Consider the following 144,179-nt stretch of genomic DNA (forward strand, 5'->3'; position numbering starts at 1 on the left):
TTTTGAACAGGTTATTGGTTATATATAATGATGCTGGAGGTAAACACAAAACGTAACTGTAACGCTCAGAAATCATCAACTTATCGTATGACTTTTCTGCCTCAGGTTTGTCCACAACTAAAAGTAAAAGAAAGTAGAAAGAAAGCAATAATGTGCACTTATATAGCACCAATCACCTGCGCAGGGTGTCCCAAAGTACTTCAAGCCAGTGAATTATTTTGAAGTATAGTCACTGTTGTTATGGAGGCAAACATGGAACCCAATTTGTGTACAGAAAGATCCCACAAAGAGCAATTAGATAAATGATTAATTAATTAATAGTTGGTTTAGGAATAAATGTTGGTCAGAGCACTGAGGGAACTTCCCTACTATTCTTCAAATAGTGCCTTGAAATTTTTTACCTCCACCTGAACAGGCATACAGGTCCTCAAGTTTAACATCTCAGCCATTGGACAGTACCTCTGACAATGCAACATTCCTTCAGGACTGTACTGAATTGGCAGCCTAGATCACGTGGTCAAGAGTCTTCTGAGAGTGGGAAAAGAATGCTACCACTGAGCCAAGCTAATGCTCAAATAACATTTGATTGGTTCCAACAGCATTTAAGTGCGCTCTCCAACTGGCTTCCAGTCCTTCCCTCCAACTGATCTGACTCGTTATGCCAGGTTCCAGTCCCGCCTTCTAATTAATCTGGTTGACAACCTTCTGTCCCAGGGAAAAAAGCTGATTTTTCTGATGAAATGCTAATGAGCTGACACAAGGGTTGAAACGCTGTTATCTTTAAACTCTGCTGGCCAGCATGTATGCACAACTATTGTTTTTATCTTTAAAAATAAGTCTTCCAGTCACTTGAAATAAACCATGGTAGCAGCCATAAACTCAACCTAATTGGGGAGGGAAGGTAGCACAGTGTGGGATGATTATTATTAGTGCTACTTTGCCTCTCAAAAGCATTATAGTCATGGTACATCAATACTACAATGTAGCACTGTGAAAATCACACTCAATTTTTCAGTGCCTTATTTAATGGGGCAGGATTTTATCATATCACAGTGGAGGAAAAGAGCTGTACTTATATGACACATCGTGTCGTTGAATAAAGGTCATTTATTCTGTCCCATTCCTTTATTAAGCTTAGAGTTGTTATTAGTCACAATATAAACAGCACAAATGAAATTTTAGTTCTATATATAAGATGAACAAATTAAGGGCCTAAGTTTTGGGCCGCACCTAACACGGCGCAGCGCGGACCTGGACGCCGTTTTTCGTGCCAGAAAGTGCGCCTAAAAAAAACTTACCAATTCTCCGGCTCCCTGCAGGTACTCTGCAGCTGGGCGCGGTGCAGCACGAGCTGTGGGGGGGTGGAGCCAGGTCCCTGCGCTGAAAACAGTGCCGGGACCTCTGCACATGCGCGCTACAGTGGGCGCGCATGTGCAGTAGCTCCAGGCGCCCAAAACTGTGGGAGGGGCCCGAAGCACGCAGCCCCTAGCCCTGGCCGAATGGCCTCACTGGGGCTGCGTGGATAAGGCTCCTCCCACCTGACCGGACCAGACCCGACCTCCACTCTCCCCCTCCCCCCCACCGGACCTCCGCGACTCACCCCCACCACCCTCCGCGACTCTTCCCCCCCACCCCAGACCTCCGTGACTCCCCCCACCCCCCCCGCGACTCTCCCCCCCCGGACCTCCGCGACTCTCCCCCCGCCCCCGCCCCCAGACCGCCGCGACCCCCCCCCCACCCCGAGACCCGACGCCACCTATCTGTAAATCCAGCCCAAAGTCTTGGGCCCGGCCGTTCAGCCTCCTTCTCTGCATTTCCCCCGCCCTCCTCCCCTCCCGCCCTCCTTCCTATCTCCTTCCCTCCCTCCCTCCTCTCTCCTTCTCTCCCTCCGTCCTCTCTCCTGCCCTCCCTCCCTGCTCTCTCCTTCCTTCCCTCCCTCCTCTCTCCTTCCCTCCCCCTCTCCTCCCTCCTTCCCTCCCTCCCTCCTCTCTCTTTCCCTCCCTCCATCCTCTCCCCCTCCCCTTCTCCCCCCTTCTCCCCTTCTCCCCCTCTCCCCCCTTCTCCTCCCCACCCCCTCCTCCTCGCCCCCCACCCCTCCTCCTCTCCCCTCCTCCTCCCCCCCACCCCCTCCTCTCTCCCCCTCCTCCTCCTCCACATCCTCCTCCTCCTCCTCCCCCCTTCTCCTCCCCCCACATCCTCCCCCCCACCCCCCTCCTCACCCACCCCACCCCCCCTCGACCCCCACCCCCACCCTACCCCCTTTTACCCCCACCCCCACCCCCCTCTACCTTCCTCCACTTACTCTCCCCCCACCCCCTTCTCCCCCTCCCCCCCACCCTCCTTCTCCCCCTCCCCCCATTCCCCTTCTCCCCCACCCCCCACCCCCCTTCCCCCCCCCCTACCCCCCTTCTCCCCCTCCCCTCGCTGTCAGAAACACAGACACTGACAGACAGAGAGTGAGAGACACACACACAGACAGACAGAGAGATAGAGACACTGACAGAGACACACTGTGGGGGGGGGGGGGGGGGCGTCCCAGCACGCTGTTGGAGGGCTCCCGGTGCTGCAGTCGGTAAGTAGAAAATGTTTTATTTATTGATTTTTTTAATTTTTTAAAATTTTTTATTAATTTTTTTTGATTGATTTATTGGTTGATTTATTGATGTATTTATCATTTATTATTGATGATGGCTCTTTATTTGTAAAACTGAAGTGTTTAATGTTTGTAAACTTCCCTTTAAACCCCCCCCGCCATTCCCTACGCCTAATTTGTAACCTACGCCTGATTTTCTAAAGTGTAGACAAGATTTTTTCGAATGTACAAAAATCTTCACTTACTCCATTCTAAGTTAGTTTGGAGTAAGTTTTCACTGCCTAAACTTTGAAAACAGGCGTAAGTGGCCGGACACGCCCCCTTTTGAAAAGAAAATTCTGTTCCAAAGTGAAACTGTTCTAACTGACTAGAACTGGAGCAAACTAAATGCCGAGAATTCAAATTTCTAAGATACTCCATTTTAAACCAGTTGCTCCAAAAAAACAGGAGCAACTCAGGCCGAAACTTGGCCCCTAAGAATGGACTGCAACAGTTTTCTGCTTCACTCGTAAGGTTTACAACTTCATCAATACCTCTTGATTATATTAGAACCTCACAGCATGCTCCTAAACATATTTTAATCAGGTTCAAAACTCATGAATTTAAAGTGGCTTTGAAGTAATTTTACTATTGGAATCAATGCAACATTGATCTGTGGCTAAGAAAATAATTAACACCTAGAATTACCATTTAGAATAATAATATATAAATGCTAACATATTCATCTTTCCTTTATACATTATTTTAGCAGAGACCTTAACCCATTTAGTTAAAAGTATTTTAAACAGGAAGTTCCAAGCTTAGCACCGTACCTTAAAAAACTCTTGTGTAGTTTTGCTACAACTCTCACACTGTCATGTTTCAGGATTTTTAGAACATTGTTCCACAGAAAGGGTTTGGAAACATGAATTGCTATCAAGAGTTGTATTTTAAAGTAAAGAGATTTCCTGTGGCTTTATTAAATAAAAAGGTACTGAGACAACCACAAATAAGCCAGGCTGTGAAGTTATCTACCCAAAATCCAAAAACAGTAAACACTTTGTCAGGCTGCTTTGATAATCGATAAACACCTCACACTCATGGGCCCAAGTTTCGACATGATTTGCTCCTGATTTTTAGGAGCAACTGGTGTAGAACGGAGTATCTTAGAAATCGGAATTCTCGCCATTTAGTTTGCTCCAGTTCTAGTCAGTTAGAACAGTTTCACTTTGGAACAGAATTTTTTTTTCAAAAGGGGGCGTGTCCGGCCACTTACGCCTGTTTTCAAAGTTTCGGCAGTGAAAACTTACTCCAAACTAACTCAGAATGGAGTAAGTGAAGATTTTTGAACGCTCGAAAAAACCGTGTCTACACTTTAGAAAATCAGGCGTAGGTTACAAATCAGGCTACAAATCAAGCGTAGGGAATGGGGGGGGGGGGGGTTTAAAGGGAAGTTTACAAACATTAAACACTTCAGTTTTACAAATAAAGAGCCATCATCAATAAAAAATGATTAAAAACATCAATAAATCAACCAATAAATCAATCAAAAAAAAATAAGAAGAAATAATTTTTTTTTTAAATCAATAAATAAAACATTTTCTACTTACCGACTGCAGCACCAGGAGCCCTCCAACAGCGTGCTGAATTGCACCCCCCCCACCCCCCCCACAGTGTGTCTCTGTCAGTGTCTCTATCTCTCTGTCTGTCTGTCTGTGTGGTGTCTCTCATTCTCTGTCTGTCAGTGTCTGTGTTTCTGACAGCGAGGGGAGGGGGGTAGAGGGAGAGAGGGGGGGAGCAGAGGGAGGGAAGGGGGAGGGATGGGGTAGAAGGGGGAGAAGGGGAGGGGGAGGGGGGAGAAGGGGAAGGAGAAGGGGGGAGGGGGGAGGAGGAGAAGGGGGGAGGGGGAGGAGGAGAAGGGGGAGGAGGAGAAGAGGGGAGGGGGAGGGTGGGAAAAGGAGATGGGGGGGTGAAAGGAGATGGGTGGAAAAGGAGATGGGGGGAGAAAGGAGATTGGGGGGAAAGGAGATGGGAGGGGAAAGAAGATGGGGTGGGGAAAGGAGATGGGGGGGGTGGAAAGGAGATTGGGGGGGGGAAAGGAGAAGGGGGAGGGAGGCTGAACGGGCCGGGCCCAGTCGGGCCCGAGACTTCGGGCAGGGCCCGTCGCCAGCACCAGATTTACAGGTAGGTGGCGTTGGGTCGGGTCGGGTCAGGGGGAGCGCGGGTCGGGGGTGTGGTGGGAGGGAGGTCGGTTCAGTTCGGGTCGGGGGGAGGGAGGGAGAGGGAGGTCAGGTCGGGTCCAGTCGGGGGGGGCGGGGGGAAGCAGGAGTCGGGTCGGTGTCGGGTCCGATCCGGAGGCGGGGGGCGGGGGGGTGGTGGGGGGAAGCGGGAGTCGGGTCGGGTCCAGTCCGGGGGATTGGGTTGGGTCCTGTCCGGGGGCGGGGGGGCGGGGGGAGAGGGAGCGGGAGTCGGGTCGGTGTCGGGTCCTGTCCGGAGGCGGGGGGCGGGAAGCGGGTGTTGAGTCGGGTCGGGAGGAAGCAGGAGCTAGCCGTGGGAGGAGCCTTATTCACGCAGCCCCAGTGAGGCCATTCGGCCAGGGCTAGGGGCTGCGTGCTTTGGCCTCTCCCACAGTTTTGGGCGCCTGGAGCTACTGCACATGCACGCCCACTGTAGCGCGCATGTGCAGAGGTCCCGGCACTTTTTTCAGTGCAGGGACCTGGCTCCGCCCCCTACAGCTCGTGCTGCGCTGCGCCGAGCTGCAAACGGCCTGCAGGGAGCTGGAGAATCTGGAAGTTTTTTTTAGGCGCAATTTGTGGCGCGAAAAACGGGCGTCCAGATCGGGACTGCACCGTTCTAGGCGCGGCTCGAAACTTGGGCCCATTGTGTTGCAAGGTCCCTCATCATCATCATCATCATAGGCTGCCCTTGAAATCGAGGAAGACTTGCTTCCACTCTAAAAGTGAGTTCTTAGGTGACTGAACAGTCCTATACAGGAATTACAGTTTCTGTCACAGGTGGGACAGACAGTGGTTGAAGAAAAGGATGGGTGGGTAGTTTGGTTTACCGCACACTCCTTCCTTGCTTTCTGCATGCTCTCGGCGACGAGATTCGAGGTGCTCAGCACCCTCCCTGATGCTCTTCCTCCACTTAGGGCGGTCTTTAGCCACAGACCGCCAAGTGTCAGTGGGAATGTTGCATTTTATCTAGGAAGATTTGAGGGTGTCCTTGAAACATTTCCTCTGCCAATCTGGAGCTCGCTTGCCATGTAGGAGTTCCAAGCAGAGCGCTTTGGGAGTCTTGTGTCGGGCATGCGAACAATGTGGCCCGCCCAGCGGAGCTGGTCGAGTATGGTCAGTGCTTCGATGCTGGGGATGTTGGCCTGATCGAGAACGCTAACGTTGGTGCGTCTGTCCTACCAGGGGATTTGCAGGATCTTGCGGAGACATCGGTGGTATTTCTCCAGCGATATGAGGTGTCTGCTGTATATGGTTCACGTCTCTGAGCCATACAGGAGGGCAGGTATCATTACAGCCCTGTCGACCATAAGCTTGGTGCCAGATTTGAGGGCCTGATCTTTGAACACACTCTTCCTCAGGCGGCCGAAGATTGTGCTGGCGCACTGGAGGCGGTGTTGAACTTCATCATCAATGTCTGCCCTTGCTGATAATAGACTCCGAGGTATGGGAAGTGGTCCACATGTTGCAAGATCCCTCGTACTAGGGCCTCAGCAGGGGTTGTCTAACACGGACTTTCCCCATAAGTTGTAAACAAGGACATTTTTAAAAAGTCAGAGACTCAATTTTAAAAAGACGGCGACAAGGACAAATTTTCAGCAGGCTCAGTAGGTTAGAATACAAGAGGGTAGTTAGATATTACTCTGCTTAAATCAAGCAAGGTGACCGGCCCACTGATGTGGGGAAGCATAGCATTTTCATTGTTTTGCGTCACTATGAAAAAACAAGTTGTACTGATTGAATTAGTCTAACATCTGTGGTTGGGAAAATGTTGGAGTCCATTATTAAAGAAGCAGTAGCAGGACATTTGGAAAAGCAAAATTCGGTCAGGCAGAGTCAACATGGATTTATGAAGGGGAAGTCATGTTTGACAAATTTGCTGGAGTTCTTTGAGGATGTAACGAACAGGGTGGATAAAGGGGAACCAGTGGATGTGGTGTATTTGGACTTCCAGAAGGCATTTGACAAGGTGCCACATAAAAGGTTACTGCACAAGATAAAAGTTCATGGGGTTGGGGGTAATATATTAGCATGGATAGAGAATTGGCTAACGAACAGAGAACAGAGAGTCGGGATAAATGGTTCATTCTCTGGTTGGCATCCAGTAACTAGTGGGGTGCCACAGAGATCAGTGCTGGGACCCCAATTATTTACAATCTATATTAATGACTTGGAAGAAGAGACTGAGTGTAACGTAGCCAAATTTGCTGACGATACAAAGATGGAAGGAAAAGCAATGTGTGAGGACACAAAAAATCTGCAAAATGATATAGACAGGTTAAGTGATTGGGCAAAAATTTGGCAGATGGAGTATAATGTTGGATCTTGTGAGGTCATGCACTTTGGCAGAAAAAAAATCAAAGAGCAAGTTATTATTTAAATGAGAAAGATTGCAAAGTGCCACAGTACAGTGGGACCCGGGGGTACTTGTGCATGAAACACAAAAGGACAGTATGCAGGTAGAGCAAATGATCAGGAAGGCTAATGGTATCTTGGCCTTTATTGCAAAGGGGATGGAGTATAAAAGCAGGGAAGTCTTGCTACAAGGTATTGGAGAGGCCACACCTGGAATACTGCGTGCAGTTTTTGTTTCCATATTTACGAAAGGATATCCTTGCTCTGGAGGGAGTTTAGAGAAGGTTCACTAGGTTGATTCCGGGGATGAGGGGGTTGACTTATGAGGAAAGGTTGAGTAGGTTGGGTCTCTACTCATTGGAATTCAGAAGAATGAGAGGTGATCTTATCGAAACAAATAAGTTTATGAGGGGGCTTGACAAGATGGATGCAGAGAGGATGTTTCCACTGATGGGGGAGACTAGAACTAGAGGGCATGATCTTAGAATAAGGGGCCGCCCATTTAAAACAGAGATGGGGAGGAATTTCTTCTCTCAGAGGTTTATGAATCTGTGGAATTTGCTGCCTCGGTGAGCTGTAGAAGCTGGGACATTGAATAAATTTAAGACAGAAATAGGCAGTTTCTTAAAGGATAAGGGGATAAGTGGTTATGGAGAGCGGGCAGGGAAGTGGAGCTGACTCCATGATCAGATCAGCCATGATCTTATTGAATGGCGGAGCAGGCTCGAGGGGCCGTATGGCCTATGCCTGTTCCTATTTCTTATGTTCTTATAACTGTTCAATTACTCTGAAACAAATCACCTTAATGGCTATTATCTACATGTATGGTAGTGTAGTGGTTATGTTACTGGACTAGTAATCCAGAGACCAGGACCATTAATCCTGAGAACATGAGTTCAAATCCCACCATAGCAGTTTGAGAATTTGAGTTCAAATAAAAAAAGATGAACATGAGGCAGTTGTAAAAAAAAAATCCAGAAAAATCTCCAGTGGCTGTAGTCATACCTAACACAAAGGAAGATGGCTGTGATTATTGGAGGTGAATCAATTCAGCCTCAGGTTATAGCTACAGAAGCTCCTCAGGACTGCTTTGCCTTCCCGCCATCATAAGGGCAGAAATGGAACAGTTTGCTGATGAATGTAATTCACAATTCCTCAGAAAATGATGCAGTCCATGCCCATATGCAACAAAACCTCCACAACTTTCAGGCTTGGACTGATAAGCACCAAGCAACATTCATGCCACACAAGTGTCAGGCATCCCCCTGATGTTCCATGACATTACTATCATGAATCCCTCACCATCAACATCCTGGGGTTGCCATTGACCAGAAACTGGACCAGTTGCATGGGTTTTCTGTGGTGAGTGGATCATCTCCTGACTCTCCAAATCCTTTCCATCATAAGACACAAGGCAGGAGTGCGATGAAATACTCTCCACTTACCTGGAAGCTTCAACATTCAAGAAGCTCGGGACTATCTAAATCAAAGCACTCTGCTCGATGAAAATGTCACCTATTTGCTTAAATATTCACCACCTCCACCATTTATGTACAGTGGCTGCAGTGTGTACTATCGGCAGATGAACTTCAGGATGTCATCAAGGATTCTTTAGCAGTACATCTCAAACTCACGACCTCCACCATCCAGAAGAACAAAGACAGCAGGTGCATTGGGAAGACCATCACCTCCAATTTCCTCTCTAAGTCACATACCATCCTAACTTGGACACATATCACTGTTCCTTTATTGTCGCTAGGTCAAAATCCTGGAACCTCTTATCTAACTGCATCATGGGAGCACATTTTCAGATTTCAGCAGTTCAAAAATAATGCCCATCACCACCTTCTCAAGGACAACAAGTGATGGGTAATTAATACTGGGCCTTGGATAGTGTAGATGCGTTTCTTTTTAGTTCTCTAATTTATGACATGAATTGATTATATTTTATATTTTGTACCAGAATAGGTGTCTGATTGAAGAGAAAGCTGATTGAACTGTCTGTAATCGAGCATGTAAATGGGAAAAGGGTGGGAGTAGTTTACCTGCTAGCCTGGATTGTACTCCATTATTGCATTCCTAATCAGGTAGGGCAGCAGCAGCACAAAATTAAGGAAAATTGGAAATAAACACCTCCCGCTTCAACAATATCTGAACATGAGTTTCCTTCCACTCCGCCCCCAGCTAGAAGATCCAATGGAGGCCCCTGCATTGCTCAACGCATGTGAATGACAGCATGGAGGCAAGACAATACAATCCATATTATCCCTTCTTGGCATCATTGATATTACCAGGCCGAGGAAATGGTAAGATAGGGATGGTGGTAGTCCCTGTTGTAGTGGCAGCACCCTCCTACATCATTGTTTGGAGGGAGAGAGCCATGTAGAGGTCTCCTTTCCCTCTATAATGACCACAAATGCTAACTTGTTAAAGGTGTCAGTACAGTGTGAGACTTTCTGTAAAAAAATTTATGAAGTCTTCGGGATACTTCTGCCCTTATTAATTCATGTCAATGGTTATACCTGTGAGGTTTAATTTTTATTATTTTTAGCACTGTTTAAACAAAATTTTGAAATGAAGTAGCATTTAATCCTACAAGTTCTCTCGAGCATTGTTCTTCTGATGGCTGATGTGTTGAATAGCAACAACAGCCTTTTAATCTGCAACCTTCAACAGGAAGATTGTAGTGAATATGCAACTGTAGGGGAGGACGAAAAACCCCTCATTTTACCCAGAAGGAAAAGAGCTGTGGAATCTGTCTGTGCTGCAATGTGAATTGAAACCGAGACGGTTTGACCTTGGCAGAGCAGTGATTGGACAGGGGAGGACACCGGAGGGCCAATGGTGGGACAGAGTCAGCCTGAAGCATGGGGCTTTCAAGCCAATGGGAGAGCACTTGCTCGAAAACTGTGGGACTGACTCATCGCCATTATCGGGCTTTTGTCTTCCTCATGTTTACACTATGGAGGGAAATTATGCAGACCTTCAGAAAACTAGGGAACCCAAAACAACCCAAGGGCCTACACAATGGCTACAGGAGGCCAACACAATCAACACCTACTCAAACCTTGAGTAGGTTAACATCAGTGGAAAAAACCCACAATAATCTAAAACTTCAGCATTTTTCAAAATCACAAAACCCACCAATGGGAAGGATCAATTTCAGCACGAGAGGCAGACTGGATATCTGGCTATAAAAAGGGGTTTCTGACCCAGTGTGTGTGTGTTCTGCTCTCGTGATCCAACAACCAGCAAGCCTCTCGACACTGAAGGAAAACCAGTGTCCGAAGACACCGAAGATAGAAGAAACAAATCACCAGACTGCAGAAGGCACAGTAGTGAGTATAACCTCTGGTCCCCAGAACTCCCAACTCAGTTAGGCCCGGAAAGGTGTGAGGTTGTGCATTGTACTGCTAAACTTGTGTAAACATTTTCGTTGTGTCCGTTTAGTGGGATTTGGGGGGATTATTTTGTTGGTGTATTGCTGTTTGTTGAGATACACCTTGTCAAATAAATTGGAAGCCTAAGTTCCTCTTGGAATCACCTTGTCTCAGTTCTATTGTATTACATCTCCTGAACGTGAGTCTTATGTCAGAACAGTGTAAGGGAAGCTAGGAGCACCTCGAAAACACTCAACTGTGTGTCACAGGTTAGGGAAGAAAGGGGTTAGGAGTGTTTGACACTTACAGGTGCCTCACAGGCTAGGCATAAGCTGTGGGGACGCACGAGTCTCAAAACCCCCTTCATAAGCTGTGGACACAGTCTCTCCAGGGGTGCTCTTGCAGCAATCAGGGTACCTCACAGGCCAGGCATAAGCTGTGAGGGCAGAAGCCCAGAGAGAGACACCCAAGGCACAACAACACTCCCCGAGAACCCCTTACACAACCTTCCCACTTGATTACAGGCCCTGGACTACATTGCTCAGAAATCTTCATCAGAAGCCTCCTGAACTACAGTGTCACACTCTCTCATTATGGGGTGCCACAATGTCTTCATATCCATTGCCTAAAGTGGATTCTTTGATTGTTTTCTTATCTTCATACTGTTAGTCTGATTTGAATTTCTGTCCCATTCAGTATATTGGCTAACTTGGTCAGCTTCTTGCCTTTGGAGCTTTCATTTCCCCAGTAAGATTGTCTTTCGTAGGTAGTCTCCTTTTCCTCTGCCTGTAGATCCAAAGTTTTGAGTTCCTTTTCTTTATCACAGTGAGCATAATTCTTCACCATTCAAGAACCCATTTATTAGTCTATCTTGCAGTCCAAGGTACTTCGACGATTGTCCTGATCCCAAGGCGTGCAAAGTTTCTGTGCATCTATTTTTCAGTGTCCATGCTTCACATTATAAAGAGCTACTGGCTATAATGAGTTAGTCCATAAGACCTGTTATATTCTCAGCCCTATAGATCGTATTTGCTTCAGATGAAAATAAATCTGAACTGAATGTGACCCTTCCACCCCTTCCCTTTTCCGCTGAGGTATTCCCTAATACACAAGAGCTATTAAATCATCTGATTCATGCACTGACTCCAAATTCCCAGCTGAAATCAGCAGGAAATGAAGTCAGGTGTTTAGGACAGTCTAACACAAATGTTACATTCACAGCCCCAGAAATCCCCCAAATTGAGTCTTGACACTGAATCCAATTGGAGAATGCTGTTTAGATTAAATTAGAAAGTGTGGTTTTGCAGACCAAGTATAATTTGAATGAGATAAAAAATGAATTTACCAACCTATTGGCCTCTATTTTTGCCACGATTATGCGCTGTTTTTTGCCGTCCAAACGTTTTTTGGCGTGAAATCCTCAGTTTCCAATTGTTACCAACGTTTGTACACCGGCGCGGAACATGTGCACCAGTTTAAACATTTTTGGCACAGACACGAGTGAAGACGGGCTCAGGCGCCGTTTTTCTGCAGTTAGGCGATGTTGTCCATCCACGATTTTTTTCAGCGCGGCGCACACTGCCAAAAAGCCGCGAAAAAAAAATCTTCTGTGTACTTAAGGAAATCAGCGCGACATACAAAAGGACATTAGGGCCAGGCAAAAGAAGACAAAATAAAGTACAAATGCATGGATTTTTTTTGACAGGGTACTCTGAAAATAACTCGCAAAGTAATTTCAAGTTTTTGGAGTGAGACAATTTAATAAACAAATGTATACTTTTTTCGGAGGGGACTGAAATAACTTTGCTGGGTTAGGGTTTGGATGGTACTTTTTCACCCAAATCACGACTGTCCACCCCAACACAAGCATTGCTGGCCAGGCTCCAGGCATGGGTCGAGGGAGGGCTGGCCGGGCAGGATCGCAAGCTCGGCCAGACACAAGCTCCAATGCCCGGGAGAAAGCATTCGAAGTGGGACGATTTGTGCACAGGCACAGCAGCAAGCTAGAAATAAGCTTTTGTCACAGGTGACCCAAAAGAATCACTGTACAGACAAACAAACGGATGCACAGATCAGGGTGTCGTCCGATCTGGGGCTTCACCCAGCCTTGTGGAGCAAAACAGAGAGGAAAAGTGTCAGTGATTTAAGTATTTATCTGCATAATAACAATAATAACGGGTGCAATTTTTAGCATGCCCGATGTGATGAGAGCGTCGGCCATACATGGCGTGCACATGCAGAGGTGACGAATAATTCAACACTGATACCGGGGAGACAGATTGATGGGGAAGAAGCCTTACCAACAGTGAATCTATAGGGAGAGATGCTCATACCTGCAACTGAGTGAGGCAGGCTGCGATTCAGAAAGGAGGTCATCACCGAGATCTGCCAACTAATCAGGACAGACATATGGCCAAGAAGTGGAAGGAGGACTGCCCTACCTGTAGAAGTAAAGGTAACAGTGGCACTTGCGTTCTATGCTACAGGATCATTTCAAGCTTCAACTGGAGACGTATGCGCGATCTCACAGCACACAACCCATTACTGCATTCGCCAGGTGACTGCTGCACTGTATGCCAAAAGGGACCAGTTCATCACTTTCCCTATGACCATGCAGGCAATGAGAGACAGAGCTGTGAGATTCTCCAGAATTGCTGGCTTCCCTAGGGTACAGGGTGCCATTGACTGTACCCACATCGCCTTGAGAGCACCCCTGCAAGATTCTGAAGTTTACCGCAACAGGAAAGTGTTCCACTCCATAAATGTGCAGCTGATGTGCGATGATCTGCAACGGATCATGGCAGTGGATGCCAAATATCCCAGTAGTATCCATGATGCTTTCATCCGACGTGAGAGCGTTATATTTGCTGTAAGAATAAAAGTGTTTATTAATGATTAAAATTGATTCTGTGTATGTATAAATGTTAAAAGTGTAGATTATACGGAAAGGCCTGTTTGTGTTGAAACAAAATGAAAGCCCACAGGTTGCCAGCATGGACCAAGTTTTGAAAGAAACAAAATGGAAGCCCACAGAGCTGCCGCATGGGTTTTGTGTATTGGAAAGCCATTTAAACTAATCAAGAGATGGCTGAGCCAGGCTAAACAGCCACATGTGTGAGGAGAGCCAATAAGGAATTGCCCTGGAACCAAGGTCCAATCCTGAGACTTTCTGAGGGACAATGGCTTTGAGAGGTATAAAGAACTCAGCCAAAAGCTTTTCTCTCTCTCCAGCCAGCCAAAGGGAAGTAATGTATATCACTCTTTTTTATAACCTCATTGTATCTGTTGTAACTAAGGTGGATGTGCAAGTGTGTGTGTTGTTTTAATAAACTGTTCCAATTGTTTTAAAAGAATTGTCTCACTGTTAAATTTAATGCCAGAGATTTAGAAATCTTACAATTGGTGAAGAATGCGGGCAACTGGCGAGACAGCTTTTTGATGATTCTTTTGAACAATTGGAAATCTCGGGAGTTGCGATTCTAATCTGTTTTGCGAAGTATAAGCTTCAAACGATTAAACGGATCAGGAGAAATTATGTCTTAAGGAGCGGTCATCTTGATAGTTGTAACTGTTTAAGTGGGGTGGGTTGTAACTGTTTAAATGGGGACCCACCAGTAGTTATATTCAAAAGACACTGGATGAAGAGATTGGTCATGGACAGAAAGCCAACAATAAAAAGAAATGTTGAGTTAGTTTATCAGGAGAAGTTGTCCAAAAAGTTCCCGATACAAGGCATAGAAGAGTTAAACGCACAGGCACAGCACATCCACGAGGGTCAACCTGCATCCTTCGGGGAGGTGGTGAAACTTATCAATGAGAGAGTAGATAAGGGAGAGCTAAGACCAAAATGGGCAAACTCTCATGGTCTTCAGCGCCTTTTATTGTGCCCGGAATGATGAGGAATTAATGAGGCAGGATGCCAAAGTGAAACGAGATTTGAAAGAATTGCAAGATTCAACTAAAAGAAAGAGAGATTGAAGGTATACAACAACAACATGAAGAAGGCCTCCAACTTGTGAAGCAGTTAAAAGAGGGAAGCAATCAGCCAATACGTGGCACGATGCCTACTGTGCCTGCAACACAATCCTCCCATATGCACTAACCGAGCCTTGCTTCAAAGCGCACCCCACCTCAAGGGCCATGGACTCAGCTCCAGATAGACTTCATTGGGCCACTTCCACAGGCGCAAGGCAATTTTCAGCATGCCCTTGTGGTGGTGGATCAATTCACTAAATGGATCGAAGCACTCTCCTGCCGCTCCAACACCACAATCATAGCAGCCAAAACACTATTGAATCATGTGTTTTGTCGTTTTTTTGGGGAATACCAGTACAAGTGGACAGCGATCAAGGTTCACACTTTACCGGTAAAATTTTTACCCACCTGCAGGAAATATTGGGGATAAAACACAAATTACATATTGCTCACCACCCCCAGTCTTCCGGAGGGGTTGAAAGGGAGAACAGGACCTCAAGTTAATGTTAAAAAAATTGTGCGCGGACCACCCCACTCAATGGGCTAACATGCTTCCAATGTGCTTAATGGCAATGAGATCCACACCTCATAGAACGACAGGGGTCTCCTATATCAGGCCATGATGGGGAGGCTCATGAGTACACCAGGCCAGCTAACACTAACAGGGATGAGTCCCCTGACAATGAAAACATGTAGTTCCAAGTAGCTGGAACAAGTGGTAGATCACACCGATCAGATCAATCGATTTGTGGCCACCAAATTGGGGAAGTCAAAAAGACAAATAAAAAAGTTACTTTGACAAGAAAGTACGTCCCTTTGAATTCGAGGTGGGAGACTCAGTAATGATTCCAAATTATGGAAAAAAGAAGCATCCTTTGAGCCCAGGTGGTGGGGAACGCATAAGATTACAGAGCAATTGAACCCCGCGGTTTATTTGATTCAGTTACCGGGGGAAAAGGGTGTTAAGTACAAGAAGTGGTTTCCCATTAATCAGTTAAAAACTGCCAAAAAGTAACTACTGCACTGATCTTGTTTCCCACAGACCATGTTACGAATCCTCACGATTGTCAGGACTATACTAGTCACGACCGAAGCTGAGGGAAGATGGAGAAATGGGAGCTGCAGCATGACTCACGAACATCAATCATCAGTGTGCTTTGAGAAGCGACGGTGCACTGAAGACACGGGAAGAGGAGAGTCTCAGCTGGAGATGTTATTGTACTATAGTAAATCCCCTACGTGGCTTACACCTTACGAGGTGGGGACCAAGTCAGGCCATCCATTTTTCTCTCTCTCCCTCTCAGTTTTGTAAGAATAAAAGTGTTTATCAATGATCAAAATTGATCCTGTGTACGTATAAATGTTAAAAGTGTAGATTGTACAGAAAGGCCTGTTTGTGTTGAAACAAAATGAAAGCTCACAGGTTGCCAGCATGGGCTGAGTTTTGAAAGAAGCAAAATGGAAGCCCACAGAGCTGCCGCATGGGTTTTGTGTTGAACCAGCCAGCCAAAGGGAAGTAACGTATATCACTCTTTATTATAACCTCATTGTATCTGTTGTAACTAAGGTGGATGTGCATGCATGTGTGTGTGTTTTTTAATAAATTGTTTTAAAAGAAATGTCTTACTGTCAAATTTAATGCCAGAAATTTAGAAATCTTACACTGCGATGTTTCAGGAGCTGCCAGAAGGGCACAGCTGGTCACTCAGGGACAAAGGTTATGGGCTCGCCACCTGGCTTATGACCCACCCCCTACGCAAACCCCGCACTGAGGCAGAGTACAATATGTCCCACAGAACAATATGGAGCATCAAAGAGAGGACAATTGCCATTTTAAAGCAGTGTTTCCGATGCCTGGATCAGTCTGGAGGCTACCTGCAATACTCCCCTCACCATATCGCTCAGTTCATTGTCATGTGCTGCATGCTGCCCAATTTAGCCATCATGAGGGGACAGGTACTGGACACTGAATATCCTCCTGACGGGAGAAGGCTAACGAGGAGGAGGAGGAGGCTGACAAGGAGGAGGAGGAGGAGATGGACCAGTAGCAGGAGGAGGAACCACCTCAAGCTGCAGGACGACGGCGGAGGAGGATGGGGCGACCAAGGGACCTTTAGAGGCTTGCGTCAGTGGTTAATCTGTGAATGTTTTTCTGCCTGAAGGCTAAATGGCGGCTCGGTTGATTACAGTGTTGCATCATGTTGATTGTTTGCAGCTGTTTGCAGTTTTAATAATGTTGTGTTGATTTGTGTTGGTTAAATTCACAAAATAATGCACTGATTCTGTTAAATTAAAAGAATAGGTTTATTAAACATTTGTACATTTGTACTTAACTTTAATAAAACATTTTGTATCAAACTTTAAAATTTTGAATGATCATGTATCAAACTTTAAACTTCTTGCAAACTTTAACATTGTCAATTAACAAAACTTTATTGTATCAAACTTTTCTATTAACAAAACAAGTAACAGCAAGATACAAATGTCTCTCCTCCCCCTTATTCAATGACCGGGGTGTTTGTGTGTCGGGATGTTTAGGTGTCGGGCGTGTAGTGCCCCTCTTGCCCATCCAGGTGCCTCTACCCTTAGCCCTGTCTATTGACGCAGCAGACTTCCTCGGCCTCCCCGTGAGCCCAAGGTTATATTTTTTTATTTTTCATTGGTAGGGTTAGACAGGGCAGACCTAGTTGACACCTTTCTGGAAGGACCGGCTTCATCTTCGTCTTCTGTGGATCACCCCGCGGCAGAGTCCCTGAGGATGGTCTGAGGATGAGTTGAGTGGCAGCAGTTGATGCCACCAATTGGTGTTGTTGAATGACAACCTGGGTGTATTCCATTATTCCAGCAGCTACCTGCAAATTTCCGTCACATATGTCAGACAATTTCCCCATCAGCTCTCCCTACAGTACATCAAGTGCATCCACCATTCCCTCTCTAATCTGCCCCACCAGTGGTGGTCCTACTCCTCCATTGGAGCTATTTCTCCTGACATTTCTATCCTCACCTCACCCATGGTGTCCAGGAGTGACCTGGTTAGCTGCATACTCTCCCCATTCATCCCGATGAGCTGTACCATGTCTACCTGCACTTGTGGTTCAGCTATCCTTTCCACCCTCCTTCGCCGCCTCCCACCTGTGCCTTGCTCCTCGACCCTATCGGGCATCCCTCTCACATGTGTGCGTGGACCACACTGGGACACGCATCCTGATCCATGAGCTCCACCGGCTGCAGGCCCAATATGACCATCTGATCAGTGGGGGATCTTCATGCAGACCTTCATCCAAATCGTCCTGCTCAAAATCAGGAAACAATTCTGGACTCTCTTCTAGATGTCCATTGGGTGTTACTTCTGCTGATACTTCTGCTGGTCCTTCTGCTTGTCCTTCTGGATTACCTTCTGCCTCTTCCTGACGCGCAACTGCTGTAAAACATATCGAAAACATCCATTAAAGCCTAGTTAGCCCATGCAGTATTTAGCTAACCCACAGTGCAAATTGCATGGCTTACCCCGTCTCGTTGATCTGGGCCCAGCATCCACATTGGTGGTGGATCTTCTCCGGTGAGCTTTAATCAGACCAGAGATCCTCTGCTCCAGCTGGCTCAATTGCAGCTTACTTGGGGTATTTCCACCAGTACGATTCCTGTGGTTCCTGATCTTTGCATTCTTCAACTGCAAAGATGAAAATAGAACTTTTTAAGAGAGGGTCTTCCTGCTGTGGTGGCCACACACTCATACACATACACACACACATTTACAATATTGATAGAATTGCAGTCATTTTCTTTTAATGCACTGCTGTCATGTACAGAGTTCACAGTGTCTAAGAATGCTTTTCATGTTGTTAGTTGACTAATATTTAAGAGATAAATATTTGTAAGCCAAGGAAAGCACCATCAGTAGATCCTCGAGGCTAGATCTGTAGAATTTTGACAAACATGTTATGAAATATCCTTTTATCATTTCAAAATAATTGTTCTCTATTCTGGTAGAGGTCTAAAATAAGGCATATTAATTCATTCCTCAAGAGATTTCCATATTAAGAACTGTAATACACATTGAAAATCATTGTATAGCCTCTCATACATACATTCATTTTCTATTTCAGTAAAATATCAGTGTAACACATTGCATCCCTCTATATCAGTAAATACAATATTAAGATGTTCACACCATTAACATTGCTTGTAGATATTAACATCCATGTAAATCCTATTAAACCACTTTTCAATTAGTGGTGAGTTTAGGCTTTTTAGGCTTCAGTAGTTGAAGTAAATTATAACCTGTATACATTATTGTTTCTTATTTTAAAAATAAAGTGCCAACCAATAAAATATATGTAAGTACTTTTACTGATATTTAGCTTAGCATCTGCTTCTTTAGATCTGTCATTTTATATAAGAGGTTACAAGAGTACAGCTTCACTCACAGAAGAATGTTCCAGCTCAATTTGCTCGATTTTTTTTACAATAATCTGTTGATTTGTCCAAAAAGAAATATCCAAGAGAAGGGCCAGATCACTAAATTTAAACACAAGCATTTTGTGTGATTTGTGAAAAACTTTATTTGATTGGCTGTTCCTTTTGAATTGAGCAGTTATTTCAGTTCACAAAGCTCTATTTACTATTTGGAGATGGAACTCTTCAAATCAGCACACGTGAGCAGCAGTCTTTGAAGAGAGGCTTCTGACTGGAACCTGTAAATAAAATTAGATATGCCAAACAATGCCTATAGTTGGCAAGAAAAGATTCATGAACCACTATGCAAAAAAATCAAGCAATAAGAGTTGCAAACTATTTCTATTATACAGGGAGTTAGCAAAGTTTAATCCTGCTGTAAAATAGTTTCTTATTACTATTATTTGCTTATTCTATTACTATTTCATGATTGTATTTGGTAGTTTAAGCCTAAATTAAATCTAGTCTCATGTCATTTTGTTGCCTTTCAAAGTCAAGGAAGATCCTGTGGAGGCTCAGGATGGAACCTATAGCTTAAGTAATTAAAAGGGGTCACTGAAGTGTCACCAACCTGAAACATTGGCCTGGTGCTCAAAGGACAGGTTTGGAGGCAGGTCTGCTGTCAAAATCTAAAAGATTGACAGCGGGGCGGTATATCGCTGTGAACCCATGTCCATGTCAGTTTCCTACTTGCCAGGTCTGGCTATTTCTTCAGACAGGACTTCCCATTCATTCTTTAGAACTACAGAATGCAAATTATTTTGGCATTTAGATTCCATTTACAGCCAAATTGCTGCCCACATAATTTCACTCAAATCCCTTTCTCTGACTTTGACAATACAGAGGTGAAACTTTCTAGTGCACAACAAGGAACAGTTGTACAAATAAGAGTCTTTCAGCAGCAGTTTAATAAGCGAGCACCGGGGGAACGCCAGGGGAACGGTCCATTACCGAAATGACCACCCCAAAACAAGCGTGGGACAATTTCAGACGCCATATGACTTGCCAACCTGGTGCTTCCTTTTGCAAGAAAAGTGGTGGATGTGTTGGCTAAGTGAAGCCGAAAGTGTCAAAGAAAAATACTTACCTTGTCCCTTTAAGAGTCCTTCTGGAGGTAATGAACTCAACCAGACCCCAGTGCAACACGTTTTAGGGGCAAGATCTGCACTTTGGTAGAACGTAGCCCTAGGCTGCAAAATTGGGTGCAAGGTCATTATGGCCTCATTTAGATAGAATCATAGAATGGTTACAGCATGGAAGAAGGCCATTTGGCCTGTCGAGCCCGTGCAGGCTCTCTGCAAGAGTTCTTCAGCTAGTCCCACTTCCCCGCCCTTTCCCCGTAGCCATGATTTTTTTTCTTTCAGGTGCTTATCCAACTCCCTTTTGAAAGCAGTGATTGAGTCTGCCTCCACCACCCTTTCAAGTAATCCATTACAGATTTTAACCACGCGCTGTGTACAAAAGTTTTTTCTTATGTTGCCTTTGGTTCTTTTGCCAATCACCTTAAATCTATGTCCTCTGGATCTTGGCCCTTCTGCCAACAGTAACAGTTTCTCTCTATCTACTCTGCCCAGACCCCTCATGATTTTGAACACCTCTATCAAATCTGCTCTCAACCTTCTCTGCTCTAAGAAGAACAACCCCAGATTCTATAGAGTATCCATGTAACTGGGCATACAATGTGGCCAAGACTGGTGGGAGGCCAGAGGATTGGGAAAGAACAACTAAAAAAATAATAAAGAGAGGGAAGATAGATTATGAAAGTAAACTAGCATGAAATATAAAAACAGATAGTAATAGTTTCTACAGGCATATTCAAAGGAAAAGAGTGACCAAAGTAAATGTTGGTCCCCTAGTGGATAGAAACATAGAAAATAGGTGCAGGAGCAGGCCATTTGGCCCTTCGAGCCTGCACCACCATTCAATTAGATCATGGCTGATCAGTCAACCTCAGTACCCCACCACAGCCTTCTCTCCATACCCGCGGATCCCTTTAGTTGTAAGGGCCACATCTAACTCCCTTTTGAATATGTCCAACAAACTGGACTCAACAACTTTCTGTGGCAGAGAATTCAACAGGTTCACAACTCTCTGGGTGAAAATGTTTCTCCTCATCTTGGTCCTATATGGCTTACCCATTATCCTTAGACTGTGACCCCTGGTTCTGGACTTCCCCAACATCGGGAATATTCTTCCTGCATCTAACCTGTCCAGTCCCGTCAGAATGTTATATGTTTGAGATCCCCTCTCATTCTTCTAAATTCCACTGAGTATTAGCCTAGCCGATCCAGTCTTTCTTCACATGTCAGTCCTGCCATCCCGGGAATCAGTCTGGTGAACCTTCGCTGCACTCCCTCAATAGCAAGAATGTCCTTCCTCAGATTAGGAGACCAAAACTGCACACAATACTCAAGGTGTGGTCTCACCAAGGCCCTGTACAACTGCAGCAAGACCTCCCTGCTTCTATACTCAAATCCCGTTGCTATGAAGGCCAGCATGCCATTTGCTTTCTTTACAGCCTGCTGTGCCTACATGCCTACCTTCAATGACTGATGTACCATGACACGCAGGTCTCATTGCAGCTCCCCTTTTACTAATCTGTCACCATTCAGATAATAATCTGCCTTCCTGTGTTTGCCACCAAAGTGGATAACCTCACATTTATCCACATTATACTGCATCTGCCATGCATTTGCCCTTTCAAGCTGAACCTGTCCAAGTCCCCCTGCAGCCTCTTAGAATCCTCCTCGCAGCTCGCACTGCCACCAGCTTAGTGTCATTTGCAAACTTGGAGATATTACATTCAATTCCTTTGTCTAAATCATTAATGTACATTGTAAATAGCTGCGGTCCCAGCACTGAACCCTGCAGCACCCCACTAGTCACTGCCTGCCATTCTGAAAAGGAACTGTTTATTCCCACTCTTTGCTTCTTGTCTGCCAACCATTTCTCTATCCACGTCAAAACATTACCCCCAATACATTGTGCCTTAATTTTGCACACTAATCCCTTGTGTGGGACCTTGTCAAAAGCCTTTTGAAAGTCCAAATACACCACATCTACTGGTTCTCCTTTATCCATTCTACTAGTTACATCCTCAAAAATCTCTAGAAGATTTGTCAAGCATGATTTCCTTTTCATAAATCCATGCTGACTTGGACCGATCCTATCACTGCTTTCCTAAAGCGCTGCAATTACATTTTCCCCACCACCGGTGTCAGGCTAACTGGTCTATAATTCCCTGTTTTCTCTCTCCCTCCTTTTTTAAAAAGTGGGGTTACATTAGCTACCCTCCAGTCCATAGATACTGATCCAGCGTCCATGGAATGTTGGAAAATGACCACCAATGCATCTACTATTTCTAGGGCCACTTCTTTAAGTACTCTGGGATGCAGACTATCAGGCCCTGGGGATTTATCAACCTTCAGTCCCTTCAATTTCCCTAACACCATTTTCTGACTAGTAAGGATTTCCCTCAGTTCCCCCTTCTCGCTAGACCCTCGGTCCCCTAGTATTTTTGGGAGGTTATTTGTGTCTTCCTTAGTTAAGACAGAATCAAAGTATTTGTTCAATTGGTCTGCCATTTCCTTGTTCCCCATTATGAATTCACTGGGGAATGAGACTGGGGAATTAATAATGGGGAACACGGAAATGGCAGAGACTTTGAACAAATATATTGTATCAGTCTTCACGGTAGAAGATACTAAAAATATCCCAATAGTGGATAATCAAGGGGCTATCGGGAGGGAGAAACTTAATATAATCACTATCACTAAAGAAGTAGTACTCGGTAAAACAATGGAACTAAAGGCGAACAATTCCCCTGCACCTGATGGTTTGCATCCTAGAGTCCTAAAAGAAGTGGCTGAAGAGATAGTGGATGCATTAGTTGTAATTAACCAACGGCAGTTGGTGAGAGGGGAGCGACCTGTCAAAAGCATACCGGTGCAGCTACAGCGGGAGAGAAAGCAAAATAGAAGTAGAAAGTAATCAAAAAGTGACGTCACAGCCAATGTGGTAAGTGATTGGCTGGTGATTGGTGAGTAGCTTTTCTTTTCTTTTTTATATCAGTAAGTGAACTGCAACATTGTTATTACCAATTTAAGGGTATCTAAGGTTAAGACATGGCAGGAGAGCTCGGCCATGTGATATGCTCCTCCTGTACCATGTGGGAACTCGGGGACACTTCCGGTGTCCCTGGGCGTTACGTGTGTGGGAAGTGTATCCGCCTCGAGCTCTTGACGGTCCGCGTTGCGGAATTGGAGCTGAGGGTGGATTCACTCTGGAGCATCCACGATGCTGAGAATGACGTGAGTATCACGTGTAGTGAGTTGGTCTTACCGCAGGAGAAGGGTCCACAGCCAGATAGGGAATGGAAGACCAGCAGGAAGAGCAGTGCAAGAAAGATAGTGCAGGGGTGCCCTGTGGTCATCCCCCTGCAAAACAGATACACTGCTTTGAGTACTGTTGGGGAGGATGACTCATCAGGGGAGGGCAGCAGCAGCCAAGTTCATGGCACCGTAGGTGGCTCTGCTGCAAAGGAGGGCAGGAAAAAGAGTGGGAGCGCGATAGTGATAGGGGATTCGATGGTGAGGGGAATAGATAGGCGTTTCTGCGGACGCAACCGAGACTCCAGGATGGTATGTTGCCTCCCTGGTGCAAGGGTCAAGGATGTCTCGGAGCGGGTGCAGGACATTCTGAAATGGGAGGGAGAACAGCCAGTTGTCGTGGTGCACATTGGTACCAACGACATAGGTAAAAAAAGGGATGAGGTCCTATGAAAAGAATTTAAGGAGCTAGGAGCTAAATTAAAAAGTAGGACCTCAAAAGTAGTAATCTCGGGATTGCTACCAGTGCCACGTGCTAGTCAGAGTAGGAATCGCAGGATAGCGCAGATGAATACATGGCTTGAGCAGTGGTGCAGCAGGGAGGGATTCAAATTCTTGGGGCATTGGAACCGGTTCTGGGGGAGGTGGGACCAGTACAAACCGGACGGTCTGCACCTGGGCAGGTCCGGAACCAATGTCCTAGGGGGAGTGTTTGCTAGTGCTGTTGGGGAGGAGTTAAACTAATATTGCAGGGGGATGGGAACCTATACAGGGAGACAGAGGGAGACAAAAATGAGGCAAAAGCAAAAGACAGAAAGGAGATGAGGAAAAGTGGAGGGCAGAGAAACCCAAGGCAAAGAACAAAAAGGGCCACTGTACAGCAAAATTCTCGAAGGACAAATGGTGTTAAAAAAGCAAGCCTGAAGGCTTTGTGTCTTAATGCAAGGAGTATCCGCAATAAGGTGGATGAATTAACTGTGCAAATAGATGTTAACAAATATGATGTGATTGGGATTACGGAGACGTGGCTCTAGGATGATCAGGGCTGGGAACTCAACATCCAGGGGTATTCAACATTCAGGAAGGATAGAATAAAAGGAAAAGGAGGTGGGGTAGCATTACTGGTTAAAGAGGAGATTAATGCAATAGTTAGGAAAGACATTAGCTTGGATGATGTGGAATCTATATGGGTAGAGCTGCAGAACACTAAAGGGCAAAAATCGTTAGTGGGAGTTGTGTACAGACCTCCAAACAGTAGTAGTGATGTTGGGGAGGGCATCAAACAGGAAATTAGGAGTGCATGCAATAAAGGTGCAGCAGTTATAAAGGGTGACTTTAATATGCACATAGATTGGGCTAGCCAAACTGGAAGCAATACGGTGGAGGAGGATTTCCTGGAATGCATAAGGGATGGTTTTCTAGACCAATATGTCGAGGAACCAACTAGGGGGGACGCCATCTTAGACTGGGTGTTGTGTAATGAGAGAGGATTAATTAGCAATCTCATTGTGCGAGGCCCCTTGGGGAAGAGTGACCATAATATGGTGGAATTCTGCATTAGGATGGAGAATGAAACAGTTAATTCAGAGACCATGGTCCAGAACTTAAAGAAGGGTAACTTTGAAGGTATGAGGCATGAATTGGCTAAGATAGATTGGCTAATGATACTTAAGGGGTTGACTGTGGATGGGCAATGGCAGACATTTAGAGACCGCATGGATGAATTACAACAATTGTACATTCCTGTCTGGCGTAAAAATAAAAATGGGAAGGTGGCTCAACCGTGGCTATCAAGGGAAATCAGGGATAGTATTAAAGCCAAGGAAATGGCATATAAATTGGCCAGAAATAGCAGCGAACCTGGGGACTGGGAGAAATTTAGAACTCAGCAGAGGAGGACAAAGGGTTTGATTAGGGCAGGGAAAATGGAGTACGAGAAGAAGCTTGCAGGGAACATTAAGGCGGATTGCAAAAGTTTCTATAGGTATGGAAAGAGAAAAAGGTTAGTAAAGACAAACGTAGGTCCCCTGCAGTCAGAATCAGGGGAAGTCATAACGGGGAACAAAGAAATGGCAGACCAATTGAATAAGTACTTTGGTTCAGTATTCACTAAGGAGGACACAAACAACCTTCCGGATATAAAAATGGTCAGAGGGTCTATTAAGGAGGAGGAACTGAGGGAAATCTTTATTAGTCGGGAAATTGTGTTGGGGAAATTGATGGGATGGAAGGCCGATAAATCCCCAGGGCCTGATGGACTGCATCCCAGAGTACTTAAGGAGGTGGTCTTGGAAATAGCGGATGCATTGTCAGTCATTTTCCAACATTCTATTGACTCTGGATCAGTTCCTATCGAGTGGAGGGTAGCCAATGTAACCCCACTTTTTAAAAAAGGAGGGAGAGAGAAAGCAGGGAATTATAGACCGGTCAGCCTGACCTCAGTAGTGGGTAAAATGATGGAATCAATTATTAAGGATGTCATAGCAGCGCATTTGGAAAATGGTGACATGATAGGTCCAAGTCAGCATGGATTTGTGAAAGGGAGATCATGCTTGACAAATCTTCTGGAATTTTTTGAGGATGTTTCCAATAAAGTGGACAAAGGAGTACCAGTTGATGTGGTATATTTGGACTTTCAGAAGGCTTTCGATAAGGTCCCACACAGGAGATTAATGTGCAAAGTTAAAGCACATGGGATTGGGGGTAGTGTGCTGACGTGGATTGAGAACTGGTTGTCAGACAGGAAGCAAAGAGTAGGAGTAAATGGGTACTTTTTGGAATGGCAGGCAGTGACTAGTGGGGTACCGCAGGGTTCTGTGCTGGGGCCCCAGCTGTTTACATTGTACATTAATGATTTAGACGAGGGGATTAAATGTAGTATCTCCAAATTTGCGGATGACACTAAGTTGGGTGGCAGTGTGAGCTGCGAGGAGGATGCTATGAGGCTACAGAGTGACTTGGATAGGTTAGGTGAGTGGGCAAATGCGTGGCAGATGAAGTATAATGTGGATAAATGTGAGGTTATCCACTTTGGTGGTAAAAACAGAGAGACAGACTATTATCTGAATGGTGACAGATTAGGAAAAGGGAAGGTGCAACGAGACCTGGGTGTCATGGTACATCAGTCATTGAAGGTTGGCATGCAGGTACAGCAGGCGGTTAAGAAAGCAAATGGCATGTTGGCCTTCATAGCGAGGGGATTTGAGTACAGGGGCAGGGAGGTGTTGCTACAGTTGTACAGGGCCTTGGTGAGGCCACACCTGGAGTATTGTGTACAGTTTTGGTCTCCTAACTTGAGGAAGAACATTCTTGCTATTGAGGGAGTGCAGCGAAGATTCACCAGACTGATTCCCGGGATGGTGGGACTGACCTATCAAGAAAGACTGGATCAACTGGGCTTGTATTCACTGGAGTTCAGAAGAGTGAGAGGGGACCTCATAGAAACGTTTAAAATTCTGACGGGTTTGGACAGGTTGGATGCAGGAAGAATGTTCCCAATGTTGGGGAAGTCCAGAACCAGGGGTCACAGTCTAAGGATAAGGGGTAAGCCATTTAGGACCGAGATAAGGAGAAACTTCTTCACCCAGAGAGTGGTGAACCTGTGGAATTCTCTACCACAGGAAGTAGTTGAGGCCAATTCACTAAATATATTCAAAAGGGAGTTAGATGAAGTCCTTACTACTCGGGGGATCAAGGGGTATGGCGTGAAAGCAGGAAGTGGGTACTGAAGTTTCATGTTCAGCCATGAACTCATTGAATGGCGGTGCAGGCTAGAAGGGCTGAATGGCCTGCTCCTGCACCTATTTTCTATGTTTCTATGTTTAAAATTCCCTGGATTCTGGGGACATCCAGCGGATTGGAAAACCACAAATGTAACGCCTCATTTAAAAAAGGAAGCAAACAGAAAACAGGAAACTATAGATCAGTTAGCCTAACATCTGTCGTGAGAAAATGCTGGAATCCATTATTAAGGAAGCAGTAGCAGGATATTTGAAAAAGCATAATTCAAGCAAGCAGAGTCAGCATGGTTTTATGAAAGGGAAATCATGTTTAACAAATTTGCTGCAGTTCTTTGAGGATGTAACAGGCAGGATGGATAAGGGGGAACAAGTGGATGTGGTGCATTTGGTTTTCCAGAAGTTATTCAATAAGGTGCCACAGACTCAGAAATTAGGAGGCTCGTGCAAACTGGTTATGTGGAGCTCCAAAAATCTTTGGTCATAAAATTGAGCGCAGAGCATTTCAGATGCTAAAAGCCTCATGCTTGATTATCTTATGGTTGATAGTGGTGTGCAAGACACTTACTGCCAGTTTATCTCAGTGCTAGTATTCTTGCATCTGACTCATATGTTTGTGGTTTCAAGATCCATGATGACCTTGAGCGCATAATCTAGGCTGCCAATCCGGTACAATACAAGGGGTCACCGGATACGGGGTAGAAAATTTAGGACCGAGATGAGGAGAAATTCTTTCACTCAAAGGGTGGTGAACCTGTGGAATTCTCTACCACAGAAGGTTGTGGAGGCCAACTCACTGAATATATTTAAGAGGGAGATGGATAGATTTCTAGAAACATAAAAACATAGAAATTTACAGCGCAGAAGGAGGCCATTTTGGCCCATCGTGTCCATGCAGACCGACAAAGAGCCACACGGCCCTTGGTCAGCAGCCCTAAAGATTACATATAAACCTATGAACAATGACGGAAAGGCAAAGAGCACCCAGCCCAACCAGTCCGCCTCACACAACGGGGCCCCCCCTATACAGAAACATTCTACACTCCACCCCAACCGGAGCCATGTGATCTCCTGGGAGAGGCAAAAAACAGATAAAAATCCAGGCCAATTTAGGGAGAAAAAATCTGGCATCAAACAAAAAACAAAAGGCATCAAGGGCTATGGGGAAAAAGCGGGAATATGGTGTTGAGATAGAGGATCAGCCACGATCATATTGAATGTTGATGCAGACTCGAAGGGCCGAATGGTCTACTACTGCTCCTATTTTCTTTGTCTTCTATGTTTCTATGAAACTATCTTTCAGATGAGACGTTAAAGAGAAGTCCCGTCTGCCCACGCAGGTGGACATGCAAGATCCTATGTTATTTTTTGAAGTTGAGCAGGGAACTCTCTTGGTCTCTGAAACAACATTCTCCCTCAACCAACAAGACAATGAAAAATTAGATTATTTGGTCATTCATTTGCTGTTTGTGAAAGCTTTCCTTGCACAAATTGTGCATCACATTCTGACATAGCAACTGTGACTCACTTCCAAGCTAATCCATCAGTTGCAAAGATCTTTGGAACATTCTGACAGGTGCTGAATAGAGGTGATTTTTGTAAATAGAGGTAATTGTTGTGATAAACTTATAGATGGGGTGAATTTTCATAGGGCTTCTCTCACTTCAGAAGAGGAGCCCATTTACATGTAAATGGGATTTCCTCCAGTCTCCCACTGAATTTATGGCAGCAGAGCTGGCGAACCTCAGAAGAAATTAATCCCCAGATTCAGCAGGATAAGGGTTAACAACTTCCTGAAATGATTTGTTGATAACATAAGCATTTCTGCCCAGATTCAGAGCTCCTGTGCAGATTGGTCCATCTCTCCCATGTGCGACATTCCTTGGGATGTTTTAGTAGTTCAAGGTGCAATACAAATACAGTTGGAATCGTTAAAAAAATGTTTTACTTTCGAACATGGGTTTATTATTTTGAAAGGTTTCTGACACAAAGAGGAAATATTGTGAGTGCCACATGTTGAATCAGAAGACTGCACAATTCAGAATGCTTCAGAACTAACAAACTCATCACTGCAGCTTTTAAATCATAGCTGAAACAGCCTGCATCAACTGGCCCAGACTCAGATCTCCGGCTAATGTCTAATCACCCGTATGAGGTTGCAGCTCCTATCACATGAAAAAACATATGCAACAGATGAGATCATCTCATAATACTGACAGTGAGCTTTGAAGGCTCTCCAATACATTGGGGAGCTCAGACTTTACCAAGCTCATTTATGGTCCATCTCACATAAAAAATGCATAAGCACTAAAAAAGAACTAAGGTGTTGCTGTCAGATCTTGAAATAAATGCTTCAGTTTTTGTACAGTTTGAGTTCAAAGTGTGCAAGTTCAATAAATAAAATTAGTAAAGCCACATAATATTTATCCAGCTATGTGGCATTTGACTTGCCAATATTTAATGCATAGATCAAATGCAATATATATCTTGGGAATAAGTTTTCCATTTCAATCCAGACTGGATTAGAAGTATCTTATTACTTGAGTGAGCTACCACCTCCTTGGGTCACAAGAGAACTTGTATGTGAAGATCTAGAAAACTACTGTCAAGTTCAGTTATTAGATTCTTCATGTCAGAGGTGTCCAAATTAGAACACCAAAACCTGTTTGTATCAGCAACTTGTGAGGTGTAGTGGCACTGCAGTTCCCAGTTTACTGCTTTGACACTCACAGCTCACTGGGGGGCATGGGGAGATTAACATTAGTGTTAATTGGGTAATATCAAATTGACCACCTATTATACACCATGCCTGATTTTCCTTTCAAGTGACTCCAATGGAAATTAAAATCAGGTGAGATGTATAACCAGCTCGCAGTTCAAATTTCCCCCCAGGATAACGTAGACTGAGAATTAAATGATGTGGCTGCTGCCAGGATCATTTGATGCAGGTGGAAGTGACTAGCTTCTGGGGCTGAAAGTTCTGGAGAGTTTGACTGATTTCTGCAGCTAAGAAACACTTTTTTGCAGTGATATGTTTTGCCATTAAGGACTTGCTTTTCAGTACTTTTGACGGGGTCAGACTACTGTCAGATTTGTGGTTCCTCACCACTCCCCCCGCCTCCCACTCACTCCACTACCCATAGTGAGGGATTCTGAAAAGCTGACATGGCTTTCGCTATGACATAACTGTATGCCATTATCATGGAGGCGGAGGAAAAGCAGCGCAGGATGAGGCAAATGAATGTCAGGCAGCATTTCAGGAAGATGCATCAGCCCCCCACAGAATACACAGGCAGCACAGGTCATGTGAGGACTTTACTGAGAAGTTGTAGATAAGAGTGTGCTTCACCTAAAAAGCTTTAGGGCAGCTCTGTCACCTACGGTATGAAACCATGCAACCACATTCATCTACCTGCAATAAAAACATAAAAATTAGGAGCAGGAGCAGGCCATTAGGTCCCATGAGCCTGCTCTGCCATTCAATGAGATCATGGCTGATCTTCGACCTCAACACCACTTTCCTGCACTATCACCATATCTCTTGATTCCCTTAATATCCAAACATCTATTGATCTCTATTTTGAATATACTCAAAGACTGAGTCGCCACAGCCCTCGAGGGGTAGAGAATTCCAGAGATTCACCACCCTCGGAAGAAGTTTCTGTTCATCTCAGTCCTAAATGGCCGACCCCTTATTCTGAGACTGTGACCCTGGTTCGAGACTGCTCAGCCAAAGGAAACATCCTCCCTACATCTACTCTTCAAGCCCTGTAAGAATTTTGTATGTTTCAATGAGATCACCTCTCATTCTTCTAAACGCTAGAGAATATAGGCCTAGTCTACTCAATCTCTCCTCATAGGACAATCCCCCCATCCCAAGAATCAGTCTGGTAAAACTTTGTTGCACTCACTCAATGGCAGGTATATCCTTCCTTAGGTAAGGAGACCAAAACTGTACACAATATTCCAGGGGCCCGAAATTGGTCAATGCATAAGATCCGCCCATTTCTCGGCGGTATGCCGACAGAGTGTCATTTCAAACCGCCAGCATCTCGCTGAGACTGAAGAGGACAAAATTGGTCGATTTTTTTTCGGCGTTATGTCGGCAGTATGTCAGTGGTCTGCAGCGGGCGGTATGTAATCTTGTAGTCGATCAACTTTCTCTTCGCTGGACGGTGCAGAACTGAACTGCGCATGCTCGATTTTTTTTTAACAGAAGCATTTTACCCGCGATTTCGGGGGTCATGGGTCACCTGCACATGTGCAATGAGTTGTAGAGGAGGGAGAGAGAGTGAGAAGGAGCAGAAAGCTAGTCAATGGGCAGTTACTTTAAAAACACATTGCAGAGTTTAAAAATATTCCTGACAACTAATAATTCTACAGTTTGAAGAATAAGACATATTTTACAAAGCAAAAATCAAATCAACAGAAATATTATGGAAATGTTAAAAAAAAAAATCCATGTGCAGGAACATCAAAAAGGACGGGAGTTTGAGGGCGCCCGCCTTCGACGAGGCGGAGTTACCTGCCCTTCTTGAGAATATCACGGAGAGATATTCCGACTTAACAAAGGGTGGTTGTGGAAAGCCCCTCCCAAAGGAGTACAACAGGATATGGGACGAGATCGGGGAGGCTGTGCCCTCCACAAGTATCATGGTACACACCGGGGAAAGGTGCCATAAGATGTGAAACAACCTGGTGAGGGTCGCAAGAGTAAGTAATGATTTTATTTATGCACCCCCCATGTGCCATGTGCCATGTAAATGTAGGTTCAGTGTCACGCGGATTATTTTATTTCTTTTAAGGTTATGGTGATGTATTTGTGCTTTCAGGCAATGACAAGAGGATCAACGCAGTGTTTGTTTTGTGTGTGTGTGTATGTGTGTGTGTGTGTGTGTGTGTGTGTATGTGTATGTGTGTGCCCCTGTGTGTGTGCAATGTTAAATGGATTGAAGATTTTTACTTTCATTTACTTTACTTTCTGCAGAAGAAGACATCTGCAATAGCAGCGATCAGCGGGGTATGGGGGGGAAGGACCCACAACCCAAGAGCCTTTGACTGAAATCGGGATCCGTGCCCTGTCGCTGGTCGGGGATAGCAACCGTGCCACCACCGGCATTGGAGCTGACCCACCCACACAGGATGGTTAGTTCAATACAATCCTTGGTCTGTGTTGCGGTCCTGTCATATCATGTAATGTAACTGTAACTGTAATGTTGGCCTGATGTAATGTAATGTAAGTTTATTGCACTGTAATGTTGGCCTCGTGAGCTCCTGCAATGTTGGGGCATGTAACGCAATGCATATATGTATTGTCTATCTGCGATATGTAATGCAGTACTGCAGTGGTGGACATTTAAGTAAGACTACGATATGACACTGTACTATGTACTCATGTAACCCTGACCTCTCCCCTAGTGTCAAGCATTTTTAAATGTTGTTTTGTACTTCCAGACTCAGACGATTCAGACCACATCGACACAGAGAGACCAGGTGACAGAGCCACTGCCTCCACCTCTGATGTCACCCAGCCCTCTCCCGACTTCACCACTGGCAGAGATGTGGAAGAGGAAGAGGAAGAGGAAGAGCCGCTGATCCTGGATCCATTGGAGGAGGAGGTGGGGGTGGAGTCAGAGGAGGATACACCAGCAACATGTGGGCCAGCTGGAACATCCTCCACCACGGAGTTTGTATTCAGGGGATACCCACATGGCTCCTCTGATTCTGCGGGACCAAGTGGGGTGCTTGCAGTGTCTTTGCTGCAGTGACGGAGATTGGTGCAGAAAAGGTCGGTTGCTGTAGGCGTGTACCAGGACATGCTGCGTCTGTCACACCCCAGCTTCGACATAGGTCGAGAGCTGCTCAAGGCCATGACTATGATAGCCGCAAACATCCTGGCTCTATCAGAGCGGTAGTCGGAGGATATGTCGCGTATGATCGCCGCGATGGAGCAGACCGCCGATGCCGTCAAAGCCATGCGACAATTGACAGGATCGGGATATGGTGTGGAACTCCCCCCGTGCCAGCGTAGTCAGGTCAACAGCACCTGAGGGTGGGGAGCTGACATCATCTTCCAGCCCTGAAGCTGCGTCTTCCACATCACGAGCTTCTCCTGAGGCCCCATTTATTGCGCCTGCAATGTCTCACCCCCAACGACAACAACAGCACTCAGGGTAGGGTGCTGCACGTCGGCTTGGTACCACCACAGGGAGGTCCGGGCTCAGGGGCAGTGGGAAAGAGAGGGCAGGAGTAAGAAAGGGGGGAATAGTCCCTAGGGTGGTGTAGCACACAGTCGAGGACAGGGTTGAGGAAGTGGTCGAGGAGAGTAAAGGATCTTTTGTTGCACTTGTTCATTGAATAATTGAAGTGTGATTTGTAAAAGTTTATTCAAGTTGTAAAAGTTTTGTTAAAGTTGTTATTAAAGTTGTTAAAGTTGATACAGTTATTTTATAGTTATAAGTTTTACAAAGTTTTTAAATTGTTGTATATTTTTGACATTTTTACATAAACGTTTGAATTGAATTTAAGCACACTTGTACGGTGTCAAACTTTTGGGCTAACAGTCATCAGGGTCTTAAAACCCATTCCCACCGAGCTTTATATCATCAGCAAACTTGGGAATGATCTCTCTGCGGCTATGAAGTTGACAACTACATAGAAAACATAGAAACATAGAAAATAGGTGCAGGAGTAGGCCATTCGGCCCTTCGAGCCTGCACCGCCCACTGCCTTATTTCAGGCAGCCACAGGCGATCTCTACAATATCAACAATGTTGCAGCATAAACAAGCATTTGTCAGGTCACTTTCACACTTTATAGGAGAGCTGACATAGAAACATAGAAACATAGAAAATAGGTGCAGGAGTAGGCCATTCGGTCCTTCGAGCTTGCACCACCATTCAATAAGATCATGGCTGATCATTCCCTCAGTATCCCTTTCCTGCTTTCTCTCCATACCCCTTGATCCCCTTAGCCATAAGGGCCATATCTAACTCCCTCTTGAATATATCCAATGAACTGGCTTCAACAACTCTCTGCAGTAAGGTATTCCACAGGTTAACAACTCGCTAAGTGAAGAAGTTTCTCCTCATCTCTGTTCTAAATGACCTACTCCTTATCCTAAGACTGTGTCCCCTGGTTCTGTACTTCCCCATCATCGGGAACATTCTTCCCGCATCTAACCTATCCAATCTTATAAGTTTCTATGAGATCACCTGTCATCCTTCTAAACTCCAGTGTATGAAGGCCCAGTTGATCCAGTCTCTCCTCATATGTCAATCCCGCCATCCCGGGAATCAGTATGGTGAACCTTCGCTGCACTCCTTCAATAGCAAGAACGTCCTTCCTCAGATTAGGAGACCAAAACTGAACACAATATTCCAGGTGAGGCCTCACCAATGTCCTGTACAACTGCAGTAAGAGCTCCCTGCTCCTATATTCAAATCCCCTAGCTATGAAGGCCAATATACCATTTGCCTTCTTCACCGCCTGCTGTACCTGCATGCCAACTTTCAATGACTGATGAACCATGACACCCAGATCTCGTTGCACCTCCCCCTTTCCTAATCTGCTGCCATTCAGATAATATTCTGCTTTCGTGTTTTTGCCCCCAAAGTGGATAACCTCATATTTATCCACATTATACTGCATCTGCCATGCATTGGCCCACTCACCTAACCTGTCCAAGTCACCCTTTAACCTTTCAGTGTCCTCCTCACAGCTCACACCGCCACCCAGTTTAGTGTCATCTGCAAACTTGGAGATATTACACTCAATTCCTTCATCCAAATCATTGATGTATATTGTAAAGAGCTGCCCCAGCACTGAGCCCTGCGGCACTCCACTAGTCATTGCCTGCCATTCTGAAAAGGACCCGTTTATCCCGACTCTGCTTCCTGTCTGCCAACCAGTTCTCTATCCACATCAGTGCATTACCCCCAATACCATTGATTTTACACAACAATCTCTTGTGTGGGACCTTGTCAAAAGTCTTTTGAAAGTCCAAATACACCACATCCATTGGTTCTCCCTTATCGACTCGACTAGTTACATCCTCAAAAAATTCCAGAAGATTTGTCAAGCATGATTTCCCTTTCATAAATCCATGCTGACTTGGACCGATCCTGTCACTGCTTTCTAAATGCGCTGTTATTTCATCTTTAATAATTGATTCCAACATTTTCCCCATTACTGATGTCAGGCTAACCGGTCTATAATTACCCATTTTCTCTCTCCCTCCTTTTTTAAACAGTGGTGTTACATTAGCTACCCGCCAGTCCATGGGAACTGATCCAGAGTCGATAGACTGTTGGAAAATGATCACCAATGCATCCACTATTTCTATGGTCACTTCCTTAAATACTCTGGGATGCAAAGGGATTTATCGGCCTTTAATCCCATCAATTTCCCGAACACAATTTCCCGCTTTATAAGGATATCCTTCAGTTCCTCCTTCTCATTAGATCCTCGGTCCCCTAGTATTTCCGGAAGGTTATTTGTGTATTCCTTCGTAAAAACAGAACCAAAGTATTTGTTTAACTGGTCCGCCATTTCTTTGTTCCCCATTATAAATTCACCAGAATCTGACTGCAAGGGACCTACGTTTGTTTTCACCAATCTTTATCTCTTCACATATTTATAGAAGCTTTTGCAGTTAGTTCTTTATGATCCCAGCAAGCTTCCTCTCATACTCTATTCCCCTCTCCTAATTAAACCCTTTGTCCTCCTCTGCTGAATTCAAAATTTTTCCCAGTCCTCAGATTTGCTGCTTTTTCTAGCCAATTTATATGCCTCTTCCTTGGATTTAACACTATCCTTAATTTCCCTTGTTAGCCATGGTTGAGCCACCTTCCCCGTTTTATTTTTACTCCAGACAGGGATGTACAATTGTTGAAGTTCATCCATGTGATCTTTAAATGTTTGGCATTGCCTATCCACCGTCAACCCTTTACGTATCACTCGCCAGTCTATTCTAGCCAATTCACGTCTCATATCACCGAAGTTACCTTTCCCCAAGTTCAGGACCCTAGTCTCTGAATTAACAGTGTCATTCTCTTTCTTAATAAAGAATTCTACCCTATTATGGTCACTCTTCCCCAAAGGGCCTCGCACAACAAGATTGTTAATTAGTCCTTTCTCATTACACATCACCCAGTCTAGGATGGCCAGCCCTCTAGCTGGTTCCTGACAAATTCATCGCCTTTTGCATCACAGCAAGGCAGCAGCGAGACATGATCATCCAGGTTAATGAGGATGCTGGCTTCACTAAGGTCCAGGGACCAGTTGATGACACCCACATTGCTTTGTATTTGCTTTCCACAGAAAACCCTCTCAACCACCTCATCATTACTCCACTGCTTTAATGTATAGGTTCCGTGTGATAACTTGCCTTCATTCTTTGAAATTCTGCCCTCTCTGATCTTTTCAGTGAAGAAAATTGGATGGCTTCGAGGAAACAATGCTTGCCATTTGCTCCCATGGATAATGAACTCAGTAAGTGTGCCCCAAACAGCAGCAGAGGAGCACTACAATGCCTCTACTAGATTGATCATGGAGAGAACCAACTATGTCTTAAAGGTCACCGGGTCTTTACAGTGCTGTGAGTCATGAATAATCATAGCATGCTGTTGAAAGAACAAGCTAGATTGAAAGAACAAGTTTATAAAGTTGTGAAGAATAGCAGTAAGCCTGAGGATTGGGAAGAGAAACCAAAAAAATGATAAAGAGGGGAAAAATAGACTATGAGAGAAAACTAGCAAGAAATAAAAAAACAGATTGGAGAGCTTCTTCAAGTATTTAAAATGGAAGAGAGTAGCTAAAGTAAACATTGCTCCCTTAGAGACTATGACAGAATAAATTATTGTGGGGAATAAGGAAATGGCAGAATCGTTAAACAAATATTTTGCATCTGTCTTCACAGTAGAAGATGTAAAAAGCATACCTAAAATGATGGGGAACCAATAGTTTAGTGAGGGTGAGAAATTTAATGTAATTAATATAAGTAGAGAAAAAGTACTAGAGAAACTAATGGGATTAAAGCCGACAAGTCCCCTGGACCTAATGACCTACATCCTAGGGTTCTAAAAGAGATGGCTGCAGAGATAGTGGATGCATTGGTTTTGATCTTTCAAAATTCCCTAGATTCTAGAACAGTCCCAGCGGATTGGAAGGCAGCAAATGTAACACTGCTATTCAAGAAAGGAGGGAGAGGGAGAACAGTGAAATATAGGCCAGTTAGCCTGACATCAGTCATCGGGAAAATGCTGGAATCCATTGTTAAGGATGTGGTATCAGGGTACTTAGAAAATCATAACATGATTAAGTAGAGTCAACATGGTTTTATGAAAGAGAAATCATGTTTGACAAATTTATTCGAATTTTTTGAGGATATAACGAGCAGGGTAGATAAAAGAGAACCAGTGGATGTAGTACATTTGGATTTCCAAAAGGCATTCGATAAGGTGCCTCATAAAAGGTTATTACACAAGATAAGGACTCATAGAATTGGAGGTACTGTATTAGTATGGATAGAGGATTGGTTAATGGACAGAAAACAGAGAGTAGAGATAAAAGTGGCTTTTTCAGGTTGGCAGGCTGTAACTAGTGGGTTACCACAAAGATCAAAGGTCAAGGCTGTCACAGAGTGGATGCAGGGTATTCTGGGGAGAGAAGGTAAACAGCTAAAGGTTGTGATCCATATCCGGACCAATGACATAGGTAGAAAGAAGGATGACATCCTACAGGCAGAATTTAGGAAATTAGGAAGAAAATTAAAGGATAGGACCTCAAAGGTAGTAATCTCTGGGTTACTACCGGTGCCACATGTGAATGAGCACAAGAATAGAAGGATAGAGAGGATGAACATGTGGCTGTCGAGTTGGTGTCAGAGGGAAGGCTTTAAATTCCTGAGGCATTGGGACTGCTTCTAGGGGAGATGGAACCTGTACAAACCGAACAAGTTGCACCTCAACAGCGCCGGAACCAATATCCTCGCGGAGAATTTTGCTCGTGCTGTTGGGGAGAGTTTAAACTAGCTTGGCAGGTGGATGGGAACCTGAGAACAAATTCAATAGGAAAGGAAGTAAAGCTGAAATTGAATAGCAAGAATTTAGAAAGCAAATCTGTAAGACAGAGGAAACAAGGGTTAGTAAGTAGTAATCAAGGAGGTCTTCCTGTGCAGAATGGTATATAATTTAATGTAAGGAGTATAACGAATAAGGCGGATGAGCTAAGAGCACAGCTAGACACTTGGGAGTATGACATTATAGCCATTACAGAGACATGGCTGAAAGAGAGACAGGTTTGGCAGATCAATATTCCTGGTTGCAGGACTTTTAGGCAAGACAGAGAGGGGGGTAAAAAAGGAGGGGGTGGGGGGTTGATTAAATAAACTATTACAGCAGTGAGGATGGATGATATGTTAGAGGGATCATCAAATGAGGCAATATGGGTTGAATTGAAAAATAAAAAAGGGACATTCACATTGCTGGGCGTGTATTATAGAACCCCAAACAGTGGAAGGGAAATTGAGGAGTAAATATGTAGTAAATTGCTGTGAAGTCCAAAAACCATAGGGTAGTAAGTGGAGGGGATTTTAACTATCCAAATATTAATTGGGACAAATATAGTGTGAAGGGTATAGAGGCTGCGGAATTCTTGAAATGCATTCAAGAGAACTTTTATAGTCATTATGCAGTAAGTCCACGAGAGGGGGCGGTCTTAGATTTAGTTTTGGGGAATGAAGCTGGGCAGGTGGGAGGGGTATTAGTGGGAGACCACTTGGGTGCCAATGACCATAATTCAGTCAGATTCGTTAGTTATGGATAAGGACAAGGATAGACCAGGAATAAAAGTTCCGAATTGGGTAAAAGCTAACTTTGCTAAGTTGAGGAGTGATTTTGCCACAGTGGACTGGAAACAGCTACTTGTGGGTAAATCAGTGTCAGAACAGTGGGAGGCATTCAAGGAGGAGGTCCGGAACGCTCAGGTGTCCTTAAAGAAAAAAGGTAGGAATAACAATTCTAGAGCCCCCTGGATGTCGAGGGACTTACAGGAGAAAATAAAGAAAAAAAAGAAAGCTTATGGAAGGGGGATGGGAACCTATGTAGGGAGACAGAGGGAAGTAGAATGGAGACAGAAGCAAATGATAGAAAGAAGAAAAGTAAAAGTGGAGGGCAGAGAAACCCAAGGCAAAAAGCAAAAAGGGACACTTTACACCAAAGTTCTAAAGGGGCAAGGTGTGTTAGAAAGACAAACCTGAAGGCACTGTGCCTCAATGCGAGGAGTATTCGGAATAAGGTGGAAGAATTAACTGCGCAGATAGCAGTTAACTGGTATGATGTAATTGGCATCACAGAGACATGGCTTCAGGGTGACCAAGGCTGGGAACTCAACATCCAGGGGTATTCAACATTTAGCAAGGATAGACAGAAAGGAAAAGGAGGCGGGGTGGCATTGCTGGTTAAAGAGGAAATTAATGCAATAGTAAGAAAGGACATTGGCTTGGATGATGTGGAATCAGTATGGGTGGAGCTATGGAATACCAAAGGGCAGAAAACTGTAGTGGGAGTTGTGTACAGACCACCAAACAGTAGTACGAAGGTTGGGGACAGCATCAAACAAGAAATTAGGGATGCATGCAATAAAGGTACAGCAGTTATCATGGGTGACTTTAATCTACATATTGATTGGGCTAACCAAACTGGTAGCAATGCGGTGGAGGAGGATTTCCTGGAGTGCATTAGGGATGGTTTTCGGGAGCAATATGTCGAGGAACCAACTAGGGAGTTGGCCATCCTAGACTCGGTGTTGTGTAATGAGAAATGACAAATTAGCAATCTTGATGTGTGAGGACCCTTGGGGAAGAGTGACCATAACATGGTAGAATTCTTTACTAAGATGGAGAGTGACACAGTTAATTCAGAAACTAAGGTCCTGAAATTAAGGAAAGATAACTTTGATAGTTTGAGGCGTGAATTGGCCAGAATAGACTGGCAAATAATACTTAAAGGGTTGACGGTGGATAGGCAATGGCAAACATTTATACATTACATGGATGAACTTCAGCAATTGTACATCCCTGTCTGGAGTAAAAATAAAACGGGGAAGGTGGCTTAACCATGGCAAACAAGAGAAATTAAGGATAGTGTTCAATCCAAGGAAGAGGCATATAAATTAGCCAGAAAAAGCAACAATCCTGAGGACTGGGAGAAATTTAGAATTCAGCAGAGGAGGACAAAGGTTTTAATTAGGAGGGGGAAAATAACGTACGAGAAGATACTTGCCGGGAACATAAAAACTGACTGCAAAAGCTTCTATAGAAATGTGAAGAGAAAAAGATTAGTGAAGACAAACGTAGGTCCCTTGCAGTTGGATTCAGGTCAATTAATAATGGGGAACAAAGAAATGGCAGACCAATTGAACAAATACTTTGGTTCTGTCTTCACAAAGGAAGACACAAATAACCTTCCGGAAGTACTAGGGGACCGAGGGAATAGTGAGAAGAAGAAACTGAAGGATATCCTTATTAGGCGGGAAACTGTGTTTGGGAAATTGATGGGATTGAAGGTCGATAAATGCCTGGGGCCTGATAGTCTGCATCCCAGAGTACTTAAGGAAGTGGCCCGAGAAATAGTGGATGCATTGGTGATGATTTTCCAACAGTCTATCGATTCTGGATCAGTCCCTATGGACTGGAGGGTAGCTAATGGAACACCACTTTTTTAAAAAGGGAGGGAGAAAGCGGGTAATAATAGACTGGTTAGCCTGACATCAGTAATGGGGAAAATGTTGGAATCAATTATTAAAGATGAAATAGCAGCGCATTTGGAAAGCAGCGACAGGATCGGTCCAAGTCAGCATGGATTTATGAAAGGGAAATCATGCTTGACAAATCTTCTGGAATTTTTTGAGGATGTAGCGAGTAGAGTGGCCAAGGGAGAACCAGTGGATGTGGTGCATTTGGACTTTCAAAAGGCTTTTGACAAGGTCCCACACAAGAGATTGGTGTGCAAAATCAAAGCACATGGTATTGGGGGTAATATACTGAAGTGGATAGAGAACTGGTTGGCAGACAGGAAGCAGAGAGTCGGGATAAACGGGTCCTTTCAGAATGGCAGGCAGTGATTAGTGGAGTGCCGCAGGGCTCAGTGCTGGGACCCCAGCTCTTTACAATATACATCAATGATTTGGATAAAGGAATCGAATGTAATATCTCCAAGTTTGCAGACGACACTAAACTGGGTGGCGGTGTGAGCTGTGAGGGGGACACTGAAAGGCTTAAGGGTGACTTGGACAGGTTAGGTGAGTGGGCCAATGCATGGCAGATGCAGTATAATGTGGATAAATGTGAGGTTATCTACTTTGGGGGCAAAAACACGAAGGCAGAATATTATCTGAATGGCGCCAGATTAGGAAAAGGGGAGGTTCAACGAGACCTGGGTGTCATGGCTCAACAGGCTTTGAAAGTTGGCATGCAGGTACAGCAGGCGGTGAAGAAGGCAAATGGTATGTTGGTCTTCATAGCTAGGGGATTTGAGTATAGGAGCTTGGAGATCTTATTGCAGTTGTACAGGACCTTGGTGAGTCCTCACCTGGAATATTGTGTTCAGTTTTGTTCTCCTAATCTGAGGAAGGATGTTCTTGCTATTGAAGGAGTGCAGCGAAGGTTCACCAGACTGATTCCCGGGATGGCAGGACTGACATATGAGGAGAGACTGGATCAACTGGGCCTTTATACATTGGAGTTTAGAAGGATGAGAGGGGATCTCATAGAAACATATAAGATTCTGATGGGACGGGTCAGGTTAGATGCGGGTAGAATGTTCCCGATATTGGGGAAGTCCAGAACCAGGGGACACAGTCTTAGGATAAGGGGTAGGCCATTTAAGACTGAGATGAGGAGAAACTTCTTCACTCAGAGAGTTATTAACCTGTGGAATTCCCTGCCGCAGAGAGTTGTTGATGCCAGTTCATTGGATATATTCAAGAGGAAGTTAGATATGGCCCTTACAGCTAAGGGGATCAAGGGGTATGGAGAGAAAGCAGGAAAGGGGTACTGAGGGAATGATCAGCCATGATCTTATTGAATGGTGGTGCAGGCTTGAAGGGCCGAATGGCCTACTCCTGCACCTATTTTCTATGTTTCTATGTTTTTACATCATATACCGACGGCTAAATACTGTAGAATCTTTGGAGGAATATAGAAAGTTAAGAGATAACATTAAAAAGGATATGAGGTATGCTAAAAGAGAGCATGAAAAAATTCTTGTCTAGTAAATTAAGGAAAACCCAAAATGTTCTATAAATATTTTAAGAGTAAGAGGATACTAAAGAAAGGGTAGGGCCTATTAGAGACCATGAGGGTAACCTTTGTGTGGAGGCGGAAGATGTTAGTATGGTTCTTAATGAATACTTTGCATCTGTTTTCACAAAGGAAAGGGCCAATGCAGATTCTGCTATCATGGAGGAGTGTGAAATTCTGGATTAAATAAGCATAGTGAAAGAGGAGGTATTAAGGGGTTTAGAAGCTTTGAAAGTAGATAAGTCCTCAGGCCCGGATGAAAAGCATCCCAGTCTATTGAGCAAAGTAAAAGAGGAAATAGCAGAGGCCTTGACCATCATTTTCCAGTCATCTTTGGATTTGGGCATGGTGCCAGAGGACTGGAGGACTGCTAATGTGGTCCCCTTGTTTAAAAAGGGAGAAATGCCGAGTAATTACAGGCCTGTCAACCTAACCTCAGCGGTGGGGAAATTATTGGAAAAAATCCTGAAAGACAGGATAAATCTACTTTTGGAAAGGTAAGGATTAATTAGGGACAGTGAGCATGGATTTGTTCAGGGAAGATTGTGTTTGATTAACCTGATAGAATTTTATGAGGAAGTAACCAGGAGGGTCGATGAGCATAGTTCATGCGATGTAATGTATATGGACTTTAGCAAAGCTTTTGATAGCGTCCCACATGGTAGACTGGTCACGAAGGTTAAAGCCCATAGGATCCAGGGCAAAGTGGCAAGTTGGATCCAAAATTGGCTTAGAGGTAGCCAGCAAAGTGTAATAATTGATGGATGTTTTTGTGACTGGAAGGCTGTTTCCAATGGGGTCAGTACTGGGTCCCTTGCTTTTGGTGGTATATGTCAATGATCTAGATTTGAATTTAGGGAGTATGATTAAGAAGTTTGAAGATGGCACTAACATTGGCTGTGTGGTTGATAATGAAGAGGAAAGTCATGGACTGCAGGAGAATATCAATCTACTGGTCAGGTGGGCAGAGCAAATGGAATTGAACTCGGAGAAGTGTGAGTTAATGTACTTTGGGAGGGCTAATAAGGAAAGGGTATACACAGTAAGTGGTAGGCCACTTAAAAGTGTAGATGCACAAAGGGACCTTGGAGTGCTTGTCCACAGATCCCTGAAAGTAGCAGGCCAGGTGGATAAGGTGGTTAAGAAGGCATACAGAATGCTTGCCTTTATTGGCCGATGCATAGAATAATAAAATACAAGAACAGGGAAGCTAAGCTTAAATTGTATAATACTCTGGTTAGGCCACAATAGGAGTACTGCGTGCAGTTCTGGTCGCCGTATTATAAGAAGGACGTGATTGCAGTAGAGAGGGTGCAGAGGAGATTTACTAGGATGCTGCCTGGAATGGAGATTCTTAGCTATGAGGACAGATTGGATAGGCTGGATTTGTTCTCATTGGAACAGAGGAGGCTGAGAGGAGACCTCATTGAGGTGTACAAAATTTTGAGGGGCCTGGATATAAGTGGATAGCAAGGGCCTACTTCCCTTGGTGGAGGGGTCAATTATGAGGGGGCATAGTTTTACGCTGGTTGATCTAAGGTTCAGAGAGGATTTGAGGGGCGGTTTCTTCACGCAGAGTTATGGGGGTCTGAAACCCATTGCCTGGATGGGTGGTGGATGCAGAAACCCTCACCACATTTAAAAGGTGCTTGGATGGGCACTTGAAATCTGCAGGCTTACGGACCTCAGGCTTGTAATTGGGATTAGACTGGATAACCTCTTTTTGACTGGTGCAGATACGATGGTAAGTACAGCAGCTAAACGAATATGGCCAGGGTGATCTCCTGGACTAGTTTTGATCGCCTGGATGGGTCGGAGAGGAATTTTCCCAGATTATTTTTCCCCAATTGACCTGGGTTTTGATCTGTTTTTTTGCCTCTCCCAGGAGATCACATGGCTCCAGTTGGGGTGGAGTGTAGAATGCTTTGGTGCAGGGGGTTTCGCAGTTGTGTGGGGTGGACTGGTTGTGCTGGAAGCTCATTAGCTTTCCACCATTGTTCATTGTTCATAGGTTTATATGTAACCTTCAGGGCTGTTGACCGAGTGCCGTGTGGCTCTTTGTCGGCTGGCACAGTCATGATGGGCTGAAATGGCCTCCTTCTGAGCTGTAGATATCTATGTTTCTATGTTTCTATCAGTGCTATGCCTCAGTTATTTACAATCTATATTAATGACCTAGATGAAGGGACTGAGTGTAATGTATCCAAGTTTGCTGATGTTACAAAGCTAGGTGGGACAGTAAGCTGTGAGGAGAACAAAAAGCATCTGCAAAGGGATATAGATAGACTTAGTGAGTGGGAAGTGTAATATACCACTCAGTGCCAATGAGCGTAATTATGCGCAAATCGAAAGGGAAGCTTTGGCATTAATTTTTGGGGCCAAGAAGTTTCACAAATATTTGTATGGTCGTAAGTTTACCATCGTTATGGACCATAAGCCCCTCACTGCAATCCTCCATCCAAAGTCCCCAGTTCCAACATTAGCTGCAGCCCGAATGCAGAGATGGGCTTTGATTTTGGCAGCATATACATATGATATTGAATACAGATGATCAGCTGATCACAGCAATGCTGATGCTATGTCTAGATTGCCTTCCCCATCACAAGTTACACCCGATCGGGAAAAAGTGTTCTATTTTTCATACATTGATGAACTGCCAGTAACAGCTGAAGAGATTGGTAGAGCAACCAAACATGACCCAGTTATGTCAAAGGTGTATGATTACATCGCAAATGGCTGGCCAAACCAGGTAACAGACAAAGATATTCATCCCTTCTTCATCGTAGGAATGAATTATCAGTCGATAAAGATTGTATCATGTGGGGTGAAAGAGTGGTTATACCAAATAATTTAAAGGTCCAAATTATTAGGAGATCTTCATGACCAGCACCTGGGAATGTGCTTGACCAAGTGTTTTGCATGCAGTTACTTATGGTGACCAGGTCTAGATAAAGGTACAGGTATATCAGTCAGTGTACGACATGTCAATCAGTAATCAAGAAACCAGCATCAGTACCATTACAGCCATGGAAATGGCCTCCCAGGGTGTGGCAAAGGTTACATATCTAGTTTGCTGAGCTAGAAGGACAATTGTTCATTGTGATTGATAGCCATTCAAAATGTGTCGAGGTGTTTCCAATGTGGAAAATTACAAGTAAAACATTAGGCATTTTGCAAAGATTATTTTCTTCATTTGGCCTTCCAGAAGAAATTGTTTCTGATAATGGACCACAATTTTGTTCAAAAGAATTTGCACAGTTCACGAGCAAAAATGGTGTGAAATATACCAAGGTTCCACTGTACCCCCCTGCTTCAAATGATGCAGCAGAGCGCATAGAACAAATTGTAAAATGTGCCCTCATCAAACAGATGTTGGATCCAAATCCAAAGAAATGACAGTTGCCATTGGACCACAAATTGGCTAATTTCCTAATTACATTGCATAATACTCCTCATAAAACTAGTGGTAGAACACCAGCAGAGTTGTTTCTCAAATGACAGCCACGAACCAGATTCTCGTTGTTAAAACCAAACTTGGCACAGTCCATAGAAAGGAAACAATTAAGACTGAAAGAGAATCATGATAGAGGTAGAGTAAAGGAAAGAAGTGTGAAATTAAATCAGAAGGTGAGAGTGAAGAACCATCACCATAAATGGTTAAAGTGGTTAGCAGGAAGAGTGGTGAAGATATGTGGTCCTCGCACATACTTGGTCAAGATGTTTGATCATGGACAGGTTAGGTTTGTTCACATTGATCATATTTTATCTACAGACATGGAAGGAGTTGAAGATTGGAATGATTCGATTATTTCTGACTCAGATAGTTTTGATACAAGTAAAGTACCAGTAGCATATCCTACATCAAGTGTACTTGAAATAAGTCCAAGAGAAAGTCAGAATTTAAGTCTGAGTCTGAGTCAGGCAGACAAACAGTCTGAAGTTGTAGAGAGTTCAAATGTAAATCAAGGGCATCCATTGGAGGAAAACATTCCTCAGGATCAGCCTCGATTGAGTTTAAATTCAATGCCATGTTTGGAAGGTTCTGTTCAAGGGTAAAGGTATCCTCTTTGAAACAGAAAACAAGTGGTTCAGCTTGATTTGTAAATATGGCAAAATAAGTCGATATCCTTTGTTATGTATAATCATGCATGTTATGTAGGTTGATTGTTTGTTATAATTACTTCTTCATTAAGGATGGAGAAGTGTAATATATATATAGCTCCACCCAGTGGACTACTGTGGCACTGCAGCCAGTGCTGTTTACAACAATAAACAGTTCAGGTCACCTGACAAGCATTCCTGAAGTTATCAGCCATCTTAAAGCCTGTGTGTGTTTGTGATGTTGTGTTGAAAACGTAACAGGCAGTATGTTGGCAGATGGAATATAATGTAGGGAAATATGAGGTTATTCATTTTGGTAGGAAGAATAGAAAAACAAAATATTTTTTAAATGCTGAGAAACTTTTAAATGTTGGTGTTCAGAGAGATTTGGGTGTCCTTGTGCAAAAAACACAGAAAGCCAGCATGCAGGTACAGCAAGCAATAAGGAAGGCAAATGGCATGTTATCCTTTATTGCAAGGGGGTTGGGCTATAAGAGTAAGAAAGTCTTGCTACAATCAGGGCCTTGGTGAGATCATACCTGGAGTACTGTGCACAGTTTTGGTCTCCTTATCTAAGGAAGAATGTACTTGCCTTGGAGGCAGTACAATTGAGGTTCACTAGACTGATTCCAGGATGAGAGGGCTGTCTTTTAAGAACATAAGAACATGAGAAATAGGAACAGGAGTAGGCTATGTGGCCCCTTGAGCTGCTCCGCCATTTAATAAGATCATGGCTGGTCTGATCATGGACTCAGCTCCACCTCCCTGCCTGCTCGCCATAACCCCTTTTCCGCTTATCGTTTAAGAAACTGTCTATTTCTGTCTTAAATTTATTCAACGTCCCAGCTTCCACAGTTCTTTGAGGCAGCAAATTCCACAGATTTACAACCCTCTGAGAGAAGAAATTTCTCCTCATCTCAGTTTTAAATGGGTGGCCTCTCTAGTTCTAGTCTTCCCCATCAGTGGAAACATCTTCTCTGCATCCACCTTGTCAAGCCCCCTCATAATCTTATACGTTTCGATAAGATCACCTCTCATTCTTCTGAATTCCAATGAGTAGAGGCCCAACCTTTCCTCATAAGTCAACCCCCTCATCTCCGGAATCAACCTAGTGAACCTTCTCTGAACTGCCTCCAATGCAAGTATATCCTTTCGTAAATATGAAAACCAAAACTGCACACAGTATTCCAGATGTCACCTCACCAATACCCTGTATGGCTGCAGCAATACTTCCCTGCTTTTATAATCCATCCCCTTTGCAATAAAGGCCAAGATTCTATTGGCCTTCCTCATCACTTGCTGTACCTGCATACTAACCTTTTGTGTTTCATGCACAAGTACCCCCAGGTCATGCTGTACTGCAGCACTTGGCAATCTTTCTCCATTTAAATAATAACTTGCTCTTTGATTTTTTTCTGTCAAAGTGCATGACCTCACATTCTCCAACATTATACTCCATCTGCCAAATTTTTGCCCACTCACTTCGCCTGTCTATGTCCTTTTGCAGATTTTTTGTGTCCTTCTCACATATTGCTTTTCCTCCCATCTTTGTACGATAAGAGATTGTGTAGAATGGGCCTATATTCTCTGGAGATTAGAAGAATGAGAGGTGATCTCATTGGAACATGCAAGTTTCTGAAAGGTAGATGCTGAGAGGTTATTTCCCCTGGCTGGTGTGTCTAGAACGGGGGGGCACAGTCTCAAGATAAGGGTAGGCCATTTAAGAGAGAGATGAGGAGGAATTTCTTCACTTTGAGGGTTGTGAATCTTTGGAATTCCCTGGCCCAGAGGGCATCTGATGCTCAGTCGTTGAGTATACTCAAGGCTGAGATAGATAGATTTTTTGAGTCTCGGGGAATCAAGACGTTTCTATTAAGGAGGCACTTGCTCTTTTGGAGAAAAAAATCAACATGGAAGAGGTGATCACAATGATCTGTACTAAGTGCACTCCTCAGTGATGACTGTTTGGGCTTTAGAACACATCTCATCACTGAAGTTTCCTCTTCGGTGTAACAACGTCTGCCTTTGACATCACAGCCTTACCTCTTTCTCCAAATAAAGGGGCATTCCCTCAATCTATTACCCACCCCACAACATGACAACACATCAGCCCTCTTTGTCACTACATGAGCCTTTAAATAATCATCACCTGAGTGAATAAGTCATGACCAAATAAATGCACCCTTTCCTCTCTGATTCCAATCTCCATAAAAAACAAAGCACAATGTCAGTGCACATTCTCTTTGAATACAATGAAGTTCAAAGTGTACATCAGTTAACCTACCCTTTCCTAACACCATGGTTCCCTTGGGTGTGTATATGTATCATTCTTTCGCTTATTTTATTGCAAACCCTTGGTGCAACCTGAGAGCCAATATCGTGGGTATGCTCATACTGTACACAAAGACCAAGGTATTGAAGCGGCGTTCCCACGAGTTCCATGACCTTCTCGTCATGGGGTGTGAAGGGTTTAAAGATGGGGATACCCCATCCAATAGCCTGCTATATAGATTACGTAGATTATATAGAATGTACAGCACAGAAACCGGCGATTCGGCCCAACTGGTCCATGCCAGTGTTTATGCTCCACACAAGCCTCCTCCCACCCTACTTCATCTAACACTATAAGCATATCCTCTTCTTTTATCCCCTTGTGTTTATCTATCTTTTTAAAAAATGCATCAATACCATTGACTTTAACGACTCCATTTGGTAGCAAGATCCACATCCTAACCACTCTTGGGGAAAATAATTTTCTCCCGAATTGCCTATTGGATTTATTAGTTACTACCTTATATTTATGGCCCTAGTTTTGGTCTGCCCCACAATTGGAAACATCTTCTCTGTGTCTAACCTAACAAACCCTTTCATAATTTCAATGATTTCTATCAGGCCATCTTTCAGCCTTCTCTTTTCTAGAGGAAAAAATCTCCAGCCTCATCAGTCTTTCCTGGTAGTATGCATTGTCTACTAATTTCTCATGCAAGAAGATAGAGTAATTGAGGGAAAGGATAGTTAGGAGCATGTGGCAAGTGGCATGGGAGAGCTGAAGTCAGAGATGTGGGGATAACAGCCTGTTAAAGTGGAGGAAGGGTTTTAGGGTTGTGCATGTTAAATAATTGCTGTTAGGGGAGCTGGGTAGCCATACTGCAAGATCCCAAGTTAGAGTTTCTCATAACTGGAGTACATTGCAAAGAATTAGTTGTACGTGTTGCTTTAAGAAAGTGAAGAGTGGATACTCTTCAGGTTGGTTAAGGAAGAAAGGAGGAGTCCCTGGTGTGTTACTTTGCCTGTCCTGGTGAGGTTGTTGAATTTTTTGCGGTTCTGGTTGGCTGGCCAGGGGGTGAGAGAGTTGGCACACTGTATCAGTGCCACATTCCTCCAGCTGGCATGAGTGACATTCCTGGAAGGCTTGCTGGTATGGAAAACCAGTCGTCAGTGCCTTGGGCTTGGAGGACTGTGTCTGTGAAATTCTGTGCCTGGGTGCTGTGCTGCCTTGTTTGATTGCTTGTTCCAGAGAGTCATGCTATAGATATTCTTGAAAAATATCATAAAATGATTGATGAGACATTCTTCTCCTCATCATCCTCATTATCTTCCTTCTACTGCTTTATACTCCTGCCCGATTTTACACTCTGTTGAGTTCAAGGAAGCATAAAATCTGGCAGAGTGCAAAACGGGCATCTAACCTGAACCCACCCAGTTCCCCTAGCGGGGGGTGGAGTTATTAGGCGAGACATTCATTGTATGGGCTCACACATAAATGCCCATTTGCACAGGAACCAGAGGCTTGCTGGTTCCCCAGAGCCATCTCTAATGAGATTTGTTTTATGGCCCTAATTTTGGTCTGGCGCAAAAGTGGAAACATCTTCTCTGTGTCTAATCTATCAAATGCTTTCATAATTTTGATGATCTCCATCAGGTCATCTTTCAGCCTTCTCTTTTCTAGAGAGATCAACGGCGAGAGCGGGAGCAGCGGGGAACTTAAAAAGCAGCGCCCAAGACCAGAGGCGAGAGATTGAGCAGAGCAGAGGTGACATAAAAAGGAGATAGCTGGGAGCAGAGTGAACGGACCTGTGAGGGGGGGAAAACAATCCAACTGTGACATCACAGGAAAGCAGGTAAGTGATTGGTTGGTGAGTATTTCTCTCCTTTATTTCTAAACTCAGGCATTGGTTTAAATTAAGATCCATGATTACAGATTAAAAACTATACATTTATAATTGATATTTCAAAAATTGAAAATATAATTAGTTAAATAAAATACAATAGAGATCGCAGGGCAGGTGAAGTGTTGCAGCTGTAGCATGTGGGAGCTGGTGAACACCAAGTGGCGACCACATCTGCAGTAAGTGTTGGCAGCTCGAGGAATTTCGACTCAGTGTTCATGAGCTGGAGTCAGAGCTTTGGATACTGTGATACATCAGGGAGGGGGAGCGTTATCTGGACACTTTGTTCCAGGAGGCAATCACAACCCTTAGGTTAAATACTTCAATTTGGTCCGTAGTAAGGGACAGGAGGGTGTGTCTACGAGTGAGGCAGGTATGGGGATCCAGAAGGTAGTAGTGGAGGAGCCTCAACCCTTGTACTTGTCCAACAGGTACGAGGTATTTGTAGCCTGTGTGGACGAAAGGTGGGACTGCAGGGAGTATGAGAAAACTAACCACCACACTGTGGTACAGGGGGCCATTCAAGTTGGGGGAGTAAAAAGAAATTTAGTCGCGGTCAGGGACAGTATAGTTAAGGGGATAGGTACTGTTCTCTGCAGCCAAGAGCATGAGTCCCAAAGGCTGTGCTGCCTGGATTAAGGACATCTCCTCTGGGTTGGAGAGGAACTTGGAATAGAAGGTGAAAGATCCAGTTGTCTTGGTCCACGTAGGTACTAATGACATAGGTAGGACAAAGAACGAGGTTCTGCTGAGGGAGTATGTGCAGCTAAGAACTAAATTAAAAAGCAGATCACAAAGGTAATAATCTCTGGATTACTACCTTAGCCATGAGCAAATTGGCACAGGGTAAATAAGATCAGAGAGATGAACGCGTGGCTCAAAAATTGGTGTGGGAGAAATAGGTATCAATTTATGGGGCAATGGCACCAGTACTGGGGAAAGAGAGAGCTGTTGCATTTGGATGGACCTCATTTGAACTCTGCTGGGACCAGTGTCCTGGCGAATAGAATAACTAGGGCTATGAATAGGACTTTAAACGAAATAGTGGGGTGGGGGTGTTCAGGTGAGGGAAATTTAAAAAGTCAGAGAGAAAGTAGAAGGCAATAGTGCAGGGTAGCGATAGGAGTATTGATAACCAGAGTGTAACAGGAAGTGACAGAGCATACAAACATAAGAATGCACCAGAAAGTAGAGTCAGAGCAGGGAAAAATGGTAAAAAGACAAATTATAAAGCTCTTTATCTAAACACACGCAGCATTTGGAACAAGATAGATGGGTTGACAGCACAAATTGAAATAAATGGGTATGATCTGAAAGCCATTACAGAGACGTGGTTGCAAGATGCCCAAGGTTGGGAACTGAATATTCAGGGGTATTTGACATTTTGGAGGGATAGACAGAAAGAAAAGGAGGTGGGGTAGCTCTGTTCGTAAAGGATGAGATCAGTGCAGTAGTGAGAAATGATATTGGCTCAGAAGATCTAGATGTGGAAGCAGTTTGGGAGGAAATAAGAAATAATAAGGGAAATAAGTCACTGGTGGGAGTAGTCTATAGGCCCCCTAACAGTAGCTACACTGTAGGACAGAGTATAAATCAAGAAATAATGGGGGCTTGTAAGAAAGGTACTGCAATAATCATGGACGATTTTAATCTTCATGTAGATTGGACAAACAAAATTGGCAAAGCTAGTCTTGAGAATGAGTTCATAGAGTGTATTTGGGATGGTTTCTTAGAACAATACATTGTGGAACCAAAGAGGGAGCAGGCTATTTTAGATCTGGTAATGTGTAATGAGAAAGGATTAATTAATTATCTTATAGTAAAGGTTCCTCTTGGGAAGAGTGATCATAGCATGTGAGAATTTCAAACTCAGCTTGAGGGTGAGTGTCCCAAACTTAAATAAAGGCAATTACAGAAGTATGAAGAAAGAGTTGACTAAAGTGCACTGGGAAAATAAATTAAAGGGTAAGACGGTAGATAAGCTGTGGCAGACATTTAAGAATATATGTCATAACTTTCAGCAAAGATATGTTCCAGTGAGAAACAAAGACTCTAAGAGAAGAATGAACAATCCATAGCCAACCTAGGAAGTTAAGGGTGGTATCAAATTGAAAACAAAGGCATACAATGTTGCGAAGGTTAATGGTAGGCCAAAGGATTGGGAATGTTTTTGAAACCAGCAAAGGACTAAAAAAGTAATAAAGAGGGAGAAGATAAATTGAGAGTAAACTAGCAAGAAATATAAAAAGACAGTAAGAGCTTTTACAGGTGTATAACAGGGAAGAGAGTAGCAAAGTAAACATTGGTCCGTTGGAGGATGAGACTGGGGAATTAATAACAAAACAGGGAAATGGCAGAGACTTTGAACAAATATTTTGTATCGGTCTTCAAGGTAGAAGACACGAAAAGCATGCCAATAATAATAGATAATCAAGGGGCCATAGGTAGGGAGGAACTTAAAACAATCACTATGACTTGAGAAAAAGTACTAGGTAAACTAGTGGGACTAAGATCGACAAGTCTGCTGGACCTGAGGATCTTAAAAGAAGTGGCTACAGAGATAGTGGATGCATTGGTTGTAATCTACCAACATTCCTTGGATTGTGGAGAGGTTCCAGCGGATTGAAAAAACGTAAACTTAATGCCCCTGTTCAAGAAAGGAGGAAGACAGAAATCAGTTAGCCTAACATCTCTCTTTGGGAAAATGCTAGAGTCCATCATTAAGGAAGTAGTAGCAGGACATTTAGAAAATCATAGTGCAGTCAAGCAGAGTCAGCATGGTTTTATGAAAGGGAAATTGTGTTTGAAAAATTTGCTAGAGCTTTATGAGGATGTAACGAGCAGGGTGGATAAAGAGGAATCAGTAAATGTCGTGTATTTAGATTTCCAGAAGGCATTCGATAAGGTGCCACATAAAAGGTTACTGCACAAGATAAGAGCTCATGGGGTTGGGGGTAATAGATTAGCATAGATAGAGGATTGGCTTACTAACAGAAAACAGAGAGTCGAGATAAATGGATCATTTTCAGGTTGGCAAACTGTTACTAGTGTTGTGCCACAGGGATCAGTGCTGGGGCCGCAACAGTTTACAATCTATATTAATGATTTGGATGAAGGGACCGAGTGTACTTAGCCAAATTTACTGATGACACAAAGATAGGTGGGAAAGCAAGTTGTGAGGAGGACACAAATAATCTGCAAAAGGATATAGATATGTTAAGTGAGTGGACAACAATTTTAATAGGTGGAGTATAATGTGGGAAAATGTTAGGTTATCCACTTTGGTACAATAAAAAAACAAATAATTATTTAAATAGAGAGAAACTACAGAATGCTGCAGTACAGAGAGATCTGGTGGTCCTTGTACATGAAACACAAAGAGTTAGCATGCAGGTACAGCAAGCAATTAGGAAGGCAAATGGAATGTTGGCCTTTATTGCAAAGGAGATGGAGTATAAAAGTAGAGAAGTCTTGCTAAAACTGCACAGGGCGTTGGTGAGACCACACCTAGAGTACTGCGTACAATTTTGGTGTCCTTATTTAAGGAAGGATATACTTGCATTGGAGGCAGTTCACAGAAAGTTGACTCAGTTGATTCCTGAGATGAAGAGGTTGTCTGACGAAGAAAGGTTGAGCAGCTTGGGCACATACTCATCGGAGTTTTGAAGAATGAGAGGTAATCTTATTGAACCACATAAGATTCTGAGGGGGCTGGCCACGGTAGATGCAGAGAGGATGTTTCCCCTCGTGGGGGAATCTAAAACTAAGGGGGCATAGTTTCAGAATAAGGGTTCACGCATTTAAAATGGAGATGAGAAGCAATGTCTTCTCTCAGAGGGTCAAGAATCTTTGGAATTCTCTACCCCAGAGAGTTTTGGAGGCTGGGTCCTTGAATATATTTAGAAACATAGAAAATAGGTGCAGGAGTAGGCCATTCAGCCCTTCGAGCCTGCACCGCCATTCAATAAGATTATGGCTGATCATTCCCTCAGTACCCCTTTCCTGCTTTTTCTCCATACCCCTTGATCTCCTGAGCCGTAAGGGCCATATCTAACTCCTTCTTGAACATATCCAATGAACTGGCATCAACAACTCTCTGCGGCAGGGAATTCCATGGGTTAGCAACTATCTGAGTGAAGAAATTTCTCCTCATCTCAGTCCTAAATGGCCTACCCCTTATCCTAAGACTATGCCCCCTGGTTCTGGACTTCCCCAACATCGGGAACATTCTTCCCGCATCTAACCTGTCCAGTCCCGTCTGAATGTTATACTTATCTATGAGATCCCCTCTCATCCTTCTAAACTCCAGTGTATAAAGGCCCAGTTGATCCAGTCTCTCCTCATATGACAGTCCAGCCATCCCTGGAATCAGCCTGGTGAAGCTTCGCTGCACTCCCTCAATAGCAAGAACGTGCTTCCTCAGACTAGGAGACCAAAACTGAACACAATATTCCAGGTGAGGCCTCACTAAGGCCCTGTACAACTGCAGTAAGACTTCGCTGCTCCTGTATTCAAATCCCCTAGCTATGAAGGCCAACATACCAGTTGCTTTCTTCGCCGCCTGCTGTACCTGCATGCCCACTTTCAGTGACTGATGAATCATGACACCCAGGTGTCGTTGCACCTACCCTTTTCCTAATGCCGCCATTCAGATAATATTCTGCCTTCGTGTTTTTGCCCCCAAAGTGAATAACCTCACATTTATCCACATTATACTGCATCTGCCATGTATTTGCCCACTCGCCTAAACTAGGCTTTTAGCGTCCTCCTCACAGCTCACACCGCCACCCAGCTTAGTGTCATCTGCAAACTTGGAGATATTACACTCAATTCCATCATCCAAATCATTAATATATATTGTAAAGAGCTGGGTCCCAGCACTGAGCCCTGCAGCACTCCACTAGTCACTGTCCGCCATTCTGAAAAGGACCCGATTATCCTGATTCTCTGCTTCCTGTCTGCCAACCAGTTCTCTATCCACGTCAGTGCATTACCCCCAATACCATGTGTTTTGATTTTGCACACCAATCTCTTGTGTGGGACCTTGTCAAAAGCCTTTGAAAGTCCAAATACACCACATCCACTGGTTCTCCCTTGTCCACTCTACTAGTTACATCCACAAAGAATTCCAGAAGATTTGTCAAGCATGATTTCCCTTTCATAAATATATGCTGACTTGGACCAATCCCATCACTGCTTTCCAAATGCGCTGCTATTTCATCCTTAAAGATTGATTCCAACATTTTCCCCACTACTTAAGGTGGATATAGAGAGATTTTTGAACTATAGGGGAGTCAAAGCTTATGGGGAGCGGGCAGGAAAATTCTTATGTTCTTATGGATCAGCGAAGAATAAATGTGAAATTCTAACCTCACTAAAAATCCCAGTGTCTCATCAAACCATAGCAGCCATAATTTAAGATAACTCCAGAGGCAAAAGGCATGTATGCATGGATCTTTGTTGGCACTCCTTACATACGTACTCATGGTGACGGTTGGTACTGTAAGTTCTGTAAGGGGTTCTCGGGGAGTGTTGCTGTGCCTTTGGTGTCTCTCTCTGGGCTTCTGCCCTCACAGCTTATGCCTGGCCTGTGAGGTACCCTGAGTGCTGCAAGAGCACGCCTGGAGAGACTGTGTCCACCACTTATGAAGGGGGTTTTTGAGACTCGTGCGTCCCCACAGCTTATGCCTAGCCTGTGATGCACCTGTGAGTGTCAAACACTCCTAACCCCTTCTTCCCTAGCCTGTGACACACAGTTGAGCATTTTCGAGGCACTTCTAGCTTCCCTTACACTGTTCTGACATAAGACTCACGATCAGGAGATGTAATACAATATAACTGAGACAAGGTGATTCCAAGAGGAACTTAGGCTTCCAATTTATTTGACAAGGTGTATCTCAACAAACAGCAATACACCAACAAAACAATCCCCCTAAATCCCACTAAACGGACACAACGAAAATCTTTACACAAGTTTAGCAGTACAATGCCCAACCTCCCATCTTTCCTGGCCTAACTGAGTTGGGAGTTCCGGGGACCTGAGGTTATACTCACTACTGTGCCTTCTGCAGTCTGGTGGTTTGTTTCTTCGATCTTCAGTGTCTTCGGACACTGGATTTCCTTCAGTGTCGAGTGGCTTGCTGGTTGTTGGATTACGAGAGCAGGGAACCACACACAATGCGTCAGAAACCCGTTTTTTTATAGCCAGATTATCCAGTCTGCCTCTCCTGCTGAAATCGATTCTTCCCATTGGTGGGCTTTGTGATTTTGAAAAATGCAGCAGCTTTAGATTATTGAGGGTTTTTTCCACTGATGTTAACCTACTCAAGATTTGAGTAGGTGTTGATTGTGTTGGCCTCCTGTAGCCATTGTGTAGGCCCTTGAGTTGTTTTGGGTTCCCTAGTTTCTGAAGGTCTGCATAATTTTCCTCCAATTCAGTTTTTCTAACCCCTACTCAAGGTTTGAGTAGGTGTTGATTGGGTTGGCCTCCTGTAGCCATTGTGTAGGCCCTTGGTTTGTTTTGGGTTCTCTAGTTTTCTGAAGGTCTGCATAATTTCCTTCCATAGTGTAAACATGGGGAAGACAATAGCCCAATAATGGCGATGAGTCAATCCCACAGTTTTCGAGCAAGTGCTCTCCCATTGGCTTGAAAGCCCCATGCTTCGGGCTGACTCTGTCCCACCATTGGCCCTCCGGTGTCCTCCCCCGTCCAATCACTGCTCTGCCAAGGTCAAACCGTCTCGGTTTCAATTTCACATTGCAACACAGACAGATCCCACAGCCCTTTTCCTCTGGGTAAAATGAGGGGGTTTTCGTCCTCCCCACAGTACCTAGTCCAACCTCACAAGATGCACTGGTGTGGAATAAATGTCTAATGCTAACACTGTGCCTTGAGTAAAATGACAATATCAAAAAATGTCATGGGACAAAGCAAAAAACATTTAGTGTAAATATACCAGGTTTACCTTGAGGGTAGAAAAGTCAATCTGTCAAATGTTGCAATTCAATATTTTTACTGTGTAGAAATTGTCAATAAAATTGTGGCCTTGTTTATCTGAAATCGTGTCTGCTCTGCGGTTTATTTATTGGAGAACAAGAAGTTATAAAAGTGTAATTGAGGAAAAGCTTTAAGAGCCGGTAACGATTTTCTAATGCAGAAATTTATATGTAAGAGATCCAGATTGTTTAAAGTTGCAGCTCATGTTTCTTCAGTTAAGGAGTGCAAGGGATAGACACACATATACTATGAAAACAACAAAAAAGCTTTTACATTAGTGCTTGTTAATACAGATTCCAGGAACCAGCATCTGTGAGCTGGCTTCTCCCATCCGCACTACGAAATCCAGCGCCCTTATCACAACAGCAGAATTGTAAATGCAGTTTCCATGGATCTACGATTCTATCGCTCTGGTTAAGGAGCCAGATTTCGCAGGTTAAATGCTGGAAGACAGCTCACAGTATCCGAACTAAATAAGTGTCAGCGTTAAAGTGCCTAAAGGAAGATGTGTCAAGAACATTAGGATGAAAGCAGATAATGGGAGTATGTCCATTTTACTCTGTAATTAATAACCCAGATAAAAAATTATATCATCAGAACTTTCATGTCAATGTTATGTTCTCTTGATTTTGTTAGCAGGTCGCTAAATAAAGTTAGATTTACACACACTGACTGTTAAAAGAAAAATCTCATCTTACAAATTCCAAGCGTGAATTGCCTTTGGCATGAACAGGGGGCAGTGGGGGTTTGTAGTTTGCTTTTCCGTGAAATTCCCTCTGCTATTTTAATGGGGCATTAACACATTTAAATGAGTTACCGTTTTATGTAAAATTGCAGATGAATGAATTTTACATGAATGTGTAAATACTATTATACAGCACGCTTTCAACCGTAGTTGCTTCTGACGTTGTTCATGGTGAATCAGACAATAAAGGACCTGAATATGCTGTCAAAATAACGGCAAGGCTAATGGTACAGCAACTTCAGTCGAGGAGCAGATGCGCGGTAAAATGCAAATATCCAAAGGTTGCTGTCCAAGGTACGCTGCTCTGTGGCTAGCTTCACGATCACGACATCTTGCTGACTCCCTTACCATTGATATGCATTGACTGTCATGAAGTTGCTATATTTACATGGTAGATACAAACTGAACCTGCCGCAAATATGTAAGACTAGTAATTACCCTGTTAACACTGTGATAATTATTCATTATTCACCTCTTTGGCAGGGCAAATTAACGTTTACTAATGTGGACTCCCATTCTTTCAGGTTTCGAATTTTTGGGGGAGATTTTAAAAACGTCAAATACCTGATTCGACGAAACTCACCCCCTTTAATTCACCCTCCTTCTCAGTCCTTTCTGTGCTCATTTCCCAGTGCTTAAATCTCATTGGGAAGGAGTTATCCTGTTGGCTTCCATGTTCGCTCGGGTCCCAGACACCCTGTTTCCCTCGCTGCGCCATTATCAGCTCACAATTTTAGCAACTTTGTGGGCAAAACACTTTTGAGATGAAAGGTGCAGGGGCAAGTCTTAACAAATGGCAGATGCCGTGAGCGGCCCTGCTACAGCAAATTCTGATCCATCCTGTTTTTTAACAGTTGCACAGAGTATATTATTCTGCTGCTTAGGTTGAACGGTGTTGTTGGCCTGTCCCTGTAAGGCCACAAGGTCAAGTTGATGTAAATAAGCACATGCATTGGTCAGTTAGAGTCCAATTCATCTTCAGCACATTCTAATGTCAGTTAGGGAGTAATTATCCCTCTGCAGTTTAGCAGAAACAGCTGGAATGTACTTGCTTTCTTACATTTTTACTCACTTTTTAAAAATAATTTTGCATCTGTAATGAAGTGATATCTGTCGTGTGACAGAGCCAAAACATTTACAGATAATATTTAAAATGCATTTTGTGTTGGGCTAGTTTTACACATTACAGAGGGAAGCAATAGCATTGGCAAATGTTCCCAGTCCTACTTCCATTGTGTTACAGGTGGACTTGAAGCAGGCCAAAGCCAATTTTGTTAATATTAGCCATGTCTTTTGGCTACGGCAGGAAAGTGAAGCTATAGTTGCTGCCGCTAAGTTTTGTTTAAGTCAGATTATTTCATAGTGCATTGTTTAAAATGTTCTACTTTTATCACCGGTTACAGTTTCCATAGTAAAGGAGAGAAATGTAGCATAAACGTGGCTTCTCCCACTCATTCACCATTGTGTTCTTATACCAGTGAAACTTTTCCTCTCTCCCATTTTGAAAGTTCCCCAGTATAGCTTCCATCTTGGTTCCCTTAAGTTCAAGGAGTGCAGACTTGTTCGTATTCGGTGCAGCATTCATCAAATCTGGCTGAACCACATCACATACTATCAGGTCTCACTCTCCTCTGCCAAAATCACCCAGTACTCCTGGATCATCCTGATGAGCAAAAATACCTTTTTTCTCCACTACCAACCATCTCCTTGAAAGCCTCCTCCTGCCCCCTCCACTTTCACCTGCAACAATGTGTGAGGAGCTCATGAACCTCTTTGTCAGTAAGATTGAGACCATCCATTTAGTTGCCTCTGCTGTTTACTCATTCCCCATAAAGCCCAATCTCCCACCAGGCTCCCCCGACCTAGCCCTGAACCCAAATCATTCTGTCGTTTATGCCTTATCTCCCATCCTTGCCCCTCTCAGCTCATCATGTCCATGAGACTCATCTCATACTCCCTTGACCCCATTACCATTAACCACCCAAGTTCACTTCTTGGTCTCCATGCTAGCTGATATTGTAAATTGTTCCATCTCCTCCCTTTCAAAATCACTGTCATCACTCCCTCCTCAAAACACCCACCCTTGATCACTCTGTTCTTGCTACCAAATACCCTAGTTCCAAGTTTCCCTTTCCTCGCCAAAGTCCTTGAATGTGTTGTTGCCTCCAAAATCCATGCCCATTTTTTCCACAACTCCATATTTAAATCTCTTCAATCAGGTATATGACCCTGCCTGAAATTTCCCTAATCAAAGTCACAAATGACATGCTCTATGATTGTGACCATGGTGCACTATTCCTCCTTGTCCACCTTGACCTCTGCAGCCTTTAACATGTTTGACTGTACCCTGCTCCTCCAGCATCTCTCCTCCATTGCCCAGATCAGTCGGACTGCCCTCACTTGGTTCCACTCTTACCTATCTAATCATAGCCAGAGCATCTCCAGCACTAATACAAAAGCAAAATACTGCGGATGCTGGAATCTGAAATTAAAGCAGGAAATGCTGGAAATCTCAGCGTGTCAGGCAGCATCTGTGGAGAGAAAAACAGAGTTAATGTTTCAGGTTGATGACCCTTCATCGGAAAGAACACATTCGTAAGAAGCACTGAAAGTGGAAGGGGAAGAAAGAACAAAAGGGAAGGTCTGTAATAGGATGGAAGGCAGGAGAGATTAGAGAGACAAAAGGGATGATGGACCGAATTGAAATGGTAATGGTAGCAGTTAGAAAAAGGTTAGTCTAGATAGTATGTGAATGGCAGAATAATGACCAGCTGCCATTGGAGACAAAGAGAAAAAAAACATAAGATCCGGGGGTGGGGGGGGGGGGGGGGAGGGGGAGGGGGGTGGAGCGGGGAGGGAGCCAAAGATGGGCAGAGGTTATGCTCTGAAATTGTTGAACTCGATGTTGAGTCCAGAAGGCTGTAAAGTGCCTGAACAAAAGATGAGGTGCTGTTCCTCGAGCTTGCATTGAGCTTCATTGGAACAGTGCAGGAGTCCGAGGACGGAGATGTCAGAGTAGGAGTGGAGTGGAGAATTAAAGTGACAGGTGACCAGAAGCTCAGGGTCAAACTTACGAACTGAATGGAGGTGTTGTGCAAAGCGGTCACCCAATCTGCGCTTGTACGGGTCGCCCCCACCTGTGAGAGAACACAACCGCAGGTCAGGAGTATAAAGAGCAAGAGCACCAGACCCTGGAACACCGTGGGCCACTCCAACCTATGAGAGAACACCACCGCAGGTTGGGATTATAAAGAGCTGGAGTATGCCACTGCAGCTTCCAGCGCGAGCTGACACAACTATGCGACGGCTTCGAGGTGGGAGACTCGGTGACGTCATCAGGACCCAGGTCGCTGTTTGGAACGTGGGCAGGAATGTCGGCAAGGCCCTGGTAAAGCAGAGGAGTGGGAAGGTCGTGGCGGACTTGCGACGAGTGATGGGGGCGGAGGAGCGGTGAGGGATGGTGGCGGAGGTGTGGCGAATGTTTTTGTGGCAGTGGAGCAGCGAGGGATCGTGGCGGAGATGCAGCGAATGAGGGTTCGGGGCCCAGAAGAGCCGAGGGCCCTGGGGCAGCATGGGCCTGCCCACACTGCGATATTCAGTGCAGCAGAGCAGATCTCCAGTCATCCTGGTTTACTCTTGCCACTGGATAAAGACCTAGCTCTGTCAAGCCCGTGTGGTGGCTGATGTGCAATAGGCACCACACGTTAAAAAAATCCATGCACAGGCATCCTCCACCCATGGAGTTCAGGACTGGAACATTGGGTCCTTCATTGAAACATCTGTGAACTCATGTGGAAGAAGGTCATCTTCATTCAAGGGACCGCCTATGATGATGTTGATAAGAATATAAAAACATAAGAAATAGGAACAGGAGTAGGCTATACGGCCCTTCGAGCCTGCTCCGCCATTCAATAAGATCATGGCTGATCTGATCTTGGACTCAGCTCCACTTTTCCACCCGCTCCCCATAACCCCTTATCCCCTTATCGTTTAAGAAACTGTCTATTTCCGTCTTAAATTTATTCAATGTCCCAGCTTTCACAGCTCTCTGAGGCAGCGAATTCCACAGATTTACAACCTTCTGAGTGAAGAGATTTCTCCTCATCTCTGTTTTAATTGGGCGGCCCCTTATTCTAAGATCATGCCCTCTATTTCTAGTCTCCCCCATCAGTGGAAACATCCTCTCTGCATCCACCTTGTCAAGCCCCCTCATAATCTTATAAGTTTCGATAAGATAACCTCTCATTCTTCTGAATTCCAATGAGTAGAGGCCTAACCTACTCAACCTTTCCTCATAAGTCAACTCCCTCATTCCCGGAATCAACCTAGTGAACCTCTCTGAACCTTCTCTGAACTGCCTCCAAAGCAAGTATATCCTTTCGTAAATATGGAAACCAAAACTACATGCAGTATTCCAGGTGTTGCCTCACCGATACCTTATATAGCTGTAGCAAGACTTCCCCGCTTTTATACCACATCCCCTTTGCAATAAAGGCCAAGATACCATTGGCCTTCCTGATCACTTGCTATACCTGCATACTATCCTTTTGTGTTTCATGCACAAGTACCCCCAGGTCCCGCTGTACTGTGGCACTTTGCAATCTTACTCTATTTAAATAATAACTTGCTCTTTGATTTTTTTCTGCCAAAGTGCATGACCTCACACTTTCCAACATTATACTCCATCTGCCAAATTTTTGCCCACTCACTTAGCTGTCTATGTCCTTTTGCAGATTTTTTGTGTCCTCCTCACACATTGCTTTTCCTTCCATCTTTGTATCATCAGCAAACTTGGCTACGTTACACTCAGTCCCTTCTTTCCAGTCGTTAATATAGATTGTAAATAGTTTGGGTTTCAGCACTCATCCCTGTGGCACCCCACTAGTTACTGATTGCCAACCAGAGAATGAACCTTTTATCCTGACTCTCTGTTCTCCCAATGTAGAGGAGACCACGTCGTGAGCAGCGAATACATCTCCAGCACTGGCTTCTCTTAGCACTCTGCACCTCTACCTCTGAAATCCACCAAGGAGACCCCCCCCCACAACCAGCGCTTTTAATCCCTTCACTGCCTCTGTGTTTGTCAGATGGCTTCTCTGACATCCAGTCTTGGATGAGCTGTAATTTCCTCCAGGTATTGCAGATATTGGAAAAACCGAAACCATTGTCTTTGGCCTCAGCCACAAAATATATGCTATTGTCACTGAATCAATCCCCCTCCCCAGCCATTGTCTCAGGCTATTCGTAACCTCAGTGTCCTAATCAACCCCATCATAAGGACATTCATAGTCCTGACTTCAGAAGCAGTACTCTAATGTACATGAGGCACCATGAGACATGCTGCCTATAGAAATGTTACTATCCACTTGAAGAAATTATTTTAGTTGGTTTCTCAGGAAACATCAGTGGCAGGGCATTGCAGCCTTTGAAGCCAGGTCCACCTTTTCTTGCCAGTGATGCCGTTTTCCAATTGCTGGTTGCTTGGATATGGAGCAAACAGAAGAAAGAATCTCACAGATGTGTGGCAAGGAGGTCAGGGAATCTTAGAGATGGGTAGTGAGGAAGAAGTCTCTCAGAGACATGGGGAGGCTTCTCAGAGGCATGTTACAAGAAGAAAGAAAGAACTGCAAAGCCAGGAGAAGCTATCTCCGAGATATGGAACAAGGAGGAAGTGGGGTCTCAGAGACAGAGTGAGCAGGAAGAGGGGGAACTTCAGAAATACAGAACAAGGAAGAAATACAGGATTCTCAGAGGTGTGGTATGAGAAGGAGGAAGCTCAGAGACAAGGAGCAACCAGGAGGAGGAGAATCATAACTATAGAGTGAGGAGCCAATAGATCTCAGAGACATGAAGTGAGGAGGAAGAAGGGCAACCTCAGATACAGGACAAGAAGAGAGAGAATCATCCTTTGCTGTTATTGCAAAATCATGAAAAAGCATTAGCTATTGCTTATTAGCAGCCAATTTTTTTGAACTTTCTATACGAGTACACCATTACAAGAGAAAAGATAGTGCTGAAGATTATCTAATACCTGTAATATCAGGATGGGATTCCTTTTTTTGTAGTGGCTGAGAATGGTATGGTGGGGATGAACATATGGAGACAGTAATTTGAGAAGGAGGCAGAGAGAAATAGCACAGTCTGAACTGATTTGGATCAGCAGTTCTTCTGTTTATTACACTACTTTGAAAAGTTACATACCCTATACATATGCGTTTTCACCCTATAACAATTGCACTGTGCACATGTTACTGAAGAAACAGCAGACACCGGCAGTGGAGACAGCCCAACTGAGTCTGCAGAGAAGGTAAGGTCTCCCCACTCAAATCACTGCCACAGGAGCAAATTCCGAGACAAGACTGGTCTCCCAATAAACAAGCTATTTGATTGGTTCAAGAGGTCAATTCTAATCTAAAGGCTTAAATTTAGATTCAATTGTGGGATTTTCTTTTTTCAGTTTGATGCACTCCAGTAATAAACAGACAATGAGACAAGAAGGGACAGCTCGATGAGAACACAATACACTTTTTAAATTTCCCTAGACAGCTTATTTGTCCTCATCATGCACACAATCACACAATTGTACACCTTCCCCAGCCTTTTGTACTCAGATATACTGCCGACGACATTTAATAAACTATTGCTGCATTTGAACCTCTCTCTTATATAGAAAGAAGAAACCCATAATCTTGGAATGCCGATCATGTACAGTGTGGAATCTACTGCCTGTCAGCACAGTCCCTGGTGCTCGATGAATTATATCCTGCTACCGGGTGGTACAAAGGTAATTCTGCTACCATATGTTGTGCCATTGAAGTCACACTGTGACAGCATGCGCTGCAGATACAAAAAATACTATGTGGCATTAATATTTTTTACAGAATAACCTCATTACTACAGTTTCTTTTTTTTATTAACCCAAGCGACTGCCACAATTTAGTATTTTGAAATGGAACCTTGGCACCATAAATGTGTTGAACTGTTATCGCTTGTGTGCCTGCCCTTAGAGTATTTAAGTCCAACATCTCTCATATTATAATAACCAACAGTAATATTTTCTTATATAGTTTGTTTTCCTTTTAATTCTCTGGGTACTATTCAAGAATGTCTGTTTTTTGAGATGAAACGTGAAACAGTAAGTAATCTGATTTTATTGACCAAATACATTTAGAACTCTGTAATTGCACTGTTCTCAGATCCATATTTGTAAACTAATATTTTTTATGGTATTCTTGCATATCTCCAGTCATTCCATGAGACACCTTTCAAAAAGGGTATGATATTTTTAAGGAATACATGAATTGCTATGTGAAAGCACGTATCTGAGAATTCATTGTACAGTTTTCAGAACTGCACACTTGCAAAGTCATAAATTCATTGAAAAAAATTACATCTTTATCATGTGTGTATAAATAGAATGTCACAGCCAACAGTGAGATGCGATAAATATCTCCACTTGAGAAACTGATCATAACTCACATGATCGTGTGGTTAAGGAGTTATTGGGTCACCCTCACTTGTAGAGATATTCATCATATCACATACCGGGTCATGACATAACCTGTTTGTCAGTGTAACTATACTACCCCATTGGCTGCTTTCAGCCCGATTTATCTCCGATCTCTTCTCCATTTCTTTGTGGATTTTCTCTCATTCTTTATGTTCCGGCACACGAGTTAACAAAGACTTTCTTTCGGCAGAAATAAGCTGTAAGGCATGCATTTGTCAATTGTTTCACAGCATCATCAGTGCTTCAAGCCAGCTGCTGAAACAATTATTTACATGTTGGAATCCCCTGATAAACACACACTTTTGAGTTCATTACTGTCACCAAACTCCCGCTCACTGATCTGTACCTGAAATAAAATCAATTACTGTCTTAAAATTAGAGCTTTAAAGGCAGTTCAACCTTTAGCAGCTCATTTATTTGGTGTGTATATTTAAATTTACATTAAGAATCAGAATCTTTCTTTGGACCAAGGATAGAATTAAGGGGATGAAATTGCCCATTTTTATAGCCCTGTTAGCACCTCCGGAGGGCACTAACTGGGCACAATGATGTTTTTGCCCGGGGGAGAGGGGGAGTACCGCCCCGTGGGAAATTGCCACGGAGGCTTTGAGGTGCTAGGCCGGGAGTGCCTTGCTCTGAAATTAATGCCCAGTCCTGGTGCACACCCGGTGATGACATCATCGCCGTGCGCGCCGACCCCTTACTGCCCGCGACAACCCTTTGCGCCCAGTGGTCGGCGAGGCTGACGCGGTCCGACGTCAATGCGGACATCCGCCGGCGGGCACTGCTTAAAGGGGAGGCCTTCAGCGCCCTGGGCTGCCATTTTATTTAGCCGGCTGACTCTTGCGTCGGCCCGACAGTGGTGACCCTCGTGTCCCTGGTGAACCAATGGCTGGCCACTAAACGGCCTGCAGAGTGCGCAGCAGCCCTCCACTTTGAATGATAGGGAGGGGCATTGTAGCACAGCAGTACTACTCAGAGCATCCACATAGTGCTGTCGTCCTCAGCGTGCTGCCGCACTCAGCACAATGCTGCCGCTCCAGGAGCGCCCCTCCAAGGATGCGGAGCGCCGGAGATAGCGCTCCGTTTCCTTTGAGGGGTGCACGATCAAATTCCACATCAGGGACGGGACCTCTGGGCCGGTCGATAAAAGTCCTGGCCCCTGAAGGTTACCGCCCCCAATCGGGGCGAAGGGCAATTTTGCCCCCTTGGCCTATTTCTTACTCTCGTCTCTACAGGGATTCCTGCGTTTCAAGGGATACCAAGTAAAAACACACATAAGCGCTATTATATTCTGCACAATATAATCTATACCCAGTCCCTTTAGAAATTACAGAAATACCATTGCCTTTCGTCGGAAATGATGATCGAGACTGGGACAAATATGAAGGCCTTGCATAGCCTGGCTTAAAGCAAAGATAAACAAGGAAAGTAAAGCAGAGTGTAAAGCTAATAGTGCAAGGCTGGGCTGGAGAAGACTTGGGAGCCGAAATTCAGCCTCCTGATAAGGTCTGTTACCACCGGAAAGTAGCGGCCGATCGGCGGTGTCCAATGTTAAATAGCCGCCGCTCTCAAAATTCTCTCTGGTGGTTTTTCTGGTGATCCCCACTTCCGCCGAACCCTCCTAAGTGTGTCATCAAAGCGTGCACCCCCGATCTCCCGTCCCGCAAACAAAATTCACGTAAAAAAATTTATTGCGGCCACCGCGCGGTGCCCCCGACAGTTTTTTCTGTTGGCGCACTGTGTTTGCAAACTGGTCATCATTAAAGGAGAGGATGCACTGCCGTGGCCACCATCTTATTTTTTTTGTCGGCCGACTACCAGGCCGGCCCGACATTTATGCCCCGCGTTCAGCCGGGCTGCCAACAGGCAGCCTTGTACCCCCTCTTGGGTGCCAGGTCACTGGCCCAGCCAAAACCCAACCTGGTGGCCCAGTGGACCTAATTAAAATAATCATAGAGCTCGCAGTGGTTCTCCCTTTTAAGTGAAGGGGAGAGACATGGTGACGCGCCAGCGTGCTGATGTCACCAGCGCCACGCTGATGACTGACAGTGGCGGACACTCCGCCCGTTCTCACTTCTGCCCCTCTTATGAGTGATCTTCTGCCCTCTGCCCCCATTATGACCAACTTCCGTTCCACTCGAAAAAAATGACATAGAGCTGAATTTCGCACAAGATGCCACCGCATCAACTCCGCCGGTGAAAATACAGGATAAACTGTAGGTGCGACCCATTTCCGGCCAACGTGAATTTCTACCCCTTGTACTCTTGGCTCTCAAATCCAGACATTCTCATTAGCCATTTTGTTGTAATGTGCACTCTACTTATCTTTTGGAATTAACAGAAATATATTTAAAAGAATTAATGTGAGGGATCTAAGAGAAACAACAGCAGTGAATTAAGGGAGCCAGACATGCTTAGAGACAAAAGAAAGCACAGGAGAAATGCCATGAAGGAAAATACCAAAATAAAGCAAACAGACTAAGAGAAGAGCAACCTGAGAGTAAACAGTAAGGCGCCGAAATTGCCCCTCTCTATAAGGCCCGTGGCCTCTTGAAAGCGGCAGCCAAGGTTCAGTGCGGAATCGGCACCGAGTCTCTGTGGAGGGGGCTGCCATATTAAACATTGTCCTTCTTCAGGGTCGGAGTGGTGTAAGGGACCGCTCCGCCCGTTTTCCCGCTGCAGTGTGCACACGCTGACCCCTTCCGGACCGGCAGCGAACCCTTCCTGAAATTGCCCCGCAGGTAATAGCCCTTTTACGGAACTGTCCAGTGGGAGTGGCGCCGCTGGTCGGTGCCCCGGACAGCTTTTTCTGTCGGTGCATTTCTTGTTGGTCGGCAGCACGGCTGCCCTTAAAGAGGAGGTGGCGCTGCCGGCGATGCCATTTTATTTTTTATTGTCAGCTGACTGGTAGGTCGGCCCGACAATTAGGTCCCCGGTTCAGCTTGGCCACCAACAGGGCATCCCCTCTTGGTTGCCAGGTCACTGGCCCAGCTGAAACCCTCACATAGGTTGGGCGGAGAAAAACTTAAAAAAACGGAGGGTGCGGCTCGTTTTGGGCGGAGGGCAATTTCTACCCCTAAGTCGTATTATAACCTTACATTTAAAAATATTTAATGACAATTCCTGGCTGCACACAAGGAAAATTACAGAAACAGTTTCATTGTTGTTATATTATTCTTTAATGCTCCTTTCACATCATGCATATGCAGGAGAAAAGAGTTTTGAAAAAGAGAACAAAATAAACACTATGGGGAGCAGATTCTGCAGGGCATTTTACAAAGTTGTGGCAGCCAATTTTAGTGCTGTCATTGATCCCACAATGATTTAGTGGAATACAAGTATCAGTGGATACTGGAAACACAACCTCCCTGATGGAAATGTTAAAAGCTACTGGGATGATTCTTACAGTAATCGATCGTATAACTGTAAGGGAACCTAATATCCTCTGTTCGTGGGGAATCAGTTTAAATACATGATTTGCTTTGTAATTTAAGAGCTGCTAATAAAACTGTGGGACAGCAAAGTTTTGAAACGTGTAATTCCTGAGAATGTGATTTCTGTAATGGTAATGTACCAACCTATCATGAAGCAGCCATAATAAATATGTATAATAGTGGCCAAGTGTCTGGTTAACCTGTCAAAATGTTGGTTTGGAGTATGTAAATTTTGGAGGAAAATGGTTCAAGAAAAAGTGAGAAAGGTGCATTTTACCAACTCGGCCCCAGCAAACTCAGTTGTGGGCAAATGTCTACATGCTTTTTGTGGAGGAAGATGGCGCACAGATATGAAAAGGATGAACAAACATGGAAGTTTGTCACTGAAAGTCTGTCAACATCTCAGAAAACCTGAAACTTTCTGGGCAGTGGTCCTAGAGGTTAAGGTGGCACTGTGCCCGCCAATGCCCTCCAGCACTGACCCCAGCAGAGTTTATGTGGACAACAGGACACCATCTGTATTCATTTAGAGGCTGGAATGTCTTTTTTCTTAGCTCACCCATCTCCAGTAATACACTAAGGCCCTGAAATTGCTCCCCCCCCCTACCGAAATGGCACGCACGCACCTCATTTGGAGTGTTTTTACCAGTGCGGTGGCTGAGGCGGCCTCTTGAGTGAAATTCCACTCCTGGTTTTTTTTCAGGCGGACCGGAAGTCGCTCATAATGAGGGTGGAAGTGGGGTGATGAGTACACCAGAGGGACGGAAGTTGGGGGCGAGTGTAGTGACCTCTGCGATGACATCATCACGGCGTGGCGTCACCACAGTTCTCACTTACAGGGGTGAGCTTGCGCCATGTTTAGACTTCGGTCCACTGGGCCACCAGCGAGGGTTTTGGGCGGGCCAGTGGCCTAGCATCCAAGAAAGAGTGCCAGGCTGCCTGTTGGTGGCCACGTCCGAACCCCAGGGCATAATTGTTGGGCCGACATAGCAGTCGGCCGACAAAAAAAAAATGCCGGCAGCAGTAGTGTGTCCTCCCCTTTAATGGGAGCCGCATCGCCATTGCAGATGGCCTCTGCCTCATTGCACCTCTATGAAAAAGATTGTTTTGGCAGCGCCCAGCGGGCCAAAGGATTTCACAGCAGAATTTTGCTGTCGGGGGTGTTAGATCGGTGGTGCGCACTGTGATGACACACTTAGCACGGATCGGCAGCAGCGGAGTGGTGGGGGGGAGTGGGGCACCGCCAGGATACCACAGGAGCAGAATTTTGATAATGGCAGCCATTACATGAAAAGTCGGCGGCCATAGCAGTCCACAGTGTGGCCGCCGCTTTCCGGTGTTAAGAGGTTTTCAGGAAAGGGGCAATTTCGGCCCCCAAGACTCTTCTGAGCCGGGGAATTGGGAAATCCCAGCTTTTGTCCCTGGCCCTGGCTCCACCCCTTGGCATCATGCGTCAATGTAAGGGGAAAGCAGAGGTTGCAGCCCTTACAAGGCTGACTTGGGAACTCCAGGAGCTGGCGAGCACTTGGCAAAACTGCGTGCCTACCTTTCTGCAGTTATGCCAGACTTTCATCGGAGTGATGGGAGGGTCTGGTGGAACCCTCCAGCATATGAGAGGCCTTTGATCTCATCTGTTTTAGACAGCCTTTTCATCACAAAGATACTGAGGGAGATGTTCTGTGAAGCAGTGCTGCCTGGCTGTTATGTTTCCTGCCTGATCAGCTTGTGCCTGAATGTTGGAGGGTGAACACGTGTTACATGCTTTAGGGGTAACAAGTGTTATAATAAACGTAGTGTTGATGTTTGCTTCACAGGCCTTGTCACATGTCTGTTGCAAAGTATTTGTGCAGGTGGTTCAATGGATGCATGAAGTACAGACTATAAACCCCGAGAATAAACACAACTTGCATTATGTGAAATATAATAAAATCAAAGGTTAGGATTTTACTTTATTGTCTCCATTGCTTGCTATTATCGAAATACAATGCACTGCAGTAATTGGATCGGATGGGCTTACTGCCAAAACATAGAACAACGCTTCTAAGAAATGGCAGAATAAGCGTTACATAACCTATCCTTAGTAGCAGGTCAGAACAACAGGACAGATAATAAGCTGCACTCTTTAGCCTTGAAAAGAGATGTCTGAAATGAGACATTTTAAAAATGCTTATAAGATGCTTAACATAATATTTATTGAGAGAGTGGTCAGTTTCGGAAGAGCTTATCAAGGGAAGCTGCAGGAGCATGTAGCTTAGATAAAACTGAAGATAAAATTGAAGAATTACTTCGAAGAGAAACATATTATTGCATACAACTGCTGGGACAACAGGAACACAAACCAGTTAGCTTTAATTTAATGGAGAAAATAAACCTGATAGAGTTACAGTTGTGGCTTCTTGTAAGTTTTCACTTGTGTTTACTCAACTCTGTTGGGAAATGCAAATAAGTTATGAAGCGGACATGAAAATCCAAATTATATATGGTCCTTTGGAGTGAATGGGCTAAATGTGCTGAATGACCTTTACTTTTCCACAATTTCTTAAATTCTTATGTAACAATAATCTTGAGTACACCAACACAACAAAAGGTTTGAGGTTGTAAAGGACAAGTTTAGGACAGACACTTGATACTGTAATGGGCAGGATTGGAATTATCGAAGGATGAAATCAAATGGACCAATGAAGCTTCTTTATTCCAAACCTATCTTGTGATATTGTGACAGCTTTAGATCCAGTCGAGCCAACTGACATGCAGGCCTGTCCACATAATTGATTAACGTGACGATCATGATAACTTTGATAATTATAAACTCTATCTGTACTTGTGTCAACTTACTAATTCTGTTTAAGTCTCAGCTGTCAACTGTGCACTTTCTTATCTTAGCCAAGCCATCAGGAATTAGCAATGTGCACATGCTTGACAGTTGTGACATTCACAGTCTTGGTGAAAACTGAAATGCTCCATTAATAAGATACCAAGGACTCTTTATGTATAGTCACTCCTTTTATGGCCCCGACCTGTCGATGGTGGTCTCTTGCAGGTTGGGGCCACCACACTGCGGCGGCCTGCAGCAGCGTGACAGCCCCGACCTGCAAGAGACCATCAGCGGCAGGTCAGGGCCTTAAAAGGAGCGGCGAGCGGCCGCTGGAGCAGCGTGGCGGCATACCACTGCAAGGTACAGCGCGAGCTGGTGGATGAGGGTGACGGCAGTGAAGAGGGCAGCTTGATTGGACGTCATCAAAGTCCAGGTCGCTGATTGGAGCGCGGGCAGGTACAGCAGGAGCGGTAAGGTTGGGGCGCAAGAGCTGCGAGTGATCGTGTAGCGATGAGATCGGGGCCCAGGAGAGGCGTGAGTTTGAGGCCAGAAGAGGCGTGGGCCCAGGGGCAGCATGGGCCAGCCCACACTGCAATTGTGTGCATACTAGGTCCGTGCAGCAGAGTTGGTCTCCAGTCGACTTGGTTAATCCTTGCCACTGGACCAAGACCTAGCTCTGTCAAGCGTGTGTGGTGGCTGGTGTGCAACGGCCACCACACGTTAAAAAAATCCACGCACAGGCATCTTGCACCCTTCAAGATGTAGTTCAGGACCTGGAATATTAGGTCCTTCATTGAAACACCTATGAACTCATCCTTTTTTGGTGTGGAAGCAAGTCATCCTTGATACGAGGGATTGCCTATGATGATGGTCATGATGTATAGTCAAATGTTCAATGATTGATTTAACATCAGCACCTAACAAGGGCCTTGTTTTTCACATTCACTATTAAAAAGAATATTAATCAGAAAATGTATTTGGATACTTGGTGAAATGAGTATTACCTTCTTTAGAGTTGGCTCTAGGAAGTCTTGGTTTGTTCATTTTTATTTTTCTGGTGCTAAAGTGTGAGTAAGCCATACATGATATTGGTGTGCTTACCCTTTTGTCAGTTCTGGCAGAGGGTCCCACCCGAGTTATTCACCTTTCTTTCCTTTTCACGCCCTTCCTGATTGACTCTGCAATTCGAGTAGTTTCAGCTTTGAATTCAGATTTCCATCACTTGTGATTCTTCCTTTCATCGTCTTTGTTTCAGATGAGATTCGACACAATGGCAGTCAGGGGTGGTAAAAACTTCTGTTTGCATCCATTCTGCAGGCATTTGGAGTGACTACAAAATTCTTCAAAAACGAGTGTTGCTGTGACATTGACATCATTTTAATGGTTCATTAGCCACTCTACATTGCAGCACCACTGGTAATATAGTTATGCTTGTTTTTTTTTAAATCACATGACTACATGTAGATAGTTTACTTTGCTTCTGAATTCTAGTGATTATTGTATGGTTAGATTTGATATTGTCTTAAAGGCAAAGGCCAGAAGTAACAGCTTTAGTGTTATATTATTTTAAGAGAGCACAATTTGGTTTTGGGACAAGCTCTCAAGAGGATTAAGTGCAAAGCGGAGCTGGAAAATAAAATAATACAAAAAAAATTGATTTTTAAACCCATTTAAGGGATGTGGAAAGAAAATATATGAGAAAAAAGGAAATACAGCAAGAGTTCAAGCACAGTGCTTAAATAAGACACTAGCCTAAAGGCCAAACAAAATTTTAACAGATATAAGAAAACAAAATATAGTAAGGACTGTGAGTCATATGAAAGTCAGTTGAGGATTGATAAAAAAAAGATAAGAAAGACAACCAGAATTGTAGGGATCCAAAGAATTTTTTAAAATGAGGTTAGTGCTAGACGGGTTCTAAAAGATGAGGGTTTTTCTGCTATTCATTAATTTTAGCAGAAAAGTGAATGCAAGTATAAAAAAGGGAGACATGCTTTATACTCAATTCTGCTTTTTCTGTAAAATTACTGACTGGTAGAAAATATTCCTTTGTACAAGTCATTTAAGGGCTGAGCAGGGAAGTGATGTGTTGAGGGATAATGGCACATGTAGAGAAGAGATTTTCCGCATTAGTCTTCGAAAATGAGAACCATCCAGGTTTTGTCTCAGGAATCTAAAACACAAGGAGGGACCAGCAAAGAGTGTACCGTGAAGAATCTCTGATAACTAAGGGCTTAACTTTACTTGCAACTTCTGGTGAGTGCAGAGCTTAAAATAAGCGTACCAGCACTTTGATGAAAAGCCAGCTGGTGGTTTTGGTCTGGAAATGTAAGCTGACTGACAGAGCCAAAATACAGTAAATTCAGTTATTTTGAAATATATAGTTGCGTGACTTTAACATTAGAACAACAATCACAGTATCATCTATAAGCGTAACAGAAATTGCAGGTAATGTGGACACTCATGAAATGGAAAATTACATTAGGATCAGTCATCATAGAGGTTTCCACTGACTTTTGAAATGGAATGTGGTGACGCACCTACCATTTTAATGTATCAGAGCTATAAGGAAGGCACTATATCAATGCAAGTATTATTCTAACTCACTGTGGAGGAGTATTGGATGATTTGAACACCCAGAAGTGCTCAGTAGGAAAAATGGCCAGAGTCCACATCAAAGCTTCAAACCTAGAACTGAATGATGATGTATAGTGAGAGCTGGATGGGATAAACCACTGTGTGAAGTTCATTATAGCCCTCCCCAAAATTTTAAAAATGCATTTGGGTACACTTGTGAATGTAAATGGTCAAAGTAATGGTGAACAGGAAATTCACTTAAGGACATTTAAGTTCATCTTTTGCACATGTGTAATGTTTCTAATTCCCCCAGTTTCAATAACATTTTTGAAACTGCACATTCCATGTTATTTTTAGTGCCTACATTTTGCCAGTTTATTGACTGCAAGAAATATCAATACTCACAATACCAGTAAGTACAGCAATAGTACAGGATATCTGCTTTATAAATATACTAGAATCTGAAGCTTTGATTTCACCATAACAAGTGCAACTAATCCTTTCATTATATCTTTTGAGAAAATATATGTTGTAATTCTTCCTTGTGATTGCTGATTGCCTGTACCAATATGCCTCAAACCATTGCCTCAGTCCTTGTATTAAAATGCCCTCTTAATAAGATGGCAGGGAATGCCTTTATAAAATGGGATTAGATTATTTGTTAACTGGCTATTAATGTTTAAAACATGTGATTCCCTCATCAAGTCTTCATGTGTTTAAAAATCATTACTAAAATAGTGTATAACTAATCACATAATGTGGTCCATCTATATTTACAAACAGCTGAGCACAGTGATTGAGAGTTTGACTGAATGACAGCAATATCACCACAAGTAAATTATTGTCCACTAAATTTGGCTTTCAGAAACAAAACATGTGGTTAAAGGATTGATGTGGGAAAGTGGAGTTCAATTTCATGGGACACTGGCACCAGTACTGGGACAGGAAGGAGTTGTAAACCTGAAACAGGCTACGAACAAGGTCTTGGCTGAAAGGATAAATAGGGCTGTAGAAAAGATGGGACGGGGTGACAGTGGTGGGGAGGGTGAGGGGGGTGTCTCAGGTAGAAATGGAAATAAAAATAAAAAAGATTTTTAAAAAGGGACAAGAGCGAAGTCCCAGTCATTAACATTGTTGAAGATAATGGGCCGAAAATTCCGACCTCGCTGGATGTGTACGAAATGCGCACAGACCCGGCGAGGTCTCGCAAAAGCCGGTTCTCAGATCGCAATGCGCATGCGCGGAAAACCGTCTTTTCCGATCGTCAAAATTTCTTCAGACAGGTCGAAAGCATTCCCGGGAGAAAGACATCTGCGTGGGAGAGATTGGGCTATTTGCTCAACTCGTGCCCAACGAATGCCCTTCAAACTTTTACACCTGGTAAAAACAGGCGCATAGTTTACTTTTACCAGCGTAACACTTTTAAAACATAGAAAAATTACATTTAATCACCCATTTTAATATTAAAAACCCTGTCCATTAAGGTAAGTTTATTTTAACCCTATTAAAACACGTTAAAAAAAAGTCTAAAATATATTTTTTTCTAAAACATTTAATTTCAATAAATGTTAAATATGTGAGGTATTTTTTTATTTATTGTGCCGTGTTTCGGTGTTTTGGGGAGTTATTCTCATTGATAGTAATGGAACTCGTACAAAAGGAGTTCCCATTATTATCAAAGAGAATACTACCGAGCGATTGGTGGTCCAGGCCCACGTGATTGCAACATAGATGTCTGTATGTGGAAGTCAGATCCACGTACGCTGTGCAGCGAATGAAGGCCTACGTTTCTCCAGGACCAACAGGTATTTTTATAGATTTTTTTCGGGTCGGGTGCGTTCGTTCGAAGGAAGCCTCCGACTGCAATTTTATCCCAATATAAATACTTCAGTTCAAAAAAAATATAGTTAATAACAACAAAATAACTGATAAAATACAATAGAAGTGACACAAAGCATGGAGTGTGATGAGTTAAAATGAGTGTTTTAAAACATCAGAGCATATGGGTCTATTACCCAATTAAAAGTTCAATACAGAAATGCATGTAGCATAAGAAATAAACAAGTAAATTAGAAGTGAAAATCCAGCTTAAAGGGTATGCCAGATAGCAGTGACAAAGTAGAGGTATATATAAACGGGGCAATCTGAGAAACTTGTTTCAAAAATAGAGTAGTTATAATGGGGGACTTTGGCCGTAATTTTACGAACCTCGGCGGGTCTATGGTGGGCTACATCGGTGGCGGGTCCCGACCCAGCTGCTGTCTCCATCCCAGCCTCTGAAATGAATTTATTGTAACTGGGCTTGTTAAGCCCGCCCACTGAGTTTCCCGGCCAATTAGAGGAAATGTAATGATGTGTTATTAGCTAGTTTCCTTAAAGGGACCGTGGACAAGTTTCTTTTGACATTTGTGCTGTCAGTGTACTGCAGCATTGAGGTGCTGCAGACACTGACAAACACTACACATGAAGTAATGATGTGAGACTGGATGGAGACTTCTGTAAAGATTTACAGCATGGTGAACCTGTTACGGAAATGCAGTGAGGAAGAATTTGTGGCTGAGAAAAGATATCTCTGTCAGGTGGGAGCTGTACATTTGAAGCTATCAACTCATCAGCTGGTTCAAAGACCACTGAACTCCCACCTCAGTTTGACAGACATGGTCCACGACCAGCGCGGACCCTGTGGGCGAGCTGTCAAATGCAGAAGGTGAGGTGAAATTCATTCTTAAATGGCTCTAAGAAACCCACTCATTAACTGAATTGGGTCTCCCCGCTGTGAACCCACTGCTGTATGTCGGGTCTGCTCAGTGCTGATAGACTCGATATTGGGGAAAGGCACATGATGGCGGGTTCACAGCCGGGTCCCGAACCGCTGTGGAAAAAAAATACTTTCCCATCCGACCTGCCACCGATTGTACCCACTGACCCCCCGCAAAATCCAGCCCTTTATTTTTCACATAGATTGGGGGATGCAGAAGTTTATTCGGGCCAGTTTTCTGTAATAATATGTTCTTGAACTAACAAGTGAGCATGCCATATTAGATTTAGTAATGCGTAATGAGCCTGAATGAGTCAATTAGCTAACAGTAAGAGAACACCGAGGTAACAGTGACCATTATTATAATAGAGTTCGGTATTAGGTGTGAGAGGGAGAAGGGGGAGTCACGAACCAGGATTTTAAATTTAGGTAAGGCTAACTTTGGAGGAAAAAGGCAGGCATTGACCACAATAGACTGGGCAGAACAATTAATGGAAAAAACTGTGGATGAACAGCAGGAGATATTCCAAAAATTATTTGCTACAACACAAGACTTGTACATACCCCTAAAGGGCTAAAGCTCTACTTGTGTAATTAAACAACTTTGGTCAACAAGGGAAGTGAGAGATAGTACAACACTAAAAAGGCTGGATTTTCCAGTCCTTTGCTCTTTGGGTTTCGCCCTGGAGCAGCGTGAAATGGAGTGGCGAAGTCTCCTGTGTCCTGTCGCGAGCTTTGGGTCGGGTTTTGCGGACAGCACCACCAGGAAGAGCTGCACCGAGTGTGCAATGCCTCTTATTGCAACACCATCCGAGTTTTGAATTGAACCCGACCGGTACGCCTGGAATTCCACCCCCACCCCTGGACCTCCCCAAAGGCCTCTCTTGGAGTGCACACAGCATGGCACTTTAGTTCACGAGTCTCCCAATTTTGCACCTCGAAAGTTGTACAACGTCTCCCTTCGCGCTTCGCACCCTGGCGCAGGGCCCAGCTGATGAAAATTCCTTACAAAGGCGCAACCTATTCCCAGCTGGTAACTTTCCCGTGCCGTCTCCATTTTCATCCCAAAAACAGAAAAGCGTAAAATCCAGTCCAACGAAAAGGCAGTAATGAAGGCAAAGAACATTAGGAATCCCATAAACTGAGAGAGAAAAAAGCACAGAAAAGCGATACATACAAAGTGGTAAGAGCTGCAAAAAATGGAAAACGAGAAAAAGCTTGCGAAGGATATCAAAGTCAACACAAATATATTAAGAGAAAGAGGGTGGCTAAGAGTAATATTGGCTCCTATTACCATAGTTACAAGGGAAAGTGGCAACTTGGATCCAAAATTGGCTCAGTGGCCGGAAGCAATGCATAATACTTGACGGGTGTTTTTGTGACTAAAAGGCTCTTTCCAGTGGGGTTCCACAGGGCTCAGTGTGAGATCCTTGCTTTTTATGGTATATATCAGTGAGTTAGACTTCAATGTAGGGGGCATGATTAAGAAGTTTGCAAATGACACAAAAATTGGCCGTGAAGTTGAAGTAAGATATCAATGAACTGGTCAGGTAGGCAGAAAAGTGGCAAATGGAATTCAATCTGGAGAATTGTGAGGTAATGCATTTGGGGAGGGCTAACAAGGCAAGGAAATACACAATAAATGGTAGGATACTGAAGTGTAGAGGAAAAGCGAGACCTTGGAGTGCACGTCCACAGCTCCCTGAAGGTAACAGGACATGTAGATAAATTGGTTAAGAAGTCATACAGGATACTTTCCTTTATTAGCCGAAGCATCGAATATAAGAGCAGAGAAGTTATGGTTCAACTGTATAAAACATTAGTTAGACCACAGCTAGAGTACTGCATACAGTTCTGGTCACCACATTACATGTAAGATGTGATTGCACTCGGGAGGATACAGAGATGATATACGTGGATGTTGCCTGGACTGGAGAATTTTTAGCTATGAGGAAAGATTGGATAGGCTGGGATTGTTTTCTTTGAAACCGAGAAGGCTGAGGGGAGACCTAATTGAGGTGTATAAAATGATGAGGGATCTAGATAGAGTGGATAGTAAGGACCTATTCCCCTCAGAGAGGTCAATAAGCAGGGAGCATAGATTTAAAGTAAATGATAGAAGGATTAGAAGAGAAATATTTACACACAGAGGATGGTGGGGGTCTGGAACTCACTGCCTGAAAGGGTGGTAGAGGTAGAAACTCTCATCACATTTAAAAAGTACTTGGATATGTACTTGAAGTGCTATAACCTACAAGGCTATGGACTCGGAGCTGAAAAGTGGGATTAGGTCAGATAGCTCTTTTTTGGCTGACACAGACACGATGGCCTGAATGGCCTCCTTCTGTGCCATAAATTTCTATGATTCTATGATGACACTAAGTTACATGGTAAATGAAATAGTGTAGATGGGAGCAGAAAGTGACAAAGGGACATTGACAGATCAGGTGAGTGGGCAAAACTGTGGCAGATGTAATTTCATGTGGGGAAAGTATGAGGTCAGCAATTTTGGACCTCAGTGAATTTTCTAAATGGCGAGAAGCTGGGAACTGTGAATAAGCAAACAGACTTAGGGGTCCAAGTACAGAAATCACTTAAATCTAGTGGACAGGTACAAAAAAAATTAAATAGACTAATTTAGGTCTTTATGTCAAGAGGGCTGCAATACAAAAGGTACAATTTATTTTACAACTGTACAGAGGCACCAGTATTGCATCCAGTTCTGGGTACTGCACCTCAGGAGAATGTATTAGCTTTGGAAGCGATGCAGTGCAGATTCAGCAGAATGATGACTAAAAGGGTTAAGTTATGAGGACAGGTTGCATAGACTCGGCTTGTATTCCCTCGAGTAATCTTTAATTCATGCAAGGACACAGTGGGCTGATTTGTATATCTATGAGAATGGAAATATTCCCTCGAGTATAGAAGATTAAAGGATGTTCTGATTGAGGTGTTTAAGATGATTAAAGGATTTGATAGGGTAGATAGAGAGAAACTATTTCCTCTGGTGGGAGTGTGGGGAATTCGACAATGGTAATGCCATTGAATGTCACGGGGAGGTGGTTAGACTTTCCTTGTTGGAGATGGTCATTGCCTGGCGCTTGTGTGGTGCGAATGTTATTTACCACTTATCAGTCCAAGCCTGGATGATGCCCAGGTCTTGCTGCATGCAGGCATGGACTGCTTCATTATCCGATGAGTTGCGAGGACGAGCCTGAGCAAAATTCTACCCACATAATGTATAAATGCTGATACACTCACACTGAATTGTGGTTTATATGCAACAACTAGTTAATTGCATTGAGAGGGGCTGCCGAGGTATTGTGTCTGGTGACATCCTGCAGTGAAATAAGAAAATATCCTATAAATATATATTGTCACTTTAGGATTTCTGTGGTAACATATTTATAAGAATAACAGATAATATCATTGGTAGTTGAGAAAAAGGTTTCCTCTTGTACATGAAAGAAAAATGAGATAGTTATGATCCATTATTCATAAAATATCTGAACCTTTGAGGTATTGTTCTCAGGAGGGATAATAGTTAAAAGCAACTATTCTGCTTTCAAAAAAACAGGATCAATAAAGTTGTATTCTGCAGGCACTGCATTCAAATAGTTTGTGTATGCAACAAGGATTGGTATTTTCATAGCTGAGTCCTAATGACTAATATGTTTTAATTATAAGGCTTTGTACTCGTGATATGTTGACTTTGATTGTGCTTCAAGGTGAGCAAGGCTCATTCTAAAGACTGGAATACCTTTCTACTCTTTGCTTCCAGCACATCTAAACTAGACATTTCAGGGTTGTACCTTACTTAAGGTGGCAAAAAGATTTAGTTTTGTTTTAGTATTATCTTCCAATAAACTGGCTGAAATCTGTATACTCTAGAATCAACACTGTTTCCACAAATATCAATTGCCACGACAGCTTTCACAGAACTGCTAATTTAAAGTAAACCCAAGACTTGCTTAAGTAAACTGGTAATGGACTATTCTCCCAAATACCCATTCTCTTATCCTTGGAGTCATTTTGATAGCCAAACCAGTGGAGTTGTTGTTGTAATCTTGAGTACCCAAATAGCTGATGCTATTATTGAGTATTTCTTTTCTTCTACAAATTAGCTATGAACCTTTCTTGAATATATTACTCAGTTGTAATTGAAGACTTGTAACTAGAGGTCATGTTTTAATCAGCTTTCGATCCAAGGTTTTTTTTCCCTCAATGCTGGGAAAGAGCTTACCATTTCATATTTTCTGAAAAGTTTTAGTTGGACGAAGTTGGGATGATAGCGTGTGTAATAATGAGGGTACGGGGCCCAGAAGAGCCGAGGACCCAGGGGCAGCACAGGCCAGCCCACACATCGATATGTGTGCGCACTAGGTCCGTGTCGCAGAGCAGGTCTCCAGTCGTCCTGGTTAATCCTTGCCACTGGATAAAGGCCTAGCTTTGTCAAGCCTGTGTGGTGACTGATGTGCAACGGTCACCACACATTAAAAAAATCCACGTACAGGCATCTTCCACCCCTTCAATTGGAGTTCAGGACTGGAATATCAGGTCCTTCATTGAAACATCTGTGAACCCATCTGGAAGCAAGTCATCCTCGTTCGAGGGACTGCCTATGATGATGATGATGATGATAGCGTGTAACATTTTCTTTTGCTGGACTACTCTGATGAATGTGGCTTGCCCTTCATTCTCTGGGTTCTCATTCCTTTCACAAAAGCATGGAGAAGATGGCTTATTTTGAGACTGAAAATAATGCATTCAAACAATCGCAAAGCTGCAAATTCTATTGAAATAAACTGTAACTAATATTTCAGAATTTTGATACACATTTGAAAAAAATTACCATTTTTCCACAAAGGATTTGGAAAAGTTGCATTTAAATCTTGGGCATTAAAGCAAAGTATGTTCACACAAGTTTGAAAAATAAAAGGTGCTTAAAATGCTAATGAACGCGGTGTTGAAATTATTTTCCCCATAGACCGATAATGATAAGCTATTAGCCTATCTCATTAATCAATAAATATCTCCTATCCTTTGCATTAGGAAGTCTCTAGTTCCAGGTGCTCAGCAGGGGTCATCTGGCATAGACCTCAGGTTATGAAAACGAAGATAAAAATAGGGGCAGAAGCATGCACTGATAGTTGGGTTGTTAACTGTTAGGACAGGCTTTGCTGGTCAGAAGATTAGAATGAAGGATGGTAATTAGGAGCAAGACGACTCACATATATGGAGAAATGTAGTGTTATTTAATTGCATGAAGACAAGTTGTACGAATTGAATTAAGTGAGTCCAATGACAACTGTTGCTCAATATTTTCACTTGTTTTCTGTCAAATAAGCAATTTTTAGCTGGCTTCATCTCAGTCTATCTTCAAAAAGATTGAGGAGGTCCATTCACGTAAACCAGCTTTATAATATACAGGACCATTCACATACACCAGGTACATAATATACAAGACCATTCACATACATCAGCCATGTGCAAGTTGTGACATCTGGTTCAGATCCCAGATATTGGGCAGTACAGACACACATCTAGACACACATAATACTATCAAGAAACCCTGAGGGTGAAATTACCCCTTTTTATAGCCCGGGGGGATGCTAACGGGGCACAAGACAGTTTTCACCCGGGGAAGGGTCGGAGGCTACCAGGTCCTGGGAAATTGCCCCGAAGTTTGCAGAGGTGCTGCCATAGCGATGACTTAATTGGTGTGTGCTGCGGCCCCTCACTGCCCCATGCCAACCCCTTAAAGCCCCGTGGGGGAACTAGCCCCACGAGGCTGGTGTGAGCGGATGTCAATGTCAGCTTCGAGGGTCACGATGCTGGCATCATCCACTCTCAGGGCGGTGATTAAATGGGAGGGTGCCAGCGCCCCAGAGCGCCATATTTATTTGTCGGTCGACTCGTGGGTCGGCTCACCGCTGGTGACGCCATCGTGGTCCGGGCCACCATCGTGCAGCCCGATGCCGGCTGCTGGCCCAGTCGCACACTGCCCTGGTGGCCCAATGGAGGCCATCAATGGCCATGCAAAGTGCGCAGCAGCCCTCCACTTTAAGCGAAGGGAAGGGGCATTGAGAATCATCAGCGCTATGCAGCGCAGCCACGTAGCACTAAACATTTTGCCCCAGTAGCGACCTGGGACCTGCCGCTAAAGGAAGTGGAACTTGAGAGATTAAGCAAAAGACAGAAAGGAGATGAGTAAAAGTGGAGGGCAGAGAAACCCAAGGCAAAAAACAAAAAAGGCCACTGAATGTGAAGGGGCTGCAGGAGGGGTCAAAACTAAAAATCATGGTTTAAAAACTAGGATTAAAACACTCTACCTAAACGCATGCAGCATTCGAAATAAAGTGAATGAGTTGACGGCACAAATCATTACAAATGGATATGATTTGGTGGCCATTACAGAAACGTGGTTGCAGGGTGGCCAAGACTGGGAATTAAACATACAGGGGTATCTGATGATTCGGAAAGATAGACAAGAAGGGAAAGGAGGTGGGGTAGCTCTGTTAATAAAGGATGATATCAGGGCAGTTGTGAGAGACGATATTGGCTTTAATGAACAAAATGTTGAATCATTGTGGGTGGAGATTAGAGATAGTAAGGGGAAAAAGTCACTGGTGGGCGTAGTTTATAGGCCCCCAAATAATAACTTCACAGTGGGGCAGGCAATAATCAAGGGAATAATGGAGGCATGTGAAAAAGGAATGGCAGTAATCATGGGGGATTTTAAACTACATATCAATTGGTCAAAACAAATCGCATGGGGTAGCCTGGAGGAGGAATCCATAGAATGCATACAGGATTATTTCTTAGAACAGTATGTTGCAGAACCTACAAGGGAGCAAGCTATCTTAGATCTGGTCCTGTGTAATGAGACAGGAATAATAAACGATCTCCAAGTAAAAGATCCTCTAGGAATGAGTGATCACAGTATGGTTGAATTTGTAATACAGATTGAGGGTGAGGAAGTAGTGTCTCAAACGAGCATACTATGCTTAAACAAAGGTGACTACAGTGGGATGAGGGGAGAATTGGCTGAAGTAGACTGGAAACACAGACTAAACGGTGGCACAATTGAGGAACAGTGGAGGACTTTTAAGGAGCTCTTTCATAGTGCTCAACAAAAATATATTCCAGTGAAAAAGAAGGGCGGTAAGAGAAGGGATAACCAGCCGTAGGTAACCAAGGAAATAAAGGAGAGTATCAAATTAAAAACCAATGCGTATAAGGTGGCCAAGGTTAGTGGGAAAATAGAAGATTGGGAAAATTTGAAACGACAGCAAAGAATGACTAAGAAAGCAATAAAGAAAGGAAAGATAGATTACAAAGGTAAACTTGGGCAAAACATAAAAATGGATAGTAAAAGCTTTTACAGATATATAAATGGAAAAGAGTGACTAAAGTAAATGTTGGTCCCTTAGAAGATGAGAAGGGGGATTTAATAATGTGAAATGTGGAAATGGTTGAGACCTTAAACAATTATTTTGTTTCGGTCTTCACAATGGAAGACACAGAAACCATGCCAGAAATTGCTGGTCACAGGAATGTGGGAAGGAAAGACCTTGAGACAATCACTATCACTTGGGGGTAGTGCTGGACAGGCTAATGGGACTCAAGGTAGACAAGTCCCCTAGTCCTGATGAAATGCATCCCAGGGTATTAAAAGAGATGGCGGAAGTTATAGCAGATGCATTCGTTATAATCTACCAAAATTCTCTGGACTCTGGGGAGGTACCAGCGGATTGGAAAGCAGCTAATGTAATGCCTCTGTTTAAAAAAGGGGGCAGACAAAAGGCAGGTAACTATAGGCCAGTTAGTTTAACATCTGTAGTGGGGAAAATGCCTGAAACTATCATTAAGGAAGAAATAGCGGGACATCTAGATAGGAATAGTGCAATCAAACAGACGCAGCATGGATTCATGAAGGGGAAATCATGTTTAACTAATTTACTGGAATTCTTTGAGGATATAATGAGCATGGTGGATAGAAGTGTACCGATGGATGTGGTGTATTTAGATTTTCAAAAGGCATTCGATAAGATGCCACACAAAAGGTTACTGCAGAAGATAAAGGTACGCGGAGTCAGAGGAAATGTATTAGCATGGATAGAGAATTGGCTGGCTAACAGAAAGCAGAGAGTCAGAATAAATGGGTCCTTTTCGGGTTGGAAATCGGTGGTTCGTGATGTGCCACAGGGATCGGTGCTGGGACCACAACTGTTTACAATATACATAGATGACCTGGAAGAGGGGACAGAGTGTAGTGTAACAAAATTTGCAGATGACACAAAGATTAGTGGGAAAGCGGGTTGTGTAGAGGACACAGAGAGGCTGCAAAGAGATTTAGATAGGTTAAGCGAATGGGCTAAGGTTTGGCAGATGGAATACAATGTCGGAAAGTGTGAGGTCATCCACTTTGGGAAAAAAAACAGTAAAAGGGAATATTATTTGAATGGGGAGAAATTATAACATGCTGCGGTACAGAGGGACCTGGGGGTCCTTGTGCATGAATCCCAAAAAGTTAGTTTGCAGGTGCAGCAGGTAATCAGGAAGGCGAATGTGATGTTGGCCTTCATTGCGAGAGGGATGGAGTACAAAAGCAGGGAGATCCTTCTGTAACTATATTGGTGAGGCCGCACCTGGAGTACTGCGTGCAATTTTGGTCACCTTACTTTGGAGGGGGTACAGAGACGATTCACGAGGCTGATTCCGGAGATGAGGGGGTTACCTTATGATGATAGATTGAGTAGACTGGGTCTTTACTCGTTGGAGTTCAGAAGGGTGAGGGGTGATCTTATAGAAACATTTAAAATAATGAAAGGGATAGACAAGATAGAGGCAGAGAGGTTGTTTCCACTGGTCGGGGAGACTAGAACTAGGGGGCACAGCCTCAAAATACGGGGGAGCCAATTTAAAACCGAGTTGAGAAGGAATTTCTTCTCCCAGAGGGTTGTGAATCTGTGGAATTCTCTGCCCAAGGTAGCAGTTGAGGCTAGCTCATTGAATGTATTCAAGTAACAGATAGATATATTTTTAACCAATAAGGGAATTAAGGGTTATGGGGAGCGGGCGGGTAAGTGGAGCTGAGTCCACGGCCAGATCAGCCATGATCTTGTTGAATGGCAGAGCAGGCTCGAGGGGCTAGATGGCCTACTCCTGTTCCTATTTCTTATGTTCATATGTTCTTTATGCTCCGCTTCCTTTCAGGGGCGGTAAGGGCAATTCTGCGTCAGGGCAGGAATTCCACACCGGGCGCTAAAAGTCACGGCCCCGAAAGGTTACCACCCCCAATCGGGGTGCAGGGTAATTTCGTCCCCCTTGTTTATAAGTAAAACCATTTCGGACCTAAACGCGGGATGGTGATGTACTGATCCATTGGTGATGGGTGGTAACTGGCTACTAAATCATTTAATTCTGAGACAAGATGCAGTGCAAACCATTTGCCCCAATTTCCTGCTCTAAGTCACATTCTATTATTGCAATGGTAGATCCAGCTTCAGTGGTGCTTCTGTAACATGCATGAGGTGAAGCTGGGCCTTTGACAGCTTGTAGAAACATCCCAGGTGATGGTTTCTCTGTGTGCCACCAGAGGGACTTTACTACTGGCAGTACATGTGATGAATCTGTTGTGCTGTATGCATTTTTTGCACTACTCGCATGCACGGACCCTTTCCCAAACACTCGGATATAGCCTGAAGCTGCACTCATGTGCATGTTTAAGGGTTACCAACAGTTCCCTGAATCTTGCCCTATAAAATCAATGGAGCAAATTCAAAGCACCAGGAGCTGAAACCTGTTCCACAGGATGTGGTTGCATAAGGTAAATACAGTAACATAGTACTGAGAACAAATCAAAAATCAGTTTTAACAATAGTTAGAGTAGTACTTCAATTTTGTTTTATAAGGTAATAGGCTTAACCCCAGCAGCAGCAAACAACAGCTTTTCAATTCACTGTCATGTATTCAACTGTTATTGTAACCCATGTATAAGCTGACCTAAGTTGTACACCTTGAGAACACTGACCACAGGGGGCGAACTTGTGGGAGACATTCCTAACCTGGACTTTCCGGTATAAAAGGGGAAGCTCCACCCACCGTCTGTCTCTTGAGGTCTTGGTAATAAAGGCAACTGGTCACAGAGTGATCTTCTCTCAAGTATGGGCCTCGTGTGCATTTATACTGTATAGTAAGGACATATTATTCACCACCACAGGAACAAGATTAAATATTTGTTTTGAAGAAAAACATCGAGCCTGTTCCTAAACTGTAGACCAAATGTGCACTGATCTTTTATTGTTAATGTGAATGACTACCTGCGGTAAATCACCAAGGGGGTGAATTTCTTCATGGATTAAACTGAGGCCCAGTCTGTTCTCTCAGGTGGTCGTAATAGATCCCATAGCACTGTGTCGAAGACGAGCAAGAGAGTTATCCCCAGTGTCCTAGCCAATATTTTTCCCTCAATCAACATAACAAAAACAGATTATCTGGTCACTGTCACATTGTTGTTGGCGGGAGCTGGCTACGCACAAATTAGCTACCGTGTTTCCTGCATTACAACAGGAAAGTACTTGAAACTTCATTAGCTCAAAAGTACTGTCGGACATCCTGAGGTCATGAAGGGTGCAATACAAATGTAAGTCTTTCTTTTTTTTCTCCTGAAGGTCTGCGGTAACTCTGGTAAAGCCAGGGAAACTCTATGGTATAATGGCATAAGTTCTCTTTTTTCTGGGGTTCCACAGCTCTTCCACTGATCCTACATCTGAGAGCATAAAATACATACAGTTTGCAGACTGTTTTGTAGTTCCCATCACTCCATGATCAGCCATATTCCCCTAACTTCCTAAGACAAGATACCTTTTTTTGAAGCCATAGTTATAATGTAGCTACAAATTCACAATGATTAGGAATTTGCATGGATACACAATAAAGCATGATGCAGAAACATGGAGTTAAAAAAAAAATCATTTTTGGAATGTGGGCGTCACTGGCAAAGCCAACATTTATTGCCCATCATTAATTGCCCTTGAGAAGGTGGTGGTGAGCCTCTTTCTGCACCGCAGCAGCCCTTGTGGTGAAGGTGCTCCCACAATGCTGTTAGGGAGGGAGTTCCAGGAATTTGACCTAGCAATGATGAAGAAATGGCGATATATTTCCAAGTCAGGATGGTGTGTAACCTGGAGGGGAACGTGGAGGTGGTGGTGTTCTCATGTGCCTGCTGCCGTTGTCCTTCTAGGTGGTGGAGGATATGGGTTTGGGAAGTGATGCCAAAGAAGCCAGCAAAGAACGACTAAAAATATATTAAAGAGAGGGAAGATAAATTATGAAAATAAACTAGCACAAAATATAAAAACAGATAGTAAGAGTTTCTACAGGTACATAAAAAGCAAAAGAGTGGCTAAAGTATATATTAGTCCTTTGGAGGGTGAGACTGGGGAATTAATAATGGGGAACAGGGAAATGGTAGAGACTTTGAACAAATATATTGTATCTGTCTTCATGTAGAAATCACTAAAAACATCCGAATAGTGGATAATCAAGGGGCTGTAGGGAGGGAGGAACTAAAAACAATCACCATCACTAAAGAAGTAGTACACGGTAAAATAATGGGACTAAAGGTGGACAAGTCCCCTGGACCTGATGGCTTGCATCCTAGGGTCCTAAAAGAAAAGGCTGCAGAGATAGTGGATGCACTGATTGTAGTTTACCAAAATTCCTTGGATTCTGGAGAGGTTCCAGCGGATTGTAAAGTCACAAATGTAACGCCCCTATTTCAAAAAGGAGGAAGGCAGAAAGCAAGCAACTATAGACCAGTTAGCCAAACATCTGTCGGTAAAATGCTGGAGTCCATCATTAAGGAAGCAGTAGCAGGGCATTTGGAAAAGCATAATTCAGTCAAGTAGAGTCAGCATGGTTTTATGAAAGGGAAATCATGTTTGAAAAATTTGCTAGAGTTCTTTGAGGAAATAACGAGCAGGGTAGATAAGGGGGAATCAGTGGATGTGGTGTATTTGGATTTCCAGAAGGCATTCGATAAGGTGCCACATAAAAGATCACTGTACAAGATAAAAATTCACGGGGTTGGGGGCAATATATTAGCATGGATAGAGGATTGGTGAACTAACAGAAAACAGAGAGTCGGGATAAATGGGTCTTTTGGCAAACAGTAATTAGAGGGGTGCCGCAGGGATCGGTGCTGGGGCTTCAACTATTTACAATCTATATTAATGACATGGATGAAGGGACCGAGTGTAATGTAGCCAAGTTTGCTGATGATACAAAGATGGGTGGGAAAGCAAATTGTGAGGAGGACACAAAAAATCGTCAAAGGGCTATGGACAAGCTAAGTGAATGGGCAAAAATTTGTCAAATGGAGTATAATGTGGGAAAATGTAAGGTTATCCACGTTGACAGATAAAATAGAAAAGCAAATTACTATTTAAATGGAGAAAGATTATAAAGTTTTGCAGTCCAGAGGGTTCTGGGGGTATATGTGCATGAAACACAAAAAGTTAGGATGCAGATACAGCAGGTAGTCAGGAATGCAAATGGAATGTTGGCCTTTATTGCAAGGAGGATAGAGTATAAAAGCAGAGAAGTCCTGCTACAACTGTACAGGATATTGGTGAGGCCACACCTAGAGTACTGTGTTCAATTTTGGTCTCCGTATTTAAAGAAGAATATACTTGCTTTGGAGATAGTTCAGAGAAGGTTCACTAGGTTGATTCTGGAGATGAGGGGGTTGATGTGTGAAGATAGGTTGAGTAGGTTGGGCCTGTACTCATTGTTCAGAAGGCTGAGAGGTGATCGCATCAAAACATATAAGTTAATAAGGGGTCTCCACAAGGTGGATGCAAAGAGGATATTTCCACTCACTGGGGAGTGGGCAGGGGAGTGGAACTGAGTCCATGATCAGATCAGCCATGATCTTATTAAATGGTGGAGCAGGCTCGAGGGGCTAAATGGCCTACTGCTGCTCCTATTTCCGATGTTCTTAAGCCTTGGCAAGTTGCTGCCGTGCATCTTGTAGATGGTACAATACAGCTACGGTGCACCGGTGGTGGAGGGAGTGAATGATTAAGGTGGTGGATGGGGTGCCAATCAAATGGGTTGCTTTGTCCTGGATGGTGTCAAGCTTCTTGAGTGTTGTTGGCAATGCACTCATCCAGGCAAGTAGAGAGTATTCCATCACACTCTTGACTTGTGCCTTGTAGATGGTGGAAATATTTTGAGGAATCTAGAGGTGAAATACTCATCACAGAATACCCAGCCTCTGACCTGCTCTTGTAGCCAGAGTATTTATGTGGCTAGTCCAGTTAAGTTTATGGTCAATGGTGATTCCCAGGCTGTTGATGGTGGGGGATTTAGCGACGATTAATGCTGTTGAATGTCAAGGAGAGGTGGTTAGACTCTTGCTTGTTGCCGATTGTCATTGCCTGGCAGTTGTGTGGCACGAATATTACTTGCCATTTATTAGCTCAAGCCTGAATGTCATCCAGGTCTTGCTACGTGTGGGCATGGACTGCTTCATTATCTGAGGAGTTGCAAATGGAACTGAACATTGTGCAATCATCAGCGAACATCTCCACTTCTGACACTATGAGGAGGGAAGCAGCTGAAGATGGTTTCGCCTAGGACATTGCCTTAAGGAACTCCTGCTGTGGTGTCCTGGGATTGACCTCCAACATCCACAACCATCTTCCTTTGTCCTCAGTATGACTCTAGTTAGTGGAGTGTTTTCCCCTGATTGCAACTGACACCACACACGGCCAAATGCTGCCTTGATGTCAATGGCAGTCACTCTCACCTCACCTCTGCAATTCAGCTCTTTTGTCCCTGTTTGGAGCACAAGTCTTCAGCATGACAGCCGGGATGTTGTTGGAGCCTTTGCTGTGTCCAGTGCACTCAGCTGTTTCTTGATATCATGTGGAATGAATCAAATTGGCTGAAGGCCAGCATCCATGATGATGGGGACCTCAGAAGGAGGTCGAGATGAATCATGTACTTGGCACTTCTGGCTGAAGATTGTTGCAAACGCTGCAGCATTGTATTTTGCACTCGCATGCTGGGCTCCACCTTCTTTGAAGATGGGGATATTCATGGAGCTTCCTCCTCCTGCTAGTTGTTTAATTGTCCACCACTATTCACGACTGGATATGGCAAGACTGCAAGCTTTGATCTGATCCACTGATTGTGGAATTGCTTAGCTCTGTCTGTAGCATGCTGCTTCCACTGTTTAACATGCAGGTAGTCCTGTGTTGCAAATTCCCGAGGTTGGCACCTCATTTTCAGGTATGCCTGGTGCTGCTCCTGGCATGCTCTTCTGTACTCCTTATTGAGCCAAGGTTGGTCCCCCAGCTTGATGTTAATGTTAGAGTGAGGGATATGCTGGGCTATGAGGTTACAGATTGAGGCAGAATACAATTCTGCTGCTGCTGATGTCCCACAGCGCCTCATGGCTGCCTGGTTTTGTGCTGCTAGATCTGTTCTGAATCTATCCCACTTAGCACGGTGTAGTGTCACACAACACGATGGAAATTGTCCTCTGTGTGAAGACAGTACTTTGTCTCCACAAAGACTGTTCGATGGTCACTGCAACCAATGCTGTCGTGGACAGCTGCATCAGTGATAGGTAGATTGGTGAAGACGGGGTCAAGTAGGTTCTCTCATCTCCTGCTGCAGGCCCAGTTTGGAAGCTATGTCATTCAGGACTCAACCAGCTCGGTCAGTCGTGGTGCTACCGAGCCACTCTTTGAGATGGATATTGAAATCCCGGCACCAGAGTGCATTCTGTGCCCTTGCTACCTACAGTGCTTCTTCCAAGTTCTGATTCATCAGCTAAGGGAGGTCGGTAGGTGATAATCAGCAGGAGATTTCCTTGCCCATGTTTGACCTGAAGCCATGAAACTTCATGGGGTCCAGAGTCAATGTTAAAGATTCCCAGGGCCACTCTCCCAACTGTATACCACTGAGCCGTCACCTCTGGTGGGTCTGTCCTGTCGTTGGGACAGGACAAACCCAGTGATGGTGATGGATTAGTCTGGGACATTGGCAGAAAGGTATGATTCTGTGAGTATGACTATGTCAGGCTGTTGTTTGTCTAGTCTGTGGGACAGCTCTCCCAATTTTGACACAAGTTCCCAGATGTTAGTGAGGTGGACTTTGCAGGGTCGATAGGCTGGTTGTGCCGTTGTCATGTCCAAACCCGATGCCTCGGTCGATGCCAGGTGGTCCATCCATTTTATTCTTATTAATGATTTCTGTAGCAGTTTTTTACAACTGTGTGGCTTGCTAGACTATTTCAGAGGGCAGTTAAGAGTGAACCACATTGCTGTGGGTCTGGAGTCACATATAGGCCAGACCAGGTCAGGACAGCAGATTTCCTTCCCTAAAGGACATTAGTGAACCAGATGGGTTTTTACAACAATCTGATAGTTTCATGGTCACCATTACTGACACTAACTTTTTGTTTCAGATTTATTTAATTAACTGAATTTCACTTCAAATCAAAGACTTCCACATCCTGACCTTCACACAGACTTGATCTTCACCCAGACAAAAATTCATCTAATAAGCTGTATGATGGATTCAGAATGGTTTTAACCAAGAAACAAGGCCAACAATATGTCATTTAATAATTCCTTGACTATATACTCTAGTTTATCTTGAGATGAATGTGATTATTTCTGGTTATATGCCTGAGTTCCCACTACCAGCTTGGCTGAAAACTAACTAAATTCATTACGCTTTTATAGTTGAGAATTTGAGTGTCAGCCCCAGTGGAACTTAAACCTGTGACATCAATGTAAAGACTGTTTCACTATTGACCCACCCAAATGGCCCAATGTAGAGTGCATCTAATATTGATCAGCTGTCAGGATGTGCAGATCCAGGCATTGTTATTCTAATAGCTTTTCATTTCAGGCTTCTATTTTGTGAATCAAATCTTCTCAAAGGGATTTAGCTTTCATTAGCCAGTAGTGTTATATTTCACCTCTGATGGCTTTTACATGATGACAGCCAACCAGATTATAACAGGAAACAGGCTTCTTAAAGTAACTGCACTGAATTCCAATTTCAGCATCAATTGTTTATAGTACACTTAGGGGATTGAGGGAAGGCAGTCAATGTTGAAAAAGACTTGTTCACCTGCTTAAGATATGAATTTGCAGCAGTGATTATTTTGAGTTCTAATATCTATGTCCATAAAGTATCAAATATTGCTGTTTAACAAGTATGCTGTGCTTTGTGCGGCAGAAATTGCATTAGCTGATGAACTGGACTAGATTATTAGATCATTTTAACATATTGTGGAAGGTACAAAGGGAGTATAGTATGAATAACAAAAAGTTAGAACTACAATGACAACCTGGATTGTCAACTGCTATTTTTACACTTGTGGAAAATGATAACTTGTCATTTGAATTGATTTCTAACATCATTATAGGCCACAGCATTTATTCGGGAGTGTACTGTCAAGGATGAATAGTTATACTACAGAAAGAAAAATCTTGCATGTATATAGAGCCTTACATCACATTGCCAGGATATCCAACAACAACAAAAAGTTGTATTTATATAGCACCTTTAACATAGTAAAACTTCCCAAGGCGCTTCACAGGAATGTTGTAAGACAAAAAAATCCATAAGCATTTCACGTCCAATGAATTATTTTTAAAGTGTAGTCACTGATGTTATACAAAGAAATGGATCAGCTAATTTGTATACAGCAAGATCTCATAAACAGCAAATAGTTTGATTAAACAATTGAAATGTTTTTGATAGTGGTGTTTTGGAAGAATGTTGGCCAGAAGAGCAAAATGCTATTATTTCAATAGTGCCCTAGGATATTTTACATTCACCTAAATAGTTGGCAAGGGCTGGCGCTTAACATCTCATCAAAAAGATGTCTTGTTTGACAATGGAACACTTCCTCAGTAATGCACTGAAGTGTCAGCCTAGATTATATGCTCATATCCTGGAATGGTGCTTGCTAAACCAAAAAATGAAAAGTTAAGTTGTAGAGCCGGTTGTGTATGTATATAAAAAAAAACACATAAAAAGAACAGCAACACATTTTCCTCCTATTAGGAATGAAAGTCTTGTTCAGAGATTTTATTTGATGAACTGATATTTGGAAGCATTGAAGGCTATTTTTACAACTATCAAATTTCTATTATGCTTATTAATCCAGACAGCAGAAACCACTCCAAGCGTCTCTTCACTATCAATTGCCCTCTCTCTGATCTCCAACCTTCACATTCATCTAATTCATCAATCTCTTCTCATCCCAATTTATGACCATGCACTTTGTCTCCTCAGTCAGCATCAAGCTTGCCAACTTTTTTTTTACTCCAGCACTTTCCTACTTCCTTCAAGACTGCTATTAAACCCATTACAAACCTCTCCTTTCCCTCCAACTATAGACCTGCCTCTAACCTTTCTTTTTCTTTCCAACTTTGCCTCACCTCCACCAGGCTCCCACCACTCACTTGTTAAAGACTGTTCAGTCTGGCTTCTCACTATAGAATGCAATGGTCAAATTCAGAAACAGCATCTTGTGTTAACTGTGACTGTACCTTCCGTCTTGGAACTGGTTCTGGGGGAGGTAAGACCTGTGCAAACTGGACAGTCTGCAACTGGACAGGACCGGAACCAATGTCCTAGGGGTAGTGTTTGCTAGTGCTGTTGGGGAGGAGTTAAACTAATATGGCAGGGGGATGGGAACCTATGCAGCGAGACAGAGGAAAGTAGAATGGGGGCAGAAGCAAAAGATAGAAAGAGGAAAAGTAAAAGTGGAGGGAAGAGAAACCCAAGGCAAAAAGCAAAAAGGATCACATTACAGCAAAATTCTAAAGGGGCAAAGGGTGTTAAAAAGACAAGCCTGAAGGCTCTGTGCCTCAATACGAGGAGTATTCAGAATAAGGTGGACGAATTAACTGCGCAGATAGCAGTTAATGGATATGAAGTAATTGGCATCACGGAGACATGGCTCCAGGGTGACCAAGGCTGGGAACTCAACATCCAGGGTTATTCAACATTTCGGAAGGATAGACAGAAAGGAAAAGGAGGTGGGGTGGCGTTGCTGGTTAAAGAGGAAATTAATGCAATAGTAAGGAAGAACATGAGCTTGGATGATGTGGAATCAGTATGGGTGGAGCTATGGAATACCAAAGGTCGGAAAACGCTAGCGGGGGTTGTGTACAGATCACCAAACAGTAGTAAGGAGGTTGGGGACAGCATCAAACAAGAAATTGAGGATGCATGCAATAAAGGTACAGCAGTTATCATGGGTGACTTTAATCTACATATTGATTGGGCTAACCAAACTGATAGCAATGCATGGAGGAAGATTTCCTGAAATGTATTAGGGATGGTTTTCTAGACCAATATGTCGAGGAGCCAACTAGATGGCTGGCCATCCTAGACTGGGTGATGTGTAATGAGAAAGGATTAATTAGCAACCTTGTTGTGCGAGGCCCCTTGGGGAAGAGTGACCATAATATGGTAGAATTCATTATTAAGATGGAGAGTGACACAGTTAATTCAGAGACTATGGTCCTGAACTTAAGGAAAGGTAACTTCGATGGTATGGGACGTGAATTGGCTAGAATAGACTGGCGAGTGATACTTAAAGGGTTGACGGTGGATAGGCAATGGTAAAAATTTAAAGATCACATGGATGAATTTCAACAATTGTACATCCCTGTCTGGACTAAAAATAAAACGGGGAAGGTGGCTCAACCGTGGCTAACAAGGGAAATTATGGATAGTGTTAAATCCAAGGAAGAGGCATTTAAATTGGCCAGAAAAAAGCAGCAAACCTGAGGACTGGGAGAATGTTATAATACAGCAGAGGAGGACAAAGGGTTTAATGAGGAGGGGGAAAATAGAGTATGAGAGGAAGCTTGCTGGGAACATAAAAACAGACTGCAAAAGCTTCTATAGATATGTGAAGAGAAAAAGATTAGTGAAGACAAACGTAGGTCCCTTGCAGTCGGATTCAGGTGAATTTATAATGGGGAACAAAGAAATAGCGGACCAGTTAAACAAATACTTTGGTTCTGTCTTCACTAAGGAAGACACAAATAACCTTCCGGAAATACGAAGGGACTGAGGGTCGAGTGACAAGTAGGAACTGAAGGAAATCCTTATAAAGCGGGAAATTGTGTTGGGGAAATTGATGGGATTGAAGGCCGATAAATCCCCGGGGCCTGATAGTCTGCATCCCAGAGTACTTAAGGAAGTAGCTCTCGAAATAATGGATGCATTGGTGATAATTTTCCAACAATCTTTCGACTCTGGATCGGTTCGTATGGACTGGAGGGTAGCAAATGTAACACCACTTTTTAGGAAGGGAGGGAGAGAGAAGGCAGCTAATTATAGACCTGTTAGCCTGACATCAATAGTGGAGATAATGTTGGAATCAATTATTAAAGACGAAATAGCAGCATATTTGGAAAGCAGTGATGGGATCGGTCCAAGTCAGCATGGATTTATGAAAGGGAAATCCTGCTTAACAAATCTTCTAGAAACTTTTGAGGATGTAACTGGTAGAGTGGATAAGGGAGAACCGGTGGAGGTGGTGTATTTGGACTTTCAAACGGCTTTTGACAAGGTCCCACACAAGAGATTTGTCAAAATCAAAAGCACATGGTATTGGGGGTAATGCACTGATGTGGATAGAGAACTGGTTGGCAGAGAGGAAGCAGAGAGTTGGGATAAACGGATTCTTTTCAGAATGGCAGGCAGTGACTAGTGGGGTGCCGCATGGCTCAGTGCTGGGACCCCAGCTCTTTACAAGACACATTAATGATTTGGATGAAGGAATTGAGTGTAATATCTCCAAGTTTGCAGATGACACTAAACTGGGTGGTGGTGTGAGCTGTGAGGAGGACGCTAAAAGGCTGCAGGGTGCGTGGACAGGTTAGGTGAGTGGGTAAACGAGTGGCAGATGCAATATAATGTGGATAACTGTGAGGTTATCCACTTTGGTGGCAAAAACATGAAGGCAGAATATTATCAGAATGGCGGCACATATGGAAAAGGAGAGGTGCAACAAGACCTGGGTGTCATGGTACATCAGTCATTGAAAGTTGGCATGCAGGTACAGTAGGCGGTGAAGAAGGCAAATGGTATGTTGGCCTTCATAGCTAGGGGATTTGAATATAGGTGCAGGGAGGTCTTACTACAGTTGTACAGGGCCTTAGTGAGACCTCACCTGGAATATTGTGTTCAGTTTTGCTCTCCTAATCTGAGGAAGGACATTCTTGCTATTGAGGGAGTGCAGCAAAGGTTCACCAGACTGATTCCCGGGATGGCAGGACTGACATATGAGGAGAGACTGGGTTCACTGGAGTTTAGAAGGATGAGAGGGGATCTTATAGAAACGTATAAAATTCTGATGGGACTGGACTGGTTAGATGCAGGAAGAATGTTCCCGATGTTGGGAAAGTCCAGAACCAGGGGACATAGCCTAAGGATAAGGGGTAAGCCATTTAGGACTGAGCTGAGAAGAAACTTCTTCACTCAGAGAGTTGTTAACCTGTGGAATTCCCTAACGCAGAGAGTTGTTGATGCCAGTTCATTGGATATATTCAAGAGAGAGTTAGATATGGCCCTTACGGCTAAGGGGATCAAGGGGTATGGAGAGAAAGCAGAAAAGGGGTACTGAGGTGAATGATCAGCTATGATCTTATTGAATGGTGGTGCAGGCTCAAAGGGTCGAATGGCCTACACCTGCACCTATTTTCTATGTTTCTATGTTTCTATGACCTTCCACTGCATTCAACACTAAACATTTCATCCTCCTCTGATGTCTCTCCTCTGCATTCGACTTCTATGTCACTGTTCTCTTGCCTCCAATTGTTTCTTGTCCAGGGTGATGCCCTCTACATGTGGCATGTGTGAGCAGGTAAAGTAGCAGCTTGAAGAATCCTCACTGAGACACACAGACTGCAAACCAGGGAATAAAAAGCTGGAAATCATTGTACAGGAAGCAAAATAAAGATGGGATTAAGGGAAACATAAAAGGGAAAAAGTAAAAAAATAATATATATATATTTTTTTAAATCTGCTAGGTGATTTTTTTTCTGAGGGAATTAGACTCCACAGAAGTAAAATTAAGTTTTCAGGGCCGGAGAGTTGTTCAGCAGTAATTATCATTTATTACGCTGATAAAAGCGGGCTTACTCCTGATTGCACGAACTCTAACTTTTTCATCCGTCTTTAGTGTGAGACTCGTGGGTAATTAACTTAAATTCACACCATTACAGTGATTTCTGTGCAGATTCCTTCAGCAAAGACTGCAACAGTGCACCTTGTGGAGAAGCAGGGTATTACTGACAACATCATCTGGATTTCCGTGTTTTACTGCGCATGCGCAAACTCCAGAAGTTGCTGTCAGTTTTACCCAGTAGTAACTGGAAACTTGTAACTTGGAATCAAAAACACAATTTCTAAATTTGCCGATGACACCAAATTGGGGGGTGGGGCAGGGGTGGGGGGAGGGTCATCAATACTGAGGAGGAATGTGACTAATTACAGCAGAACATTAATAAACTTGAAGAATGGGCATATAATTGGTAAATAAAGTTCAACACTGATAAATATAAGGTATTGCATTTTGGTAGGAAGAATAGGGTAGTCACTTATTACTTGGAGGGCGCGAGTCCAGGTGGGGTAGAGGAACAAAGGGATTTCGGTGTACAAATATACAAATCACTAAAAGTTGCAACACAGGTTAGCAAGGCCATCAAAAAAGCAAACCAAGCAGTAGGGTTTATTTCTAGAGGTATAGAATTGAAAAGTAGGGAAGTTATGCTAAACCTGTATTGAATCTTGGTTAGAATACACTTGGAGTACCGCATACAGTTCTGGCCACCATATTATAAACAAGATAAAAGAGGCACTGGAGAGCATGCAGAGAAGATTTACAAGGATACCAGAAATGCGAGGATATACATATCAGGAAAGGATGAACAGACTGGGTCTCTTTTCTCTTGGAAAAAGAAGGCTGAGGGCTGACCTAAATTGAGGTTTTTTAAATTCTGAAAGGTTTTGATAGAGTGGATACAGAGAGACTATTTCTACTTGTGGGGAAGATCATAACTAGACGCCATCAATATAAGATATTCACCAAGAAATCCGATCGGGAATTCAGAAGAAACATCTTTACCCAAAGAGTTGTGAGAATGTGGAACTTGCTACCACAGGGAGTGGTTGAAGCGAATAGTATAGATGCATTTAAGGGGAGGCTAGACAAGCATATGAAGGAGAAGGGAATAGAGGGTTGTGCTGATAGATTTAGATGAGGAAAGATGGGAGGAGACTCAAGTGGAGTATAAAAGCTGGTATAGACTGGTTGTGTCGAATGGCCTGTTTCTGTTATATCCTATGTAATCCTATGTAATGGTGAATGCTGACAATTATTAGTGCAGCAATCCATTCCGTTGTCATTGACTCTCAGGCTAAACCAGACATTTCGGATTCCAGAACTGCTGTTCCACCCTAACCTGGAGTTTCAAATCCCATATTCTATCTATCACCAGGCATTGTCCAGCCTCTCTGCTGATCAAATTCTTGTATAATCCTTTTTCATACTCCAGATTCAACAACTTCAAATGTTTGTCTTGCTGATCTCCCTTCCTTCATCATTCAGAAACTTTAATTAGACTAAAACACTGCCACATATATCCTGTTCCACAATAAGTCTGTGTACCCATTACATCCGTCCTCATCACCTTCTTGGCTCACTGCATTACATTTGAAAACTTTCTCTATAAATGTCTCCATGGCCTTGCCCCAATTTATATCTTCATTTTTCTCCAGAACTATCATCATCATAGGCAGTCGCTCGAAATGAGGATGACTTGCTTCCACACCAAAAAAGGATGAGTTCAATGAAGGACCTGATATTCTGGATCCCGAACTACATGTTGAAGGGTGGAAGATACCTGTGCATGGACTTTTTTAACGTGTGGCGGCCGTTGCACACCAGCCACTACACGGGCTTGACAGAGCTAGGTCTTGGTCCAGTGGCAAGGATTAACCAAGACGACTGGAGACCTGCTCTGCTGCACAGGCCTAGAGCACACACATATTGCAGTGTGGGCTGGCCCGTGCTGCCCCTGGGCTCCTGGCCTCGAATTCATGCCTCTCCTGGGCCCTGATCACATCCTTCCACAGTCTCTCTCCACTCCTTCGTCCCGACCTCGCCGCTCCTGCTGTATTTGCCCACGCTCCAATCACCGACCTGGATCTTGATGACATCACTCTTCGCTGACTATATACTCCATATACTCCAATCTCCTATATACTCCAATTTCCTTTCTACTCCAATCTCCTGATTCTGGCCTTTCGTGCATTTCCCCCACGCATCCTCTCTTTACCTCACCATTAGAGGCAGAGTCTTTAGCCACCTTGATCCTAATTGCATAGAAATTTCACGGAAACAGGCCCAACCAGTCTGCGTTAGGGTTTCTACTCCATACGCACAGTTGTCTTCCCCCACATGCTTGTCCTGTTTCCGTTTCTCTTTATTCTCCTTTCCATCAACCAGCTACCTAATCTATTCTTAAATGTTGACATGGCCTCTGCTTCAACTGTTAACTCCTGGAGTGCATTCCACAGCCGCACACCTCTCTTGTGTATATAAAAATGTTTCTCCTGTTCTCTATCCTAAATCTCTTGTATTTATTCATGTATCTATATCTACTCTTCCCAGATCCCTCAATCACTGGAAACAGTATTTTTATCTGCTCTATCCCATCTCTTCATAATTTGAAACACCTCTATTAAATCACCCATTAATTTCTTCTCTTTGATGAAAACTGCACCATTTTTCAAGTCTTTCTTTGTATTTGCTATGTTTTACAATGTTAAGTATGCTTTATAAATATAAGTTGTTGTTTTTTTTAATTCCTCATACCAGGCAGCTTTCGATTGTGCTATACCATCTCTGTTCCCCTCATCTTCTTTCTATAATGTGAAGCCCAAACCAGCACATAGTAATCCAATTGGGGTCTTGCAAAAGATTTACATAGATCCACCATTACACCTTGACTTTTATAATCTATACTTCTTGTCCTAAAACCCAGAATTCCATCAGCTCTTTAATTTGGCCTTATCCACTGATCAGTTGGCCATTTTTACCATCTTGTGAAACTCTCTGAAACTTTATTCTATCTCTCTACTCTCTTGTAACCCATCTTTTTGGGCGCTCCCTGGCTTGCCATTCATTTTCCTTTGTGAAGCACCTTAGGACATTTCTCTATATTAAAGGGTCTCTGCAGATCAGGCTGTACATTATCCCCCCCTTTTACCATTTACATGCTGCATCTTGGTAATATCATTACCTGAGAAGTGTGAGATCAGTTTCCCCATGTATGTTGACAATACTTGGCTTTACATCTCTGCCTCCTCCATTGATCCAATGCACAGTTACATTCTGTAAATTGTAAATTCAATTTAACATTGTAACCCTGATGTGGCAAAATTTTCTCCATCTTGTGGATTCAAGCCCCATTTGAGAACTTGAATATGTCATCTAAATGGAAACTCCAGTGTCATAGTGTGTGGGTGCTGCATTGTTGAAAGTGCCATATTTCAGATGAAGCATTAAACTGATTAGGTGGATGTAAAAAAATCCATTGCATTGTTCAAACTAAGTCTGGTGAATTCTCCCAGTATCTTGGCAAACACTTATAACTTCAATAGATACCATCAAAGCTCAATGGGGGCGAAATTGTCGTGTGCTCCGTTTGGGGCACACAAGTTGAATTATATGCTGAATTAGTGCCCAGTGAGATGGGCTGTTAAATTTGGCAACATTGGGGACTTTTTTCAAAAAACGGAGTGATGCGGTATTGGAGACGCAAATGGCCTCCGTGGGCCACTGCTAATGACTGTGCACCCAATTTCACCTGAGTATCATTGAGTTGTAATGAGGCAGCTGGTCATTGGCCTTCTTAAAGGGGAAGTTGTTTCAGGCAGGTTCTGGTCACTCTCATCATTGCAACTCTGCAGTTATTCTGGAAGGAGGTTGGTCATGGCAGCTGGGCGACGTTCCACAAGGGCCACTGGATTTTCTGACCTGGAATTAGACCCACTGGTGGGAGCAGTGTGGGCCTGGAGGCAGATCCCTTCCCCACCATCTGGGAGGCCTGCTTCCCATGTCTTCCGTGCCAACTAGAATAAGGGGCTGCCCATTTAAAACAGAGATGAGGAGAAATTTCTTCTCTCAGAGGGTTGTAAATCTGTGGAATTCGCTGCCTCAGAGAGTTGTGGAAGCTGGGACACTGAATAAATTTAAGACAGGAATAGACAGTTTCTTAAATGATAAGGCATAAGGGGATAAGGGGTTATGGGGAGTGGGCGGGGAAGTGGAGCTGAGTCCATGATCAGATCAGCCATGATATTATTGAATGGAGAAGCAGGCTCGAGGGGCTGTATGGCCTACTCCTGTTCCTATTTCTTATGCTCTTATGTTCTTATCTGGGCAGAGCTGGCTGCCGAGGTCGCGAGCACCTCAATCACAGGCCAGACGCCAAACATAGTGCAGGAAGAAGTTCAACGACCTCAGCCGTATGGTCAAAGTGAGCACACCTTTCCCCAACTCCTACATCCCAGCCTCTGCGCACACTCTGCAAACCAGCACATGGGGTCGGATGGAGCCACACACCATCTATGCCCACTCACACTCGTTGCCTCATTTCATCCGTTGCTTACAATCACAGCTTTTTAAGCTGGCCAAGCATTTCTTCCACATACATAACTGGATTCTTACTCACCAAACTTCCTTTCTTTTGCAGGCCAAGGTGGCACATAACAGAATGCGGACAGGAGACGGGGGAAGCTGAACTCGTACACCTAACTGATGTGGAGGAGCGAGTACTGCTGTGGCCAACCCCGGGCTGTGGGGAGCATCGAGCCCACTGAGGGCAACATTCATAAATTAACCCCTTCTTCTCATCCCAACTGCCCGTTAAAGCAGAAGGCCTTATCACTTTCCACATCTACATTCTGTCTACCTTTCTCCCTACATGACTGACCCCCTTCCTTCACCTTAACGCGACTCTTGTGTCATTTATTTTCTCAGGAAATGCCCCAGCCGCTGAGCAACCAGTGCCTGAGGCTCCAACCCAGTCTACAGGGAGAAGAAATGGGGGAGGAGAAGGAGAACCCAAGCACTGCATCACTGCTTCTCTCACCCCCAGGCACCAGCTCAGATACAGCCACTACACCTTAGAGATTAAGTTAGCAGAGGGGTCTGCACTGGGTGATGCACCAGGGACTAGCATGCTGCAGCAGGGTCAAGGGGAAAGGGAAGCTCGGGAGCCACCTCCCCAGAGGGTAAGTTCGCATATGAGTTCTGCTCCATGGGACTCAGATGAGGACCTCGAAGGGGAGGCATTCACACGAAGGGTGATGACCTTGCACGCCAACATAATAGAGGCAGTGGCAAGGGTGCCTGCGAGCCTGTCACAAGTAATAATGAGTGTGGCGGAGTCCACCTCCTGCATTGTACACAGCGCTGCACACACCATGGAGTCCATCAATGCCAGCGTGCAGACGATGGTGGTTCCCAGAGAGACTGTGCGGATCCACACCTCATGACACGTGCCATGAGCGATGTGGCAGCTTCCATTGCAGCACAGGCGGAAGCAACACCATGTCTTGCTGCTGCAATAGAGTCAATGGTTGCTCACATGGATGCTCAGAGTGCTCTCATGCAGTCTCAGCTGGATGCCACTGAAGCCTTGACTGCTGCCATCGCCTATGGATCCATCACAGTTGACCGGGGATCAGACTGTGGCCCAGCAGCCCAACAATCTGTGCTCCAGCGGATTGGTGGGGATACTGAGCTGCTGCCTGGGGCAGTGGCACTGGATGAGTGGAGCTGGAAGCTGCTATCCTCTCTCAGGAGGACAGCCACTCCACCCTTGCAACTGTCAATGGCTGTCACCCAGCCAGCTCAGACTGCCGCTGCTCAGCCTGGGATGATGAATTCTGCAGCCGGGACTTCCAGGCCCAGAGCTGGTCGAGGGCATCCTAGAAGGCCATCTATAGCCTCTAGCCCTGACACACAGCAACCTTCAACCATCTATGCTGCAGCCACAGGGGAGACACTGAAGAGAAGTAGTAGAGTAAGTTTGTGTAAAAAGGTATATAAGGAAATGCACAAGGGGGAATGATCAATCCAATGTTAATGTTTCACTTTTTGTGTCATAAATTTTCATTGTCATATATAGTGTTTGGTTCTGTCTCTCATTTCAGTGTTGGGGATTTGGTGTAGAAGGGCTCATTGATGTAGTGATGGAGAGGTTCACAGGAACCAGGTGCATGGGAAGTGGGCTGGAAATCAGTGGGAGCGGGATCTAATGAGACGGTTGCGGGCCACCCTTGCATGATGGTGTCGGCGCTTCCTCCGAGGCGGCTATTCCTCCTTCTGTAGCTCCTCCTCCTCCTGCTCCTGAGGTGGTGCGGCTATGCCTGGTGGCAAGGGCTGTGCCCTCTTGATGGCCTGGTTGTGAAGCATACAGAAGATGACGTCGAAGAGGGACACTCGCTCAGGCGAGTATAGGAGGATTCCTCCCAAGCGGTCAAGACAGCAGAACCTTTGCTTGTGCACTCCGATGGTCTGCCTCAATGATGTTCCTGGTGATGGCATGGCTCTCATTGTAAGAGTGCTGGGCAGGAATGATGGGGTTACTGAGGGGAGTCATGAGCCAGGTGCATAGCGGGTAGCCCTTGTCTCCGAGGAGCCAGCCGCGAGGTTCATTTTAGGGCTGGAACAGAGCTGGCACATCGGTCTGGTGCAGGATGAAGGCATCGTGGCTGCTGCCAGGATAGCGTGCATTCATGGCCAATATTCGGCATTTGTGGTCACATACCAACTGCACATTAACCTGAGTGGTATCCTTTTCGGTTTGTGGTGCGGTGCCCTCAAACAGATGTGGATGCAATCTGTGGCACACTGCACCATGGGGAAGCCCGCTATCCTGATAAAGCCAGCTGCCTCTCTCTGGTCATGGGAAATGAGATGTAGTCCCCTCCTCCTTTCGTACAGAGCATCTGTGTCCTCGCAAATGGAGCAATGGATGACAAACTGGGAGATGTTGGAAATGTTTCCTGTGGCTCCCTGGAAAGATCCATTTGTGTATAAATTGAGCGCGATGGTAACCTTCACTGTCACTGAGAGACCCATCCTCACCCTGGTCTGAGACTCAAGGTCTGGCTGCAGCAGATGGCACAGATCTGTGACCAGATCTTTCCTGAATCAAAGCCTTCATACACACTGCTCACCAATGAAATTTATGTATGAGGACTGCTGGCGAAAAACCCTGGGAGCATAAAGCCTTCTGCTGCCACGTCTGTGTCGCCGTCTTCCTCTGCCCACATCTGGAGCTAATTCTTCCTGTTCCTCCTGATGTTGCTGTGCCTCTGCCTCCAGATGTTCTTCCCTTTGTCTCTCCCTCTACCTTTTCCTCATCCTTTGTCTGTCCCTGTTCCTCTCCCTGCTCATCGATGCATGGGACTCACCATAGGCCTCACCCTAGGCCTCTCCCACAGGTAGCCTTCTCTCTCCCACTCTCGATGCCTCTCCATGTGCAATTGGCAGCGCCGTTGTCTTTGGCGAACCATCCTCTGATGGTGAAGTCAGAGGAGGCGGTCCACTGCCAGCGCTGACCCCATGAGGCCAGAAATTGTATACTGTCCAAATGGGCCTTACTAAAACAGGGGGAAGGTGGCAGGCAAAATAAAGTTAGGCCTAACAGTCAGTGATGTGGGTTTTACAGCAAAAAAGCAAAAGCCTTACAAAGTGGAAAAACTTTTCGCCGACTAAAAAAGTTTTCAAAGATGGCACCTTTAAATATCGCTGGTGCATCAGCTACCTAACTGGAACACGACAGTAGAAGCTGTTGTTGGCAGCGACAAGCGGTAAGTGAGAGAGCGCAGGGCAATTTAACTTCCGGGGTGGTAATGCGGCAATGTGCACGGTGATGATGTGATCATCGCCGTGTGCCGACGAGCAGCTCGATCGCTGCCGGAGCGGGGCACTACCTCGCAGTGCCGCCGCAAACCAGGCAGGCAATTCTGCGGGGGGGGGGAGGGGGGCGATTTGGAGGCCGCGCTCGGGCGATAATAAATTAATGCCCCGTTAGTGCTCCCAATATCTGGTCATTTATCTAATTTGCTGTGTGTAGAGTTTGTGTACAAATTACCATTGCATTTACCTACAAAGAAAGTAGCAAGTACATTTCAAAATAATCCATTGACTATGAAGCATGTTGGGGCATTCTGAAGAGGGGAAAGGCACTACAGGTGCAGCGCCTAAAATCCGGAACCCTCGGGACCGAGGCCATTCCGGACTTCGCGTTTTTCCTGACTTTCGAATGTGCTTTTGATGTCCGAAGTCCGGAAACACCCAAGCCCAGGTTCAGGTATTTCTGGATTTCGGAACACCAGAAGCGTGTCCCGAGTCTGGAAATGCCTGGGCCCAGGTTCCGATATTTCTGGTTTTTCAATGTCATTTCGTCGTTCTTCGCTTCGCAAGCCTTGTAGTCCTCATTTCTTTGCAACGCATGGTAAGTCTCCCTCTCTTCTTTTTGGACCTGTATCTTTTGGAAGGTAGTCTGATGCCCTGTATACCTGTACCTGTACTTGAAAAGTTCTTAAAAGTTATTAGGAACATTCCCCATGTTTAAAGAGGCTTCTACCCTGTAATGTATTTTCACCATATGATCTTCTCAGTGCAGCACAGCCTTGTACCTGTAGTCCTCGCTTTTCCCCAACGCAGTACCTGTATTAATGTGAGCTTCCCGGAGCAACACATCCTTGTAGTCTTCGCTTCTTCGCAATGCATGGTAAGTCTTCCTCTCTTGTTTTTGTCCCTGTATATTTGAAAGGTAGTCTGATGCCCTGTACCCCGTACCTGTACAGTACTTGAATGCAAAGTTTGTAGGAACCTCCCCTGAGTTAAAAGAGGCTTTTATTTTCACCATACTTAATGTGAGCTTATATCTTTTGCTACCATCTTCAAATTTGAAAAGGATTGTACAGTAGACAAAGCATGAAAGATAATAAAGGTTTTTATTTGTAAAACAGTAAAGTTATGAAATATAAAACAGTAAATGAAGGCTTTTATTTGGTAAACAGAGTAAAAATAAACAGGTACAGTTACAATTGGCTGGAGGTTGTGCTTGAGGCAGAGGGCTCAGCTATGATGTCTGGGGCTGATAATGGGCCAGCAATAGGATTTTCAAATGTGGAAATTACTGGTGTAGTTGAATGCTGTAGGTCTTGGGCCTTCTGATTCGACATCTTTTGAAAGATATTTAATATTGTTGTTTGTTTCAATAATTTGGGCTTTATTTTCACTCATTTTTCCTGAACTCTGTAGACCTGCAGTATTTCTTTTTCACTTATGAAGCTTCGTTGCTCTAAGGCGTGAATTAATTCTTGACAAAGATTGATTGCTTTGTCAATTGGCACTTTTCGACTTGATCACAGGCATCATCATCATCCTCACTGTTTTTATCCTTTTCTTCTGGATGCAAAACCCTCTGCATGATTTCTTCATCTGTCACTGCATGCACAATGGGAGCAGCATTGTCTATGTCTATGACTTCTGCGACATCGTCCTCATTCAATTCCTGTGCAGCTTCACAAGTCAGCCCTCTTGCATAATCTAAAAGTTGAGCAATCATTCCTTTCTCCCTAGACACATGAAAGCCTTGAAAGTCCTGAGGAGGATCATCAGCACCATCGTCAGCAAACATAGTTGATGGCCAGATGTTATGCCAAGCATTGACCAAGGTGTCTGCAGTTACCAAGGTCCATGCATCCGCAGCTGCCCATATGGCGTCCTTGATAGAAAAGCGTTTGAGAATGCTTTTATTCCTATGCCTGTGTTCAAAGCATTAAGTAAACACCTCATAAATTCATTTTTGTAGAGACACTTCATCGATTTCAAAAGTCCTTGGTCCATTGGCTGTATCAGAGATGTAACATTTGGAGGTAAGTAGATTCCATGGACATTATCCCTTACCAAAAGCTGAGCATTGAGATGTGCTGAGCAATTGTCTAGCAGTAAGTATATTTTGCAGTTTTCCTCAAGGTCAGCTTTCGTGCAATGAGCACGTGCCTGAGGGACAAAATGCTTTTCAAACCAGTTCAGAAAGATTACCCTGGTTACCCATGCTTTCTTATTGGCATAATAATGCACTGGCAATACTCTCAAACCCTTGAAACATCTTGGACGCTGGCTTCTCCCAATGACCATGAGCTGACACTTATGTGTCCCAGCCGCATTTGCAGCATCAAGCACAGTAAACCTATCCTTGGCGTCTTTAATACCTGCTGGCTGCGTTTCTTCTGCTGCTGCTAATGTCTTTCGCGGTGTGTACCGCCAAAACAGTGCTGTCTTGTCAGCATTGTACATTTTCTCAGGTGAAAGGTTTTCATCAGCAATTAGTTTGTTGAACTCATCAATCTAATTTTCAGCTGCCTCATTATCTGCTGAGCTTTCTCACCACATACTTTCAGTTGCCTGATGCCATGACGCCTTTTAAATTTGGCGAGCCAACCAGAAGAGTACTCACATGGAGTTTCACTCCCCAGTAGTGCATGGAATATTTTAGCTTGTTGCACCGTCATTGGGCCAGACAAAGGAGACTTTTCACTTCGCCTCTGTTGCCATTATTCCATCACTGCTTGATCCAAATCATCACATCTCGACTTATGCATACATTTTCTCTTACTCATTTCCTTATGAACATCACTTTCCGCATAAACTTCATGAGCTGTTCGTTCTGTTTTCTAATATCATAGAGGGTGGAGAATCCAACACCATACTCCTCACTCACTCTTCTCACTGAAGCACCTCTATCTAATCTCTGAAGTAACTCAACTTTCTTGGCAATTGAAAGTGAACTATACTTCCTCTTTCCTTTATCTGAACCCATTGGAGTATCTGTTGAGCTTTTTGACATCTTTGCAATGACAACACAAATTCATCGTTGGTTCAGTGGTGCAATGGTGAGCACTCTGGACTTTGAATCCAGCGATCCGAGTTCAAATGTTCAGCCATGAACTCATTGAATGGCGGTGCAGGCTCGAAGGGCCGAATGACCTACTCCTGCACCTATTTTCTATGTTTCTATGTTTCTAAATTCACAATATTTACCTGTGCAGATCTTTAAATCAGGAAAAACACCATAGCGATGGAGTCAGGTTGGGTGGGGTCTGATCATGGGATGAAGTGGGTCAGCTGGGGTCTCAGCATGGGGTGTTGGTGGGTCAGCTGCGGTAGCCATATCATGTTTAATGTCACTATTTTTTTTTTATGCTGAATTTAAAAGAGCATATACAGTACAGCTGCAGGGACAAGTAGTGTTTTTTATTACAGGCACAGGTGTGCAAATTTAAAATCAAAATCTGTTCGGGTGAGGTCGGGTTAGAAATCGGTGGTTGGTGGTGTGCCACAGGGATCGGTGCTGGGACCACAACTGTTTACAATATACATAGATGACCTGGAAGAGGGGACAGAGTGTAGTGTCACAAAATTTGCAGATGACACAAAGATTAGTGGGAAAGCGGGTTGTGTAGAGGACACAGAGAGGCTGCAAAGAGATTTAGATAGGTTAAGTGAATGGGCTAAGGTTTGGCAGATGGAATACAATGTCGGAAAATGTGAGGTCATCCACCTTGGAAAAAAAAACAGTAAAAGGGAATATTATTTGAATGGGGAGAAATTCTAACATGCTGCGGTGCAGAAGGACCTGGGGTTCCTTGTGCATGAAACTCTTTTAGAGTTCCTTCCTTGTGCATGAATCCCAAAAAGTTAGTTTGCAGGTGCAGCAGGTAATCAGGAAGGCGAATGGAATGTTGGCCTTCATTGCGAGAGGGATGGAGTAAAAAAGCAGGGAGGTCCTGCTGCAACTGTACAGGGTATTGGTGAGGCCGCACCTCGAGTAATGCGTGCAGTTTTGGTCACCTTACTTAAGGAAGGATATACTAGCTTTGTAGGGGGTACAGAGACGATTCACTAGGCTGATTTGGAGATGAGGGGGTTACCTTATGATGATAGATTGAGTAGACTGGGTATTTACTCTTTGGAGTTCAGAAGGATGATGGGTGATCTTATAAAAACATTTAAAATAATGAAAGGGATAGACAAGATAGGGGCAGAGAGGTTGTTTCCACTGGTCGGGGAGACTAGAACTAGGGGGCACAGCCTCAAAATACGGGGGAGCCAATTTAAAACCAAGTTAAGAAGGAATTTCTTCTCCCAGAGGGTTGTGAATCTGTGGAATTCTCTGCCCAAGGAAGCAGTTGAGGCAAGCTCATTGAATGTATTCAAATCACAGATAGATAGATTTTTAACCAATAAGGGAATTAAGGGTTATAGGCAGCGGGCGGGTAAGTGGAGCTGAGTCCACAGCCAGATCAGTCATGATCTTGTTGAGTGGTGGAGCAGGCTCGAGGGGCTAGATGGCCTACTCCTGTTCCTAATTCTTATGTTCTTATGTTCTTATGGGTCAGTTCCGCTTGGAGTCATGGGGCGTGTTGATACGATCCTGCGGTTGCTGCCTTGGCGAGTTGCTGTGTGCTGTGCAGAGTTTGATTCTGGCCGGGGACTTGCGGGTGGAGCTTGGTTGTTTCTGGCTGGGGACTTGCACGGATGCTTGGTTCATTCTGGCTGAAGGGACTTGTGTGCTGTGCAGAGTTTGATTTTGGCCGGCGACCTGCACGGGAGCTTGGTTGGTTCTGGCTAAAGGTGTGTGCTATGCAGAGTTGGTGCGGACCCAGGAGCAGTGGTTCGGTGACAGTGAAACATAGAAACATAGAAACAGAGAAAATAGGTGCAGGAGTAGGCCATTCGACCCTTCGAGCCTGCACCACCATTCAATAAGATCATGGCTGATCATTCACCTCAGTACCCCTTTCCTGCTTTCTCTCCATACCCCTTAATCTCTTTAGCCGTAAGGGCCATATCCAACTCCCTCTTGAATATATCTAACGAACTGGCATCAAGAACTCTCTGTGGAAGAGAATTCCACCAGTTAACAACTCTCCGAGTGAAGAAGTTTCTCTTCATCTCGGTCCTAAATGGCTTACCCCTTATCCTTAGACAGTGACCCCTGGTTCTGGACTCCCCCAACATTCTTCCTGCATCTAACCTGTCCAGTCCTGTCAGAATTTTATATGTTTCGATGAGATCCCCTCTCATTCTTCTAAACTCCAGTGTATACAGGCCCAGTCGATCCAGTCTCTCCTCATATGTCAGTCCTGTCATCCCAGGCATCAGTCTGGTGAACCTTCGCTGCACTCCCTCAAGAGCAAGAATGTCCATCCTCAGATTAGGAGACCAAAACTGAACACAATATTCCAGGTGGGGCCTCACCAAGGCCCTGTACAGCTGCAGCAAGACCTCCCTGGTCCGAGACTCAAATTCCCGAGATGTGAAGGCCAACATGCCATTTGCCTTCTTCACCGCCTGCTGCAACTGCATGCCAACCTTCAATGACTGATGTACCATGACACCGAGGTCTCGTTGCACCTCCCCTTTTATTAATCTGCCGCCATTCAGATAATATTCTGCCTTCGTGTTTTTGACCCAAAGTGGATAACCTCACATTTATCCACATTATACGGCATCTGCCATGCATTTGCCCATGCACCTAAACTGTCCAATTCATCCTGCATCCTCCTCACAGCTCACACCGCCATCCAGCTTAGTGTCATCAGCAAACTTGGAGATATTACACTCAATTCCTTCATCTAAGAACATAAGAACATAAGAACATAAGAATTAGGAACAGGAGTAGGCCATCTAGCCCCTCGAACCTGCTCCGCCATTCAACAAGATCATGGCTGATCTGGCTGTGGACTCAGCTCCACTTACCCGCCCGCTCCCCGTATCCCTTAATTCACTTATTGGTTAAAAATCTATCTATCTGTGACTTGAATATATTCAATGAGCTAGCCTCAACTGCTTCCTTGGGCAGAGAATTCCACAGATTCACAACCCTCTGGGAGAAGAAATTCCTTCTCAACTCGGTTTTAAATTGGCTCCCCCGTATTTTGAGGCTGTGCCCCCTAGTTCTAGTCTCCCCGACCAGTGGAAACAACCTCTCTGCCCCTATCTTGTCTATCGCTTTCATTATTTTAAATGTTTCTATAAAATCACCCCTCATACTTCTGAACTCCAATGAGTAAAGACCCAGTCTACTCAATCTATCATCATAAGGTAACCCCCTCATCTCCAAATCAGCCTAGTGAATCGTCTCTGTACCCCCTCCAAAGCCAGTATATCCTTCCTTAAGTAAGGTGACCAAAACTGCACGCAGTACTCCAGGTGCGGCCTCACCAATACCCTGTACAGTTGCAGCAGGACCTTCCTGCTTTTGTACTCCATCCCTCTCGCAATGAAGGCCAACATTTCATTCGCCTTCCAGATTACCTGCTGCACCTGCAAACTAACTTTTTGGGATTCATGCACAAGGACCCCCAGGTCCTTCTGCACCGCAGCATGTTGTAATTTCTCCCCATTCAAATAATATTCCCTTTTACTGTTTTTTTTCCCAAGATGGATGACCTCACACTTTCCGACATTGTATTCCATCTGCCAAACCTTAGCCCATTCACTTAACCTATCCAAATCTCTGCAGCCTCTCTGTGTCCTCTACACAACCCGCTTTCCCACTAATCTTTGTGTCATCTGCAAATTTTGTGACACTACACTCTGTCCACTCTTCCAGGTCATCTATGTATATTGTAAACAGATGTGGTCCCAGCACCGATCCCTGTGGCACATCACTAACCACCGATTTCCAACCCGAAAAGGACCCATTTATCCCAACTCTCTGCTTTCTGTTAGCCAGCCAATTCTCTATCCATGCTAATACATTTCCTCTGACTCCGCGTACGTCTATCTTCTGCAGTAACCTTTTGTGTGGCACCTTATCGAATGCCTTTTGGATATCTAAATACACCACATCCATCGGTACACCTCTATTCGCCATGTTCGTTATATCCTCAAAGAATTCCAGTAAATTAGTTAGACATGATTTCCCCTTCATGAATCCATGCTGCGTCTGCTTGATTGCACTATTCCTATCTAGATGTCCCGCTATTTCTTCCTTAATGATAGTTTCAAGCATTTTCCCCACTACAGATGTTAAACTAGTTACCTGCCTTTTGTCTGCCCCCTTTTTTAAACAGAGGCGTTACATTAGCTGCTTTCCAATCCGCTGGTACCTCCCCAGAGTCCAGAGAATTTTGGTAGATTATAACGAATGCATCTGCTATAACTTCCGCCATCTCTTTTAATACCCTGGGATGCATTTCATCAGAACCAGAGGACTTGTCTACCTTGAGTCCCATTAGTCTGTCCAGCACTACCCCCCTAGTGATAGTGATTGTCTCAAGGTCCTCCCTTCCCACATTCCTGTGACCAGCAATTTTTGGCATGGTTTTTGTGTCTTCCACTGTGAAGACCGAAGCAAAATAATTGTTTAAGGTCTCAGCCATTTCCACACTTCCCATTATTAAATCCCCCTTCTCATCTTCAAAGGGACCAACATTTACTTTAGTCACTCTTTTCCGTTTTATATATCTGTAAAAGCTTTTACTATCTGTTTTTATGTTTTGCACAAGTTTACCTTCGTAATCTATCTTTCCTTTCTTTATTGCTTTTTTAGTCATTCTTTGCTATTGTTTAAAATTTTCCCAATCTTTTAGTTTCCCACTAACCTTGGCCACCTTATACGCATTGGTCTTTAATTTGATACTCTCCTTTATTTCCTTGGTTATCCATGGCTGGTTATCCCTTCTCTTACCGCCCTTCTTTTTCACTGGAATATATTTTTGTTGCGCACAATGAAAGAGCTCCTTAAAAGTCCTCCACTGTTCCTCAATTGTGCCACTGTTTAGTCTGTGTTTCCAGTCTACTTTAGCCAACTCTGCCCGCATCCCACTGTAGTCCCCTTTGTTTAAGCATAGTACGCTCATTTCTGACACAAATTCCTCACCCTCAATCTGTATTACAAATTCAACCATACTGTGATCACTCATTCCGAGAGAATCTTTTACGAGGAGATCATTTATTTTTCCTGTCTCATTACACAGGACCAGATCTAAGATAGCTTGCTCCCTTGTCGGTTCTGTAACATACTGTTCTAAGAAACAATCCCATATGCATTCTATGAATTCCTCCTCCAGGCCACCCCATGCGATTTGATTTGACCAATCGATATGGAGGTTAAAATCCCCCATGACTACTGCCGTTCTTTTTTCACATGCCTCCATTATTCCCTTGATTATTGCCCGCCCCACCGTGAAGTTATTATTTGGGGCCTATAAACTATGCCCACCAGTGACTTTTTCCCCTTACTATCTCTAATCTCCATCCACAATGATTCAACATTTTGTTCATTCGAGCCAATATCGTCTCTCACAACTGCCCTGATATCATCCTTTATTAACAGAGCTACCCCACCTCCTTTCCCTTCTTGTCTATCTTTCCGAATCGTCAGATACCCCTGTATGTTTAATTCCCAGTCTTGGCCACCCTACAACCATGTTTCTATAATGGCCACCAAATCATACCCATTTGCAATGATTTGTGCCGTCAACTCATTTACTTTATTTTGAATGCTGCGTGCGTTTAGGTGGAGTGTTTTAATCCTAGTTTTTAAACCATGATTTTTCGTTTTGACCGCTCCTGCCGCCCCTTTATATTCAGTGGCCCTTTTTGTTTTTTGCCTTGGGTTTCTCGGCCCTCCACTTTTACTCATCTCCTTTCTGTCTTTTGCTTTTGTCTCCTTTTTGTTTCCCTCTGTCACCCTGCATTGGTTCGCATCCCCCTGTCATTTAGTTTAACTCCTCCCCAACAGCACTGATGTATATTGTAAATAGCTGGGATCCCAGCACTGAGCCCTGCAGCACTCCACTAGTCACTGCCTGCCATTCTGAAAAGGACCCGTTTATCCCGACTCTCTGTTCCTGTCTGTCAACCAGTTCTCTATCCACATCAATACTTTACCCCCAATACCATGTGCTTTAATTTTGCACACTAATCTCTTGTGTGGGACCTTGTCAAAAGCCTTTTGAAAGTCCAAATACACCACATCCACTGGTTCTCCCTTGTGCACTCTGCTGCTTACATCCTCAAAAAATTCGAGAAGATTTGTCAAGCATGATTTCCCTTTCATAAATCCATGTTATCTTAGACTGATCCTGTCACTGCTTTCCAAATGCGCTGCTATTTCATCTTTAATAATTGATTCCAACATTTTCCCCACTACTAATGTCAGGCTAACTGGTCTATAATTTCCCGTTTTCTCTCTTCCTCCTTTTTTAAAAAGTGGCATTGCATTAGCCACACTCCAGTCCATTGAAACTGATCCAGAGTTGAAAGACTGTTGGAAAATAATTACCAATGCATCCACTATTTCTAGGGCCACTTCCTTAAGTACTCTGGGAAGCAGACTATCAGGCACTGGGGATTTATCGTCCTTCACTCCCATCAATTTCCCTAACACAATTTCCTGACTAATAAGGATTTCCTTCAATTCCTCCTTCTTGCTAGGCCCTCGATCCCCTAGTATTTCCGGCACGTTATTTGTGTCTTCCGTCGTGAAGACAGAACGAAAGTATTTGTCAATTGGTATGCCACTTCTTTGTTCCCCATTATAAATTCACCTGATTCTGACTACAAGGGACCTACTTTTGTCTTCACTAATCTTTTCCTCTTCACATATCTATAGAAGCTTTTGCAATTAGTTTTTATGTTCCCGTCAAGCTTCCGCTCATACTCTATTTTCCCCCTCCTAATTAAACGCTTTGTCCTCCTCTGCTGAATTATAAACTTCTCCCAGTCCTCAGGTTTGCTGCTTTTTCTGGCCAATTTATATGCCTCTTCCTTGGATTTAACACTATCCTAATTTCTCTTGTTAGCCATGGTTGAGCCACCTTCCCCATTTTATTTTTACTCCAGACAGGGATGTACAATTGTTGAAGTTCATCCATGTGCTCTTTAAATATTTGCCATTGCCTATCCACCGTCAACCCTTTAAGTATCATTCGCCAGTCTATTCTAGCCAATTCACATCTCATATCATCGAAGTTACCTTTTCTTAAGTTCAGAACCCTCGTCTCTGAACGATGTCACTCTCCATCTTAATAAAGAATTTGACCATAATATGGTCATTCTTCCCCAAGGGGCCTCGTAATTAGTCCTTTCTTGTTACACATCACCCAGTCTAGGATGGCCAGCCCTTTTGTTGGTTCCTCGACATATTCCGCAGCTCTCTCCATACAGATTCCACATCATCCAAGCTAATGTCCTTCTTTACGATTGTGTTAATTTCTTCTCTAATCAGCAACGCTACCCCACCTCCTTTTCGTTTCTGTCTATCCTTCCTGAATGTTGAATAAACCTGAATGTTGAGTGTAATGAGTGTCAGCTTGTAATGTTTGTAGCTCCACACTGTGGATGTGGGCGTATTGTGTACTGCAAATGCAGGGTTAATAATAAACAGAACCGGCAGATTTCCGGAGACTTCTGAGAGAGCTGCCTGCCATGTTAGGAAGCTGTGTGTGCTGTGCTCTGTGAAAATATCACATTTGGCAACGGAAGATGGGATTTTTCACATGATTTAAAGCTTAATTTTTGTTGATGAAGGATTCAGCCAGCCGACAGAGAGACTTCGGAAGTTTCTGTCTTTGGAAAAAAGCTACAAGATCCGAGGTAACATACAGCACATAGTATGAACAGCTTGAGTTTAAAATGGCAGGTGTATTGGGACATTTGGGTGAATATAGACACGACCGGGAATGTTTTAAAGCCTATGTGGATTGGCTAGAAATGTATTTTGCTGCAAATAACAGAATCAAAGTTCCAGACAATGCAGTCCCAGACAATGCAGTCCAGAACCGGGCTGTGTTGGAACATGAGAAAGTGATCTTTTTATTAGAGGCAGGTCCGGCATTATATGACACTCTTGTAAATCTGTTTGTGCCTGACGAGCCAAAGGACACAATGCTTAAAGAGATTTTAACAAAGCTGGAGCAGCACTATAACCCCAAACCATTAGAAATTGCTGAAAGCTATCGTTTTGGGATTCGGAATCAAAAGGCTGATGGATGTATCAGTGATTACATCGTAGCATTAAAGAAGCTTTTGATGCACTGTAAATTTGGAAACTTTCAAGACCGAGCATTACAGGATCGTTTTGTTTGTGGGGTGAAAAATGATGCAATCAGAAGGAAGTTATTGACGATGGATGACTTGACTTTTGAGATTTCTTGTCAGACAGCGAGGTCGATGAGCATGGCTGAACAATATTCCCGAGAATTAAATAATGATTACGGTCATCAGTCATCCGAGGTAAATCACCTGCTGGTTCGAAGTAAAAGACGGGCATGGCCGAAAGTCTCAGAAACTGGAAATTCTACCACAGCGTCGAAGTTGTGCTATAGGTGCCTGGGACAACACATTGCTCAAAGTTGTCCATACGTGAAGGCAGAGTGTTTCTTCTGCAGGAAGACTGGGCATCTTGCGAAGGCATGCCGACTGAAGGGTAAACCAGTTTTTAAAGCTATGAGTCCAGCGTTCAAAGCTATGAATAGAAATCCCAAGAGGCTACATAACATGGAAGAACAACAACAGGACGAGGAAATGTTAGAGTTACACGTAATCAGGAGCACGAGATGAATGGACAGCGATTCGTAAAGCATCAAAATCCACATAGATATTGCGGGATTCAAGATACCAATGTAGTACCGGAGTCACTGTTCCTCGACAAATTGCGTGATTTCCAACTGGAGAAATCCAAGATAGAGCTGCGAGGCTACTCGGTAGAGAAAATTCCTGTGTTAGGTCATATCACCGTACTAGTGAAATGTAAAGATCAATTTCTGAACTTGCCTCTAATAGTAGTGAAAGGAGACAAGCCGGCCTTACTCCGGAGAAATTGGTTGAGCTCACTGAAGCTGGGTTGGAGCAAGATTTTCTGTGTGGAAGCGAGATTTTCATTAACGGATGAGGTTATCAAGCAGTATCTGAAGGTGTTCTATGAATCGGGCAGTCCGATCCAAGGCTTCAAGGCGAGTGTCAGTGTACAGAAGAATGCTACATCGGTTTACTACAAGCCACGTTCCGTACCATATGCACTCAAGGAGAAAGTTGAGCAAGAACTCAAAAGACTAGAGACTGAGAACATTATTTGTAAGATAGATCGATGTAATTGGGCTACACCCATTGTTGTTGTACCTAAGTCTGATGGTAAGGTAAGATTGTGTGGTGATTATAAAATAATCGTAAACCAGGTTCTAGAAGGTAATGTCCCCAATACAGTGCCGGATATAGAAGATTTGTTCACAACACTGACAGATGGTCAGATCTTCTCAAAACTGGATCTTACGAAGGCCTACTTACAGCTTGAACTAGATGAGGAGTCCAATTCATGTTTGACTATAAATACTCATCTAGGTCTATATCAATTTAGTAGGCTACCGTTTGGAGTGACTTCCGCCCCTGCCATGTTCCAAGGAGTGATGAACCAGATTTTGCAAGGTATTGAAGGGGTAGTATGTTAATTGGATGATACACTAATTTCAGCACCAGATAGGCAAATTCACAATAACATATTGAATGAAGTCCTCAAACGGCTAGAGGAGCACAGAGTGCGAGTATCTGCTCATAAGTGTGAGTTATTTAAAGACTCAGTGGAGTACTTAGGGTACAGAATAGACAAAGATCGTTTACATCCAACCATGGAAAAATTGGATGCAATTAGAAATGCACCCACTCCCAGGAATGTCACTGAACTTCGTTCATTCTTGGGTCTTTTGGACTATTATGGGAAGTTCCTACCAAATTTGGCAACAGTATTGTAGCCACTGAAATAACTTTTGAAAAAACAGATCCATTGGAAGTGGTCAAAAGAATGCAATACAGAATTCAAGGAGTGTAAAAGCAAGTTGGTAGAGAGTACCATGTTAGTTCACTATGATATAACTAAGGAGATTAAGCTAGCATGTGATGCTTCTCCGTATGGAGTTGGGGCAGTAATCTCTCATGTATTAAGTAGTGGGGAGGAGAGACCAATTGCTGTTGCTTCATGCATTCTCAGTGCCAGTGAGAGTAATTATGCGCAAATTGAAAGGGAAGCTTTGGCATTAATTTTTGGGATCAAGAAGTTTCACAAATATTTGTATGGTCATAAGTTTATCATCATTATGGACCATAAGCCCTTAACAGCAATCCTCCATCCAAAGTTCCCAGTTCCAACATTAGCTGCAGCCCGAATGCAGAGATGGGCTTTGATTTTGTCAGCATATACATATGATATTGAATACAGACGATCAGCTGATCACAGTAATGCCGATGCAATGTCTAGATTGCCTTCCCCATCACAAGTTACACCCGATAGGGAAGAAGTGTTTTATTTTTCAAACATTGATGAACTGCCAGTCACAGCTGAAGAGATTGGTAGAGCAACCAATCGTGACCCAATGATGTCAAAGGTGTATGAGTATATTGCAAATGGATGGCCAAACCAGGTAACAGACAAAGATACACATCCATTCTTCATTCGAAGGAATGAATTATCAGTCGATAAAGATTGTATCATGTGGGTTGTAAGAGTGGTTATACCAAATAAATTCAGGTCCAAATTATTCGGAGATCTCCATGACCAGCACCTGGGAATGTGTTTGACCAAGAGTTTTGCACCCAGTTATTTATGGTGGCCAGGTCTTGATAAAGATATAGAGTACATCGTGAGTCATTGTACGACATGTCAATCGGTAAGCAAGCAACCACCACCAGTCCCATTACAGCCATGGAAATGGCCTCCCAGAGTGTGGCAAAGGCTACATATTGATTTTGCTGAGTTAGAAGGACAACAATTGTTCATTGTGATTGATAGCCATTCAAAATGGGTTGAGGTGTTTCCAATGTGGAAAATAACAACAAGTAAAACATTGGACATTTTATGAAAATTATTTTCTTCATTTGGCCTCCCTGAAGAAATTGTTTCGGATAATGGAGCACAATTTCGTTCTGGAGAATTTGCACAATTAACAAGCAAAAATGGTGTGAAACATACCAATGTTCCACCATATCATTCTGCTTCGAATGGTACAGTAGAGCGCACTGTACAAACTATAAAACGTGCCCTCATAAAACAAATGTTAGATCCTAATCCAAGGAAATGATATTTGTCATTGGATCACAAATTGGCTAATTTTTTGATTACATATCAAAATACTCCTCATACAACTACTGGTAGAACACCAGCAGAGTTGTTTCTCAAATGACAGCCACGAACCAGATTCTCGTTGTTAAAGCCAAATTTGGCACAGTCCGTAGAAGAGACACAATTAAGACAGAAAGAGAATCAGGATAGAGGTAGAGTAAAAGAGAGAAGTGTGAAATTAAACCAGAAGGTGAGAGTGAAGAACCATCACCATAAATGGTTAAAGTGGCTACCAGGAAGAGTGGTGAAGATATGTGGTCCTCGCACATATTTGGTAAAGATATTTGATAATGGACAGGTTAGGTTTGTTCATATTGATCATATTTTACCACAGACATGGAAGGAGTTGAAGGTGGGAATGATTCAATTATTTCTGATTCATCAGATAGTTTTGATACACCAGGAGCAAATCCTAAATCCAATGTACTGGAAACAAATCCAGGAGAGAATCAGAATGAAAGTCTGAGTCCGAGTCAAGAAAACAAAGAGCCTGAAGTTCGAGTGAGTTCAAATGAAAATCAAGGAAATTCTGTGGAGGAAAACGTTCCTCAGGATGAGCCTCGAATGAGTTTAGATTCGACACCATGTTTGGAAGGTTCTGTTCGAGAGCAAAGGTATCCTCTTTGAAACAGAAAACAAGCGGTAAAGTTAAATTTATAAATATGGAAAAAAATAAGTTTATATACTGTGTAATGTATAAACATGAAGGTTATGTATGGTGTTTGTTATGATGGCTTCTTCATTAAGGAGGGAGAAGTGTAATGTCTGTAAGCTTGTAATGTTTGTAGCGCCACACTGTAGATGTGGACATATTATGTACTGCAAGTGCAGGGTTAATAATAAACAGAACCAGCAGATTTCCGGAGACTTCCAAGAGAGCTGCCTGCCATGTTAGGAAGCTGTGTGTGCTGTGTTCTTTGAAGATATCACATTGAGTTCCCAGCCTTGGTCACCCTGGAGCCATGCCTCCGTAATCCCAATTATATCATGTGCCTTAAAAGCTGCCTGTGCAGTTAATTCGTCCACCTTATTACGAATACTCCTCACATTGAGGCACAGAGCCTTCATGCTTGTCTTTTTAACACACTTTGTCCCTTTAGACTTTTGGTGTAATGTGGCCCTTTTTGATTGTTGCCTTGTGTTTCTCTGCCCTCCACTTTTACTTTTCTTCTTTCTATCTTTTGCTTCTGCCCCCATTTTACTTCCCTCTGGCTCCCTGCATAGCTCCCAGCCCCCTGCCATATTAATTTAAACCCTGCCCAACAGCACTAGCAAACACTCCCCCTAGGACATTGGTTCCGGTCCTGCCCAGGTGCAGACTGTCTGGTTTGTACTGATCCCACCTTCCGCAGAACTGGTTCCAATGTCCCAGGAGTTTAAATCCCTCCCTCCTGCACCACTCCTCAAGCCACGTATTCATCTTAGCTTTCCTGCAATTCCTACTCTGATTAGCATGTGTCACTGGTAGCAATCCTGAGATTACTACCTTTCAGGTCCTGCTTTTTAATTTAACCCCTAGCTCCCTAAATTAAGCTTGGAGGATCTCATCCTGCTTTTTACCTATATTGTTGGTATATGCATCACAACAACTGGCTGTTCACCCTCCTCCTCCAAAATGTCCTGCAGCCGCTCCGAGACATCATTGACCCTTGTACCAGGAAGGCAACATACCATCCTGGAGTCTCGATTGCGGCTGCAGAAGACCTGGCCTGGAACATGTAGGATTGGCGTTTTTATTCTTGCAATTTTTGTCACTGTACAGTAGTTGGATTTCATTTTTTGACTTTTCCCTGGGCCCGGCTGGCAGAAGTATCGGTTTGACAGTGTGTCCGGATCCCGGAACATTTTGTGGATTCTGGACGGCCTGCCACGAACATTCCGTATTCTGGAACTCTGGATCTTTGAAGCTGCAGCTGTTTGTGGTTGTAAATGTATTCTAAACTGCAGCCATCGTCTTTAGATCCTGCCTTTAAGTATGTGCTTCTGGCCTTGGACCTTGACTCCATCAATCTCACCAGTTGCCATAAAAACATAAGAACATAAGAAATAGGAGCAGGAGTAGGCCATACGGTCCCTCGAGCCTGCTCCACCATTCAATAAGATCGTGGCTGATCTGATCATGGACTCAGCTCCACTTCCCTGCCCGCTCCCCATAACCCCTTATCCCCTTATCATTTAAGAAACTGTCTACTTCTGTCTTAAATTTACTTAATGTCCCAGCTTCCACAGCTCTCTGAGGCAGCGAATTCCAAAGATTCACAACCCTCAGAGAAGAAATTTCTCCTCATCTCAGTTCTAAATGAGTGGCCCCTTATTCTAAGATCATGCCCTCTAGTTCTAGTCTCCCCCACCAGTGGAAACGTCCTCGCTGCATCCACCTTGTCAAGCCCCCTCATAATCTTATTCATAATCTTATACATTTCGATAAGATCATCTCTCATTCTTCTGAATTCCAATGAATAGAGGCCTAACCTACTCAACCTTTCCTCATAAGTCAACCCGCTCATCCCCGGAATCAACCTAGTGAACCTTCTCTGAACTGCCTCCAAAGCAAGCATATCCTTTCGTAAATATGGAAACCAAAACTGTAGGCAGTATTCCAGGTGTGGCCTCACCAATACCCTGTATAGCTGTAACAAGACTTCCCTGCTTTTATACTCCATCCCCTTTACAATAAAGGCCAAGATTCCATTGGCCTTCCTGATCACTTGCTGTACCTGCATACTATCTTTCTGTGTTTCATGCACAATAACCCCCAGGTCCCGCTGTACTGCAGCACTTTGCAATCTTTCTCCATTTAAATAATACCTTGCTCTTTAATTTTTTTCTGCCAAAGTGCATGACCTCACACTTTCCAACATTATACTCCATCTGCCAAATTTTTGCCCACTCACTTAGCCTGTCTATGTCCTTTTGCAGCTTTTGTCTGTCCTCCTCACACATTGCTTTTCCTCCCACCTTGACTACGTTAAACTCAGTCCCTTCTTCGAAGTCATTTATGTAGATTGTAAATAGTGGGGTCCCAGCACTGATCCCTGCAGCAACCCACTCATTACTGATTGCCAACCAGAGAATGAACCATTTATCCCGATTCTCTGTTTTCTGTTTGTTAGCCAATATTCTATCCATGCTAATATATTACCCCCAACCCCGTGAACTTTTATCTTGTGCAATAACCTTTTGTGTGGCACCTTGTCAAATGCCTTCTGGAATTCCAAATACACCACATCCACTGGTTCCCCTTTATCCACCCTGTTCGTTACATCCTCAAAGAATTCCAACAAATTTGTCAAACATGACTTCCCCTTCATAAATCCATCCTGACCAAATTTTGCTTTTCCAAATGTGCTGTTACTGCTTCTTTATTAATGGACTCCAAAATTTTCCCAACCACAGATGTTAGGCTAACTGGTCTATAATATATTGCTTTTTGTCTGCCTCCTTTTTTGAATAGGGGCATTACATTTGCAGTTTTCCAATCCGCTGGGACCTCTTCAGAATCCAGGGAATTTTGGTAAATTACAACCAATGCATCCACAATCCCTGCCACTACTTCTCTTAACACCCTAGGATGCAAGCCATCAGGTCCAGGGGATTTACCTGCCTTTAGTCCTATTATCTTACTGAGTACCACCTCCTTAGTGATTGTGATTGCGTTAAGTTCCTCCCCCGCTATAGCCCCTTGACTATCCACTGTTGGAATATTGTTCTGCCGTAAAAACTGATACAAAATACTTGTTTAGAATTTCTGCCATCTCCATGTTCCCCATTACTAATTCCCTGGTATCGTCCTCTAAGGGACCAACATTTACTTTAGCTACCTTTTTTCTTTTTATATACCTATAGAAACATCTCGGGCTAAGTCAGTAAGCATTAAAACTTAGCTTATTGTTGGTGCAGAAAGTGGAGCAAAGAGGGTTGCACAGTTTCCTCACCATTGAAAGGGCATACAATGTGCTGCCCTGATATGAAGTACAATAGAAGCATCAGCTTCCATGACAGGAAGTTCAAGGGGAGCGCTACTGGAGCAGAGACTTGACATTGTGAGTCTGCCCATATTTCTGGTTGACTATGTTTCTTCACAGGCACTGCTAGGGATACGAGGGCCAGGAAACTGGTCCTCAAGTCTGTAACACGGGTTTTTCTAATTCTCTTGTGTCGCCGGGTACCAGGTGAGTGAGTGGAATATATGAATGCATGTGCCACATCCTCTTTTGCTGCAATATGTCTGCTCATGGATCTGCAATGTTCTGATCAGGCAACTTCATCTGTGGAAGAGATAAAGGTATGCATTAGAAGTGTCTGACCAGATTCGGGTAACCATATAAATCCATGAAACAGTCACCCACCGAATCTCAACATGATCCCTCAGCGCTCCTCCGCCTTGATCACTCGCCGCACCTCCGCCACGACCTGCCTGCTTCTCTGCTTTACCAGGGCCCCGCCGCTGCTCCTGCCCACACTCCAAACAGCGACCTAGGTCCTGATGATGTCACTCAGTCGCTCACCTCAAAGCCATCGCATACCTGGAGCAGCTGGCGCTGGATGTTGTAGTGGTATGCCGCTCCAGCTCTTTTGTAGCCGACCTGTGGAGCTGTTCTCACAGGTCAGGGGGCCACAATCGTGACCCCCATTTAAGAACTGGTGAACCGACTGCATGGGGCCTCCAGACTGCTGCGTGGTGGGTGATCGTGGCGGAGGTTCGACGAATGTTTCGTGTGGAGGTGAGGTAGGAGATCACGGCGGAGGTGCGGCAAGTGTTTTGTGATGGAGAAGCGGTGAGAGATCGTGGCGGAGGTGCGGCGAATGTTTGTGGCGGAGGAGCAGCGAGAAATCGTGGCGGAGGTGTGGCAAATGAGGGTTTGGGGCCCAGAAGAGCCAAGGTCCAGGGACAGCACGGGCCAGCCCACACTACGATATGTGTGCGCACTAGGTCCGTGCAGCAGAGCAGGTCTCCAGTCATCCTGGTTAACCCTTGCCACTGGATAAAGGCCTAGCTCTGTCAAGCCCATGTGGTAGCTGATGTGCAATGGTCACCACACATTAAAAAAATCCATGCACAGGCATCTTCTACCCCTCGAATTCTGGACTGGAACATCGGGTCATCCATTGAAACATCTGTGAACTCATGTGGAAGCAAATCATTCTCGTTCGAGGGACCGCCTATGATGATATGATGGAATAGTAAATTTATGAAACAATGATTCTTAATGGCTGGATATTACAGCTGGATATGACTGTTGATAGTATTCAATAATGTAAATTATTGCTTTTGGCAGAGGCATTAGGTTTTGGTAAAGTTCAACAATACTCCTCAACAGCATCTTCCACCTTGGCTTATCAACAACTTAATGCTTGGCAGTTTTCCACTTTGAATTCCATAGATGTTGGCTTTTGGGTAAAGATGAGCAGAGTGTGACAAGAAGGGTCAGAGTGTTTAATGGTAAAAGTGTATCAGTGAATAAGGTGAAAACAGGGGATAATGGTAAAAAGTTAAAATTAAAGGCTCTTTATCTTAATGCACAAAGCATTCATAACAAGAAAGATCAATTAGTGGCACAAATAGAGATAAATGGGTTTGATCTAATAGCCATTACAGACACATGGTTACAAGGTGACCAAGGTTGAGAAATAAATATTCCAGGGAATTTGATGTTTATAAAAGACAGGCAGACTATAAAAGGAGTGGGAGTAGCCCTGATAATAAAGGATGACATAAGGACAGTCATGAGAAAGGAAGTCGAATCAGTATGGGTGGAGATTAAAAATAACAAGGGGCAGAAAACACTAGTTGGGAGTAGTTTATAGGCTCCCAAACAATAGCTATAGCATTGGACAGAGTATTAATCAACAAATAATGGAGCTTGTAACAAAGGTAATACAATAATGATGGGGGACTTTAATCTTCATATAACTGGGCAAATCAAATTGGCAATGGTAATCTGGAGGACAAGATCATGGAATATATTTGAGACAGTTTCCGAGAACAATATGTCATAGAACCAACCAGGGAACATGATATTGTAGGTCTTGTATTGTGTAATGAGACAGGGTTAATTAGTAATCTCATAGTCACATATTCTCTGGGGAAGAGTAATAATATGATAAAATTTCACATTGAGTTTGAGGGTGAAATTATTCAATTGGAAACAAGAGTTTTAAGCTTAAATACGCTGGGGGTGAGTTAGCTAAGATAGATTGGGAAATTAGGTTAAAGGATATGACAATAGATAAGCAGTGGCAAACATTTAAATAAATATTCCAAAATTCTCAACGAATATACATTCCATTGAGAAATAAAAAGTTTGTGAGAAAAGTGATCCATCCGTGACTAACTAAAGAAGTTAACAATAGTATTAGACTAAAAGAAGAGGCTTATAATATTGTGAAGAATAGTAGTAAGCCTGAGGATTCAGAAAGCTTTAAAAACCAGCAAAGAATGACCAAAAAATTGATAAAAAAAGAGAAAATAGAATGAGAGTAAACTAGCAAGAAATATAAGAACAGGTTGTAAGAGCTTCTACAAGTATGAAAAAAGAAAGAGAGTAGTAAAAGCAAGCATTGGTGCCTTAGCAGCTGAGACAGGTGAAATTATAATGGGGAATAAGGAAATGGCAGAGACTTTAAACAAATATTTTGTATCTGTCTTCACAGTAGAAGAAACAAATAGCATACCTAAAATACTGGGGAACCAAGGAGCTAATAAGGGTGAGGAACTTAAAGTAATTATTATCAGTAGAGACAAAGTACTTGGGAAACTAATGGGGACTAAAAGCTGACAAATCCCCATGACATGGCATATATCCTAGCGTTCTAAAAGAGGTGGCTGCAGAAATAGTGGATGCATTGGTTGTGATCTGCCAAAATCCCCTAGATTCTAAAATGGCCCCAGAGGATTGGAAGATAGCAAAAGTAACCCCGCTATTCAAGAAAGGAGGGAAAGAGAAAATAGAGAACTACATGCCAATTAGCCTAACATCAGTCATCGAGAAAATGTTAGAATCCATTTTTAAGGAAGTGGTATCTGGGCACTTAGAAAATCATAATCTCTGCCTAATCATTTTACGGTTTTATGAAGGGGAAATTAGAGTTTTTTGAGGATGCAACTAACAGGGCAGATAAAGGGTAACCAGTGGATATTTGGATTTCCAAAGGGCATTTGATAAGATGCCACATAAAACATTGTTAAGCAAGATAAGGGCTAGTAGGGTTGAGGATAATATATTAACATGGATAGAAGATTGATTAATGGACAGGAAACAGAAAGTAGAGATAAAGGGGTAATTTTCCAGTTGGCAGGCTGTAACTAGTGGGGTACCACAAGGACCCGTGCTTGGGCCTCAGCTATTTACAATCTATATTAATGAGTTAGATGAAGGGACTGAGTGCAATGTAACCCGTTTGCTGACAATACAAAGCTAGATGGGAAAGTAAACTGTGAGGAGGACACAAAGAGCATGCAAAGCGATATAGACATGTTGACCGTGATTTCGCCTACTGAAGCGGGAGCAAGGAGGATGATGTCCGCAGTGGGGCCCCAACCCATGCCAGTTCCATTCCGCTCTGTAGAAGGGATTCTACATTGATTGGGCTTGTTTTGCCTGCCCAGCAAGGTTGCTGGTCAATTAAAAGGAAGCAGGTCTGATGACGTCCGCAGGAGACCAACGCAGCCTGGTTGCACATTGCACAGGAGGGCACAAGCAGGGATGTCATCAGGGGACCTGGCTGCAGTGACGCAAACCTTTCAATGATCTCAGTGGATCACAAAAGGTTACTGCAAAGCCACACTCAACCTCATCCTGCTGTGCCATTCATCACATCCACTTCACTCTGCCTTCCCTGCCCTACTCCTGCACATCCTTACTCACATCAACTTACCTTGCACGTCCACCCATCCCTCTCTCTCTATCTACATTATCACATTCCCATCTCACTAGCCACCCCTCAAACTCACCCTCATCTTTGTCCAATCATACCAACTAACAACACGCAGGGACAGGCACTTGGGTGTTTTCACCAATGTTCATGTAAAGTTTCTGTTAATGTGTTGTCAAGCATTAACATATTTATTTTCAAAATTTTGCTTTCTTAAACAGATTTGTGTGCGCCTATGGATATGGCTTAGTGAGTTGCAGTGAATGGAGAGACATAACAGTACCTCCCACAATGCTGATGAGTGTGAAAGCAATGGCTTGGTCAGAGAGATTTATGTGTCCTCATACAGGAAGCACAGAAAGTTAGCATGCAAGTACAGCAACCAATTAGGAAGGCAAATTGCATGTTGGCCTTTATTGCATGGGTTGGAGTACAAGGAAGTCTTACTACAATTGTACAGAGCTTTGATGAGACCATACCTTGAGTACTATGCATAGTTTTGGTCTCCTTTTCTGAGGAAGGACATACTTGCCTTAGAGACGAGATTGATTCCTGGTATGAGAGTATTTTCCTATGATCAGAGATTGAGTAGATTGGGCCTATACTCTCTGGAGTTTTGAAGAATGAGTGGTGATCTCATTGAAACATATAAGATTCTGAGAAGGATTGATGCTAAGAAGTTGTTTTCCCTGGTTGGAGAGTCTAAAACTAGATAGCAATGGTCTCAGGATAAGACATCAGCCATTTAAGACTGAAATAAGGAGGAATTTCTTCACTCAGAGGGTTGTGAATCATTGGAATTCTCTACCCTAAAGGGGAGTCGTTGAGTATATTCAAGGCTGATATAGATAGATTTTTGGACTCTAGTGGAATCAAATGATATAGGGATTGGACAGGAAAGTGGAATTGTGGTCAAAGATCAGCCATGATCTTATTGAATAGTGGAGCAGGCTCAAAGGGCTAACTGGCCTATTCCTGCTCCTAATTCTAATGTTCTTCTGTTCAGCTGCATGTTTTTTTTTTAATTTGTTCATGGGATGTGGGCGTCACTGGCGATGCCAGCATTTATTGCCCTTGAGTATGTGGTGGTGAGCTGCCTTCTTGAACCGCTGAAGTCCGTGTGGTGGAGGTACTCACACCGTGCTGTTGGGGAGGAGTTCCAGGATTTTGACCCAAAACTCCATCTGTGGAAGAGACAAAGGTATGCATTAGAAGTGTCTGACCAGATTCAGGTGACCATATAAAGCCATGGAATTGTAATTCTATTGAATAATGATGCTTAATGACATTCTAGTCACTTCTTGAGTGGAGTTGATGCATTCATCTCTTTTGTTGTCTTTACATTAATAAATACCTGCTGTATTTTGTTCCATCTGTGTCTGTATTTTACTAATTGTGTTGATTATCATTTCCTGGGTTAAGGGATTGATATGAGCGTTCTATGTGGAGCTGCTCTCAGTTATGACATTTTCCATCAATTGATCTACTTCTGGCTCTGTAAACTTGTTTTTCTTGCTATGTATTCCATTTTATGACCAGTGGTGTTGCTGTGCAGTTATGTGAAAGGGTCAAAGGGTCAAATGTCTTGCATGTTGAGCCACTTAATATGGGTTATTGCTGGAGGGCTCAGCTACAGCTGCTAATAAGTTGAGACCTGATGCAATTGGTTTGCAGTCAACTAATTGTCCAGAGTTCCTGGAAGAAGCTTAAGCTTGTGTTAGAGCATTTTTGAAAAATAAATAATGCCTCTCCCCAGTTCACAATAAATGAGATTTTGTACATACAGCCTGCAAATCCGTACAGCTCACTGGGACTGGGAAGAGGTTCAACGGCACTAAAATGTTTGTATCATTAGAGGACAAGAAATCATCATTGTATTTTGGTGAGATTTTTGTCAAATGTAGAAGCCGCTTATCTCGGTGTATTGGCATAAATTCCAACAACATGAAGATGTATTGGGAAATAATTTATTTTTTCTATAAACAATCAGATATAATTCAGAGATTAATTGTAATATCTTTAAGACAAACAACATGTACAAAGCTATCATTAAAGTAAGCAGTACAACAAGGAAAGAATTTACTTGAATCATCCACAGACATCTGATGCTTTATGATAATAAATAATGCATCCCTTTAATCTATGAAACACTTTTCCTTTCTATACAGCATTTCAGAGTAATTAAGTTATTCAAAACCTTGTCTTTATTGCTAATTCAAAATGATCCTCAAGTAGATACATTCTCTTGGTATTATAATAGAAAGCAATGCGTTTTAGGTATGGGGGAATTGTGATAACATTTTTAACAGTCTAGAAAAAGAACGTCTTTGTGTACAGATTAATCGATGCAAAGTTCAGATAGAAATTTTAATAGTTAATGTTATAAAATAACATGGACATCTTTTCCCTCCTGTTGTCAGCTTCAAAGGGAAATTCTTTCACATAAATTTAGCATTGTGGAGTTAGCATTTTGCTTAATCCATGTAAAATTTTGTTATATTCATTGGATATCATTAGCTATTGCTAATTAAGCTGTTATAGCTTTTAATGAAACATACATTGCTGTATAATATGTAATTTATTTCTGTAAAACTCTAGGGAGTACTAGTAGTAATAAGGAAATCAAATATTGGTACAGTGAGAAAGCAGATGTTCCTCATTGTAATACTGAATCATGCAAGTTATTCCTGATTGTAAATCACACCTTATTTTTTTATGACTGCCTTTTGCTAAATTTGGCAGTGATAATCAGGGAGCTGCACTTTCACAGTTTTTGTGGACTGTAATTTGTCACCTGTTCAAGCCAAGTTAAAACTGGATTAAACACACACCTCTAAAAAATTGTGCACTTCTAGTTTATTAAAATGCCTATTTCCTAGGCCAGTTATATTGTATAATTTATATTAATGCGAGGCTTTGGTTTTACACCAGTGGAAAAGGTGTGCCATAAAACTTAAAATGTCACTGGGAATGAATTCTGGCAAGTGATGCAAGGCTATCTCAAGAAGGTGCGCCTAGAAGTAGGATAAGGCCCGAAAACAGGCACAGACATCGCGCGGTGCCACATGCCCATGTCCGGTTAAAGTGGCGCAGGTAGCACACAAAATTCGTGCTGCCTGCTCAGTATAATAATTACAGTGCTAAATGCACTGCTGATTGGCTTAGCATGAAACAGGGGGCCCAATATCAGGTGAAGTATATTGCTGAACAAAGTTTGGCCTAGGCTTTCTGCACTACTTAAAGGGGAGGTACTTGGTTGCAGAAGCACCTCATTGTCATTCTGAACTGAGTCATGGCTCATCAGCCAACGGGAAGGGCAAGAAGATTTTCAGATCCGGCACTGCAGGCCTTGATCCTGGGGGTACGCCATTGGGTCTTCTACCCGCAGGGGAGGCAAGAGGTATTCAAGTGACTGAACACCAGAAGACTGTGGGAGGAGATCATTCAAGCCGTCACTGCGACGAGTGTTGTCCCCAGGACCTGGATCCAGTGATGCAAAAGGTTTAATGACCTCAACGTGTGGTCAAGGTGAATGAATATATCATCACTACAAGCCTGACAAACTGCTCAATGCACCACACCCTGCTTAGAGGTTCACCTAAAAACTCAGTTCCCAATGGGGCATTGAGAATTGTCCCAATTCTTAAAACAAAGCTCTCCCTAAAGATGTCTCATGATCCTGATAGAAATAACTAGTTTATGGCTATCTCTGGTCACTTTAAATAATCAGGATCGACTGCAAACTAACATGGTGGGTATATTGTGTTTAATCAGAGTTTAAGACGGAATCAAACACATTAGTTATACAGCAAAAACATACAACTGTGACAAGTAGCAAGTTCTGATCCAATTGGGCAGACGGCTGATGGCGCGATCAATTATCTGGCTTACGGCCTTTCTTCCTCTCTTCTTGAGCATCTAAGAGTGTTAAATAAGGCAGCTATCCTCTTCACCGTCTGTGCAGACAAGCTCTCGGGAGGTTACTTTTATTCTCCTTTTAGGGGTGGGCCTCGGATAGAATATTGACAAGAGCTTTTAACCTATAGAGGCTCCCCTAAAAACTCAGTATCCAATGGGGCATTGAGTTTGTGATATATTCACAGAGCACAGCATAAACAGCTTTCTAACATGGCAGGCTGCTCTCTCGGAAGTCTCCGCAATTGCCTGGTTCTGTTTATTATTAACTCTGCAATTGCAGTACACAATACGTACACATCCACAGTGTGGAGCTGCAAACATTACAAGCTTACAGACATTACACTTCTTCCTCCTTAATGAAGAAGCCATTATAACAACCATCATACATAACTTTCATGTTTATACATAACACAGGATATAAACTTTTTTTTTCCTATTTACAAATTTAACTTCACCACTTGTTTTCTGTTTCGAAGAGGATACCTTTACTCTCGAACAGAACCTTCCAAACATGGTGTCGAATCTAAACTCATTCGAGGCTCAACCTGAGGAACATTTTCCTCTACAGAATTTCCTTGATTTTATTTGAACTGACTCTAACTTCAAGCTCTTTGTTTTCCTGACTTGGACTCAGACTTTCATTCTGATTCTCTCCTGGATTTGTTTCCAGTATATTGGATTTAGGATTTGCTACTGGTTTATCAAAACTATCTGATGAATCAGAAATAATTGAATCATTCCCACCTTCAACTCCTTCCATGTCTATAGGTAAAATATGATCAATATGAACAAACCTAACCTGTCCATTATCAAACATATTTACCAAATATGTGCGAGGACCACATATCTTCACCACTCTTCCTGGTAACCATTTTAACCATTTATGGTGATGGTTCTTCACTCTCACCTTCTGGTTTAATTTCACACTTCTCACTTTTACTCTACGTTTATCATGATTTTCTTTCTGTCTTAATTGTATCTCTTCTACAGACTGTGCCAAATTTGGCTTTAACAACGAGAATCTGGTTCGTGGTTGTCGTTTGAGAAACAACTCTGCTGGTGTTCTACCAGTAGTTGTATGAGGAGTATTATGATATGTAATCAAAAAATTAGCCAATTTGTGATCCAATGACAACTGTTGTTTCCTTGGATTAGGATCTAACATTTGTTTTATGAGGGCACGTTTTATAATTTGCACAGTGCGCTCTGCTGCACCATTCGAAGCAGAATGGTATGGTGGAACCTTGGTATGTTTCACACCACTTTTGCTCATGAATTGTGCAAATTCTTCTGAATGAAATTGTGGTCCATTATCCGAAACAATTTCTTCAGGGAGGCCAAATGAAGAAAATAATTTTCGTAAAATATCCAATGTTATATTTGTTGTTATTTTCCACATTGGAAACACCTCAACCCACTTCAAATGGCTATCAATCACAATGAACAATTGTTATCCTTCTAACTCAGCAAAATCAATATGTAGCATTTGCCACATACTGGGAGGCCATTTCCATGGCTGTAATGGTACTGGTGGTGGTTGCTTGCTTACCAATTGACATGTCGTACAATGACTCACGATGTACTCTATATCTTTATCAAGACCTGGCCACCATAAATAACTGCATGCAAAACTCTTGGTCAAACACATTCCCAGGTGCTGGTCATGGAGATCTCCTAATAATTTGGACCTGAATTTATTTGGTATAACCACTCTTGCAACCCACATGATACAATCTTTATCGACTGATAATTCATTACTAGGAATGAAGAATGGATGTGTATCTTTGTCTGTCACCTGGTTTGGCCATCCATTTGCAATATACTCATACACCTTTGACATCACTGGGTCACGTTTGGTTGCTCTACCAATCTCTTCAGCTGTGACTGGCAGTTCATCGATGTAAGAAAAATAAAACACTTCTTCCCTATCGGGCATAACTTGTGATGGGGAAGGCAATCTAGACATTGCATCAGCATTACTGTGATCAGCTGATCGTCTGTATTCAATATCATATGTATATGCTGACAAAATCAAAGCCCATCTCTGCATTCGGGCTGCAGCTAATGTTGGAACTGGGGACTTTGGATGGAGGATTGCTGTTAAGGGCTTATGGTCCATAACGATGGTAAACTTATGACCATACAAATATTTGTGAAACTTCTTGACCCCAAAAATTAATGCCAAAGCTTCCCTTTCAATTTGCGCATAATTAGTCTCACTGGCACTGAGAGTGCGTGAAGCAAAAGCAATTGGTCTCTCCTCCCTACTACTTAATACATGAGAGATTACTGCCCCAACTCCAGATGGAGAGGCCTCACATGCTAGCTTAATCTCCTTAGATATGTCATAGTGAACTAACATGGTTCTCTCTACCAATTTGATTTTACACTCCTTGAATGCTGTATCGCATTCGTTTGACCACCTCCAATGGATCTGTTTTATCAAAAGTTCATTCAGTGGATGTAATACTGTAGCCAAATTTGGTAGGAACTTCCCATAAGTTCAGTGACATTCCTGGGAGTGGGTGTATTTCTAATTGCATCCAATTTTTCCATGGTTGGATGCAAAGCATCTTTGTCTATTCTGTACCCTAAGTAATGCACTGAGTTTTTAAATACACTTACGAACAGACACTCGTACTCTGTGTTTCTCTAACCATTTGAGGACTTCATTCAAAATGTTATTATGAATTTTCCTATTTGGTGCTGAAATTAGTATGTCATCCAAATAACATACTACCCCTTCAATACCTTGCAAAATCTGGTTCATTGCCCCTTGGAATATGGCAGGGGCGGAAGACACTCCAAACGGTAGCCTATTAAATTGATACAGGCTTAGATGAGTAGTTATAGTCAAACATGACTTGGATTCCTCATCTTGTTCAAGCTGTAAGTAGGCATTCGTAAGATCCAGTTTTGAGAAGATCTGACCACCTGTCAGTGTTGTGAGCAAATCTTCTATATTCAGCAATGTATTGGGGACATTACCCTCCAGAACTTGGTTATGCTTACCTTATAATCACCACACAATCTTACCTTACCATCGGACTTAGGTACAACAACAATGGGTGTAGCCCAACATCGATCTATCTTACAAATAATGTTCTCAGTCTCTAGTCTTTTGAGTTCTTGCTCAACTTTCTCCTTGAGTGCATATGGTACAGAACGTGGCTTGTAGTAAACCGATGTAGCGTTCTTCTGTACACTGACACTCACCTTGAAGCCTTGGATTGGACTGCCCGTTTCGTAGAACACCTTCGGATACTGCTTGATAACCTCATCCATTGATGAAAATCTTGCTTCCACACAGAAAATCTTACTCCAATCCAGCTTCAGTGAGCTCAACCAATTTCTTCCTAGTAAGGCTGGCTTGTCTCCTTTCACTATTATTAGAGGCAAGTTCTGAAATTGATCTTTATATTTCACTGGTACGGTGATACGACCTACCACAGGAATTTTCTCTCCCGAGTAGCCTTGCAGCTCAATCTTAGATTTCTCCAGTTGGAAATCACGCAATTTGTCGAGGTACAGTGACTCCGATACTGCACTCACAGATGCACCCGTGTCAATTTCCATTGGTATCTTGAATCCCGCAACATCTATGTGGATTTTGTTGCTTCCCGAATCATTGTCCGTTAACCTCGTGCTCCTGATGACATGTAACTCTAACATCTCTTCATCCTGTTGTTGTTCTTCCATGCTAGGTAGTCTCTTTGGATTTCTACTCATAGCTTTGAACGCTGGACTCATAGATTTGAACACTGATTTACCCTTCAGTCGGCATGCCTTCGCAAGATGCCCAGTCTTTCTGCAGAAGAAACACTCTGCCTTCATGTATGGACAACTTTGAGCAATGTGTTGTCCCAAACATCTATAGAACGACTTCGATGTTCTGGTAGAATTTCCAGTTTCTGGGAATATCGGCCATGCCCGTCTTTTACTTTGAACATGCAGGTGATTTACCTCGGTTGACTGACGACCATAATCATTATTTAATTCTCGAGAATATTGTTCGGCCATGCCCATCGACCTTGCTGTCTGACAAGCAATCTCAAAAGTCAAGTCATCCGTCGTCAATAACTTCCTTCTGATCACATCATTTTTCACCCCACAAACAAAACGATCCTGTAATGTTCGGTTTTTAAAGTTTCCAAATTTACAGTGCATCAATAGCTTTTTTAATGCTATTATGTAATCGCTGATACTTTCATCAGCCTTTTGATTCTGAATCCCGAAACAATAGCTTTCAGCAATTTCTAATGGTTTGGGGTTATAGTGCTGCTCCAGCTTCATTAAAATCTCGTTAAGCGTTGTGTCCTTTGGCTCGTCAGGCACAAGCAGATTTACAAGAGTGTCATATAATGCCGGACCTGCCTCCGATAAGAAGATCGCTTTCTTACATTCCAACATAGTCCGGTTCTGGACTGCATTGTCTGGAACTTCGATTATGTTATTTGCAGTGAAATACATTTCTAGCTGATCCACATACACTTTAAAACATTCCCGGTCATGTCTATATTCACCCATATATCCCACTACACCTGCCATTTTAATCTCTAGCTGTTCACACCGTGTGCTGCATTTTACCTCGGATTTTTGTAGCTTTTTTCCAAAGACAGAAACTTCCAAAGTCTCTCTGTCGGCTGGCTGAATCCTTCACCAACAAAAATTAAGCTTTAAATCATCCAAAAAATCCCATTTCAGTCGCCAAATGTGATATCTTCACAGAGCACAGCACACACAGCTTCCTGACATGGCAGGCTGCTCTCTCGGATATCTCCGGAATTGCCTGGTTCTGTTTATTATTAACTTTGCAATTGCAGTACACAATACGCCCACATCCACAGTGTGGAACTACAAACATGACAAGCTTACAGACATTACAGAGTTCTTTGTCTTGATTCTTGAAACAAATCCTTCCCTGAAGATGTATCATGATCTTGTTCACATGTCTTTCCTGGTTATACTGTCTAAAGGTTTTTCCTTTTAAATTTTTGTCTTATCTCCCTGATTCCTATCCTCTCGGGTGCAATTAGTACAAGGCCTGGCCCTATACTCACTCAACCATGAGGCCTAGACCCGAGCTTTCTCACTTCAAATAGTCATTATCTCCTTTATGACTGAGCAAACTGCTCCATTCTGATCTTGTGTTTACCTTAACCTCCCCAAATTCCTTCCATTCTAAGGGCCCGAACTTGGTGAACACTAAGACCTACCCTTTTCTCGGCGGTTCCCGGTACCTTTTTGCTGCCCGCTGCCGCTGGGGCCAGTCGGGAGCGAGTTTCGCCACAGTTGTGTCGGTGGCAGCAGCAGGCAATGGGAGTCGGTGGGCGGGAGCGGGTGGCAGCAGCAGTGGGCGCTAGGTGCAAGCCTCTCGACTTGGCAATCATTGGAGGCCGAGCACCGTGCATACATGAGACTTGGGATTTTATTTTGTAGTTTCCTCTGAGCGATGACATTATTTTGCCGTGATTGGGGCTGATGGCACAGCTGCGCATGTTCATAAAAGCTGTGCATTCACTTACACCTGCCAGTTGGAGAAGGGTCAGTTTTGGAGAGAGAGAGACACAAATTAATCATCAGCCATCCATCAAGGATAGTAATATTGGGCTAGATTTTCCCCAAGCAGTTTTGTCGGCGCACTGACCTCAAGCGTGCCAACTTTGCACGCTGGAAATGGCGCCAGCAAAAACTCGCCCCATCCTGGCCGCTGCGTACAATCCCCGGAATCCTGGCGTGGCGTGGAGGCTGAAGTGGGGAGGGGCGGAGCAGCAGGCCAGCGCACAAAGCACTGCCGGCACCTGCGCGCATGCTCAGTGAGAGCTGCGCGCATGCTCCTGCCTCCCCAGCACGCCTATGGGCTGTGAGCAGGACTCGATGCTCGCAGCCCCTATCCCAGGCCGAAGGGATGCCCGATCTCGCCGCACCCTATCCCTGGCCGAGTGGACTCCCGCACCAGCCGGCCGGCCCGCTGAGTTCTTGGGCAGGTAAGGACTTTGCTTTTATTTTTTATTTAGTGGCTGTTATTGTATGGCTGTGCTTTAAACTTTTGATTGAGGGCGACCAAGGGAGGAGGAGAGTTTTGGGGGGAGCGGGGAGGAGAGATTTTTGGGGGCGGGGGGGAGGAGGAGAGTTTTTTTGTGGGGGGGGAGGAGAGTTTTCTTTTTGCGGGGGGGGAGGAGAGTTTTGGGGGGGGAGGAGGAGAGTTTTGGGGGGGTGGGGGGGAAGAGATGAGACTTCAAACCCACGAACTGTGATTCCTTTGGTCGCTCGGTGCCCCGCCGCCCCCGCTCCCCGAGACTTCCACACCCAGGAGCTGTGATTCCTCCGGTCACTCGGGGTCTCCCCCCCGAGATGGCCCGCCCCAGCAGCTGTGACTTCTCCGGTGCGTCCCCTGTCCCCAAGCCGAATGGCATCATGCACAGGCCAGCCTGCTGCCTTTCCCGGGCAGACTTTAAAGATAAGGTAGGATTTACTTATTTTTTTATTGTAATTTATTGGTTTGAGCTTTTCCTTAATGTTTGCTGCTTGGTTGTTGAGGTCCTCTCCAGTTCCCTTCCCTCCCCTATCCCTGCCCTAATGTCTGCCGAATGTGCGCTGCTTTTTCTTAACTGCCCGCAAGGTTTTTCAGAGCTGGCCACATATGCTGACCTTGGTGGATTTGCAGTAAGTTTCAGCTGGCCAAAGTGGCATAAATGGCCAAAACTGGTGTAAGTGTCTGTGAACGCCCCCTTTTGAAAAAAAAACTGACCTACAAAAAATTGTACCTAACTGACTTACTCTGGAGCAAATTTTTTGGGGAAAATGGCATTTTCTAACTCATGCCAGAAAAAACAACTTACTCAAAAAACATTGATGCAAGTCATGGCCAATGTTGGGCTCAATGAGTGCAAAAAAAGCTTTCAAGAAGTCTGATGGAGCCAAGCCCAGAGCTCCCTGGTTTAATGATGATGAGCTTGTTTGTGAGTTGGAGCGCCGATATAAAGACCTCACCCGGGATGGTCGTGGCAAGCCTCCGCTACCCCAATAAAGACGCATTTGGAGGGAGATTGGTGAGGCCGTGTCCTCAGCGGGCAACATTGTGTGGGATGGAGACCAGTGTCGGAAACGATGGAACGATGTGGTGATATCAGCAAGCGTGAGTAAACATTTATTGGACCACTCCCGTGCAACTCGTAAAGGTTCTGTGCCAGTTGTGTCTGTGTATGTGTTTGTGTGTGCTGCATGAGCGAAAGGGGCAAAGGCTGAAATATTTCTTTCTGCAGAAGAAAAGAACATCCAAGGCAGTAAGCCTGAGTTCCACGGGAGGGGGCCCAGCAGATGTCATCGAGTTGACCAGCCTAGAGTAGCGTGCCGAGAGGCGGTGGGTGACCGACGCCGTGCCACCACAAAGGATGATGCAGATCCCATGCTAGAGCATGGTAAGCTTATACTAAACTCTGGTCTGTGTCACGCTCATGTCATTTAGCGCACAGAGTGTCGGCCATTCATGGTGTGCTCATGTAGCAATGGAACTCCTTGAAGTAAGAATGTGAAGTGTAACAGCTCACATGTCAGCTACAACAACCCCACCCCCTAGCTATGCACTGAAATGTTGTCCTCTACTTGAAGATGTTGAATTGGACAGCATCGAGCAATGCACCCCATCCACCTCTGGCACACAAAGGCCGAGTGTGATACCAACGTCTCCCACCCCGTCGTTGTCACCAGCCCAACACACCAGCTCCTTCCTTCACTGCTCTTCCCCCCCCAAGATCACCCATATCCACCACATCCACCTCCACCATGCAAAGTCATGAAGACCAGGAGGGAGAGGAGGGAGAAGTGCCAGTCTTCGAACCACTTGAGGTCGAGGAGATGGAAGAGGAGGACTCAAATCTCCTGACATTTGTGCCACCTGTCTGGCCAACTTCGGTGTCGGGGCCTGACGTCTTAGGATTCAAGTCAGCCGAGACCGGAACAAGTGCTGGGAGGCGCAGAGGCCTTGCTGGAAAATCCACCAAGCCACAAGCGCCCAGGATGATGCAACAATCCGATGAGGATGGAGGATGGCGCGCAGCAATTCAAGAAATAGTCCAGCTGTCGAGGACGAGGGTGGAACTAGGTTGAGATGTGCTGCAGACCATGGCTGGGATAGCTGCCAGCATCGCCACCTTTGTTGAGCAGCATACTGCCAATATAGAGCGGCTCATTAGTGCGGTGGAGTGCAACACTGACTCTGTTGAGGCAATAAGACAAGCTATGGCATCTGGCCATGCCATGCAACCCCCCCGAGCCCACACCATTGAGGCCGACAGATCCCGAGGAGCTGGAGATGCCGGCAGCTTCAATTACGCTCCCATGTTCTTTCCAAGATGAACATGCCAACAGCACTCCGGCTGCCCTCCTGCACAATGTGATGGAGCAGAGGTGGTGAGGAGCAGGGGTGCAGCTCGCCGTGGCGAAGGCGGGCCCATGAAGAGGCGGGAAGAGAGGTGGTGGTAGTGGGTAGAGGGTTGGGTGTTGGTGGTGGATATGTTCTTCACTCCTCATTAAATTGTGGCCGTTGTTTCACATGGCTCGTTGTCAATGTCACTTGACTGGTCTCGGAACAACTGTACATATGTTGGATACAATTGTTTGCATGTTCTGTCACTTTGGCATGCTGTACTACTCAGTACAGTCACATTATTCACCCACTCTTGGCCAGTGTCTCATTTTTACATTATCTGGGGTGCATTCTGAGAAAATTACAAAACTCCTTCAGGTGTACTGCTGTATGAGAAATCTCTTGCCCTCCACATACGATGCGACTGTTTAATGGATCCTGTCATCACATGATTGTGATATGACAAGTAAGGGTCACCAATGCAGGAAGGCTGCCATTCAATGAGAGACAGTCGCGCTAATTGCAGGGCACACATTAAGGCTTGCACTTCAGTCCACTTTTTCTCAGGTCTAACATCGTGGAGTCCCATCGTTGATATCACATGTTCCTCAGTGAGCTTGCAGTCCATTATATATCTTTTTCCGTCTTCTATACTTGAGGTGATGCTGTTCTCGCTATCACATGCTGCGATCTGCCAGAGCATTACATGGTCGCATTTTCACCTATTTACTCTGACAGATGCTCATACCATCTGTGCGCTCACATTCTGTCAATACCTTAACAGTATACATAAAATACATAAACAAGGTTCAAGTCTTAACTTAAAAACAACAGATAATCGCTTGGAAACAAAAAGATTGTATATTGCTGTCACAGTGCAGAATGCTGTAACATCCGCAGGAAATCAAAACATTCACACATTTCATGCATCTATCTAGGTATTCTAGGACCAGTCTGAGGAGATTTTTGTCTCTAGTTCTAACACGACCATGTAAACACAGCATTCTTCGCGTCACAGTTTCATTCACATAACCATATGTTTTTAGGTACCTCTAATTTCAAACAACCCCCATTACTCACCTACCCAACAATCTCTAGCAATCACCACTCATACCTCGCTTCACCATTACACACTTACCGCTGCTGCAAAATATACATCCACATCTCACACCTTGCAAACACTGTGCAGGCACATCACCCAAACACATTGCACCATACTCATTGACAAACTTCCTTTTCTCTGGCCGGCAAAGGTGGCACACAAACATCGGGAGCAGCAGGAGATGGATGGAGGTGAAGTCGGATGGAGGTGAAGTCAGACGTCGGAACTTGACGGAACTGAACGACATGATTGGAGGGGCAGTGATAGAGTCTGTGCGTGTGAGGAAGTTGAAAGCATTGCTGCTGATGATGGTATTCTCAACCTAATCCTTCTTCTCACATCCCACCTCCCCCTCATCCCACAATCTCTTCTCACTTACAAGCTGCTGATGTAAGCTTGTAAGTGCATGGATGGATATCTTGCTTCCATCCGCTACCACCCGCCCCTGTCTCCCCTCACCACAACCCAACCCTTGTACCTTTTTCCTTTCAGATACCTAAGAACTCCAACCTGGCCAGGCAGTCCCCGAGGTGATGCAGGAGGACAGTGATAGAGGAGAAGACACACCGAGACTGCATCTGACACTCGCAGACACCAGCTCAAAAAATGGCACTGCACATACTTTAGAGGGTGATATAGAGACGGGATCTGCATGTGGTAGGCACCGGGCATGAATGGGCTGTAGCCAGTCCAAGGGGAAAGGGTAAACACTGGCGCCAATCAACATTCCCGCACACCTCTTTGCCGGTCAAGCACAGGCCAGGACTGGCTTTTTCAATGAAATGTTTTGGGCAGACTCGAAACTGTGAATGGGCCACACAGTCCCTTAAAGGGCCCCACCCAAAAAAAGATATGGGGGAACATTGGTGCCAGTTCCTCGAGAGCGAGTTCGTTCATGAGTTCTGCTACATCGGACTCAGATGATGATCTCGATAGGGTGGCCTTCAGAAGGGTAGTGGGCATGCATACAGAAATGCTGGGTGCAATGCTAAGCCTGCCGGAAAGCATCTTGTCAGTGTAATGGAGCATGGACAATGAAAGGGGGCTTTGCGTGAAGCTTGTAGCTCATGATTTCCAGAATGGAAATGATGGACAACTCCTTGAGAGACCTTGTGGACCCACCCATGATGCTGCATGTGATGGGCGATGTCACAGATTCCAATGTAGCACAGGCGGAAGTGGCCCAGTATCTCAGTGCTGCAGTGGAAACTCAGACTGCTGTCATTATGGCTGGGTTAATGAGGTGGAAAGGAACTTTCGGGATCTCCCAGCACTCCATCAATCTGTCCCCCAAAAGATTGTTAGGAATGTTGAGACACCACCATGGGGGAATGGCAGAGCTTAGTGGAACGAGAACCTGCTGTTCTCTCTCAGGAGGATTGCATTCATATTCCCACCGTTGCCAATCCACCTTTCCTGCTGCATATCATCCAGCCCTCCCGACTGGTGCCTACCATGCTGAGGTGCTTCAGTCTACAGCTGGGCATTCTTGTCCCAGAGCTGCTCAAGGTCATCCTGCAAGGCCATCTGCAGTCTCCCCCACTGAAAGGAAGCAGCCTTCCAGCAGCCATGCTGTAGCCACTGCGGTAGCACTTGAATAGGAAAAGGATCACGAAAGACAGACAGTACAGGAATGCACAGGGGAGATTAGTTGTCATTGTTGTGTTGCTTTTGCATTTAATACATTTATAAATTATGTCTGGAATCTTTGCTTTGTGGCGGCTCTCATTTTACCTTGGTGGCAAAGCGGAGGCTGTGGTGTTCAGTGACAGAGGGATGGTAAGAGGGGGAAGTGGTGAGCAATCGGGATCTGAGGTTTCATTCATTGGAACCAGAGTCTGATGAGGCGTTCATGGACAGCATTGCCTGCCTTTTCCTCCTCCTCCTTCTCCACCTGAGGTGGTCCCAGAACCAATGGTGGCAAAGGCTAAGCCTTCACGATGGCCAAGTTAAGAAACATGCAGCAGACCGCTACGAAATGAGACACCCGCTCCGGCGTGTATTGGGCGGTCAATGCCCCGGAACCATTACTTTAGCGCCACAATGGTCTGCTCAATGATGTTCCTCATGGCAGCATGGCTGTCATTATAAGAGTGCTGGAGTTGCAGAGGGGACTCATCAGTCAGGTGTACAGCAGATATCCCTTGTTGCTGAGCAGCCAGCCTCAAGTTTGATGTGGTGGCTGGA

Source organism: Pristiophorus japonicus, chromosome 6, assembly GCF_044704955.1.
Source record: "Pristiophorus japonicus isolate sPriJap1 chromosome 6, sPriJap1.hap1, whole genome shotgun sequence".
NCBI classification, from domain to species: Eukaryota; Metazoa; Chordata; class Chondrichthyes; family Pristiophoridae; genus Pristiophorus; species Pristiophorus japonicus.